Genomic DNA, 144,179 nt, shown 5'->3' on the forward strand with positions numbered 1-144,179 from the left:
GAGAAAAAGAAAAATGATGCCTTCCCGCAGAAGGTAAATTATTGAAGAGGCCGCGTGCAGCCCTGACATCCGCCCAGCCCATAGATTAGGAGGGGCTGGTTGGAGCAGCGTGGGCATTACACTGCGTGACTGACAGGTGAAGGTGTGGGGTGCGCAGCCCTTCAGCTGCAGGGGGAAACGGGACTGCAGGGTATGTCGACGGGGGCATCTGACAGCATAAACAAACACTGGCCGATTCGCGTCATCAACCTGGTGCTGCTGACTTAAACAGCCGGGCACTGGCTAGTGGTTATGTATCTATTTTTTTTTTTTGCACATATTCAATTAAAAGTGTAATGCAGCACATATATCATTTAAAGATTACATACACTCTTATAAATAAGTTCACCCTGATGGCTCTTAGCTTTGCAGTGCATAGATATTCCCTTTATATATAACTATACATATACATAAATTACCTGATGCTTTCCCAAGCTGCCACATCTTGAGTTACCATTCGTACCTCTGAGGTATCAGGGCATTTATTTATCCATCCATCTTTCATAATCAGTACATAGTACAGGATCATGGGCCAGGAAGCACAGGGCACTTGGAGAGGGAAAAGCCTGAACAGGACACCAATACATCACAGGTCACATGGTTACAAACACAATGGCCAATTCTAAGATGCCAGATTGACTACGCGCATTTTTGGACTGCAGAGGAGATCAGAGTACCCAAACATGTATACTAACCATATCATCAGACACTCAATCCTGAAACATTCTTAAAATAGCAATAGTGGGAAGTTTCAGTCATTAGTGCATAGCTGCTTTACTGTTAAATTTACATTCCAAATTGCCTTATAGCTGAAACATTAAGTGAAGGTCATTATTATATTATTACTTTATTTGGATAATCAAGGCAGTATTCTCCAAATGTCCCATTTGCATTGTAAGTTAGCTGTATGGTATATAAAGAACAAGCTCCATTCTTTCATCTCTCTCACGCACACACATATGACAGGGCATCAACTTCAAAGTTAGTCTAAAATAAATAAATATAATAAAAAGAAATTATTTCAAGATTATTATTGAAGTGTACAGAGGAAGGCTAAAGGAAATTCACTTTCAATATTATTTGCAAAAAAAAATGTCCCAGTGGTAACTATTTACTGGAATTATAATGCAGAGAAAATACTCTGTAAATGTAGTAGCTGGTCCAACATAATCCCCATCAGTGCAAGTAATAATTTTACATTTGGTATTCATAAGCAAGGCAGTAATCTGCTCCCTCATGCTTTTACTTGGATGTAATTAGGTTAATTAATCTTGCCTTGGATCCAGAACTCAACACGATTAAACATTCATGTTGTCGGTTACAGGTCTTTCCAGCCCATCAGATTTGTGCAGGAGTCCCATGAGATCTGTTTATTTTTCAATTAAATCTCAGTCCTAAATCCTCTGCCAGGTTGGTGGAAATGGACACTTGACGCCAAGGGCACTCAGCAACCTGCTTGCCGTGCAGAGTTCCTATCCCTTGTTTAGCAATCTGTCCCTCATGCAACCTTAGTGCCGTTCAGCTCCCAGCACGTTGATACTGAGGTAATGCCCCTTAAAGAATCTTCCATTTGTTTATATCGTTCATTAAACACCTCTTGGCCACAAGGGGCACCCCACTGCATTATGACATATGTTTACACCCTTGCAAAAAAAATAATTGTGAGAGAAATTTAATAAGAAGGCACTTTGTGTGGTTCATCATGTTATATCCAATGCACAAACCAATTTTTACCTTGCATTTAGAAGTTTTTTTTTCAGTCATTGTAAACGATCTATGTTCTCTGTTAAAATAATTGCAAATTATAGGGAAAAAAATCTTGAAGGAAGAATAATTCTTTCTTTCAATTCAATTCAATTCAATATATTTTTATATAGCACCTTTCACAACAGAGTCGTCCCAAAGCGATTTACATAGATGTGTTGTGATAAATTAAACGCCATCAGAGAACGGGAAAAAGGAAGGAAAAAAATAAATAAAGAAAGCCAGATGAGAAGGACAGGAACCAAAAACTTCCAAGTAAGAAGGAAAAAAACCTCTGGGGGGTCCAAGGTCAACTGGCTGCCCCCCCCCCCCCCCCCCCCCGGGCACTAACATTTCTTTCAGCAGATTAACATTTTGGGAACAACGGTTGTATGTCAAAGTTAGATTCTTAGGGATTCTGACTGAACATCCGAGTGATACAGTCTTTTTTGGAAACTCATATGACTGCTGACATTTATTAAACATGCATTTTACTACAATGACAAACGTTCACCTCACAACAAAAAGTGTCATGGAAGACAGTGACTATAACAGGCAGTCTTTTGTTTCATGTCATGCAAGAAGACTAAAGCTAGACTCACATGTCTTCTTGACACAACGTCTGTTACATAGGCACTATGCACATGACTCCATGTAAGCAAAATACCATAGTGATTATGAGTGACCTTGAGAAGAGAAGGGGAAAAAAAGATAAACACACTCACACAGGTTTGTAATTATATCTTTGTGGGGACTCGCCATTCATTTCTATGGGGAAAACACAACATGATGACCTTAACCTCTACAGAACCCTAACCTTAACCATACAAACAAAATACGAGACTTTTTTGATTGCAGTTACAGATCTTTGTGGGGACGTGAAAAACATTTACTGGTCCCCACAAAGTAATATAAACCTAATCCACACACACATATATATAAGAAAGAAAGAAAGAATATGTACATAAACACACATACATAAGAAAGAAAGATACAGTAATTTCAATACATCTGTTTGGCTGCTACAGGAAAATGTAATAGTAGGTGACAGAACATGCTAGAAAAGATAGATTGGATGCACTGCTTTAGAGCAATGCTGTTTGCTTATATACAGTTTATTTATAGCTGTATATGCAGCATATGCCTCGGTCTGGGATGCATGGTTGTTACATAGGGACTCTTAGAAAATAATAAAACAGGTTCTGCTTTTATATCTCCATCTGTAAATGTATTTATTTATTACTCCCCCCCCCCCCTTCACAGTTTATTTTCTGCACCAGGTAAGCAATCATTCCAAGCTAAATTTGTAGCCAGATTTATGGCCAAACTGACGTGCACACTGGGATCCAGAAATCTCAAGATGCTCAAGGTCAGCTTTAAATAACAGGTAAATTTTTATTTTGGCTGGAGAAACTCAGCCCATTGCTGTCGTTAGGGAAAAAATTCCACCGTGTTGATCAGCAATTTATCGACAGCCAAGGCACTTTTTGTAATCAGAGCATCAATAAAGGAACATCGTACCAGTGGAGCGAGACCCGCCCTCTGCACTACATCTCTGACTTCAAGGGTATGAGGAATATTAATAACGGGAGTGTGGACTAGCTGGTGATTGTGGAGGATGTTCAATGTCAAGTGCAGAGTGTGGCATGGGCACTTAAACTGAAACATGATCATGAGCGATAAGGAGAGGGGAGGGGGGTGGTCATCAACAGAGAATTATTATGGAAAAACCTTTATGCATACATTAGAAGAAGATTGAATTACCCCATCTTCACGCAAAGATGGATTTACATATGATTAGTACGTTTTGAAATAATCCGCAGTATATATGCTCAGAGCACAGTGTAAACGAGCTACCTCTTACTGGAGTGTTTGTCCTGAGATAAACATTATCCCTTTTACATCGCACTCTGATAGCATTTTTGTTCGAGTATATCAAGACCTAAGAGTTACACAGAATGGAGGATTTCATAAGAAATGTCAGCTACTGACTTTGTACATTTCACTTAACTTTGGCTAATTCATTCAAGATGGCTTGGTGTAGGGAATTGTGGACTGCGCATTTCTAGGTATTATAATTTAGATTTCTTTCTTTCTTTCTTTTTCTGACAGGTGCTGATTGGCAATCAGGGCAGGGAACCCACATCAATGCCCCTACGATTTCATGTGACCAGTCAGGATCTTGATTTAGCGTATAACGAAAGGGCGGCACCCTCCGCACTGCAATGCCCCCTTAGCTCCAGGGTACTGATGTTTTATTTAACTTGGTTGCTTTTCCTCTCAGTTGAGACTTTAATTAATCACTTAACCAATTAACTTTTTTGCACTCTATTGAAAATCCACTTTTGACAAATGATCAGCTAAAATAAAATAACATTTTCCAGTTCGCTATCAGAATAAAGATTATTCATCATTAATGAGGAAAACAAAAGAGAAAAAAAACAAGGGGAAAAAAGTCTCATTTTTTGAGAGACATCACTAATAAGTAAACATAACAAGTGTGCAGCTTGCATGTTCTAACTGATTTGCATGAGTTTCCGCCCAAGGCCCAGAAATGTGTTCTTTAGATTTTACGTGTATCCCAGCCTCATGCCTTGTGCTGCACGCAATTAGCTCCAGCCCCTTGCCACCCTGACCAGGATAACCTTGGGAGGATGGATGGGTGGATGGATGTTTTATATGCTATTGTATGATGCCTCATTTAAACTTGACAGTATTTTGAGGTCCTGAACATGGTGTGACTTGTACTGTACAACAAACAGTAAATATTTTTTGTAACACATACATTAAATTTAATATAAATAAGCGGTATACATTTGAATTTACTATACTTTTGTAATAAGATTATGACTCAGCTGATGACTAACTCTTTCTTGCTACAGCTCCTTATCCTTTAATTGAAATGGGCTTCATTTCAGGTCAGGAATGAAAAACAAGTTCTACAGAGTAAAGATTTATTACTTTACTCCCTTATGACCATGACATCTGAAATGAGCTGTCCTCTCCTGTCACTTGGGCGTCCTTGTAAATTGTTGTGTTTCGTCTTTCAATTAAAAACATCAAGCTGTATTCATTTCATGACATATGAGTATTATGAAATTAAGTTTGACATATCATATCCCAGTACACAGGACTGTGCAGTGAGCTACTACAAACTATAATCATAATGCATTGTATGCCAGCAAAAATAAAGAATAATAATAATAAAATTAAGACTTTAAACTGGGTTGGGGCAGATGAAACTCAAGTTGGTATATTTTGGACTTTTACTGAACAAATTAATTTCTAAATGTACTTTTGACGTCACCCTTACAAAAATGAATAGAATAGTGATTTTATGTAAAGAGTAACTAATGTCAGTGGAAATCCATTTTACTAATAAAGTCCTCATCAACATAAATTTCATATAAATGCCTGCAACAGATGCAATCATTACAAGCTGCCCACAGTCATCTTGTCTTTTTATATGGATTTAATGGTCATTCAGAATACATAACATAATGTCTTTCCATCTCTTTTTTCAATAATTTTGTAACACAATGGATCCATCTTTGATTTTAACAGACATATCTTAATAGCGCATGAACAGAGATGAGTCATGTCCAATTTCATCGCTCTCCTGTAGACTCCTCCCACTGGACCCCTAGTATTTCTTACTTAGCCAGATAACTTGCTGGATTTAAGGTAGTCTGGGCTAAACTGACTTTATCTTCATTTACTTACAGTTAGCCCAGACTACCTTAAATCCCACAAGTTATACTGCTAAGCAAGAAATCCTGCTTCCTGAAACAAGCCCCTGATGTCATCTTATAAGTAGGTAAATATTAACAACCCCACCCCTTAGTTGTTTTTGTAAACACTGGATGAGCTTTGAACAAAATGGTGGGACTGTCATTTCATCTGACCCTGAAGGTCAAACACAACGACATTTCAGAAAACACAACAACATTTCAAAAAACACAACGACATTTAAAAAAAACACAATGACATTTCAAAAATCACAACGACATTACAGAAAACACAACGACATTTCAAAAACACAACGACATTTCAAAAAACACATTTCAAAAATCACAACATTACAGAAAACACAACATTTCAAAAAACACATTACAGAAAACACATTTCAAAAACACAACTACATTTCAAAAAACACGACATTTCAAAAATCACAACGACACTACAGAAAACACAACAACATTTCAGAAAACGGAAAGGGTAGGACACACACTGTGACTGTACTCAGATATTTGTTTTTTTAAAGGTAATGTTTTAAGCTAACTTTCAAATTGAATTAAAGTGTTTTGGGAGCATGTATATAGGGTTTAAACTATAGAAATAAGCATACATTACAATTTTTAGTGACTACTAAACATCCTCATTCGCGAAGGGTTCTTGAACGTAACCTCGCAAATGTCCCAGGTCTGACTGTATTTTGATCGAGCGGTAGTGGTGTGCGATACTACAAGATTTGGTATCGATGCGATTCCAAGTAAATACAGGGAAAGTATCACCGATACGATACCGATATTGATACTTCTTAATAATTAAGGTGGATGCATCATCAAATTGCTAAAGTTGAATTAATTTTCATTACCTTTAAGTTTTTTTGTGATTTTTTTAAATTAATTAGTTAAAACCCAGGACAGAATTTGGGCAAAGTGTATAAGTAAATAAATACTGTAGTGCGGAGGTACCGGCGGGCAGCGCGGCATGTTGGACTGCTGCCAGCTTGTAAATAGTTCTCAGTAATCGCTTGTGTGATTATAAATGTGCTGTGTGTTATGTCATGTATAGTGGTTAATGTTTATTGTTGTATGTAGTGTGTGTGTATGTGTGCGTGCGCCCACCGTGTGTATGAGGAGTAAACGGGGCGACGTGCACGGTGAGCAGTGCCGGTGTGTGAGTTGTAGTAGTGCGGGTGTAATAGACAGCCGCAGTGCATTCGGGAGAGAGATTGAAACTGAAGTATCTATCTCATTGAACTGGTATTGATCAATATCAATTATCGATACTTGGATCGATCCGCCCACCACTATCGAGCGGCTACTCCTCAGAAACTGACATCAGAAGGGCTATCTTATCTGTGCTGTGTGGATCCTGGTCGACCTGGGCAGATGTTTGGACACAAAATTATGTGGCTTACCTTTCAGCTACAGTATTACAGTTTTTTTCGATTGCTTAGGCACAATTTTGAAAACTGGGCCCCTTTTTTCAAAACACTTTACACAGTTAACCCAACCACACACTAATTATACACTAATTTATAAAAAGGATATTTTGTCCCCATAACAAAAAACACATTGCTCGTATAATCCAACTCTTTTTTTTAACCCGTTACACACTGACGTGCTAAATTTAAAACACTTTTAATCCTTTTACTTTCCTCATGATTACTGTGAGGAATACAGAGAAAGTGCAAAATAAATTCACCATGTTGTTGTGACCGTAAAGTAACACACAGATTACATACTATTAAGAGAACAAGATATACGGAGACCAAGTTGTGCTGTTAGAACCGAACTTTTTTAATCATACAACAATCGCACACTTCCCAGAGACTTCACCTGTAGGGAGGGCCCTCATGATGCTTTGAATCCTGGGAGTTGTAGTGAGCATACACAACACATGTCACTCCACTTCTTGTTTCTGATTGGACAGTAGCCATGTCACTCCAAGGGTACCGTCCAATCACGAACAAGAAGTGAGGTCATACCCTTTCCGTTTTCTGAAATGTCGTTGTGTTTTCTGTAATGTTGTTGTATTTTTTGAAATGTCGTTGTGTTTTTTGAAATGTGTTTTTTTAAAGGTGTTTTCTGTAATGTCGTGCTTTTTAAAAATGTTTTTTTTTAAATGTGTTTTCTGTAATGTGATTTTTCAAATGTCATTGTGTCCGTTTTCTGAAATGTCGTTGTGTTTTCTGTAATGTCGTTGTGTTTTTTGAAATGTCGTTGTGTTTTCTGTAATGTCGTTGTGATTTTTGAAATGTCGGGGTGTTTTCTGAAATGTCGTTGTGTTTTGACCTTCAGGGCCACCGTAGTATCCTCATTGATCATACAAGTTAAGAATAGCAATTAGGCATAATAATATTATGGATGCTATAGTGGTTTTTCATCTAAAATGGCCTATGAATAGGGGACTGATAGGAAACTAGTTTATTGATGGGTGAATGAATTGCAATGTTGTGTATATTCATAATGAAAACAATAGAGAAAAAGTGGCTTGAAGACATAAATGGTTTTACAACAACAACAAATTTATTTTTGTATAGCGCATTATCACAACATTACATCGTCTCAAAGCGCTTTACAGCCTGCCGTAGCTCTTTCTACCCTAGGTACTAACAGATATCCCGCACCTTGAGAACGAAGCAAGCAGGGGGTTGTATGAGGTCAGCAGATCACTAAGGTATTCTGGTGCAAGGCCATTCAGTGCTTTATAGGTTAATAGCAGTATTTTATAGTGAATCCAAGACTTAACCGGTAACCAATGAAAGGAGGATAAGATTGGTGTAATGTGATCAAATTTTTTAGTGTTTGTGAGAACTCTGGCTGCTGCATTCTGTACCAGCTGAAGTTTATGTAAGGATCCAGACGGGCAACCAGAAAGGAGGGCATTCCAGTCCAGTCTGGAAGTGAGAGCATATTACGAAGCTTGGCTATGTTCCATAGATGGTAAAACACAGTTCTAGTAATACTTCTTATGTGAGCATCAAAACATAGATCTGAATCAACTAGAAGACCAAGATTTCTAACCACCGTGTTAGGTTGTGTAGGAAAGCCACTAATGCTGAGGTGGTGAAACTTATTTCTTGCAGCCTTGGGACCAATTACCAGTACTTCTGTTTTTTCTGTGTTTAACATTAGGAACTTTTTTGCCATCCAGCACCGGATATCTAACAGACAGTCAGGAGTGATGTATCATCAGGGTTAACAGATATATGTAACTGTGTATCATCTGCATCACAATGAAACCCAATGTCACGCCCACAGGGGCGGGACGCGACGGGTGCAGCTCATCGTGTGCCAGTCAGCGCCCTTCATAAACTGAGCGATCTCAGACGGTCGTTGCGAAGTATTGAGCCTATGTCTCGAAGCCGTACTGAGCGTTTTTCTCGTCTCCTGTCAGCCCCTTTATACCTACTTGGCTTGTCTTCCCTTCGTTCAGTCCTTACCTCCTTATCTTCCCTCCTTAGACCCGATCCCGTCCTTGACCTACCCATCCTGTTGAGCCCGGCGTCTCCTGTCTTCCCTTCCTCGTGTCCCCCAGTCTCGTGCCCTCATCGTCGGACGGATACTACGGAAAAGACCCCTGGACCTGAACCCGGACTACGACTACTGCGCGCCCCCCTGGTACCACGCCCTCAGCGGATATCCTTCGGGATCCCCGCTGCCTCACCGGCGCTTGCCGTCAGAGTCCCGGCTGGGAAGACACTGCTTCTGGCGAGCCACGACCCACGACATACCTTTGTCGGCTTGTCTCTGTCCTTAATAAAGGCTTTCGTTGCCTGCATTCCTGGATCTCCTTTCCCGTTCTTACCTTCGAGTGACAGAATACTTCGCCTGATGATGGATCCAGCAGGGACCCTGGAGAACCGTCTTACCGCTCTGGAGCAACTGGTCGCTGCGCAAGCCGCCCAGGTACCCCTTCCGGATTCTCCTCCACGTACCGCGGGGTCCGTGCCCATCGCTATGCCCGAACGCTACGATGGTAACCCCGATCAATGCCGAGGCTTCCTTATGCAATGCGGCATCTATGTGGAGGAGCACCCGGAGATGTTTCGTACTCTTGGAGCGGAAGTCCGGTTCACGATCTCCTTGTTGACGGGTCGTGCACGGGAATGGGCTACGGCTTTGTGGGCAGATGACAGCCCGCTCCTGACTTCAGGCAGAGAGTTCCATCGGGCTTTGATGGAGGTCTTCGACTATCCGGCGGTGGGAAGAAGACCGGGATTCCGTCTCTTGGAGTGTCGCCAAGGCAACCGTCCCGCTTCTGAGTTCTCCCTAGAGTTCCGGACGATCGCCGCCAATCTTCGATGGCCAGACGACTGTTTGCAGACCATCTTCTTAAAGGCGTTAAACCCAGATTTACAGGACGAGCTGTCTCATAAGGGAGAGGCGCCCTCCTTTGACGATCTAGTGCGCCAGGCTGTTCAGCTCGACAACTCTGTGAGGGACAGACGTCGCCGACGAACCCCCACTGAGCCTCCCCCACGGACACCCCGTCTGGCGATTGAGGCGCCAGAACCCATGCAGGTCGGACGATCTCCACTTACCTCGGAGGAACGAAGGAGACGCATCCAAGCGGGTCTCTGTTTGTACTGCGGAGGAACCGGCCATACCATCTCGTCCTGTCCTCATCGGCCCGATCGCGATGACACCCCTTGTCCGGTAGGTGTGTCCTCCGTAAGCCCCAATTCTGTCTCCCAACTCACGTTACCTGTGTTGATGACATGGGAAGGTAAACAACAGAGAGTCAAAGCACTAATTGATAGTGGGGCTGCTGGTAATTTCATTGACGCGGACCTGGCTAACCAGATGGGTCTACCCCTGCGAAAGCTCTCTCACCCTGTTTCTTTACAAGGGGTTACAGGTGAGCGGATGGTGGAGGGGACCATCCACCATCGTGCAGGACCATTTCGGATGCAGGTAGGGGTCCTGCATCAGGAAGATATCGAGGTGTTTGTTCTCCCTCAGGCGAAAGACCGATTGATACTCGGACTGCCCTGGTTGAGAAAGCACAATCCTCACCTCGATTGGAGAACGGGGGAGATCGAGGCTTGGTCTGAACAGTGCCAACACGGATGCTTATATCTCCCCTGCAAAGGAACGGGAATAGAGAGCCCGGAACCGGAAAACACAGAGGTGATTCCCGAGGAGTACAGGGAGTATACCGACGTGTTCAGTAAAGAGAAGGCTTTTGGTCTACCCCCTCACCGGGATTGTGATTGTGCAATCGAACTCCTAGACGGCGCCACCTTACCTCGCGGTAGGTTGTACCCGGTTTCCTTACAGGAGGAGGAGTCTCTGGAGACCTACATCCGTGAGGGGCTAGTCCAAGGTATACTACGACCATCCACTTCCCCGGTGACGGCCGGCTTTTTCTTCATCAAGAAGAAGGACGGTGGGTTGCGCCCGGTGGTGGACTACCGAGCACTGAACGCGATCACAGTTAAAAGACGAGAACCGCTCCCGCTAATCCCGTCCGCCTCAGAACACCTCCGAGAGGCGGTGTTTTTCACCAAGCTTGACCTTCGCAGCGCCTACAACCTGGTGAGAATCCGAGCGGGGGATGAATGGAAGACGTCTTTTATCACCAGTAGGGGGCAGTACGAATATCTCGTTATGCCCTATGGGTTGGCTAACAGCCCCTCCATTTTTCAATCGTTTATGAATCGAGTGTTTCATGACATGTTGTACAAGTTCGTGGTGGTCTACATTGACGATATCCTCATATACTCGCCTTCTAAGCAAGAACACGTACAGCACGTACGCCAGGTGTTGCAACGGCTCAGAGAACATCGTCTCTACGTTAAAGGGGAGAAGTGTGAGTTCCACCGCGATTCGGTAAATTTTCTGGGATACGTCATTCGGCCCGGAGCCGTAGCAATGGACGACCATAAGATCTGCGCTATACAAGACTGGCCGCGTCCGAAAACCCTCAAAGAACTGCAGCGCTTTCTTGGGTTCGCTAATTTTTATAGAAGATTCATCCGAAATTACAGCAGGATCGCTGCCCCTCTCACCTCGCTTACTCGGGGGAGACCGTCTCGGCTTAGTTGGACCCCGGAGGCTGAGCACGCCTTTTCCCACCTGAAGCAGGTCTTCTGCACAGCCCCGGTGCTGAGGCAACCCCGACCCGAGCTCCCGTTTGAAGTAGAGGTGGATGCTTCAGAGGCTGGAGTGGGGGCTGTCCTGATACAGCGCGATCCTGCGACTGGAAGACGTCACCCTTGTGCTTACTTTTCCAAGAAGCTGACTTCGGCTGAACGAAATTATGAGGTAGGAGACCGTGAACTACTCGCCATGAAACTAGCATTAGAGGAGTGGCGTCATTGGCTGGAGGGAGCACGGCACCCCTTCCTAGTACTGACGGACCACCGTAATTTAGAATATATTCAATCAGCGAAGCGGCTCACCTCTCGTCAGGCTCGCTGGGCGCAATGGTTCGCCCGTTTCTCATTCCGTGTTAGTTACCTGCCCGGAAGTAAGAACGTGAAGGCTGATGCCCTGTCCCGACAGTTCGATCCCCCAGCCAGTGTAGACTGTACTTACCCCGTTCTACCTCCTTCTTGTTTCATCTCGTCTATCACCTGGGGATTGGAAGACGGCATCAGATTGGAAAACGAGAACCGAGCTCCCCCTGCGGGCTGCCCTCCTGGTCTACTGTATGTGTCGTCTTCTCATCGTCAGGGGCTGCTCCGTTGGGTTCATGCACAACCCGGGACAGGGCACCCGGGGGTGCCCACTACCCAACTTTTGGTTGCCCGCCGATACTGGTGGCCGGGTTGGAGACAACAAGTCCGGGAATTCGTAGAAAGCTGTTCTGAATGCGCGAGATGTAAATCTAGTACTTCAAGCCCCGCTGGTCTCCTGCAACCTCTACCCGTTCCCTCCAGACCTTGGTCGCATGTAGCGATGGATTTCATCACGGATCTGCCCCGGTCCTTGAGCAAGACCACTATACTCACTATAGTCGACCGCTTCTCGAAAATGTGTCGCCTGGTGGCTCTCCCAAAGTTACCGTCTGCTGCGGAGCTCGCTGATATTCTAGTTAACGAATTGTTTCGTGTTACAGGCATCCCTGAGGATCTCGTTTCCGATCGAGGACCGCAGTTCACCTCTCGGGTGTTCCGAGAGTTTTGTTCCAAACTGCGGGTGTCCCTCAGTCTAACCTCGGCTTACCACCCCCAGGCTAACGGCTTAGCCGAACGGACTAACCAGGAAGTGTCCAAAGCTCTCCGTCTGCTATGCAGGACCGATCCGTCCAGCTGGGCGTCTCACCTGGTGTGGGTGGAGTACTCCCTGAATTCCCGGGTGAATCCCGTCACTAAGGTAACCCCCTTCCAGTGTGTGCTAGGGTTTCAGCCACCGCTTTTCCCCTGGGATTCGTCACCCGGAGCGGTACCTCGCGTTGAGGACTGGTACCAGAACAGTCGGCGGGCCTGGCGTAGGATCCAGACCGCTCTCCGCAACCAGGCTGGCCGGCATAAAGCCCAAGCTGACCGTCACCGCCGGTCTGGATTCCCCTACAGGGCGGGTCAACAGGTGTGGTTATCCACGAAAAATCTTCGGATTCCCGGGTGTAGGAAGCTTACGGCTCGGTTCATTGGACCGTTCCGGATCGTGAAAAGAGTAGGGCCTGTGACAGTGAGATTACAGCTACCGCGGCTTTACCGCATCTGTCCCACGTTTCACGTCTCGCTCCTTAAACCTGTCAAGCACAGCCCTCTGCAGCCGGAGTCCAGCGGCCCCGAGGACTGTCTTCCTCCCTTGGATGAAGAGGAGCCCCCTTCCCAGATGCGTGCCATCCTGGATTCGCGGCGACGGCGGGGACAGCTGCAATACCTTGTAGACTGGGAGGGTGCTAGCCCGGAAGAGCGGAGTTGGGTGCTTGCCTCCGCTGTCGCCGACCCGGCTCTATCGGCGGCTTTCCACTTGTCTCATCCGCGCAAGCCGGCCCCCCGTCCCAGGGGGCGGCCCCGCAAGCGTCGTCGGCCTCCCGGAGGCGGCCGTCAGGGGGGGGGTACTGTCACGCCCACAGGGGCGGGACGCGACGGGTGCAGCTCATCGTCTGCCAGTCAGCGCCCTTCATAAACTGAGCGATCTCAGACGGTCGTTGCGAAGTATTGAGCCTATGTCTCGAAGCCGTACTGAGCGTTTTTCTCGTCTCCTGTCAGCCCCTTTATACCTACTTGGATTGTCTTCCCTTCGTTCAGTCCTTACCTCCTTATCTTCCCTCCTTAGACCCGATCCCGTCCTTGACCTACCCGTCCTGTTGAGCCCGGCGTCTCCTGTCTTCCCTTCCTCGTGTCCCCCAGTCTCGTGCCCTCATCGTCGGACGGATACTACGGAAAAGACCCCTGGACCTGAACCCGGACTACGACTACTGCGCGCCCCCCTGGTACCATGCCCTCAGTGGATATCCTTCGGGATCCCCGCTGCCTCACCGGCGCTTGCCGTCAGAGTCCCGGCTGGGAAGACACTGCTTCTGGCGAGCCACGACCCACGACATACCTTTGTCGGCTTGTCTCTGTCCTTAATAAAGGCTTTCGTTCCCTGCATTCCTGGATCTCCTTTCCCGTTCTTACCTTCGAGTGACACCCAACACCATGATTTCTAATAATGTTACCAAGAAGTAGCATGTATAGGGTAAACAGTAGTGGGCCCAGTACTGATCCCTGTGGTACACCATATGTGACTTTGGTGGCCTTGGATGATTCATTGTTCACATGGGCATACTGATAGCAATCAGTTAAAAATGAGCAGAACCAAGAGAGTGCTGTCCCCGTAATGCCAACTACACCTTCTAACTGGTCCAAGAGGATATTATGGTCCACAGTGTCGAATGCTGCAGTTAAATCTAGTAATACCAACAGCGATATACAGCCACGGTCAGAAGCCATAAGTAAATCATTCATTACTTTGACTAGAGCAGTTTCTGTGCTATGGTTTGGTCTAAAGCCAAACTGATATAATTCATTAATACAGTGGTACCTCGGTTCTCGAACTCACTAGAACTAGAATTTCTCGAAAGTCGAACAAACCAGTTTGACCTAGAATTAGATCTGAATATCAGAAGACCAACCGTGAATGCTGACCTAATATAAATTGTACGCACCAGGAAATGAGTCATACTACAATGCAATTCTTACTTGAATGCCTTCTTCACAGACTGGACGATTAACCAAATAAAGCAGCGCAACATTACAGTAACTAACAATAAATAAACCACTAACTTACGTGTACTATTAGAGCATTTATGTCATTTATTTTAACTTTATATTACCAGGTAAATTAACTGAAAACCAGTTCTCACTGCTTTACGTGATATTCGGGAGAAATAGCAGATTAGGCATTGGAATTGCCTGGGATACAAACATCATGCGTGTTTGAGCCGGGTGAGAGGTCGCAATGCATCTAACCGTAATGCATTGCGTCAGGATCAGAATGTGTTGCTTTAAGCCAGCGCTGTAAGCAAGTCGAACGCACCCAATGACCAGACTGGGGAAACAAACTGAAACATGGACTTAATACAGAGGACTAATGACAACAACCAGAAACAGCTGATCACATGGGGATCCCACACGAGGTTAATGAAGGGGCGTGGCACATGGAAGGAGCGGACAATCGGGGCAGGACAGGGGTAATGTTGGGATAAGATCATTATTGTTTTGGAAGCCATTAAGAAAAAAAATGCTCTTCTTGTTTTATCCTGTTCATTTTGTGTTTAAATGCTAAAAAAAAGAAAAGAAAATATTTAGGTGTAATTTTTGGGGGGCTGGGAACCAATTAATTGGTTTTCCATTATTTCTTATGGGAAAAATTAGATCAGAACTCGAACTTTTTAGGATTTGATTCGGAGTCTGCAATGGATTAAGTTCGAGAACCGAGGTACCACTATATTATTTTTTTGTAGGAAAGAAGACAACTGACGAACTACAACCTTTTCCATGATCTTTGAAATGAAAGGAAGATTTGAGATAGGTCTATAGTTACCTAAAACACTAGGTTCAAGATTTGGTTTCTTTAGGATGGGTCTAATAACAGCCATTTTAAAAGGTTTTGGAACATATCCAAGCTTAAGAGATGAGTTTAACACATTTAACAGGGTATTGCTAATCTGCAGTGCAATTTCCTTGAAGAATTTTGCAGGAATTGGGTCTATGAGGCTTGTAGAGGATTTACAGGAGGAAATTAAGCTCAAGAGTTCTGAGTGTTTTATACTGTAGGAATGAAAGATTCAAAGGTCTCATTATTGATAGGCATAAGACTACAAGGAGGCTGGCAGCCGTAGGTAGCTAAGGACGTGCACTGGATGGTCTGTCTAATCTTAGTTATTTTACCATTAAAAAATGTAATAAAGTCATCACTCTTAAGAGCTTGCGGGACTTGCAAGTTTAATGGAGAATTCTGTGTTAACCTAGCCACGGATTCAGATAGGAATTTTGGATTGGTTTTGTTCCCGTCTATTAATCTGGAGAGATACACAGACCTAGCAGTCACTACTGCTTGTCTGTATTTAGACAGGCTCTTTTTCCATGCAGATTTGAAAACTTCTAGTTTAGTTGAGCGCCATTTGCGCTCTAGCTTGCATGATGCCTGTTTGAGTTCACGTGTATGATCAGAGTACCAGGGGGCAGGTTTCTTATCTCTATGCTTTATCTTCGTAAGTAGAGCTACAAGATCTAGTGTGCTACGAAGGGATTTTTCCATGTTTGCAGTTGCCTGTTCAAGTTCATTTACACACGATGCTTCATATGTAAGGCTGAAGGACTGTGGAAGTTCTTTCATAAATGTTGTTGTAGTTAGTGAGGCAATGGAACGTCTGATTCTGTACTGGAGCTGTGGTCAACGGGAGGCTATATTGGATTTCAAACGTTAACAAGTAATGATCTGAGAGCAGAGGACTCTGAGGCATAATAGGGTGTTTTTCCACCACACCAGGTACCGTACTTTCGGTACTTTCATAAACTGCCGAAAGTTTGGTACTTCTTTCATGTCGGTTTTCCACTGGCGTAAAAAATGGTACCGGCGCCAAATGACATCATCAGTGACCGCCCCTGACTGACAGGCCAAAATTAAAAATAACAGTTGAGGCTGGAAAATGCGGTTTATTGTTATGTCAGCTTCTATCACAGTATAAGATTCAGTAAAATCCAAATCATTCTGCCATCAATTACGTTTACATAGGTACACTTACTTTGGCTGAGCCGATCAAAGCAGTAAGAATTAGCTTATTGCTAATTCAGTCTTTTGAAAGCAAACAAATTATTTAATTATGTTTTTTGATTTTCAAGCAGCATTGTTCGGTGTTTCGCGTGTGCCCCATTTCTTCCAAGCGGCTTGGTATTACGGTGTTCTGGGCAATTCAGTTTCCCTATGTTTCTCCTGTCTATCAGGAAATAATGTTTCCCCTAATATTAAAGCAAAGAGGTATGTGAAATGTCTGAAAATCACTCAGGTACATTATTACATGTGAATACAGTAGATCGTCACACATAATATAGTCTTATAAAGAACACTATACTGTTTTCGTCAAGAATTAAGTAATTTCATTTATTATCTGCAAAAACAAAAAACATACAAAAGGCATGTGATGTTTTAAAATTAATATATGGCTTGTTTACCTCGTAAAAAGACATGAAAACAACAGTGAAACCGTGTACAAATCAGCGCGCGACAGGGGAAACAGGGAAACTGAACTGCTCGAAACGGCAAAAACTTTTTTATTTCGAGTTGTGCCATCCAAATCCCACTGGATCTGTTCATCCGAGCTTATGGCGATTAAAGCCTGTGTTTCCTCGTTTGTCCATCCTTCCATTTTACTTTTTTATATTTTTGTTTCTACTGCTTTTTATTTTGTTTCTCGCTGTGTATTTCAAAAGATGGCGGTTGTATTTTGTGTTTCAGCGGCAGGCTATTTGCATAACCAATCGACAGCAAATACGTTTGCAAGTTCCACCCCAAAGTACCGAAGTACCAAAGAAGTACCCCAACTGGTTTGGCACTTTCGGTACTCGAGATTTCGTTACTGGTACTCGACCGGAAGTCAATGGAAAAACGAAAGTACCGTACCGAAAATACCGTACTTTGTGCGGTGGAAAAGCACCCATAGATACATGTTCCACCAGGATGCCATGACTAATAGTCAAATCAAGGGTATGGTTACAGGCATGAGTAGACCCGACTACATTCTGACATACACCTAGAGAGCCAAGAATAGCTGCAAACGCTATTTTCAAAGGATCACTATCTTTCTCCATATGAATGTTAAAATCACCCACAATAACAGCTTTGTCAGTACTGACCACCAGCAAACTCCTTAAGAAAATTACTGTATGGCCCAGGTGGTCTATACACAATAACAATGGTGATTTGGTGTGAAGAGCTAGAAAGAGATGAGCCAGCAAGACTAAGAACAAGAGATTCAAATGTGCTGAAACTCAAACCACGTTTCTCAGACACTCCTAGGCTGGACTGAAAAATTGCAGCAACACCACCACCTTTGCGATTTGGTTGAGGGTTATGCTTATAACTGTACTCAGCTGGAGTAGATTCATTTAGTGCCATGAATTCATTCGGTTTAAGCCAGGTCTCTGTGAGGCATAGGGCACCAAGACTAAAATCAGTAATTATTTCATTTATTAATAGTGCCTTAGTGATCTACATTCAGAAGTCCAAGTTTAAGTTTAAGCCTTGCATCACAGCTGTTTTCTAGTAACTGATTCATTGTACCTCTCCTGGAGCCGACACCTTATTGTGGTAGAGAGGTTTGCGTGTTCCAATGATCCCAGGAGCTAAATTGCCCGAGGCTTTAAGCCCCTGGTAGGGTCACCCAAGGCAAACAGGTCTTGGGTGAGGAACCAGACGAAGTGCGGCTCACAAGACCCCTTATGATGAATACAAACATAGATTCACGTTTTCCCTTGCCCGGACGCGGGTCACCGGGGCCCCCTCCTGGAGCCAGGCCTGAGGGTGGGGCTCGATGGCGAGCGCCTGGTGGCCAGGCCTACACCCATGGGGCCTGGTCGAGTACAGCCCGAACAAGGCACATGGGTCCCCCCTCCAATGGGCTCATCACCTGTAGGAGAGGCCATAGGGGTCGGGTGCAGTGTGAGTTGGGCAGTGGCCGAAGGCGGGGACCTTGGCGGTCCGATCCTTGGCTGCAAAAGCTAGCTCTAGGGACATGGAATGTCACCTCTCTGGTGGGGAAGGAGCCTGAGCTGGTGCGCGAGGCTGTGAGGTTCCGACTAGATGTAGTCGGGCTCACCTCGACGCACGGCTTGGGCTCTGGAACCAGTCTCCTCGAAGGAGGTTGAACCCTCTTCCACTCTGGAGTTGCTCACGGGGAGAGGCGCCGAGCTGGGGTGGGCATACTTATCGCCCCCTGGCTGGGTGCCTGTACATTGGGGTTTAGCGCAGTGGATGAGAGGGTAGCCGCCCTTCACCTTCGAGTGGGGTGACGGGTCCTGACTGTTGTTTGCGCTTATGCGGGGTGTTGGAGAGCGCTCCTCCCAGGGACTCTCTTGTTCTGCTGGGTGACTTCAATGCTCACGTGGGCAATGACAGTGAAACCTGGAGGGGCGTAATTGGGAGGAACGCCCCCCCCGATCTGAACCCAAGTGGTGTTTTGTTGTTGGATTTCTGTGCTCGTCACGGTTGTCCATAATGAACACCTTGTTCAAGCATAAGGGTGTCCATATGTGCACTTAGCACCAGGACACCCTAGGCCGCAGTTCGATGATCGACTTTTTGGTCATGTCGTCGGACTTGCGGCTGCACGTATTGGACACTCGGGTGAGGAGAGGGGTGGAGCTGTCAACCGATCACCACCTGGTGGTGGGTTGGCTCTGCCGGTGGGGGAGGAAGCCGGTCAGACCTGGCAGACCCAAGCGTATAGTGCGGGTCAGCTGAGAACGTCTGGCGGAATCCCCTGTCAGAGGGAGTTTCAACTACCTCCGGCAGAACTTCACCCATGTCCCGGGGGAGGCGGGGGACATCGAGTCCGAATGAGCCATGTTCCGCGCTTCCATTGTGGAGGTGGCTGACCGGAGCTGTGGCCGTAAGGTGGTCGGTGCTTGTCGCGGCGGTAATCCCCAAACCCGCTGGTGGATGCCGTCAAGCTGAAGAAGGAGTACTATCGGGCCTTTTTAGCCTGTGGGACTCCGGAAGCAGCTGATGAGTACTGGCGAGCCAAGTGGAACGCGGCTTCGGCGGTCGCTGAGGCAAAAACTCGGGTATGGGAGGAGTTTGGCAAGGCCATGGAGAATGACTTCCGGACGGCTTCGAGGAGATTCTGGTCCACCATCCGGCGTCTCAGGGCGGGAAAGCAGTGCAGCATCAACACTGTTTATGGTGGGGATGGTGCGTTGCTGACCTCAGCTCGGGACATTGTGGGTCGGTGGAAGGAATACTTCGAAGACCTCCTCAATCCCACCGACACACCTTCCAATGAGGAAGCAGAGTCTGGGGACTTGAGGGTGGACTCGCCTATCTCTAGGGCAGAGGTTGCTGAGGTGGTTAAAAAGCTCCTTGGTGGCCGGGCCCCGGGGGTGGATGAGATCCGCCCGGAGTTCCTCAAGGCTCTGGATGTTGCAGGGCTGTCTTGGTTGACATGCATCTGCGGCATCACGTGGACATTGGGGGCGGTGCCTCTGGATTGGCAGACCGTGGTGGTGGTCCCCATCTTCAAGAAGGGGGACCGGAGGGTGTGTTCCAACTATAGGGGAATCACACTCCTCAGCCTCCCTGGTAAGGTCTATTCGGGGGTGCTGGAGAGGAGGGTCCGTCGGATAGTCGAACCTTGGATTCAGGAGGAGCAGTGTGGTTTTCGCTCTGGTCGTGGAACAGTGGACCAGCTCTATACTCTCGGAGGGTGCGTGGGAGTTTGCCCAACCGGTCCACATGTGCTTTGTGGACTTGGAGAAGGCATTTGACCGCGTCCCTCGGGGAGTCCTGTGGGGAGTGCTCCAGGAGTATGGGGTGCCGGACTGCCTTATAAGGGCTGTTCGGTCCCTGTACAACTGTGTCAGAGCTTGGCCCACATTGCGGGCAGTAAGTCGGACTCGTTCCCGGTGAGGGTTGGACTCCACCAGGGCTGCCCTTTATCACCGATTCTGTTCATAACCTTTATGGACAGAATTTCTAGGCGCAGCCAGGGCGTTGAGGGTGTCCGGTTTGGTGACCTCAGAATTAGGTCTCTGCTTTTTGCAGATGATGTGGAGGAGTTTAAGTATCTCGGGGTCTTGTTCACGAGTGAGGGAAGGATGAAGCGGGAGATCGACAGGCGGATCGGTGCGGCGTCAGCAGTGATGCGGGCGCTGCATCGGTCTGTCATGGTGAAGAAAGAGCTGAGCCAAAAGGCAAAGCTCTCGATTTGCCAGTCGATCTATCCCAAAAAGGTTTCTGACGTACCCTTCCAAGTCAAGCTGTATCTTCTTACAACTGAAAACGTTCCAGCACCTTTTCATTGCGCCCCGCGTACTGCGTGTAGTGTTATATCTTAAATTATTCAGATTTCCATCGCACATTCAATTTTAACCAATTTTAATAAATTAAAAACATAATAATTTGATTTATTTTTAAATTATTTTAACGTGTAGTTCGTGGTGTTACTTGCATAATATTATTTTTACTTGCCCACACATGAGCTAAGAGACAAATCAATTTTATCCTTTAATTGGAGTTTTTGCTTTAGAACGATGTGTAAAAATGAGACCCGCAATTTACTTTTACATGCATTTACTTCAGCAGCACAACAAAAGGGACTTTCAATAGCTAACTTTAACGTGGTTGATGACAGAGCCCAGCATGGTATGGTCCTCATACAAAGTATACATTACATTGTGGGGACCAATTATATAAAAATCTGTGACTGCAATCACAAACTAAAAATGCCAGAAGAGTTGTATTTTTTTTGGTTGCTTGTGGTTAAGGTTACGGCTAGGTAGGGGTTAAGGTTGTCATTGCTGGCATTGGGGATTTGCCCATAAGAATGAATGGATAGTCCCCACAAAGATATGAGTACAGGTCTCTCTCTTTCTCTATCTCTATTTCTCTCTCTCTCTCTGTGTATGCATAGTTGATTGTTGTTGCCAAGTTTGGATCCCCAATGTCTGTAGCTGTTCACACCAATTAATGTTTACCTGTTTTGCTCAAATCTTCATCATAATGCTATTTTTGAGAAAAGTACTTAGCTTCTTACAAAGATGTTATTGCTTCAAAGCCATTTGAAATAGTGATTACTTTCAAGATGTATATAAGCCTGAGGAACTATAAGACTCTAATTTTGTGACTTGTAAACATCTCTGGGAATCAAATCAACAACTATGCAGGTCTGAGGCTACAGTACATTCCACTTCATTGACAGCTAGTATTTTGATTTCGCAGTCAAATTTCTCATGGTCTTTTTGAATCTTTTAATGTGATGTACGGTATAAAATAATGCTTTGTATGATTATACTATAGGCTTTGTAGTAGTGGCGCCTATTTGAAATATGACGAGGTTAAGGGCTTTTCAAAGGTCTCAGGAATAGGTGTTTCATGTATTTAGATGAAGACCACTTGTAGCGACTGGTATTCCTTAAAGTAAGTTTTTAGAGCGGTGCTTTTGAAGTAATGGAGATATGAATCTAGACACATTACTGGCGCTGAAAAATAGCAACGGGAAAGAAGGATGCACAGAATTTGGCAGGAAAAGCTGCGTCCTTTCTTCATGCTTTCATTTGTTTCGAAGCAGCAAACTTCATCTGGCTCATTTTCCAGCATCCTTAAAGCACTTGGCTAGGCTGGGGTCATTAATAACAATGCTCTTAAGTGGCGTTTAACCTTATCTCTGCGTGGTTTATGTATGCCGTGTGAAGAATGGCCCACATGTTGGAGCGCTCCCTCAGGTGTCGCGATGGGCTAACAAATATCCCTGCAGCTCCTGCATTGCAAAAAATGGAAGAAAGAAAAAGTCATGCATCACCAGGAAGGCAGAGACAGTCAGAGATACTGATGAACGCAGTTAAGCTTGGGCGATCATCTGCGGCTGTTAAGGACACTAATGTCACAGTCTACCAGATGGATATCAACATTCCCTTATTTTCTGTTTAGCTGATTTAATTTTTTTTCATTCTGAAAATCCTTGAATGTCCCTGAGCCACCTTAGTTTGGATAAAAAAAATGTGCTTTTTTCATACTTGTTTCATACTTGTGCCGTGTCCCTCTAAAGACCATTAGAGACCAGCATGCAGTTTTTTATATTTATTTTAACTCATGTCTTTATGTGTATATACTATATGTATATATTCCGAGTAACAGAAGATTATATAAAAGTAAGAAAAAAAAACAGTACAGTGGTACCTCAGTTCTTGGACTCATTAGAACTCAAATTTCTTAAAAGTCGAACCAATCAGTTTGAAAAAAATGACCTAGAACTCGATCTGAATCTCAGAAGTCGAACCGTGAACGCCGACCTAAGATGACTGCAGGGAAATGAGTCACGCGGCACGTCTCAGCGGAAACAAAGGGTAACGCTTCAGTCTCAGCCTCGCATTCGCTGTGATAGCATTGTTTGTTGGTGAGAGCGCTTTTTTTTATTGAAAATATCAGGTAATACACTGTACTTTATATCATTTTGGTAGCCATTGCACATTGTTTGGATACATTTATTTTCTTACTTTATATATTTGTCACGCCCGGCTCGTACGATCCTCCTTTGTGCCACACCCCCCTCGTTAATCTCGCGTGATATCCCGATGTCATCTGCTGTTTCTCATTATTTCCAATTAGTTATGTGTACTTAAGTCCGCGTTCATGTATGTTTCCCCAGTCCTGTCACTGAAGTCTACTCAGTGTTGTGCCTTGTTTGCCAGCAATAAACCCTGTGTTCTTGGATTTCTGTCTGCCTGACCCTGATTCCACGCTCCCTGCTTGCTTGTCCTGTGCATGGTGTGACAAAAGTACTGTTTTGATAAAGGTGCTTAGATGTGTTTAGTATATGCTCTTCTTGTTTTATCCTGTTCATTTTGTGTGTAAATGCTAAAAAAAAAAACATATTTAGGTGTAATTTTTTGGGGCTGGGAACCAATTAATTGGTTTTCCATTATTTCTGAATCAGAACTTGAACTTTTTAAGATTCGAACCCGAGTTCTGAATGATTAAGTTCGAGTTCTGAGGTACCACTGTATAATTGCACTTTATCATCGGAGGCACGCTTCTAACAAACTGTGGCCAGATACCCTGGAGCAGGTGTGAAGAAGAAAACTGCATGAGAGATGGCTGTCACTGTCGATTAGATCACCTGTAAATGACAGCAATGCCTGCCTGCTGCTTCGACTTGACTCTTTCCACTGCACCATATCATGCTTTGTCACCAGAGATCATGTTTCACGTATAAATGTGGGTGAGCAGGAAGTGATGTAACTGACTAAGTGGGCCACTACGAGAGAACATATTGCCTGCTGTTCAAGTCAACACTTCTCAGATGGAGTCTGCAGTCGCATATGCGATTAAATGTCTCCTTTGGCTTTTGGGTGATACGGTGCACTGGCTGAATCTCCAGAATAAAATTGCCCACCCTGCAGGACATCTACATCCAGCAATTTTTGGTCCAGGGCATTAAGTAATTTTAGAGATGCTCACCACCCATGCTATAAACTTGTCCAGTGGTGGTACTTAGGTAGGTGCCTCCAGAAGCTTAAGGCCAGGACTGATTGACTTAGGAGAATCATTAAGATCATTAACTCTCCCAATCAAACATAAGGTATAGCTGCTATCTGCATTGTAAATATGTAGCGATGGGGTTCTTTGATGCCTATGTAAATATTTCTTTATAACTTTTTTTTTTTTTACTTTTAATTTCACTGCTGGTATATAGTACATACATGCATGTGACAAATAAAATATCTTGAATCTGTATATTGAATCAAACCCTTAATCCAATGTAACAGTATGCATCAAATCAGTCATATATTATTTCAATTGAATTTTCTTTTAAAGTTTGAAGCACAGATAATGTAGTAAAGTGTTAGTTACATACTGATCCCATGTTCATCATTAATCAGTCATAATGGTTCATGGATTTCATGCAGTTACTATATTTGTTCATGAATTGTGCTTCAGTAGTAACTGAGTTACTAAGTTACTTGTGTCTCCTCAAGTAAAGTGTTACTGATTTTTTAAGCAAAATAGCAAATAACACAGGTCTGCAAAAAAAAAAATTAGCCGCATGGGATATTTTTGGCAAGTTTTGTGTTTTTTTGGGTGCTGAATCCAAAAATTACCTCCATTTCCCTCCATCACGTACAGTTTTTTTGCAAAACATGAGGAGTTTACATTAAAAAAGCACAACAGCGATGAAACAAATCAATATTTTATTACAATTAACTGCATCATTTTTCTTATAAATGAAAAAAAGAATCAAAAAACTGTTCCTTCATGACATATTTAACACTACGTTTACTCTTTTTGTCTGTGAAACCTTTTCTTCTTCTCTTTGATGCTCCTCCGAACACGCTTTTGCTTTCCATCTTCTGTTTCCCGCCTGAGCATCCAACAGTAGTCAGCTAGCATGTTGACGTCCCATCTTCCTTGGTATCGTCTCTCTATTTCACGAACATCCAGGTGAAATCTTTCACCCTGCTCTTCACTATAGGCTCCTAAGTTTTCGGGAAAACAGTCAATATGGGAGTGTAGGAAATTAACTTTTAAGCTCATCTTGCATCCTTGAGCTTCATACGCGGCCAACATGAGTTGTACAATGGTTTTGTAGAGAGGGTCTTTTGTATTCCCCAAAAACCTGTGCACTACATGCTTAAAGGAGTTTCACCGTACCCCCCCCCCCTACTGACCCCCCTCAATTACTTGCATTTTCTATTTCTCTTGAGTCCTGCTCTTAGAAATATAAAACTAATGTAAGAAATAATTATTGGATATGGCTCTTTGACTCAAGAATAGGATACCAGATTTCAGTTCAAAAAGGGAAATTTTACACTTAATTAAACTAAAAGCATGAGTTTTGCAAGAAAACCTGACGAGATGGAATTTTTAAAATATTTTTCCCGGTTTCAGTCAGTAAAAATCTATAAGAAACTGTGAAAAAATACTATGCAGTTTTTTGGTTGCAGACCTGTGTAATAAATAAATGAGATTCTCATTTTGAAATTATAGGAAGAGATGGACAGCTGCTCTCAGTGATACTTAACAGACAGCAAGGGCGTCATAGTAAAAATGGCCTCATATGTAATCAGTGTCCCATTAATGTGGCCATTTTCTGGTTTGATCATGTAATCGTACTTCATCTGATTCTCCACTGATGCAGCACCTCACGATATCTGAGAAACATAACCAGATCTGAAAAGCATTCACATTTTATGTGGGCTAGTAACAGCAAATACTTCCTAAAGGATTTAAACGTCAAAATGATATATAATTTGTCTCATGTTTCAGGGCATGGAATTTAGTTTTTGAATTACATTCTTGTTAGTGATTATTTTAAAAGATTTTTGTGAAGAGATTCACTCATTGGAAAGTTGAGAGTTTATTATTTTGGAAAATGGCAATTTTATGCGATGTACTTGTGGATGGGATAATGTGACATTCATATTAATGCCAGAAATTGGAAAGAATCCTCCACATTTTAACGCATCAATGACTATAGCTTATTCACTGGATCTGATTATTTGCCTTGTGTTCCTATGTTCAAAAAGATGATATTTAGTCTTACAGGCACAAAACATCTGTGGCAGCAAAAAAGAAAGAGGTCTGGCACTTGGAGTGTCAACCAAAAAAGTTGATGGTGTGATTGGCTCGCACTTGTGGTTCTTTGATGACTAACCGTACGTGATTGGCTGATTTCCACTGATGGGTCTTTCATTATTAGGTCTGAAATGGCTTTGGAAACCAGGGCGAAACAGACTGCCCCCCATCCCCACCCCCAACCCGTGGATGGAACGGGCCTCTTAAATGGAATCATTAACAGGCTACCATGCTATTTTTCTCCAGCACAAAATATTGAGTTGTGCCCATGTTTCCATACTGACAGCCTAGTGAGAGTTATGGTCAGGGGAAGAGTGGTGGAGTGTGAAAGTCTCCTTTGTTTTAATTTTGCCCAGTCTAATCCCGTACCTCATTACAACACAAATAGTTTTTACTCCCAAAGTACATGATTAGCTGCCAATTTAAAGCTATTATAGGAAGCATTATTCTGTGTGCACTGAATTGTAAATAAAGCAGACATGTTTAGTGAATAGAGCCATGAAAAAATACTGAGAGATACAATTGTACAGTATGGTGAATCAATTAATATGCATGTCATCATATTTATTATATTCAGTTTTGCATATAAACTAAATCATGCATATGACCCAAATTGAACAGATTTAATAATATAAAGAAGAAGAAGAGAAAAAGAGGAAGCATTTATATACTGCTTTTTGAAATCACTCTATGGTATAATGAGGAAGAAACTGGATTCAGATGTACAAATATTATACTCCAGAGTTAATTTCATTAATTGATTATTGTGTCCACAGAACTGATGGAAGAGTCCTTGAAAAGTGAGTCTATAAAAAAATTACATCGCATCCCCATGAAAATATACAAAGTGCAGAATGAGTGACCTCAGAAGCTCTCATAAAGTAAAAATAAAAAAGCCATTCTTTGGCATTCTTTGATTCTTTGAATTTCACAGTTAAAAAGAAGTTTTTTGTATGTTTATGCTCTCTACTTGCTTTGTAACAAAAGAAACAAATTCATGCCAGTGACTATGATTCTAAACGACTAAAATTGTATAAAGAAATCCTGGACTTGATCTGTACTCCTATAGTAGCTATCAAACTGAGGCCAGTGCAGTATTGATGAAAGGCCTGTTTCCGTGGTTACCACTATATCTGCAGACTGAATGGCTCGGCACGGTAATGTGTCATAGTGAAAGTACCCCAGATATGTTACAGATTATTCTTTTTGTATGACTTGAAATAATACCTCAGTGAAATTTTGGTGGGGTGCTAAGGCAAAGCCATGTTTTATTTAATAATCACCAAGGGCCCGGAATAATTTAAGAGCTCATAGTTCAGTATAAATTTAGGTTGCTGTTAATGTACCTTGGAAACTGTGAATGCGTCATGTATCGTAAGTCATTTGTCTCCCAAGTGTCCCGGGAGACCTTGGCGGAACATGCAGGGGCTGTAATGAAAAAATGAAAATGAAGGAAAGGACATATACATGATGAACTATACGATGGAGCTGCAGACGTAAACATTGACAGCCCACTAAGCAGAGTAGCTAAACAGATCTGGCCTGGTTTCAGAGCATGCAAATTGTCCAGTCAAATCACAGCAATCCCTAGCTGCAGAAGCCAGCTTTCAAATGACAAATCATACCTCATTTTGTTTGCCCCATAAACTGTAGCTGTGAATGTTTTTGCACCTGATGGTATTCTGGGCCAACAAAAAAATGTATATTTCACAAATATCAATTGTATGCCCATGTGGAGCTTTCCAAAGAGTAAGCTTGAACAGCTTTTACTGAATCGTCTACATGGGGATGTGAGTGCTCATGCTTGTGGGGTAGCTTACTTATGCATATGTATTTAAGGATCCTTTATTCGGTTTTGTCTGGTAAAACAATGAAAGACAAATCAGGTGACTTCTGCATGCAACCAAAACTGTAACAATGCTGATCCTAAGAAGCACATTCCTCGACGAGCGCATTTGCTTGTGTGTAAAGCTGGAAGTGATCACACGAAGCCTGATGAATTCATGATTGCACACTGACACTGGGGAGAAGGAGCATTTGCATTCTGGAACTGATCTAACGTGCCTCTAGCCTGCAGTGGAGGTAAACAAGTAGCCTGGGTTCAGACAGGAGCTGAAAACCACTTCCACTATGGAGGCAACAGGAAAAGTTATGCAACCCATGGGGGCAGAAAAACCCTGAAGCGCTCAGAGGATACAAAGCAGGGCTGTCTGGCTGCTGTGCGGCAGCCGGTGGTGACCTTTAAGGTACTGTGATACTGTGCCATTAGTTATTTGGTAAGAAAAAGTTACAATTTCAGACATGATGTAACTGACAACTTTTGGGAAGAGATGATGAGTAAGGGGGAAACCAAACCTCCAAATTCTGGATGAGATCCACAAATGGAAAGGCTGGACAAGAAGGAGGTCATTGTGTCCTAAGGAATATAGTCAGTGAACTACCCTGTCAGACCAGATGTTGAAAACTTCAAACTGAGGAAAATATATACAGGCTTGATATGGAATGCAAAAAGTGTCTCAAGGCATTTGATGGTGATGTTCTAGCAAAGCTTGACACAAGTTCATTGGCTAAGGTGTAGCGGTGAGTGGACAGGTAGACCAGTGTTTTGAGAAGCAAAGCTAAAAAGGAGCAGACTGAGAGCAATGACATGCAGTGGCTGAAGGGACTGGCTGCATGTCAAGCCTTAGGAGCAGCTGTGGAGAGTCATGTAGAGCTGCGGAAAACAGAGCAATAATACCTTTTGTCTGAATATGAAGAACAAGCATTAACAACAGCAATTCTTAGATTTGTAGTTCTACATAAAACAAAGATTTTTTGTTTTTTACACAAAACACCCACATTCATATGTTTGTAAAATTTAAAATGCACTTTGCCTGTACATTCATTTTGGTCCCTGTACTGCTCAATAAACTGCAACCATACACAGATATTTATATTGTCAAGAGATATGCAGTTATTGATGTTATGTGCATCTATTTTTCTAGAATTTTATCAGATTGCTAAAGATATACCGTGGTTGAATTTTTTTTTAGTTCTCAATCTTGCGTGTCCTGAAAATGACAATTGAAGTCAACCGCTATTTATCTGTCCACTTGGTGGTGCAAAAGAACCAAATCACTCACCCACTCAGACAACACTTGTTTTCATTCAAACACCATTTTTCACTACTCTTCTGAATCATTAGTATCTACTCAAAATAGAAGTCATGGTAATACAGCACATAGCTATAACTTATATGTTTTTAAATTACATTTAAATTTAATTAAATTAAATAAGTTGTGTACATAGAGGATCCTCGCTGACTAAGTTGCTGACTAAAAATCATATATTATAACATGTGACGGACCATACATATGATTGTGACACCCTGCATATATCTAGCTAAGCAGTGATTTTTTTGTTTGGTGCTAAGCCTCTTTTCAATTTAATTTCAATTTAAAAAAATCCATCTTAAAAGCAATGCTCATTTGTAATTCATAATATAGTTAATTAAAATTATTTATTTTACATGTTACTATTTTTGTGCCTTTTTATATTGTTTTTTAAGAGCTTGGTCTCTTTAACGTCATGTTATTATCCTGATCCAAAAAGCTGACCCAAATTAATTGTATTACCCTAAACTACTGCACATCTTCAAATGACTACATTCAATCATTTTAAATTGTTTATATTTAAAATTTCAATTTTACCTAATATGTTTCAATAAGCAAACATAATTACAAATAAAACTGGTTTCATTGCTCAATGTAAAAAGTCTGGCCAGTGATTCTCAATCAAATTCAAACTTATGGTATTTAGGCCATTTAGGACATTAATTCCCCTGTTTTAGAGCTACTCAAGTGTGTCTTTGGCTTTGAGTCAGTGACCCGCTGAAGGCTAAATCTCTCTACCACTCTTAAATATCTTTCAGAATGAGACAGTTAACCTGAAGGTTCACCTGCATTTAGATCCATCCAAACTGCCCTTTGATAAGCTCCCTGTTCCAGTTGATGAAAACCATCCAAATTACACAATACTGTCACCACCATCCTTCAAAGTCATTCTGTGCCAGAAATAGCCAACAAGTTCACTTTGCTTGAATAGTTCAAGCATTGTTTCAGTAGCCCACCACATCCTTTTCAAAGTCTCCTTTGGGGCTTTTCCTTTAATTCCAAACTGGATTTTTCACAGCATTTTTCAGAAGACTTCTGTGTTTCCCATCTTCTGCACATGCCTAAAAAGAAGCTGGGTTATTGTTGACACATGGATGGTTTCTCCCTTGCAAGCCATGGTGCTCACTGGGTCCAATTTTCCTTTCTTATTTATCAAGCTACTAACTTTAGGAGGATGGCCTAGTCTAAGCAGATTCTGAATGGCACCATATATTTTCCACTTCTTAATGTTTGACTTGATTGGGCCCCAATGTATATCTAAAGCCTGTGAAATCTTTTTATGCGCCTTCCCTGCTTTATGTCTTTCCACAACTTTTTCCCAGAGCTGTTCTGAAAGCCCCGCTGCTTTCTTGGAAGGTTTTTTTTTCCTTCCTGAGATCTCGGCCCTAACTATGATGAAGCCTTACAGAGACAGGTGCACAAGTACGCAGTATTTAATCTGAAATCATGCGAGGGGCTGCTGCAGCACACAGATGGACTCCAAGTCATCTGGAGATTTCTAGTGGTAACTGACTGCTGTGCGTCTTTTTTAAGGAAAGTTTGAGAAAATGGTGAACACCTACCTAATGGGGATTTTCTTTTTAATTTTTTTTCTACCCCAACCCACCCCCTACATGCAGTGCAGATTACATTGTGTATATCAGAAGGAAAATAATTGATTTAAATTCATAACGGCTCAAGAGGGGGTGCCTCACACCTCCGTGGTTGTGGGCTAAAATTCAGCCCCCCAGCTGTCTGTGAGCAGAGTTTGCATATTTAATCAATTCGCCTCATGAGTTAACCTAGAACATATAAAGTTCTATTTCAGAAGGACAAAAAATGCATGTCCTTTTTTCACCATTTATGATCAGTTCTTGGAAAGGTGTTTAATACAACAATGCTACATTCAGAAAAAAAGAAACAAATCCGAGGATCCACTTCTCCAATTGGATTTTAATTTAACTGTATCCTACACCTTAAATAATTATGCAGTTTTTGTGACCGTTGCACCTGTAAATCAGGCGCCAACTATTTGGCACTCTGTTAGTTGCCTCATTTTGCTTTGAAAACTCACATACTGTATCAAAGGGCTGATTGTCAGATCTCCTTTATAACTGACACATACTACTAATTGGCATTCAATCTAATAAGAATCACCATTATAGGCGCAATCGTTATTGTGATGAGACTACTTCAAAGGTAAATTCCTATTTCAGTTTCTGTTATTTTGTCCATTTGTTGAAGTTCAAATTGCTGTGTTTATTCAAGTTTATTTTCCTTCAGTGGTGTATCATTGATTAGTTAAGACAGAAAATTCTGTTTCTGGAGGCCATTTCTGGGGCACAAGGACTGCTGACAACAACCAGCGGGCATTGAAAATGGAGGCCTTTTTTAAGGGGTAATTACTCTCAGACAGCCTTCAAAGAACAAGAGGTGAACCAAAATTTTAACAGATGGGAGTATGATAGAAGCTACGTGCACAGCCAAAGCATTTGTTCATATAAGCCTTGTGCTAAGCATATCACGGAGTTAGGGACACCCTGGAGACTTTTCACTGAAACACACTTGTGGGGAGATGCTGACACACCTGTTTGTCTAATCAAGGTGACAGGGAACTAGGATGTTTTTTAGCTATAGCTGCATAAATAACATAATATTGGCGATGCAGTGAAGGAACCATGTCTGGAAATTAAAGAGCCTGATATCTATAGCTATTTTAAAGCAGTTACACAAGAGAAGAAATTGAAAGTTTCATTGGCTATCCTGATTAGGGTAGGGCGTGAACTGTTCACGCTATCCAAAATCAGGCATATAGAGTTCATGCATGCTATTTTCCAGTAATTTAGCATTAAGTCAATTTGATATTGTAGTACAGAAACAGCCATAATATATGTCACATGCATGCAGATTGAAACAAACAATCACTCTGATCCAGCCTCAGACTGAGAAGCTTGGTATATTTCCTTGAGAAAATAAATAAGCAAACAAATGTACAGACACATAATGGCATATTTCATCATATTTGTTATTGTTAGCATCATTCTATGAAATACACATATTCTGCCCCAGCCATTTCACAGCGTATTCTGAAGGTTAGGAAAACAACAATGCAATACCGCATGTATATTGTAAGACCATACAGGCTTGTATAGGTTGGGAATGATAACATGTCAGTTTGATAACTTATCTGTGAAGAGAGTGGCGTTATTTTGGCCAGTGAGTACAATTTGTGCTCAACAGGCATTCCAGAACTTGACATAAACAACACTAACCCGTTACACGATGGCTCAGTGGAAAACACGTTGGCCTTACACCTCTATGACTGTGTGCTTGATTCCTGCCCCTGGCTCTGTGTATGGAGTTTGCATATTCCCATGCTGTTTAAACAGGTCTCCTCCTGCAGTCCGAAACCATGTGGTTAGTTCAGGGGTGAGCAATCTTATCCACAAAGGGCCAGTGTGTATGTGGGTTTTCACTGCAACTCCCTAATTAGATTACTGATTGGCTGAAGAGTCCTCACACTGGTGTTTGAACAGCTGACCTAAAAGTTACCCCAAAAACCTGCATACACACTGGCCCTTTGCGGATAAGATTGCCCACCCCTGGGTTAGGTGAACTGGCATCTCTAAATGCCAAGAGTGTGTGGCCTACAATGAACTGCCATCTTGTCCAGGGTGTTCCCCTGCCTTGTGCCCTACCCATGCTGCCTGGGATAAGTTCCAGGACCACAGCAATATTTAACTTGGATGGAGGGGTGTTTCAGAATGTGATTTGACTTATCTATAATTTTAGTTCAGGTTGATATAAGTTAAAAATCAGTACAATATACGCAGATATGCATCTCATATATATCTCATATAAGTCTGTATTCCCATCACCGACAGAAATTCGCAGCACAAGGCCTCACATAAAATTGTTTTTCATGAATCCTTCTTGGCACCTTCAACAAGAGAGGTGGGAGGGTACCACTGTACATGGGTGGGGGTGTTTTGTTTTTTCCAAATCATTCTTTTAGCATCAGTTAAAGACAGAAATATAACATTAAAAAAGTAAGAATTTGTCTCAATTCAAATTGCTGTCAGAGGCTGATCTTTTATTTCCCTGGGTTTTAACTGACAGAACAATAATTACAGTTTCTATTTTGTGTGCTTATCTTGTACCTGCAGGAATGTCTGAGGTATGAAAGTCGCCGCTGGGGCATATAAAGACGACTTTCAACAAATACCCTCACGACAGATTTGAGGGAGAACATCTTTCAGACAACTTAAAAGCAACTTGTTATTATAACTGAATGGCTAAACCTTGACAAAAATGGTACAGAGCTGATGCGACCTTGCACCAGTAGGGGTGTGTTTCAGTCAAACTACAGTACGAATGAAGTGCTTTTATGAATATTTTTACTCTATTTGCTTGCTTAGCTGATTTGTTTATTTTGAATACAGAATAAAGCAAACACTGTGATGAATCCATCGACTGTCCAAATATGCTAACTCAGCAGAGGGTCTTGGTGAGCCAGGAAGCAGGGGAACGTCCTGGATGGGATGCCAGTCCATCGCAGAGCAGATAAACGCAAACCATGTACAATTTGCACCAAATCACCTAATCATGTTTTCAGACTGTGGGAGGAGACATGTGAAAACACACAATGAGTAGAGTGGGGCCGATAAGCTAAACCCTGCAGATATACTGCAACAGTGCTATCATCTGAGCTACTGTGCCATCTAGCTTTAGTCATACTGTCGAGTATTAGATAGACTGAAACCAGCTCCATCGAGGTTTTTTTTTAACTTCCTGCCAGACGAAATTATATCTCAGGGGTTACACTGGTGTTCTAATGAGGTACAAGGGCAACAAGTTGTGGAACCTTACATGACAAACCATGCACCAGCATGCTTCCTATGCTTTTCTGTATCACACTGTCACTCTAATGATGAAAAATCATTATGCGATAAGTTTACACAGCATGGTCATGGTACTGCTTAATGGATTATTTACTATATGCACACTGTCATTATTTCACTGTGAAGGAAGACATTTCTACTTTTTTTGTGGGGCATAATATTAATTAAACACACACCCCCCCACACACACACCCAATCAAAAAAGTGATATTCTAGTAGTGTTTTTCATTTCACTCTAAGCTGAATTGATTTAAAGTGTTTCCAGCAAAAATACCTTTATTATTTCAATCAATATGTTTTACAATGTGCATGGTGTAATAAGAGTTTGCTTCATGGCAGTAGAAAGTCCTGGCTGATAGAATTCAATTCATTTTGATTGATGTCTTTAATATGCCTAGCTTTAGCAATAATACAACCAATTCTTTTGTCTTACTAATGCTTGACATTAATAACGCTGATTGAAATATTACATAGATTTGATAACATCTCTGCTTCCATTTACTTAAATGACTTATTTTGAGTACTGTCCTTTTGCTTAACGTGTCAACATTAGTTTTATTTCATCACACGATCAAAGCAACAGGTACTCTGATGGTTAAGGATGCAGTCATGTGACCAATAGTTTGTCAGTTTTAATTTTGATAACGGAGTGTAATTTTGGACCGTTCAGTAAGCTACTTTTGCAAAATCTTATGAAAGTCTCTTTTGTTTTGCAAAGACCTGTTATTCAGATTAGGCGTAAAAGTCTACAATTGACATAAAAACATAACAAGCCTGGGTGGAATGAAAGCCTTGAATGAAAATGTATGTATGTTACAGGGTAACTTAATACTTAAAAACACCATGAATAAACTAATTAATACAAAGAACTCTCCAAGTACTAATAAACAGTAATTTGAAGCGTAATTAGCAAATTACATGCAATTATAATCCTTATTGATTTTCAAATTAAATTTCCTAACATTCCATACTTTACTGTCAATGTGCACATCTTGATTCAGTAACTTGTGTCACCACTTATAACAGCAATAATCTGAACAAAACCCTTCTGTAGGATCCAATCAGCCACTTTTTTAAAATTCCAGGATTCAAGTAAACTGTAGCTCAGTTCAGCTTTTCAACCATCCATGTTTTTACCAGTTTGTCTTATGCAGGGTCATCGATGTCCAACCCATCACAGGGCTCATGCACATCATGTTTTGGGACTGTGGGGATAGACCCCACAGCGACATGGGGAGAACATTCACACACGTTCAGCCAGGGTGGAGACTTGAACCCAGGTCTACAGGGAGAACTTGCAAACTTCACACATATAGAACCAAGGGGAGACTCAAACCCACGTTTCCACAGATGTGTAGTGACCACGATAGCTACACTGCCACTGTGCGGGTGTTTGTATTAGGTCTATTATGGATAAAATGTTTTAAAGATTGTCTGCCCAGAAAACATTGTTCGACATGTTTTATTTCACTTCCAGTTTTCAAACATTTGGCCATATTTTTCAAGAGCAAGTATTTCTTCCTGTCTACCCATCCATGAAAACCTTCCTATTCATGAGGAATAGATATTGATGTAACCAGTGTTTGGTAAGTTACTTTAAAAATGTAATATAAGAAATGTAACTAATCACCTTTAGCTACTTTTGGATTACACTGATGCTAACTAAAGACAAGGGTAAAGAAATGTCAAAAAGATCACTTTTAATAAGGCAACAAAACATGTGTTGTTAAAACATAGATACATACACATACACACACACACACACATTACGGAATGCCGTCAGGCCATGAGACAAAACACGTTTTTTCCCTTGGCATTTTTTCCCCTCTAGACACGGAAAAGAAAAAGTAATACTACTCATACAACGGAATACAGTGCGGCCTAATAATAATAATAATAGCAATGAGCAAATGATCCTATCCTATATGAGGGTTTAAGAACAGACGGTATCATATTTTTTTGTCAATGTCATTTGGGGCTCTACAAATAAAACTGAATTTGTGTGATTTGGGATATACAAACAAAACTGAACTAGTACAATATTGTGTTAATTTGTAGAATTATTATTCATATAGCCTATGAACCTGTCTAGCTCTGTGTAAAGTGCATAATACTTTTGCTAACTAACTGTGGATATCAATACCTGAATCTCTGTAGCTAATGTCAGTGGTTGGTCTTATAGTCCATCCATCCATTTTCTGAAGCTGCTACAGGGATTGGTTTTGCTCCATTCAGGGTCACAGGGGTCTGCAGTCGATCCCGGACGATATGGGCACAAGGGGGGGAACAACCCTGGACAGAATGCTGCCAGAGACTTGAACCCAGGACCCAGAGGTGTGAGGCAACAATTTTAACCACTGTAGGTCTGATAGTCTTACTTATAAATGTTTCCTTAAATTTGATGTCAAACACTTTGATGTTGCTGGTATTTTCACAGCTCCTCCTTAAAAACGAAAAAAATCGCAAAATTTCCATGAACTAAACAGATTTTTTTGATGGGCATCCATTTGGTACAGCAGCGTTGCTCTTGTCAAATGCAGTATGGTAATAATAATAATAATAATAATAATAATAGGAAGAAGAAGAAAGATCAGAGTGATCGAGAAGGGTACATCTGCATCCTGGAGCCAGCTGCAAGTAGGAGGGATTGATTACAAGAGGTACGTCAACACATCTCATTAGAGGTGTTGTTTACTTAAATGGTGTGACGTCAGCTTCACAGTCTTTATAAACATATCAGAAAACCATCCTTAAACTAAATGTAATGTGATTATGTTTCTTTTTCCCAGTAACTGTAACAGAATAGTTACTTATTTTTTGTATCCAGAGTCCGTAAAGCAGTTACTTGAAGTCTGACCCTCTATGTGAAGTACTATTTCACTGGTATTTCTAAGTAGGATAATGACACACTCTGCATATCATATTTGTGGCAGATATCAACCACAGTCCAGACTGAACTCAGATTTTCCAGCACTGGATAGTGATTTTTGCACATTTAGTTTCACAGTGGAAACCCTGACAACAAATCTGAGCAATAGAATGCATAGTTGCCCGCTTGTATGTACATCTCATAGCTGTGACTGGTATGTTATTTGCCCCCAGCTGTAAATCTTATTAACAGCCACAAGAGGGCAATAGATCCAGGACCAGGGTGCAAACTTTCATCAGAATGGCCTCACTCTTAACAGGCAGGATATCTTAATGTAATCTTGATGATGTTGTTTCAAATTTCAGTGGGATATAAGTTAGAGCAATCCTTATTTACCAATACATTCATTGCATATGGAGTTAATTTGCCAATGTAAATAAGTCTGTACACTAAACTCATAAATTCAGCTTGCATGAGATTACTAGAATACTACATATGGTTGTGGTGGTAGATTGAATAGTGGTCAAGGAAGCGCAGTCAAGGTTACGGTTAGGGTTGATTCCATTGCATAAACGATATTTGAGATATTTCAGTTGTACTCAACAAAAGCATCATAGCATTTTAATAAGAAATACAGTTGTTTGAATTTGCAAAAAATTGTATGCAAGTACCTTAAAACGTCACTGACAAAAAGCACTGAACTGATAAATATGACTTTACTTCTCCTTCCCTAGTATCTGATAGGTGGTGCTGCTGTTCAGGTGGCACAGAGATGCTGAGGGCTCTGAAAGAATTTAAATTCAAGGAAGAGCAGTTTATTGTCAGGGAAACTGCAAAGATAAATGAATCCAGTAATATTTCATGCAATCTTTTTATCTATTTAGTGTTATGTTAGGCCATTTATAGTTTATGAACACATTCTGACAGTGGAAAACATGTGTTGACATTAATTTAAAATAGACCAATACATTATTGTGTAGTATTATCAACAGTATACTTTTCATCTCATGAAGGTCCTGAATCATTGTAAGAATTCCAACGCTGTTTGGGCGGTTTCATGTGAGACTATACAACAATGTTGATTTGAACCACCCCCAATATGGAGATCATGCTACGTGCCCAGCATCTGGACCTATAGAAAGTCATTCAGTGTTACAGAATGGTTAACGTCTGTCGATGGAGGGCAAGTCACAAGGAGCAACTAAACAACTGTTTGGAAGACAATGAATGGATCAAAAGCTTTCCATAAACCAGTAATTACCGGAACTAAGTATACTGATGATCCATAAAGACGTTTTCCAGTGAAACACTAGACTTGGGTCGAAATAGAGAGAGAGAGAAAGAGAGAGAAAGAGAGAGAGAGAGAGAGAACGTGACTAAAATAATTACATGGTTATACATGTCATTGTATTACGCGAAAGTCATTACATAAAACGTTTGGTGCCGAGGACGAAGCGTCTTTGTACTTATGACCAGATTAACTGATGCATTCATATAGCCACTGGTCACTACATAAACAACAAATAAATATTAAATATACGACATATAACCAAGATATGCTAATTCTACACAGGTGTCCTTGTAAAATGCATCTTGTATGTTTTATAAAACCGGAGTAGTCGAGCAGTACATGAAATAAGGCAACACTAATGACAATGTAGAACCATAAATGTCTCAACGGAGTCTTCGCTCGCAAGGGTTCACCTCACATTGAAGTGCAGTGGCAGATAACCTTGCGTGTTCCTCATACTGTATCACAAAAATTAAATAAGTTTAAATGTCCTTTACTGAATAATATTATTTTTTTAAATATGCATTCAAAATTAGAAAAATAAAAAATTCTAAGTCTGAATAATATTAATTTAATTGCCTCCTGTAAGTCTGTGTTACAACCGTACATAAGAGATTAAAACATTATTATAAATATATATGTTCATGTATAGATGTTTTAACACTTTTTAAAGTAACGTCCTTCGTAAAATCGCTCATCTGAAGTAACTGTTCAACTCTCACGTATTCCCAGAACTGTGCCGTAGGTCCCGCCTATGATGCGCAACATTCAAATTCTATTGGTCAAATGGCCGAGTCGGGCTGCATCCCCATTTTCTTCATTGGCTGGCAAGAGATCAGTAACGATCTTTAAGGCACCATGAGGTAAACTGAGTTAGTCAGTGAGCGGCGTTGATAGGGTGCTGGAAGGAGGGTTACCGTGTGTTAAATTATAATCTTGGTGCTTTCAACAGTTCTTGTGACAAGAAAAACCTGCTTGCCGCTTAAATATCTGCGGAGAGGATCTGAGCATATTTCTTTTCACCGTTTTCACTGGACTTGTTAAGAGCAATGTCACTGCTGTCACAGAGGTGTCCTACCCCGCATCAATGCAGCGTGCGAGACGGCTGATCAGATGCTTTCTACCCTTTCAGGACCTATATTTTATATCTTAACAATTCTTTGCAAAAACAATGTATATATTTATTCAGAAGCATCTGAAGAGTGATTGAAGACTCAGCGAGCGGAGGCAAGCCACTGCATTTTAATCAGAAGGAGATACAGAGAAGCTGCTCATTGATATTTCACAGGCATACTTTCTGAACCAGTTTACTTGTACAGTGACAAGCGTTTCAGGTCGTGGGATTTTAATCCCGAAGAAACTGGAGGTAGACACATTGCAGTTTCAATTTTGGAATTTCTGCTGAAATTTGATACCGGGTGTTGGAAGGTAAGTTTATATTCTATATTTAATTTGTAATGCCATTCCTTTAACTGTGTAAGTACATTTGCGCTCCAATAGACCCAACAGACACAGTCTCATAATATACACACACACATATATATATGTGTGTGTGTGTATATATATATATATATATATATATATATATATATATATATATATATATATATAAAAGCAACAGCTTATAACAAGCCCCAGGTCGGAAATCATAGCAGAAACTGCAGTCCTCTGAATTTTTGTTTTGTATTTCATAGTGCTGGTGTCCTTAAGTAGTCTGATTGTGTCGATTTGGCAATGCGTAAATTAACCAGACCTGAACGCATTTTTGTGAATTGGACCACTTTCAGACAGGTATGGTCACAGCCAATCAATATATGTCTTAATGTGAGACTTATTTTACATTGTTCATTTACAATACTGACCTGTATGATTTAGATGGGTCACACATTTACACTACACACATCCACACATATATATGCACCCTCACACACACACACACACATATATATGTATATACTGTATATATATATATATATATATATATATATATATATATATATATATATATATATATATATTACGCACAGGCATTTTTTGATCCTTTACTCAAATGGTAATAGGAACCAGCAGGTGACAAACTGCTCGTGCGTAACTGTATTTTCTGTACTGATTGCGGAACATTTGATTTCCTTTGTATTTCAGACCAGCGCACGCTTTGCTGCCGTTTCATTCCGAGGACAAGGATTGTGATTATGGCACCACGGAGTCTGGGTGTTCAGATGAATTTAAATTAGGTGTACGGCATCGCCGTTTGAAATAAAGACGAAGCCGAAAGATAAGAAGAGATCGAGGAAAGGAGAAAAAACAATAACAAAAATCTACGAGGAAATGAGTTTGTCCTGTTTTTTCTTGTAATGTTGCATCGATCTGATGACTCTATAAGGTAGGGATTTTCAGTTCACTTCGCAAATCAACAGGTCTGAAGCGTGAGACGCACTGAAAAAATAAAAGCGCTTATGCTGCAAAGGATGTATCTTTCTATTTTTTACTTCTTAATGCTGTGGGCTCAAGCCCTGTCTTTGAAAAATTTAAATTATTCTGTTCCGGAGGAGCAGGGACCAGGGACCGTGATTGGGAACATTGCCAAAGATGCCAGACTTGGACCGGGAGAGAGGGGTAAGAAATCAAACTTCAGGGTGTTGGAAAACTCCGCCCCGCACCTCATAGACGTGGATCCAGAAAGCGGACTGCTTTATACTAAGCAGCGGATCGACAGAGAAACACTGTGTCGACGAATCCCCAAGTGCCAACTCTCTATGGAAGTGTTTGCCAACGATAAAGAGATATGCATGATTAAGGTGGACATACAAGACATAAACGATAATTCGCCCACCTTTCCTTCGGATCAGATAGATATTGACATTTCCGAGAATGCTGCGCCCGGTACCCGCTTTCCACTAACAAGCGCGCACGACCCAGACTCAGGGGAAAACGGACTGAAAACCTACCAGCTTACGCGTGACGATTATAATATATTTTCTCTGGATGTGAAATCTAGAGGAGACGGGACTAAATTCCCAGAGTTAGTTATTCAGAGACCTTTAGACAGGGAGGAGCGGAGCCATCACACTCTAATATTAACAGCAACTGATGGAGGGGAATATCCAAGATCAGGGACAATGCAAATTAATGTTAAAGTCATGGATTCGAATGACAATAGTCCAGTGTTTGAACAGCCTTCATATGTAATCGAGATACCTGAAAATGCACCTATGGGAAAAGTTTTGATAGATTTAAACGCCACAGATCCAGATGAAGGAAGCAATGGACAGGTGGTTTATTCATTTAGTGGATACACTCCTGACAGGATCCGGGAGTTGTTTGCCATTGACCCCAGAACAGGTGTTATCAAGATTCAGGGGGAAATTGACTATGAAGAAAGCCCAATTATAGAGATTGATGTTCAGGCAAAGGACCTAGGACCAAACCCAATCCCTGGACACTGTAAAATCACGGTTAAAGTGATAGATAGGAATGATAATTGGCCATCAATAGGTTTTGTTTCTGTTCGACAGGGGGCCGTCAGTGAAGCTGCCCCCCCAGGAACTGTCATAGCATTGGTGAGGGTCACTGACAGGGATTCGGGGAGAAATGGCCAGCCTCAGTGCAGGGTATTGGGTAATGTGCCTTTCAAACTGGAGGAAAACTATGACAATTTTTACACAGTAGTTACAGATAGGCCATTAGACAGAGAGGTACAAGATGAGTACAACATAACGATAGTAGCCAAAGACAATGGGATTCCTCCTTTGAATTCTTCTAAATCATTTACTGTAAAGATCTTGGATGAAAATGATAATGCCCCTCGCTTCACAAAAGCAGTGTACCTCCTACAGGTTCCAGAGAATAACATTCCTGGGGAGTATTTAGGCTCAGTTCTGGCTCATGATCCAGACCTAGGTCAAAATGGAACTGTGTCTTATTCTATTTTACCATCCAATGTTGGAGATGTGTCTATTTACACCTATGTGTCTGTCAATCCCACAAATGGTGCAATATATGCTTTAAGGTCATTCAATTATGAGCAGACAAAATATTTTGAATTTAAAGTTTTGGCAAAGGATTCAGGGTCCCCTCATCTAGAGAGTAATGCCACTGTCAGGGTTAGTGTATTAGATGTCAATGACAATGCTCCGGTCATAGTGTTACCTCTCCTGCAAAATGACACTGCTGAGATTCACGTTCCTAGAAACGTGGGTGTTGGGCACATAGTGACCACAGTGAGAGCCGTGGACAATGACTACGGAGAAAGCGGTCGCCTGTCCTATGAGATTTCTGATGGGAATGAAGAGCATTTGTTTGAGATGGATGCTGTCACTGGGGAGATCAGAACCGTGCATCCTTTCTGGGAAGAAGTGGCCCCAGTTGTAGAGCTTATTGTTAAGGTCATCGACCATGGGAAGCCCACACTCTCTGCTGTAGCTAAAATCATCATTAAGGCTTACACAGGACCCCTTCCAGAAGGCGAACCCAGGATCAACGAAGAGCAACACAGCTGGGACATGTCCTTGCCCCTAATAGTCACCCTCAGCATAATTTCCATCATGCTTCTGGCAGCCATGATCACCATTGCTGTCAAGTGCAAGCAAGAGAACAAGGAGATCAGGACTTACAACTGCCGGATTGCCGAGTACTCTCACCCCCAGCTGGGCAAGAGCAAGAAGAAGAAGATCAACAAGAATGACATCATGCTGGTGCAGAGCGAGGTGGAGGAGAGGGATGCCATGAACGTCATGAACGTGGTGAGCAGCCCCTCCCTCGCCACGTCCCCTATGTATTTCAATTATCAGACACGCCTGCCCCTCAGCTCCCCCAGGTCTGAGGTCATGTACCTCAAACCCACCTCCAACAACCTGACTGTTCCTCAAGGACATGTTGGCTGTCACACAAGCTTCACGGGGACAGTGACTAATACCACAGAGACTCCGGTTAATAGGATGTCAATAATTCAGGTAGGAAATGCAATTTATATATGCATCTTAACTGCTCCTCTTTCTGCACTTATCTGTTTAGCTTAATATCTGCATCCAACATAGTAATGATGGAAATAGCTCTGGCAGGCAGAGTTTATGATAGTTTGGAAAAATAAAGGTTCCTTTACGTTGAGAAGAGGCTCAGTGTTTTCTAGGCTCTACACCTTTTGTACTGAGTCAGTCATATAAATCAGTGCTTTGTGACTTTTAGAAAACAATGTGTATCTCATCTATATATATATATATATATATATATATATATGTGTATCTGCATAAATGGGCATGGTATGCTCTGTAAATGTTGTAGGGATGTTCTGTTCTTAATTCAGTGTCTTTGTAGGTGTGATATTACTTGTTAAAAAAGTTATTACTGCTGTTACAAGAGGAACTGAGGAGCTGTTTGGATTAATTTTTTTCTTACGTCTTCTACAGTGTTTTAAGGAGTGCTTTGTTTAAGGTGTACTTGATTATTGAACTATCCACACTTCAGTATTTCATGTGGCTGTTGGGAACCTTTTGCACACGTGTAATGCTTCAGAGAGTTGGTCTACAGATGTGTTCATGCTGTGCTTCTTTCTCACAAGGAAAACAAGCAAGTTCAAAATATTTGTTCTTTGAAATTTATTTACATTAATAAAAAGGTTCATGATTCATAATGAAGATGACCTCGAAACTGGGAAAACCTCATATTCTTTCAAATCAGCTGCCAAAAAAATACAAAATTCAGTTTTGCAAACAAAATATAACAGATCTGACAGCAAAATGGTCTGTTTGTTTTTCTGTATTCTTTACTAAATACGTCTTTCAGTGAAAACTTCTTTCGGTCATAAAAATTGTTGGTCTAAACTGCTTTTAAAGGGATAGAATATGGGTTTTCAACATTTCCTAATCTAGGGAAAATAGATGATAATACCAATATTTCATCAGTACATTTTTGTGGACCTTGTGCAACTACTCTGTGGACTCCCAGTGGGTTGTGGATCCCTGCTTGAAAACGTGGACTAGACTAATCATGTCAGAATAGGCTATATTCCTACTTAAAACAGTCTAGTCCTTTTTATGGAATGGGTAGATTACTAGGGAATTGCCAGGGTAAATCACTGACACGTTCTCCACATCGTAGAAGGCTGTCTCTGTACTTTAACCACTTGTGTCCATTTATTGACAAGCAGTAATGTAGGAAAATAACAATGGATCATACTGTATATATAGAAAGTTGCTACTTTTCTCAAAATCCATTGAATGCATTCTAAATATGGGCTGAAATTCTAGGGAAATATACCATGAAACAATACAGAAATGCCCCTAATTGATCTGCAGCTACACTTACTGTATTGGTGGCCTTTACTTTTTGGTTCAACAAGGAGCCTATGTTGTAAGTCATTGCATTTCAAATAATCAAACAGATTGGCTCAAACAGAACCTGTGACTGAGTCTGACCGCGCTACAAGAGGCATAATTCGATTAATACAGCATTATTTTGTAAGGGGATGGATGACACATAAAGATGCTTAATTCAGCTTAAGGCAGTAAAGCATATTACTCAGTGGTGAATGAAGGATAAAGTGAATCCAGTTCTGCAGACTTCACAGCTGTTGAAACCTTTTGAAAGCATGTATACTTCTTTGAGGTGATTCTGTCCCAAATGCTATTGGCATGAAATTATTCAGTGACTATTACAGTGCTTTTTTAGTGAAAACAAAAGGGCCTCAGCCCAAATAAAAGTTTAAAAATGCATGGGATTCAGCATAATAGGCATTTCTCTCATGCGTGCCTTTATAGATGAGTGGTTGCATATTGTGTCTATGAATATTTATTGTAAAAATAGCCATTTTATGGAGCCAGGAAAAACAATGAGAAAAAAAAGAAAAACAAAAACATTTTAAACTCTCCTCTAGGTGGAGTCAGTCTCCCTCAGGGCTTGTATGCAGTGTGTGAAACACTGACAGAGGAGCACTGATTTAATGTGCTGCAAGCCTGCTGCTCTTTCACGGACATGCTTTTGCTATGAATGCTACTATGGAAATTATTTGAACAATCCCAGTGATTGTCACCGATCCTAAGCCTCTACTCTTGATGCACAACAAGGTGAGAAGATGATCACATCATGCTGATTTTGTTAAAGCTGCATCAACGGTTTGACATTGAGGGTTCACTAGTGGACTCAGAAAAGCTTTGAGTTTGTTGTGGTCACAAGTCCAGCCATTTCCCAGCCCTCAACAAAATCTAACTGCACTCCACCCCACCCCATTTCCACCCCTCATCTATCAGTCTTGCCTGGCAAGGAGGTCAGTTGCCTCGCACAAGGTCAAACAAGCTGACGTGTCGATAATTCACTGAAGAGTACTGCTGCACACCATTTACAAGGGTTAGCTGGGAACAAATGTGAGAGCTAGCAGTTCATTTCCTCAGATCCATTATGATAGCCAACTTTCATAAAACAAGCCTATCTCTCTGAAACAGAAAGCATCCATTTGGAAGAATGTCAACTGTTTAGTGTTTTTATTCCTCTGTTTAGTACATTTAGACATTACTCAGCGGTAAAATAATCTTTTCCTTCACATTTGAATGTATCTAGACAACGGGATTTTCTATATTGTGCAGTTTAATGTACTGGGCGAGGATATTTTTACACTGCAGAATGAAATTTCAGAATGGCTGTTTGCTCGTTCTTCTGTGAGTAGTAACATAGGGGCAATTGTATAGGAAAATTTTCCTTATTTTTTGTATTTTCCCAGCTCTTCTCGGTTGTCATAATGTTGGCAAATGGTGAAGAATCATCTTTTCTGAGAACACTGTACTTATAGATGGATAAATAAACTGGTAAACAAACAAAAAACGAATAGTGCTTCGTTGTATGTGGTCTAGGAGCAAAGGCTTGACATTTCTGTCTTTTCCTCCAACAAAGGCACCAAACATTTGCAAAGGGGGTGCTGACCGCTCTTCTATGCTGATTTTACAGGGAACGTGGGATTCTATGTCTTATGCTATTTGCACTTTCTGGTGTCATGCATATTAATTATTACCTTCCTGTGAGAAAGTTGCATGCCATTCTTAATGCTGGTTTTATCTATAAGTTATGGTATTGGGGGATATGCATGCTTTCTTTAACAAACTTGCATCTCTGGTCTTTGTTTTGGTGTAGCCTCTTGCTTTTATTCTGATTTCATTTCAGTTAGTATAAAGATTTTTTTTACAGACCTGTTCAAAACCGGATATAACATATGAGAACTGCAAAATATCAACACTCGTTCTTTTCTTAAGTCTTTTTCCTTCTTATGAAAGTGCATACTCCCCTTAAGGGGAAAATGATGTTTAGTATAATACATACATTTTTGGAATTAGATCAGTTAAAATGTATTTATTAGCTAGCTTTAAATAAGATACCAACTGGAAAGAGATTGCAAAATATTTAGCTGTGCAGATCCGCTTGGCATGGCATAGTTATTCCTGGAGTGGTAAATTATTATTTTGCTTGCTTTACGTTCCAATCCCTACAGTACATTATTGTTGCACATCAGTAATGTTAACTTCCCAGTTACTAAGGCACCATTCATGTGTTTTTATCCATCATTCATGTACTTTGATAAAGAAAAAAAAGGAGGCTCTCTGAAAGTATTTTTAATATACTACTTTCAGAGCATAATATGCTTTTTATGCCGTTAGAGACCTCACTGAACCCAGGGATTTCATGCTTGATGGAGTGTCTGAAATGTAAAACGGTAAGCTCCAAGTCACTCTGATGTTTGCTGAGCACATAAACCGTGTTCTAACCACATGGCTCAGTGGCGGACACTTGGAATGTCCTCCAGTACACAGGCAGAGTGGGAACTGACTGAAAATGGCACGGCTTTGTGGTTGGTATGTGTTAATGAAAAGGGGCTGTTACTGACATGGCTTTGCATTTACACAGATTTGCCACCACATTATCTGATTTGTACCCCTGAGACCAAATCGGTTTTGGTTCCTGCAATTACACAAAATCAACTATGGATCTACACACACACACACACACACATACTGTATACAGGTTTGTAATTATGTCTTTGTGGGGACTCTCCATTCATTTCTATGCGCAAAACCCTAATGCCAACAATGAAAACCTTAACCCCTATCCAGCCCTAACCCTAACTGTAATTAACCAAACAAAATATAAGACTTTTGGCATTTTCACTCTTTTTATTGCACTTACAGATTTCTATAAAATTGAGGTCACCCCAGTGGCGACCTGAAAATGTCACCAAAAGTAAGGAAGTTTCAGGTTTTACCACACTTTGGGGACATTTTGGTCCCGAAATGTGATAAATGCAATCCCCCCCCCCCGAGCTGTGTCATTCTCACTGTACATTTTACCCACACTATAATGTTATGCAGTGTTCTCTCAGTACTGTGGCAAATTATTGGAACCAAGTCTGAACTAAGACCTTCAGTTTACTTTTCGAACATATGCACTTCTTTTTTTTTTTTAACAAATTTTCATCTAGAGGTTTTATAAATATTCGCATGACATTTACAAGAATAAGGAAAATAAATGTTCATTTAAACTGAAATAAAGGAATACTTGGACTTTCGGTTATTATTTTGCCTAAGTAGAACCTTGTGTATTTCATTTGCATTAAACAGCTCTGGTAATAAAAGCATTTTTTTTTTTACTTACAGAGCGGAAATGTATACCCAAAGCTTTCTTATAATTTTAGGTTGCATTGCAGTCCACTTGAGACAGTTTTGATGAATTAGCATTAGATCTCCAGACTGTTAGGATTTGAACTCAATTTTAAGAGCCCTTCTCTGACAGCTGTAATACCATAGCAGTATCTGTGACAATACCATTCACGTAATGAAACAATGGTAGCACATTTCATATCATCCCTGGTAGTCCATGTCTCATGTCCTGAGGCACATTTGTGATGGTGAAATTATTCAGTCGCAGAGTACCAGCACTTGTCTTCCAAGTATCGATCCAGTCATAGCTAATAAATAAGACGGCATTGAGGGCTGCGCGGCACACTGAAGAGGTCGGACATTTCAGGAAGTACACTTTCTCTTTTCCACTCAGTGATGCAGTATTTTCCAAATAAGGGTATAGCACACCACAGTGTTTGTGGAATTTGCACTCTTGTCACGCTGAAATGTTGATGTTGCTCATTTTTAGCCTCTTAAATTTATTTATGCAAGAAAGCTACTGCCTCTAAACAGATATTCTATTCTGCATGAGTATTCTTATTTAAAGAGATATTGCAGTATGGGAGGTCAGCTTGGTTCTCAGCAGAAGATTCACCTGGTGATTGTTTCTTCTGGGCCTAGCTGATTACCTTGTTTGATGGTTCATAAGCACAGCACAGGCAAACCATATTCTACAATATGTCAGTACCCTATGATATAAATGCACCTTGCCAATGCTAACCTGGAAAAAATAAGAGTAAATTACCACCTTCAGTCCATCAGCAGTTTTGATTGGTGTGGACTATACCTAACTTTGGAAGACTATGAATGAGGCCACTACGGATTTGCTTGAAATGTAGCAAAATTATATCCTTTACTATTGTATTTGCATTTTATTTATCAACTCATATAGGACCATTTGGCTGAAATGTAATAATAATCTGACTTTAATGTTCTGTACAGTTGTTTAAATTAAATAGAGTATATTTACGACCATTTCACATTAAGCAACCTCGTAATATTTTAAGTGTAGTTGAATTCAGCTGATAAGGATTAATTAGTGAAAGCAGAGTGCACATTGTGAAGTGAGTTTCTGGCTAATGATTTCTTACCTAGTGGCATTAGACTGTAGGTAAATCTGTGCAAACCTGCTGCTCTCATTTCATCGTTATGGAAGCATTATGAATGAAACATCTTCGGCTTTTCGTTTACTGCCCCTTTCCCATTGTTTTCCACACACTTTCCTTATTGGGTTTGTTCTGAATCACAAGAATCTTCACGAGTCTGAGTAAAAAGCAATACAGAAACGGGGTACATTTGCACTCCATGGTTTTTACCATGTGAATGGTACATGAGGGTACAGGGAAACATGATCCCTTAATCTATTTTCACCTCCCTGTGTCAAAACCGCTTAGAAAATCCACCGTCTTGGATAACCATAAAAGCAGGAGGGGAAACCTTGGATAGGGAAAATGCCTTGTTTCTGAAAAGTCTTCTGAGAATGTATAATAGCTAAATTTTCTTGTTATATTGTTTCCTTTCTTAGCATAAAAGTCTCCAAAACCCTCCCATACAATAGGAATTACTAGAGATGATAATCTGTTCCCACAGTAAGTTCATTTGCAATTCTCCCTCTGCTCTGTGTAGATTTGTTCATTGGTGTGGCTAAGGATAAATTTGCTTCCGGGGGGAAGTTGGCAGGCAAAGAACTTGAAGCAGATTTGGAAAACTGCATAAAATGGTCGTGTCTTAACCTCAGCCAGCACAAAACATGTACCTTGAATCTTCTGCAATATATTGCTTGTCAGTACATTACAATTTTACACATGAGTTGACAGATTTTAATATGTACACAAACTAAGGTGTACTTGATTTGTGGCTGAGGGGGTTCCTTTTTCTACCCTCAGAAAAATGATCGAAAGAGAATCTCTGCAAAGAACTATCGGACATCTTCAGCTGAAGCAGAGTCGACCCTAACTTTTCAGGCCTTTCGGAAGGTTTTTGGTGCCATCCTTTCAATGGAATTTTAGGAACCAGTGCGTTATGGTATGTCAAGAGGCCCCTGTGGTCACTCACTGATGTCATGTATGTCAGGGGCCAGTCCTGTGGAATAAACCAACAATACGCATCTCGAGACTCCATCTGTTTCACGAACGTCAGTACAGTTTGACTCATTGAGCCTCCCAAATCACCAGATCAGTCTAGACTGGGGAGGTAATTGGTTTCAGGATGTGTGTGGTGATCCAGTAGTACGAGCATCAAAGTCCCCCATCCCCCACCCCACCCCACCCCACCTCACCAATTGCTTTTGTCACGCACTCTTTTCCTCTTCACTCTAAATCTCCACTCATCCAGGCCAGCAGTGAGAAACCAGTAGGACCCTAGTGGCTCAAAACAAGCTGTGCAGATCAGCGAAAATTTTGCAAAGGGAGAAGTGTCTGTAGCGCTGACTCTATCCATCAGAGAATACTCTGTCTGTCCTCTCAAATACCGCTCCTTTATACCGTCCTGCCATTGATGGATTGTTAACAGCTTTCTGTAGGTTAATGGAATGATATATTAGGCATCCATTAACTCTGCCTTTTGCTGCAGTGAAAAGGAATGGGTACTCCTTTCAGGGAGAGGTGATAATCAAGTCTTTTATAAGAGAATCATACAGTAAATAGTTTTCCACTAATAAGCTCTATTGAATTATTTCTAAAGAGATATTGAAAAGCTACATTTAAATAGTTTTTAGGAATAGAATATGCTTGATATTGTGCAACAATACTTTCATAGACTCCATTGGTCAGGTGTAGCTGTATTGTTTTGTAGTATTGTGCATCAATGTTATGTGTCATTCTTTACTTTTTGTCTCTCGTTGGCTGTCTCTCCAGTTGCTGCAGCGCTCATGTTATTTGCAGGTTTTGCCTCGCGAAATGCATTTCACATAAATAACGGTAACTGATTTTTTTTTTCCATTTTGATTAATAAGAAATGTATCAAGTTTTCTCAACAGTGTTATGTCCAAATTTTATTCATTATACATATGCAGGTATCAACATAGTTACCACGTAAAAGGCGTTTCCCCATTTAGAGGCACAGTACCTTCCAGGTTGCAGTTGTTCCCAAACTAACTTGTCAATTATTCCTTGACTCGCATGTTCGTTGCTTCTTGACTAACATGTAAGTCATACATCGGACCTCTCGTGACTCCTCACTTCACATGGGACCTGATGTGGACGTGGCTTGTGAGATCAGCACAGATCTGTTCTCATCCTGCTTCTAACATCATTACAGCGCTTTTTCCAGTGGCCTGCTGTGATGAGAATCCTGTGCCCCCCACCCAGAAGCCAGCGACCCTGCCTGCCCCCCCAGCAGACCATGCCCCCCTCAGCCCTGTTATATAAAGTGTGCACTTACTGAGACTGGTTTTAAAGCAAGATAGCCAGTGTTTGTGTATCCCAGGACCCCCCAGAGTTATTCTATTCCCATTTTTATGTCCCTTCTCTCCCCCAGGTATTCTCAAATGCAAGATGTTTAATTGGCTCATTTACTAACTGAAAACCGAGTAAAACAGAGTATGGATTTAAAAGCACAACATTTACGTAGGTATTTGTAAAGCTGGGCAACTGGCAAACTGCATTGATGGGTCTTTTCAGTAACAAGTGAAATAATCTGCTAAAAGATCAGTTGTATACCTTATATAAAATAAATTCTATGACATGCAAGTGAACCTAAAATATGCCTCCGTAAGGCAAGAAGTTGTCATCAGAGTTTGGTTATGTAGCATTTACATAATAGAGGCAATTCAGCATCTTGCAGTATGCTGGAGAGACTCAGAAATCAGTGGGATAGTGTATTTTCTCAGCAATGGTGACTCACATATAGATGTTTGAATGGAAGATTGGTATTTTCTTGTTTTTGCTTAACTATGGATGTCTGGGACGATTGACAGGCAGCGGTAACGAATTATGAAAAACCAGGATGCATTTTCCAGATCCAGCTTATAAATAAAGGAAATTAAACAGGATAGTCATCCTTCGGAACATGTAGGCTGATTTTAGTACTTTTTGGTATGTACTTTACATTGAAAGTTATTCAGTGTTTAAAGCTGGCTGATTCTTAATCTTTCAGTTGGTTTGTTTTACATTTTTGTCTGTGATTTTGCTCATTTAAATTGCAAATCCATTTATACATGCTCAAAATATTTTTAGAAGAGCCACTGACTTAAGCTAAAACTGAACTTATTATGTTGTCCTTTGAGGGTGCTTGCTACCATACGACACCCTACAACAGACATTCCTCTCATGTCGATCCATGGGAGTGTTCATTGAAAGGATATTAGCAGTATCAATCCCAAAAACACTTTAAAGCCATGTTTACTTTTGCTTTTCTCAGTTGTCAGGGGAGTTTCTCTTCTTCTTCTCTTCTCCCCCCCTCACTTGGCTCCTTCCTACTTTATTCCCCCTGCGTCTCAGCACTCTGCATAAAAGAGCCACGCACCTCATCAGTGGTGGGCATTTCAGAGACCTTGTCATTATTTTAATGTGCTCTGTTCTGATACCCTCTTTCAAGCCCATTTCACTTTCCTTTCATGTTTCTTTGCTTCCTCTGAAGTGATTCATGAAGTTTAGAGGACAAAAGTGCTTTAAGTTCAAGTAGAACTTCACTTTCTTTCATTTTAGCTGTGAACCTTTAGCTATTTTTCAGTAAGTGTAGAGCCAAAATTTGTTCCCTTTCTATACAAATTACGCTAGCATTTTTCTTCGTGTATGATTATCACATTTCAGCAACAGTTTATTCATAGATTGTTTAAAAGGATATTTTATGTAAGTCTAGAGTGCTGTCATACAGAAAGATTTATAGTCGTTACAAAATAAATGTCGATATTGAGAAATGACTGAAACTCACAAATATATCTACTGACAATATAAGACTCCAGAAGTCAAATGAGCACACATAGGACTAGAGACACGATGCTAAGAGATACCAGAGGAACAGAGATTGATAGTGACCGTGCAGTTTTAATTCTTGCTGGGAATTCCACCATAGAGGAGCCAGCACTTAAGGATAAAGCCAGAAAGGGTTGCTGTGTGGGGGAGGGGAGACCAGATGGCCAGAGATGGCCCAGCTGAGATTATGGTCATTTGTGATCAGAGTTTGTTAATGTAATGATAGAATTTTATTAATTTACCCAAACTTTTCATACGAATTGACTAAAATTAGCTCAACATTTTACTCCTAGCTTAACATTATATTCTACTGAATCATTCCCTATTTAAGAATGAGAGCTGGACTGCTTCATGATACTGTGGCTTATATGAAATAAGCAAATCAAGAAGTGTAATTGACCTATTAACGATTCTTTTACTTATTCTATTCATGCATCTTTAGTGATTTTGAAGTGATCATTTCTATTTCAAACTCTTATGATTGATTTTAAAAGTGTATCAATGATTGCTGTTATCCATGCGTCACTTACATGTCACGAGATGTCCCTGTAGTCACTACATAAATTTCAACCTGTTAACCATTATATGAGTACCTTTCTTTTAACTGTTTAACTCATAAACCTTTTCTTTTTTGGGGGTGAGTATTTGTGTGTGTGTGGGGTGTGGGGGGGTATTTTTGTTTTCATTTATCTTAAGGGTACAAAGTTGCTGACATAAAGCTAAAATAATAAAATAATAATAAAAAAGCAAAGGCAAGAATGATAATAAGTAAATATGAAAAAGCCCCATCTTATCATGTTCAGCTGTTAACGCTTCAGTGATTTGGCCAGAAACGAGCTCTGTGAAAGCGACTCATTAACCTAAATCTTAGCTGCCAAGCGTGAAGCAAACTTGCCAACTTGTGGAGTATAAATCCGGCGTGTTTACCGAGTCATCAGACACTAGCAGCACGAGATATTGTGATGCAAGCACTTACATCTCACTCACTCAATTACACAATCTTTCTTAACTTGCTGCAAATTGTTCTTTCGACATCGTCATCTATTAAACGCTCTATATGATTCTTCCCCACTGTTTTGCAAATGTACTCCATTAGAAAATTGTGTGACAATCTTTGTAAATAAAATATGTTTTAATGGTGTAAGGTGGGAGTACCTCGCTTTCTCATATTTACTTTCTATATCTCAGCATATCATTCACATCATTTATTTACTCAAATTACCTATAGTCAAAGCTGCATTTTTTTATTCACGCTTTAAACGACTGCAAAAATTTGTCTTGCTTTATAAATGTGTTAAACTGAGCATAATGTTTCACATCACAGAGAATTTCTTTGGACGACGTTCCATTTCTGAACTATACATAATGTCTAGATAAAGTTGGGGAGGGTGGGGGGGTTTAAAGGCTGACACACTTGAAACGGTGATCTCTAGGTGCCTGCAGTGGACAGTGATTTCAAAATGCAAATTTTAGGGAAGTTGGCAGTGCATGAAGACGAACAAGGCGGCCACAGATGGCGTCCCGCTCTCTGCACATGTGCGTAAAGGCGCATAAAAGCCCTTCCCACTGAGTTATGTGCTTACAGTCTAGGAGACAGCAAAGGACACATCTCACAGAGATTGAGCAGCGCCAATGCATGGAACGATTTAATAAACAGGAGGGCCTTGTGCTGGATGGTGTCGGTCACCGGTCACCAATAAACCGTAGATCTTCTGCCACTGAAGTGCTTGTCTTGAGTCATGTGACATCACAGTGAAGTCTGCACCTCAAACATACAGATGAAACAGCTGCAGTAACAGAAGCACATTTTTCCCCAATATATGTACAGCAGTGAGAGCTTGCCATCATGTACAGGTGCCCGCTGCTAACTGGAAACCCTCTTTGATAAACACTAATTCTGTGTGTGCTTTGGACCAGATTGTTGAGCCACTATCCAGAATCCCTGCAGTGGAACAAAACAAAACCCTACCCAAAATCAGTGATTAGACAGGTGTTCCTGCAGCTTGTGTGATCAAATTACAGAAATATTTATGCACCAGACAGCCAGATGTACACAGGGTAACCTTATAATCCCATTTCACAGCTCCTCAAAACAAGGCTGAGCTCAGTAAATACAAAGCCAGCTACACTGGCAGGATAACTCCATTAATTGTATTCAGGCCTGTGTTTTTTACTTGACTGGAGTTCAACACATATTGAACACATATATTAAATTGACAGGGGAATCTGAGGCCATAAGATACATCTGCAGTCTAATTTAGAGTGGGAAACCTTTTCAACAGCTCCTTAATGTGTTTTTTATTGGTGGTCAAGCCAATACTAAGTGCTGATCTTTAGTAAATAAGGAGAATATGTTTAATGCAGTTGGACAGCTATGATATGTGTCTGTATTTCTTTAAAGCCTTTTGTCTTGGACTGTGGGAGTAATTCTGAATCAGCTGATACTACCAGGATCCACTGGCTGAATCTTGGTGGAGGATTAAGCTGAATTAGTGGCTGATATGTTTGACATTCAGCCCAGATGATTAAAAAAAATATATTCCTCATTTAATGGTAAACTAAGCTCTGCATTGATGGTATACAATTCAGACTCCTATGAAAAACGTTGCGGTTTGCTTTAGTAGTTTTTGAATAAATTACATATGATTTAGCATCAAACAACATTTTGGCAGTTTTAGTCATGAAGTCTTGGCAGACTACCAGGGTTCAGCAATTTTTCGATAATCTGCATCTACCTGTTTATTCAGTCATATGGTATCTGTACAAAGCTAATCCTAACTGAAACCTTTAGCTGCAGTCTAGACATTTTTAAAAAGATGATATCAAAACAATACATTTTTGACTCAGTGTTTGTAGGAGGATTTAATTTATTTTACTCAGTACATTTTATTGCGCACGGTCAATGGGGTGATGGTCCAAAATATCAAGTAAAGTAAGTAAAGAGCATTGGGATGGTGCGATTTCTCTATTTATTTGTGACATTGATCTGTATTAAAGTTTATTTTGGAACGTGGGTCCCTCAACATTATGTGCTTTATTTCATCAAATGTAAGAAAAATCGAGGAGGATCTGATTCCAGTATCAAGTCAAATTTGCAAGAGGAAAAAAATGACAGATTTTCTCAGGATGTTTGCTGCCCTTAACCCCTTTGCTTGCTTAGTTAATTTAGCTGCTTTAGTTGTTTCCCCAGACACAAAGAGAATATGCAGTGAGTGTGTGTGTGTGTGTGTGTGTGTGTGTTTATATATATATATGTAGACAAATAAGATAGAATACACAGATACCTAGATGGACAGATGGAAAGATGTTTCACTATGCAGCATATTTTAGGGCACTCCTCCCGGTTTCAGTACAACTTTCAGCCACCAAACAACTATATGTCATTAGTCTGATAAACACAAGTCCAGACTATAACCAGACTAATTAAGCTGAAACATTAAATGCTTCAGGCTGGCTCTTTGCTCAGGGGTCCGTTGGCCAGGAGAAAATTGACACTAGATAAAATAAAAATAATAAGAATATGCCATTTTCCCCCAACTTGTTTGTTTACCCGGAAAATCAATTTTGGGTGAATTAACAACCTGTCTAGCAGTGACTATTTATTTGTGACAGTTACTTGTTGGAGAATTTTGATGATGTGGTCATATTAAGTCATGGGCAAAACAAGCTGCCTTAGAGTTACCTTGAGTGGATTCTTTCCAAATTCCAAACTTCCAAACTTTCAATATTAACATATAATATACATAGCATTAAAAAATGGATAATTAATTTTATGTCATCCTTATGTGCTATCATAAAGAGTAAGTTTTAAATTATTGTCACTACAATTATTATGCCTTTTTAAAAAACTGTTTTCCTCTCCCACTACCAACTTTTTGCATTTCTGTTTTTTTTTTTTTTTTTTTTTTTTTGGGGGGGGGGGGGGGGGGGGCTGTGTAATTCTGAGTATATGCAATTTTACTTCAAAATAAATATGTTTGTACTATGGGTTTCATGGTGAACTGTTGCTGACTTGCCTACAGCATGTTTTTTGGCATATAAAGCATAAGTCAAAGGAATTATTTGTGCTTCATACCGTAGCTTGGAGGTGTGCTTTCAACTCATGTGGATAATTGAATGCTTTGACCTGTATAATTTGTAAGATAAACTTATTCCAGTGTTTCTCAGTCATTCCAATGGCTAAACCCGGTCTTCGAGGATCCCCTGACAGCCCACCTGTTTTTGCTGAAGGGAGCTGGGAGGGAGCAAAAATGAGGACTGGCTATGCGTCCTTGAGGATCGGGTTCAGAATTTCCCAGTTAAACCATGTTATACATCCACAGCAAAACATACACTCACTGCTTAGAAATGTTTATTTCTTGTCACTGTGTAATATCACTGGGCCTTTTATAGATTTACTGAGAACGTTCAATATGAGCTTGCCTGGCAAAACTGGTAAAAATGCATTAATTTCCTGAAAAACAAACATCTGCTGTAAGCCCAGCCTTGTGCCCTTTGCTGCTGGGATAGGCTACAGATCCCCTACAGGCTTGACCAGGATAAGCAGTTAATAGATGGATGGATGGATGGATCATCAATGGCAGATAATGGCTGTCAGCACATGGGTGGTAATTTTTCTGCCATACTTGTATTACTCATTTAATTTTTTTCCTTCCTCAGTTCATTCTGAAGGTTAACAAATAGTTCGATGGATAGAAATTTTAGAACAATTAAATGAATATTTAAATAATGGGTTGCACTTCAATTGATCTTTGTTAAATCTACTTTCTACTGCATTTTCCAACACCATAATTACAGCATCACTGCCATTTTGTTTTATATTGTTAACTGGAACATTAAAATAGATCAAATGAATTTAGATTCAGGAAAGAAAAACATTCTTTTCTAACATTAAATAGTTAAATACAGTAGACTTGTAGTTCTGCACATTTATTGTCATACATTAGATTTTTTTTTAACAAAATAACTGGTGTTTTACGGGATAGTTGTAACAGCAGTTCCTGTCGACAGTGACCTTTCTGGTAGGTTGTGCTCCTTATGTGACCACAGCAACAGCATGAAGAAAAGGTTCTAACGGTGCGCCCCCGCATGGTCCCGTTACGCTGGGTTAGCGGTCATGCAGCTGACATTTCCAGAGGACCAGCACAGAGTGCCGTGACACGAGGCACAAAGCGAAGCTGAAACTCTGGCTAAATGCTGTTATACAAGGTTCTGGGTTAACATCACAGAATGTCCCTCACCCCTGTGTAGTGCATTCTTTATGACTTGTTTATTTGCATTTTGCTCATGTATACAGCTGGGTGTTTACTGAGACAAGGTTACGTCCTTATTCCTAGGCTAGAGAACAGTACATCAAAAACGGCAGTACATTAACCTTCCTGGATTTTAGCCTGCAACCTTCTGTTACAAGCCTTGTTTTTTAATTATGAATTCACACAGCAGCCTACATTTTAGGGAAAATTTTAAATGGGATTCCCTGTTTAGACTTTAAAGTTTAATAATAATGACCAGAGATGACATTATTCACTGATGTCGATAATGTTTTGAAGGCTATGTTTAAATACCATCCTGAGGCATTTAGAGTAACATTAATTGAAGCTGACAATAAAATATTTGGGATTCCATTCACTTTTAAGAAATGCTTGCAAGCTGGTTTTATACATAAGCATATAAAGGTGCACAGATTTCTATGGTCCCAACTTTCACATGTCTCCATCTTTATGTACTATTTATGATGTCCTGAAGTGTCTTTGAGGGCAGAGTATGATCCCTCAGCATTCTCCTAGCCAAAGACCAAATGGGCCCCACATTAACACTTACCGCCTACTCTGAACACTTTCAGTCCTTGGTGCGTATCCCTGTATATTTCTGAGTGCTTCTTATAGCATCTACTGATCCTTCTTCTAACAGCATATCTTTCTCAAGGTCACAGGGGGCCTGGAGTCTATTCCAGGCAGCACAGGACACGAACGTGGGGTACACCCCCAATGGGGTGCACGCACATACTATGGGAAATTTAGTGACAGCCGTTAGCATTACTGAATATTTTGGGATTGTGAGAGGAAATCAGAGTACCGGTAGGAAACCCACAGGACTCAGGGAGAACATAGAAAGTGGAGGCGAGATTCGAACTGCCAACCGAGGTGTGAGGCAATGACACTACTTCTCAACCTGGTGCTCAGGGACCCCCAGACAGTGCACAGTTTTGCTCCAGTAGGGAGATGGGAGGGAGCAAAACCATGGATCATTCTGGGATCCCCAAGCGGCTGGGTTGAGAAACACTGACCAAAAGGAACAATTAATTGCAACAATATTCAAAATAATATCTGTATGGGATATTTGGTTTAATTTTCTTCGTGAGGTCCAATAGTTAACATTGTTTCCGAAAATAAATGGTGATATTCCCAGAGTAGAGATGTACTGATGACTGATTCGGCAAGAATTCATTTGACATCAACTGTTAAATCACAAGAAGCAGCATGAAAGCTTTTCCTTATTATCAGTGCAAAAATGGTGAATGAAATCCATTTTTTTTTCTGCTAGGTGTCTTGCTGTGCTGATGTCTGATACGTTCACACCATTTCTGTTATGCTACAGTGTCTGAGAGCTTTCTTTACTTTCTTGGCGGCTACATTTCCAAGGAATGTCCAATAATTAAGGCACAGATGTATATGCAAGCCGTCTATTCCTTACACCTACTGAAACGTAATTACATCAGCTCATGCAAAGTATAAACCAAACTAAGACCACAGGCTTTTGAATCCACAATTTCCATCTTAAAACATTTGATATCTCCTGTGTTTCTTCGTGCAACACAATCAGGAATGTTAATGGGGGCTATCAGACAATTAACCATTTCTCCGTTAGGAAATCTTGCCACACGGCAGGAGATCCTTCTGAGACATGCGATACGTAAATTTTCTCCTTTCTCCTTCACAGACAGATAATTTTCCACCAGAGCCCAATTACATGGGCAGCAGGCAGCAGTTTGTTCAAAGGTAAGGGCCATTAAATAACTTGCTCAAGCATTGTATTTGCTACTCAAGTTAGTGTTTTCCTCCGCAGACGATGCTGTTCAGAATTGGGCCCAGAGGTGCAGATTCCCTGGTTCCATACTTTTATTTTTTATATTTTAGCAGCTCTACCTTCAAGGACCCAGAGCGGGCAAGCCTGAGGGACAGCGGGCATGGTGACAGCGACCAGGCCGATAGTGACCAAGACACAAACAAAGGTTCCTGTTGTGACATGTCCAACAAGGAGGCCCTCAAGATGAAGGCAACCTTAGCTAAACCTCAAACCCTTGAGCAGGGTAAGTGGTCATTCCCATTCCGGCCCACAAGTTCCTTTGGAAAGTCATCGTATTTTTTTTCCAGTTTCCTGCAATTCTCATCCCTCCCCCCACTCATTGTTTCTGCCCATGTTTTCTTTCCCATTTTTGTTTTCCCTTCTCTTTTCCTGACCATTCACCTCATACCTTCTTGTCCCCCGCGCTTTTGTCTTTGTGCACCGAAGTCGCCACCAAAATAAACAGTTATGATTTCATTTTTAGCGATTCCATTTAGTCTAGCCAAGCAAACCTTTTGTAAATGAACACGGAAAATTACTTACTGCACTATCTAGGTAGCATGTAAAAATAACAGTTGTCTGATATAATAATAATTATTGTTACCTATATTGCCAAGTGCAGACACATTAACCATGCCTGAGATAATATTTAACATACATCAGCTGCAAAGATAATAAGATAAAGTAAGAAATACTCTACAACAAATTTTGTAAACTTATATTATGTATCAAAGGTGTCAGAAATTATCCACAGTGTACCAAAAAAAAAAAAAGTTAAAAAGGTTATAGACTGATGGCACCGTTAAATGGTGCAATATAACTGTTGATTTTTGTAAAAGGAAATTTTATGGTTAACATTCATTGCTGTGGCAGATTTTCATTGGGTATTAGGTAAGACAAATGTACTGGCAAGAGAAATTGGCTAATTAGAGGAACCCATATGTTCCATATTTTCAAAGTGTACCCATTTAATTGTCCATGTGAAGTAGGACAAAATGGCTTGGAGTAGGCTGCGTGATATTTAGGGGTAAAACCTTGATAAGGGAAATGCTATATGCATGCAAAACACCGAACGTAGGGCAGCCAGCTAGCCGAAACATAGCCTCTCCACAGGCAAGACAGGAATCCCCTTGGTCATGTCTGTTCCATTGCAGTGGGAACTTAATGAGGAAGTTTTTAGCTTTCCCTCTATCTGGCAAAGCACTTTTCACTGGCTTTGGTTGGTATTTGGCTTCTAAGAAATATACTGATTCTGGATTTTGTGGCCTTGGCAAGCAGAGAAGCAGGACACATTCTGGTCTCTGTATGGCATATGCAAAACTGATTATTTATTAATTTATTTTTGCATATGTTCCCTTTGGAGAAAAGACAGTGGTTGCATTCAGTGAGAGCTTCTGGAGAAGGAAGCCTAATCCTACAGTCTTACCCTTAAAGCCATACCCTTGGCCTGCCAGAGCCAATAACTGCACGTTTGTTTGTTTGTTTACAAGCAATTTGTTTAATAGAAAGAATAATTAACCACTTACCTCAATCCTAGGTCCACAGTCTGCTAATATGCATTGTAGTGTGGGGTCAGGTGAATTTGCATTCTTTTTTGGCAGTATTTCCAAGGTTCATGTTTATTTGACTACATCTAATGTTAATATTACCTTCAGACTGAATTGTTCATAAACCTATGTGCAGTGTTCCTGTAAAATAACAGTGTATACAAATAAGTATAAGCAATCTATTGGCACTGTACTACTGGTGAGTTACACAACAATTATGCAAGCAAAATTGCTTGCATAATTTGAAATAGATCATCTGAACATACAGGTTAGCACTCAGTCCAGGAAAAAGAAAAGAACTGTGGTGGGAATCTGGAGCAAGAAGCCTGCCTCAATTCAGCTGCCTCAATTCAGCTGCCTCAATTCAGCTGCCTCAAAACAGTCAGCTGTATACATGAGCAAACTAAGGTCTCAGTCGATCTTCAGTTGAGAGCTTCCTAAGATAACAAACTTCTGTAACTAGAACTGGGATGCCACTATGCATTATTTCTTTGGAGGAAAGGCAACCCGTGGTTTAATTCTTTCAGATTATTATTCTTGTGTCTTTGAGCATGACCAGCTTGATGGAACACTGATCAAAGTACTACAGTCACAGTGAATTGTGTAGCTAAGACTCCCAGCTCTCGTTATCTTATCTTTTAAATTCTGTATTTGAAAGACGATATTTTCACCTTTTATTGTAATGATTATAATAAATTCACCATTCTGAAAGGACATGCACTCCCTTGCTTTCCATACTGATTTGCATGTAACAACCCCCCCCCCCCCCCCCGCCACACACACACACACACACACCGTCAGACACACACATACTTTGTAATGTTGCAGCTTTGCCACATGGGGAGCTATTTTAGAATTGATTAATTAAACTTCCCAAATTAGGAGCTGTGTATTAATTAAGCAGAACTAAATTAGAGGCTTTTATATTAATTGATGATTAATTGATGCAAGGATTTGCCTGCAGCACAAACCTAATCCTGGAATGCATTCATTAGAGGCTGCACGCATGAGATGATTTTCTCCTGTCATACAATACCTTTGAGAATGAAAGACGGCGTTGCTTTGTCGAGGTCGAAAGCATGAAGGGAATGCCATTTGATACTACAGAAACCGCCTCTGCTTGACTTCCATTTCTAGTACTCTTTTAAACTACTGATCAGAGATTTTTTTCTATTATTTACAGCTTTTTACAGTATATGCAGTACAATTAAGCAGTATGGTATAAACTGTTTCATTTCAGAACTGTCTTAGAATATATGTTCATATTATAATGCATTATTTTAGCATTTTGGGTGTTTTATTATTATTGTTGTTGTTGTTGTTATTGTTTTGTTGTTAATTGCAGAATTATAGATTCAGGCGGTATATCCCAAAACTATGGAAACAATTTGCAGGGATTGAAAGGCAGTTACGGTACTAAGAAACCGATGAATCAAGAATCAGTGAATCTTTTGAAACTGGCAAGCATATAAATGTGCAAAAATGTAAATGAAATTGTATAAATTAGTCAGGTTTACCTTCATTAGGTACCTCAGGCGAATCAATGTCATACACCATCAATATTGTTGATGTAAACAGCAATCAGTGTACAGTAGCTAATGACATGTGGGTAGATTGAAAAAGCGAGAGACTGGCAAAAAATTATTAATGACATTCCAAACAAATTATTAAAGAAACAAATTATAAAATGGGCAATTAACTTTACAGTGCACGGCAATGCAAATAAAGTCCAAACTCCAAAAAAAAGTTTCCTTTTATTGAAAAAGTTTTTCTGTTACATATAAAACATATTTAGTGTTTTCCATTATACTTATGTTCATGGATGAAGACCTGTGTGAAAGTTTACAGACTACTTTGACTACACAACACCACCCAGTAACCTTATATAATATTTATGTTTCATGGATTACAATAAATCATATGATTTAACCAGTTAGCATCCATCAAAATTCTTCCACCCAGAACGTCTAAAAAGAGTGTGAATGAAGTTTGAAAATGATCAAAAGACCCATTTGTTGTCTAAATTTCAGGTTTACATAGTGTTACATTAAAAAAATAAACAATAAAATAAAAAGAATGAACACCTGAACTGCAGCCTAATATAATGGTTAACACTGCAATTTCAACAATTGTGAGTTGATAGGAAAAAAAGAAAGAAAAATGTGTCCCCACAATAACTGATTTGGAATAAAATACGACTCCTTATTGTTTCAGGAGGAAAAAATAATAATTACAAAAAAACAAACAAACAAAGAAACAGGGGTTTGAATAATCTTCTTTAATACATTTGTCATTCAAGTTCACATCTGGTCTGGTTTGATACCTTGCTTTTAAAAGGTATGGTGCAACAGAGTGGCAATTCTATTACCTTAAGGTTAACACTCAATGAAAAGCACTAAATGCTTTAGGGTGTAATTTCTATTTTACTGTTCGTCTCTATTCTAAAAAAAGAGCACATGAGAATGGGCATTTTACTTAATTAAATTTTACAATTAAATTGATTTCAAGGGAAGTAGTTTGTTTCCTTAACAAATAAAAAGCTGCTCTATGAAGCTCTAACTTTGCTTCTTTCCAGCCTCTAACACTGATATAGTATATGCTTGCAAGCATGGGACCTGTTTTCACTAATAATGACAAGACTGTTCTAGATGCACGGGGCTAAAAATTATAAACAATAGTTCAGCACTTTTTTAGCTGCATCAACTAATTAAGTGTTGTGAATAAAAATAAATTATTTTGTCCCAAAAGAACGGTAATGAGACCCATTCCATTCTGAGTAGGCTAACAGATTCCCATCCCATTTAAGGGCCTTGATGTATTGCTATTATTCCTTTCCTTCCTGTGATACTCAGGGTGTCTGTGTGTGCTATATTTTTTTGTATGATAACACAAAACTGAAAATTATATAAAAATTATATTTCCTCACCTATGACACAATTCAATGCCAAATGCTCAATAGTCCCTATTGTTATTACACCCCCCCCCCCCCCAAAAAAAAACCCAACTTTTTTATTATTATTTTTTTTAATTTGTTTGCTTCTTATAAATAACTACAGGACCACAGGACTTAGAGTTATGTGGGCATAGTCTTATCTCGTTGTTTGAGTTTTGAGTTAAAATATGTCAGGGTGTAGTAAAAGACCATAAATGGAAATGAGATGGTAATTATTTTTATTTGGCAACCTATTATAAAACGCTTTTGCTTGTGTGTGTCTGCTTCAAATTGATTTATACCTTTAAAGCAATGCAAAGTGTACTTATGCAGTTATTTAATGTGCGCCTCTTTTTCAGTCAATACTTGTTGAACACTTTACTTTAAGGGACTGCCGAAGTGTAATTATGTGGTTTCTAATTGCTAAGCTATTATGAATACTGATTAGATAACATAACCCATATATTCTTGTCTTTGCAGGGAAGGGGGAAATAAGAAACATGGGAGGAAGAATTTTAACGGTGTATAATGAATGTTGCATAAACAGATTAGTCTTGCAAAAAGCAGTATTTAATTAATTTTTGGACACCTGAAATCTCATTAGGGCAGAGTGTCTTGTTCTTTTTTTATTTGTGTCTTGCAATGAGTTTTCCTATTTAATTGCCTTCTTAGGTTTAAAATGTGATTCATGTCGCTTCACAGTCTGAGCTCCTTTGCGTTGGGAAACACTGTGCTGATCCGCCTGCGATTGCCTGAGCTCCCTCCTGAGACCCGAACATGTTGAGCTGCAGTCACTGCGATGCTAAGGGAGAGATTATCATGATACCTTGTCAATTTTGGCAGAATGCCTTGTCACCCATCTGTCATCTGTGTTATTACAGGAAACATTCTGAGGGGAGTGGGACAAAAAAGGAAGGCTTTATTATGAGTCAACTCTTACTCCATACTGTGTAATATTTGTTTTTTTATATAGAAACATATACCATCATGGAGTTTGCGAGGGCATCAACCAGTCAGGGCTGTAAGCACTGATTCTTTATGAGTGACCTCTGCCACTCCCCTCAAAATCCAATAAGGTGGAGAAAAAGAATTTCATAAGCTCATATACTTGAAATGTATTAACTTTAACCTTTAACAGCTAAAAGGTGGTGTCTCCCTGAAACGTAATTTGTCGAAATAAATATACTAGTAACAAAACATTACTGGTCAGCAATATGAGTGATGAGGCACTTGAAGGATGAATCTGAGGAACGTCCTGTGAGCAAGGGTGTGTGTGTGCGTGTGTGTGTTTGTGGATTATGTTTATATTACATTATGGGGACCAAATGTCCCCCATAATGTAATAAAAACCTGTTATTTTGACGTTGTGGGGACCATTTTCCAGGTCCCCACAAAGATCTGCATTCAATCAAGGAACTAAAAATGCCAAAAGTCTTGCATTTTGTTTGATAACTTATGGTTAAGGTTAGGGCTGTGTAGGGGTTAAGGTCGTCTTGTTGTACTCCTTGTTGGTATGTTCCCCATAGAAATGAATGGAGAGTCCCCACAAAGATATAATTGCGTGCCTGTATGCGTGTGTATGTGTATGTGCGTGTGTCTTTGTGTGACTATGTTTTGGATTTGAAGTTGCTGTGGCCTGCATGCTGATGCCTTCAGCGGAAAAGCTAATGGGCTCCCGGACTCGGAAGGGCCTGTCTATGTGGTGTTTTCCTCATTAAGAGACAGGCTCTGTCCCTTTTGCTGGGGTAATGTCTCCCGTTGATGCCAGCCCTCGGGGCCCTTATTACTTTATGCCCCATTTGCATTGAAATGACTTGTGCACTGAGGTGGTGGCGACTCACGGAGAACACAAGAAAGGGAGCCCCAGAGCCAGCATTTCAGGAAGGGTGGCACTGACATGCTAACAGGGCCTTCTCAGTGGGGAGGCGCATGCACTCTCATGCAGGCCCACTCGTGCTTGGTATGGGGTCACCGAGTCCCTCTCCACTCAGACTGAACCCTCACGACAGGGGAGTCACATGGAGGTAAAAGTGTAAAGACAGCCGGCTCGTATGGCTAAGCAGCTTTCACATGTGCTGACAGCTGTTACTTTATGGAAATGATATATGTTGGAATAATAAAATGTGTGTGTGTGTATATGGGTCACATTACTATTTATAACTCTATATAGGCGCTATACAACACACATGTATGCATATACTACTCCTTTTGCTCCTAAATTGTAATAAATTTGGTTCTTTTTTAACCATTGTAAATGAAGACATGGTTTATGACAGTGAGTCAGGAATTATTGGTTTAACTGGATGCAAGTTGATCCCCTGGAGTCTGAACATTTTTGGACCACTGTAATAGATTCAAAGTAATTGAAGCCTAGAAGCAAAATGAAGAACAATTTCTTAAATGTCTTCAGAAGTGTTTCTTGTTGACCCCTTTCATGGGTATTTCAAACATTTTGTTTTCTATACCCTGCTGCAAATATAATAACCAGTACTACTCCTATTACTACTGCTACATTGCTGCTACTACTACTGATACCATCCATCCTTCAGTCTTCAAACCACTTAAGAACATAAGAACATAAGAAATTTACAAACGAGAGGAGGCCATTCGGCCCATCAAGCTCGTTTGGGGAGAACTTAGCTAATAGCTCAGAGTTGTTAAAATCTTATCTAGCTCTGATTTAAAGGAACCCATGGTTTTAGCTTCCACTACAATAGCAGGAAGACTATTCCATACTCTGACTACACGCTGTGTAAAGAAGTGCTTCCTCAAATTTGTTTTAAAATGTTCTCCCGCTAATTTCCACTTATGGCCACAAGTTCTAGTATTTAGACTAATATTGAAATAGTCATTTGGCTGAACGGCATCCAGACCCGTTAGAATCTTATAGACCTGAATCATATCCCCCCTTAGTCTCCTTTGCTCAAGGCTGAACAGATTCAGTTCCGATAACCTCTCCTCGTAAGACATTCCTCTAAGACCAGGAATCATTCTCGTAGCTCTTCGTTGCACCTTTTCTAAGGCAGCAATGTCCTTCTTGAGGTATGGTGACCAAACCTGCACACAGTATTCTAGGTGGGGTCTTACCAAGGAATTATATAAGTGTAACATCACCTCCCTTGACTTAAACTCCACACATCTAGAGATATAACCCAACATTCTGTTCGCCTTTTTTATTGCTTCCCCACATTGGCGAGAGTGGGACATGGAAGCATCAACATACATACCGAGATCTTTCTCGTAATCAGCTACCTTTATTTCAGTGGAACCCATAAAATATCTGTACTGTATATTTCTGCTCCCTGCATGGATTACCTTACATTTATCTGTGTTAAATTTCATCTGCCAAGTATCAGCCCATTCGCTAATTAAATCCAGATCCCGTTGGAGCCTCTCTGCTGCTAGATTAGTATCTGCTACCCCGCCCACCTTGGTGTCGTCTGCAAATTTAACCAGTTTACTGTATGTATTCGTGTCAATATCATTAATGTAAATTAGGAACAATAGTGGTCCTAAAATTGAACCCTGCGGTACCCCACTATAAACGGAGGCCCACTGTGACATAGTGCCTCTAATAACTACTCGCTGCTTCCTATCAGTTAGCCAGTTTTTGATCCAAGCTGCCACAGTTCCTAAAATTCCTGCAGCTTCAAGCTTTAACAAGAGCCGTTTGTGGGGGACAACATCAAAGGCTTTCTGGAAATCTAAGTAAATCACATCATAGGCCTTTTTGTGATCAATTTCACTTGTAGCTTCCTCAAAGAACTCAAGCAGATTCGTTAAGCAGGATCTACCTCTCTTATCCATTATGAGGTCCCCATGACCCTACAGCAGAGGGTTCAAGGCATGGGACATTAGGGTCACATAGACAATCACAGATTCTGACTTTGCACTGTGGGTAGAAGCCAAAATATCCAGACCAAATGTGTGTGAAAACAATACTACTCTCTGAGTGACTGCAATATACTATTACTACTAATAATAATAATAATAATAAGAAGAAGAAAATAGTAATAGTTGTAGTAATAACAACCCCTATATGTAAGTTTGAATTAACTGATCTTGCATTCTCAGTAAAGATCTTAGAGCTGGGATCTCCTACACAAGGCCTTAAATGATTCCAGACCATCTGCCTTGAAGGTGGTCCGTCTTGATTAAAAAGTACAAATCGGCATGATCTGTAAAGCCTCTTGCCCTTCTGTATTTCCTTGACAAGAGAGGATGGGTCCTACAAAGAAGACTCAGAGGATAATCTAGTCGAGAGATGATATGATAGAGCCTCTCAAGAGAAGGACAGGGTCAGAGAGGAGGGGAAATAAAGCACATAATTGTAACTAGGCAACAATAAATCAGAAAAGCGGGTACCATCTTCTTGGGAAGCAATAGGGGTGCTTATACTGATTGCTGTGGTAATAAATTCGTCATTTTCATTTAGCGGAGATGCATTTGGCTCAATTATCCTTTTTGCTGTGATACTTTGCTTACATGAGTTTAGTGAGGTCATTCCAAATTTCCCTTTTAGAAATGGAGCAACATTTTGTAGTTTTATTAATGAAATCATGGGTGTTTAGAATGTTAAAGAGTTTACCAGTGACCAACCTTAAGATCCAGTTTGCATAAGCCCTATTAAAATTAGTCATAATTACCCAGACAACATAGCTGGGACTATGAAAGCTGTATTTGAGGTCACTAATGTAAACACTGAAGTTCTAATTCTAGGTTCTCTGGGTAAATTGGTGTGATGCATCATAATTCATGTGTGGTAAGGCTGTTTACCTCAGAGTGTTTGGTTGCTTTCCGAATCTGTAATTTAAGTTTGAAGGGCCTGTATATAATCTCAAGCATGTCTTTGGGAATTTTACTAATCTCTGGCCCTAATGCTAATGCTTTGCAATGAATTCAATTATATATATTTCAGAATGCAATAATGATCCGAAGATATTTTTCTTTTACTGCAATGCCTCTATGCCTTGGTCAGTCAGACTAAACCTTGTAGCCTGCAGCAGGCTGACATGGGTGAACTGACACATTTATTATGCAGAAATATGATACAAAAGTATAATGATTATTCCAGGCACTTGATCATCTTATATTATCATCCAGTCAAAAGTTTTTTTTTCCATTCCATTATTTTTATTAAACAATAAACAGCACAGATTCAGACGGTAAACAATAATATGCTTTGAGCTGGCTAAAATATCAATGCTAAATGAATATACAGAAACACAAGCTTTTTTGTTCACTGAGCCATGCAGACGATCCAAGGAAGAGGAGATGTAGTTTCTGTCACTCAAAAAGCTTCAGATCTCAATAGTGCCATTGTGTGCTCTATATTTGACAAGACAGGAATTTTGGCACATAGAGACATCTACAAATATTCTTCCACTTTAACCCTGTTTGCTTAAGTATTTTTATATCTGTTTAAAAAAGACAACATGCACAGATGTAGTACCACAGCATGTTTATCACCGTAGGCTGAATGAGATTTTTCAGAACATCCCCTGATAGGTGTTCAGTAAGTAATATGTTCGCAGAATGATGTAGCTAACATGTCTTTGCTTGATGTGCCTCATATTTTGCTCTTGTAATTTTTACCCAGTTATTAAAAAGGTCCTTTACTTTGTTATTGACGCACTTAGATATTGGGTTTTAACTCTGTTCCAGTGGTTATGGTGCCTCTTGTTTCCTTTAAGTGTGATTGAAAAGAACGGCTGGATCTAATTGGGCTTTTGTTAATGACTGGGTCCCTCTATATTGTACTGCCCTGTAAGGATGGCTCAAAACACAGATCAAATCTTTAATACCTGTTGCATATTTCTTCTCATCACCAGAAGAGAGCTCTAATCATCCTTCCCCTCACTGCTAACGGCAGTCTGTTTGTGGATAAATAACAGCAGGATCTGCTCAGTCTGCCTGGCATCTTAATTAAAAGGTTACACCCTCTCTGGAACCTGACGTTTCATTGTCATAACTCAGTTTCAAAGGACAGCAGAGGTGTTCATTATCCCTATAGTGAAAATGGAGTTAATTCACACTGCCAGGAATCATGTTGCCAAACTTTGGATCATTAAACCAACTGAGTGATGATCAGAACAAACCTGGGTTTCACATACTCCTGTCCTAACAAGGATTGTGGAAAAAATGTGTAATCTTAATTTTTACATATATATATATATATATATATATATAAAGATATTGTGATTGGGGTCTTTTTACAGCAATAATATAATATCAACAATACTATAATTAATTTACCAATATGTACAATGTAATATCTCTTCATCTGTATTAATTTCTCCACTGATAAAAATTAAAAAAACAATTATTGATAAAAATTTTGTGACGTACTCCTGGGGCACGGAGCGCAGACAGAGAGCTGGAGGGACCCCCGGCATCTGTGATGCAGAAGCTGCAGGGGCAGCAGGTGACTGCGAGGCCGGAGCAGGAACTGAAGGGGACGTTGTAGGTGGCGAGGAGGAAAGTGAAGGGGCTGGAAGAGAAGGCAAGGAGAAAGGTGAAGGGGACAGTGGCGGAGCGGAGGAAGGAACCGTAGCTGCGGCAAGCAGAGGTGCAGCCACAGTTGATTCAGGTGCAGGCGACCGATGAATCACAGGCGGGGGACCTGCAGGTGATCGTGATGTGCCGGAGGCTGGGCCTCCGCCGGCCAACGAGGTGCCACAGGTGAAGCCGAGGGCGACCGCCGAGCCGAAGCCTGGGGAATCGCAGGCCATCGCCGATCAGGAACTGGAGGACCCGCAGGCAACCGTAGAGCTGAAGCCTGAGGGAACAAAGGCGAGCCTGACGTCTGTGTCTTCTCCCTCTCCTGGAGACCGAGAGACAGGAGCCCAGCCAAGATCCGCCACGATGAGGCGACGACTGGGGTGCTCCACCGGAGGGGTGTACCGGGACAGTCAGGGTTATCCCCGAGGGGTCCCATTCGAGCTCCTCCAGCTCCACTAAGGAAGTAGGAGCGGTGGTCAGGCCATCCGGGACCTCCTCAGGGACAGGGACTGGGGCCAACGGAAGCCAGGGACACGTGAGCAAGGTCAGGAACAAGGGTGACTGGAACCCGGGGGACTGGAACCTGAGGATCGGGAACCAGGGGGGCAGGACCTTGGGGGATTGCCGCCGGGGGGTCTGGATCCAGGGGGGCTGCGTCAGGAGCCAGGGGAGCTGCTGCCAGAGGGTCAGGAGCCAGGGGGAGCTGCAGCTGGAGGTTCAGGAACCGGGGGGGCTGCAGCTGGAGGTTTAGGAACCAGGGCACCGGAGCAGGAACCTCAGGCACCAGAGCAGGAACCACGGGTGCGGGAACCTTGGGCACTGGAGCAGGAACCTCAGGGGCTAGAGCAGGAACCAGCGGCACAGGAACCTCTGGGGGTGGCGCATCAGCCGGCAGCGTGGGAACCTTGGGGGGTGGTGCGTCAGCCGCCAGCGTGGGAACCGCTGGGGGTGGAGTGTCATCTGCCAAGACTGGAACCTTGCAGGGTGGAGCATCGGCCGTCGGGACTGGAGCATCGGAGGGAAGCGCATCGGCCGCCGGGATGGAAATCTCGCAGGGCGGAGTGTGCGCCGCCAGGACAGGAACCTCACAGGGCGGCACATCGGCACCACGGGGACTGGAACCTCAGAAGCGGGCACCACGGGGACTGGAACCTCAGGAGCAGGCACCACGGGGACTGAAACCTCAGGAGCGGGCATCACGGGGACTGCAACCTCAGGAGCCGGCAGCGCATCAGCTGCCAGGACCGGAACCGCAGAGGGAGGTGCAGGAGCCGCCCGGGACCAGAACCTCAGAGGGCAGTGCAGGAGCCGCCGGGACCGGAACCTTGAAGGGCGGTGCAGGAGCCGTCGCGACAGGAACCACGGAGGGTGGTGCAGGAGCTTCGGGGGAAGTGACTGCAGCCAGGGATTGTGCCTCAGGTCCGGGCGTAACCAATAAAAACCCTGGAGTGTAAAGAACCGTCTGGCCAGGGTCTCAGGCACAGACGATGGCGAAGCTGTGGGCAGACGAGCCTCGGATGTGGGAACCATGGGGAGTGGAGCTGACGCCCCTTTCTTGGGAAACTTGGGGATCCGGGGAATCGCGTCTTCCTTAGCCCTGACACCTTTACGGGCCAAGCTTTTGCCCATAAAAGCACGGGCTACGGGGACTGGGGCAAGGGAATGCGAGGCTACCGGGAGGTTCACCTCTGGGACAGGCAGGAGGAGGAGGGACGTCTCAGGAGCCTGCGCAGTGAGAATAGGCGTGATGAATACCGCATGGTCAAGCACCATGGGGTAAGCCCCTTTAAGGACCACGGGGAAGCAAGCAGGACCTGCATCAGGCTGAGGGGAATTCCCAGAGGGATCCGCCCCTCCGTGAGTCTTCCACTTCTTCCTTCAGCGAGCCGGCGTAGTGGGGCCGACAGGGAGTTCAGGCTGCCTGGACAGAGGGAGATGCACACCGCTGTACAGGTATACTCTCCTGATCATCGTCGCAGCCGCTCCTGCCCTCATCTGCCGCACGTTGGCTCGCACCTCCGCTTCATTCTGTCACGTACTGCTGGGGCACGGAGCGCAGAAAGAGGAGCAGGACGCCAGGAATTCGGGAAAATATGGGGTTTAATTGAAGGGAAGGCAAGCAAACAGGCAGCAAATGCAGATTGACAATACAATGACCGGACTGGGGAAACAAACTTAAACGTGAACTTAAATACATTGAACTAATGACAGCAACAGGAAACAGCTGGTAAACACAGGGACTCCACACGAGGTAGATGAGGGGGTGTGGCACACGGGAGGATCGGACGAGTGGGGAATGACAATTTCCAGTATAAGCACAACATAATTAAGACATAATACCTAAACGGCACACCCAAAATTGGTTTTGTGTACATAGAAAATGGTTGGAAGCAATTAGCAGCACACTAAATATCCATGAAAGTATTCTCCAGTTACAGAAGGGAGGCTGGTATGAACATGCTTTTCACTCAACTCAGGGGTCTTTTTCTTTGCCTGTATTACTCACCAAGAAGGGTTGTCGGAGGGACATGGATACTCAGCAGATTCAGGGGGCCCAGCATTGACAGGGCCTCTTGAATATGTAAAACTTAAATTGGGTGGGAAAGGGTGGTGTGGGGATGGGCAAAGTGACCTTTTGTTACTAGATACGAATTTTGAATTTCTAGATACGACCCTGTCACCAACAGTTAATTAATGCTAGAGTGAGAATCACCTTGAAGTTCTGAAAACTGGTCTTTAAAATGTACTTTAACCTTTTGTCTTCCAAATGGCTTTGGCCTCAACATTGTCAATTCTTTTTGGTTCTGTGGGAAGCAGGCTCAACACCATTGTAGTAACTTCCATCCATCCCTCCATCCATTCATATTTTAGCCACTTATTCTGGTCATGGCCTGGAGTCTATCTCAGGCAGAACTAGGCAGAAAGCTGGCATACAGCCTGGATGGGATCATTTTATTGTTATGTATTATGTTAATATTTTAGTAGATACGTGATCCAAAAAAATACACACACACACACATATATATAAATTTCAAGAGTTCTGACACCACTTCATACATCCCTCCAAACGTGGACTTCTATTCAGCACTAAATTCTGTAAATTCAGTTTTGTCAACACATTGAAAATTATGATTTAATAACAATGTGTATTTTGGTAATCCAGATCTGTAAATTACTGGCCTAATAGTGACAGACAATTTTCTTGTTTTTGGGACAATGACTAAAAATTCAGAAAACTCAGAGTCTGTATCAGTCATTACATTTTCAAAAAAAATAACTATTAACTATAGTTACTATTTCAAAGATCTTGTCAACATTTTTTGTTAAGCAATGTAAAACAAAGTTGCCAGCTGTCTGGACCTATTTTCTGCTCTGGCTTTTCATACTTAATTTAGAGGGCATTGCGGCTCCTTACCCTTTGGGGATAATTTTAACATTGGCAGTTCCAGTATGGTACTGCTCAACCAGTATGGAAAATAATAATAATAGTAATAATAAGTAGGCACAGAAATGCAGTCACCACTGGAGACTGTGATCCCTGATGTCCCAATTACAAAGGCTTAAACTGCAGATTAAAATGAGCCTCTCGCTGTTTTCGCCTGTTTTAATAAGACTGCTCTGTGCCGAGCATCTCTCCAGGTGAAATATGCACCTGCCCAGCTGCCTTCGTCGTCGAATATTTATTGTGGAGATGAAAGATAAGGTACACACTGGGCCATTTGTGTTGCAGGTTGTTGTTTTTTTTTCATATCATCTCAGGCAGGTGCATTTCTTTAAAAGCACATTTTACTTTAAATTATACGGCATATCCAAGCCTAGTGACTCTCGCTTAAATGACCCCATTGTCCCTTTTGCTTTTAAAAGCAAGCCTCAGGGCATTCCTTAGAAATTGCCATGCCATTAAAGCTTATTAGTCTTAGAGGTATGTGTTGCTGAAAAATGTAAATTATACATTTTCTTCAAACAAAGGTACTGAATAAGGCCTTTTGTTTCTCCCTATTTGTTTTAAGATGGCTGCCCCGAAAGATAAATTGGACATGCTTTTTACACATAAAATGAAAGACTGCAGCATAACTTAGGGAGCCGAAGCATGTCGCCTTTTCAGAGTCATCCAGAGACATAGAATTGTAGCGAACAGAAATTGCATTTTCCCATCTGCAGTTTGAAAGAGGTATTATTAAGATATTAGGATGTAGTGACAGCAGTTTTACATAACATTCCATTTTGCAGGCTTACTGGAACCTTATAAGATTTCCTTAGCTAATATCTCGTCTTTGGTCTGTGTTTCCCCTGTTACATACAAAATTTATCCGGCACATGAAAGCACCATTAATACCCGTCTGGAATTGTAATGGCTAATTTTTATTGTGAAAACCTGGCCCTTTAGAATTGACAGTCCAGAGCTTGTCACACAGTATATAATCTGTGTTTCTCCTTGTACTATCCACAGTAATTTAATTATCTTGGCTATTCATTTCTTGGGCAATTGCACACCAGGTTTTTCACTCTGTGCCATTTAGAAGGCTTTAATACATTTAGGAGGATGGTGTGAACTCAGTGCCACGTTGATTCGCATCGCATCGCATGGAGCAATCCATTTAATTATGAATTTTGAATATAACTTTATTTTTTATTTTTTTGACTGTGACTTGTGTGGCCATGCCTTTGCAGCTGGGTGCTTGCAAAGGGAGTGCATGTTACATCTACAACAATCAGCAAATGTTATTCCCAGTGACTCACAGGTAACAATTCCTGTGTAACTAACCATTAAACTACTGACTACCCTTATCACTGAGGTACGTAGGTCCTAATTTCAACCTTCGGGTAAAATCAGAAGTTGTTATTCTACATGAAAAGACTGAGCAAAATTTTATTATGGATGAGTATGGTTCCCATAGTCTTGGTGGTGTTCATATTAAAAAAATAAGTGCACCCTATGATCAAAGCAATAATCCAAAATGGCAAACTAAGTTATTATTTACGCTACCGGAAGAAATAATGCATGTTTAATCTCTCTGGTGTACTAGACCAAAGTGTGCCTGTGAAATCATGTCCAGAATACAGGACAAAGAAATGTTTTAGTTTTTGTCACTTTGTACCGTTGATTGGGCTGAAACTGGAGACAGATTGTGGAGCACTTAAGTTGATCAAGAAACTTGAGTGCATTCCACACGGACGGAAAAATTCCGGCGATCAATACATGCCCCCCTTTGTACTCTGAGGCATCCGTTTATTCTGGTAACCTGCCATTTAGTACAGAAGGCATCTCTAACCTCCAGTCTCCATCAATAACATTGTATGCTTCTTTGTGTTTTACAAATTGTGATTTCACTTGAATCAGGGAATATTCTGTCATATACAGTAAGTAAGCATTGGTTTTGTTATACTGTTTTCAACTTTAACAGGCATCCTTCAGAGCATTAACTTTTAACAACTCAGGTATTAACACATCAGTCTTAGAATGTAATAAAGAATGAAGGAAAGCTATTATTTGTTTGTTTGTTTCTTTGTTTGTTTCTTTGTTTGCTTATTGTTAGGGAGCAATCTTTGTCTTTCTGTTATGTTGGTCCTACTAGGCCTTCATCCTGTTGCTTTTTGCCAGCTGATGAATTTCTCAGTGATGTTGGGAATTTCCTCCTTCTTGTGGGGATGAAAGGCTCTTCCAAAGCCCCGCATTACAGTTGTTTTTCATGGGTAAAGCCATCCAGGAACTGGATATCCCCCTTAAGATTATAAGATATAGACATTGTAGAGACTCACTGAGAGGGTTATTATTGGGTTTGGTAACCAGTTGACAAGATTAGCTGTCAAAGCCAGAAGGTCTGTTGATATAAACAAAATAATGAATTGTTAGTTTATGCTTGGTTTAGATGGAACGGATACATTTCAGACCAGTAATCCATCCATCCATTCATTCATCCCTCTTTAAATACATTAATCTTGTCAGGGTCATGGTTAGGAGAGGGTACAAGGGACAGCAGTCAGATAAGCAATTTCAGTCAGAATCTGTAGACTTTTATTATCCCAAAGGAAATTGTTTGGCTATTTTGTTTCATAGTAATGTGACAGCAAGCAAAAACAGGGCCCTCCTTAACTGTTCTGTGTAAAGGATCTGGTTTCCTGGAGTACCAAGCTTGCCTGCTGCAGCCTGATGTTGGCTGAGTTTCTTCCTGCCCCAGGTGACCAGGTGCAGTGGCAGGCTGTCACAAACGCTTGGGGTCCCATCCAGCTGCCACCAAAATCTGCTCTGAGGGGATATACCGCCCCATCCCCTAATCAGCTGAGCCTAGCTACAAGGACACAGGTGCACAGTGCACTGTCAGCTACAGCTTTCTGCTCCCATTTTAATCACATTCATCCAGGGATATTAATCATAATGCAAAGTATTACAGTGCAGATGGACGTCCGTGCTGAGTGGGAGGAGCCAGCCTGTGGCGAGGGTGACATTTAGCAAAAATCAGTCTGCCCTTCATCCTGAGGTTTCCCTTTGAAATGAGAACAAACTCGCTAAACAAGCCCTTTTTGCTAGGATTTACTGTTAAGCAGTGTAGGTCAGCTTTCTTGAACAACGGCAAGCTATTTATGTTTTATTTTTATTTTTTTAGAAGGCTGCAATTTGTGCAAGCACTCCACCAACAGTCTCATTCTGGGATAGCAGTTCAGCCATTAATCAGGCTTTCGTTTGGACAAGAACTCTCACAGATGCATGGTGGGTGATGAGTGGTGTACCCCCTGGAGAAAAGTATTAGTAGTGCCCCGTGAATGAGATAATTGTACAGTATGTGACTGACTGTTCACTGCAGTGGGGGATGTCCGGACAATACTTCTGGCTCCTTAAATATAACCAAGGGATAATTCTTCATTTTTGGCAGACCATCAGACAACTCTGCGTCCCGCCTCTGGATTTTCTCATTGCACTTGATTCTTACAAATGTATGAATGTGTGCAACTCGTACCTCAGTGCACTGGGTAAAAGCACAATTAGTGATTCAGTCTGAAGTCGTGTTTCTTCCAGGACCACTTGCCCTAACAACTTTGCAATTCGCTATCGAGGCCCTCCTTTTTAATTTTTAGTATATTTTTGTTGCCAGAAAGAGTTATTCACTTGGATGGTTCACTTTGCACAAAGGACATGAGGAAAAATACAGTAGGTAGGGTATTCAATTAAAATAGAAACACAGTGTGAGAACGGGTGAGGGGTAGGGGGGCCGTCTTGGGAGGGAGATTTAGGTGACAAGGTTTGTTTGTGTTGATTCACTCCACCTGTCCCTTGTTCATGAATAGGAGTGTAAACTGATATGCTCTGTTCTTTTTTGGCCCCAGTAAACCCAGCCAGTCCCGGATGCCTGTCCTGACGGGAGTCTCAGTATATATCTTCCCCCAGTGCACAAGCCAAGTTAAATTTTTATGTCTCCTTTTCCCCCTGCTCCACTGTATTGTGTTGACCTTGTCCCTGCCTAGTCCCTGTAAACCTTTAAAGGAAACACCCCATTTCCTTATAAACCCATTCTTCCATGCACGTCCCAACCGATGCAATTCTCACTCATGACAATGCTGGATCCTAGCAGGGCTTCTCCTTATGCCCTGTGCATGCTGCTTGGCATCAAAGCACAACTTCTCATGACATGTCACAAATGGGCAGCTCAAATAGATATCACACTCGCTCTTCAGACGAGAGGAGAAATCCAATGTGTAGCAGTCTGCAGGCTAAACCACTCCGGAAATCAGAAATCTCCTGCTTCTCATAGATTTCATTGAAGAGACTAGTTCAAAAATTAGATGCTAATAAAAGATTTGGTGGTAGCCCTTAATGCACCTCTCTCTGCATTATGAGAACACAAGAGCTTTAAGAATGCTACATTATCTTTCTGATCGTTACAGAATTGAATAAACCAGCAATCAACCATGTGTTTCCTTGTTTTTTTTGCCAGCCTTAGGTACTTAGTTGGTTTCCTCAGTAAGGTGGACTTGTAATATCAAACAATGTAATACCAAACAATGTAATGGCTGGGATTTGGGGAATGCCTTTATGTTTACATTTTTTAAATACAGTACATTGTATGTCTTTAGGGAAACCCTAAGTTTATTGTAATCCCTCCAAAATATCAAGGAGAGTTTCATTTACCTTTGTAAGATGTTTTGTTATGCCAACATTTCATTTATTTTTTGTTATATTTCTTTATAGTCACTCCTGCTACAGTGTGTGATATCACACCACAAATCTGTCCTAACGTGATCGATATATTAGTATCAATACAAGTGTAATACAACAGGGAATCGCATTTGTACTTGCACGATATTCTGTCGGAGAGAAAATCACTATGCGAAATGCAAAGCGTGAAACACTACTTGCACACAAAAACAGCTAAGTGAACAATTCTGATGTCTGATTCAATGTCTAAAAATATTTGACAAATTATAATATAAAAACAGTGAAGGTTTTTTTTTTAAATTCTCTTACCTTTGCTTTTCATAGACTGCCTGTAGCCATATTTCCTTCTTTGCCCCTCCACATACCATAATCCATTGTGTTGGTCCTGTGCTCATGCCCAGTCGCATGGTGGCTCTGGGCCATCACTCCCCATAAATGCATGATGGCCAAAACGACACTTCATGAACCATTTGCTGTATTTTCTGACCCCACTACATGGTGCTCTCTGTTAAAAAAAAAGGGCTTAAACCACAGGTGTCAGACTCCAGTCCTGGAGGGCCGGAGCCCTGCACATTGTTGAGTTTCCCCTCGTTTAACACACCTGATTCAACTTCTTGTGCTAATTACCACATAGCTGTTGAGCTGAATCATTTGTGGTGGAACAGGGAAAGAACTAAGCTACACAGGGCTCCGGCCCCCCAGGACTGCAGTTTGACACCCCTGGCTTAAACCATGCCCCAAAGTAAACCAAGACCACCATCTAGTGGTGTCAGAAAATACAGCAAGTGGTTCATAATGTGTCATTTCGGTCATAAGTACTCCCAAATCTAATGAGTTCAGCACATTCTGTTGAGCGGTTATTAGGAAATTCTCGTGAGACTCACAAGACCTATAAGAGATGTTTATAATATAATTAGTAATGTCTCATTATTTCTTATTTGAAATACATTTCATTACATTATTGGCCACTGGTTTTATTATTTAATTCATTTCATTTGGTGTAAGTTACGTTTTTAGTTTTGGAGTCGTATTCCCCTAACCCTATTTTTTTCCATTGGATATGTGCATTTTAGTCAGTGATTTTAGTGAATGCAAGTTTTTTCAGGAATGCCTTAGTCACATTGTAGCTGGACTGACTGTATATATAAGCTTGAAACTAAGCATTAGGACATATTGCATTCATAATAGCCATTCAACTGGCAAAAGTAAGTTTCAAACACATATTCTGTATTTTGTTGGTGTCAGTCATGCTCAATCTGATAAATTAATTAAAATTGAGAGAAAGAATCCATTCAAAGTCTATCAGGGTCTGTCTGTTTATCTGATTTTAAGAAGTGTAAATGTTTTATAAGTTCCTGTGTTGCCTGTCCGTGTCAGAGATGGTGCAAGATTTGTGAATTTCAGTTCAATTTCACAACAACTAAGAATGTTTTTGGTGCTACTTTACAATATGGCTCCATTTTGCCACTTACAACTGGTAGTAACTGCTTAATGAAATAAAACTGTGTTAAAACTTGTTCATAAAAGTTTATTAATGATTTACAAATGTTTTACAGCCTAATTAATAACCTGATTATAAACTATTCATAGACTCTTTATAAAGGTTGTCTTATTATAAATTGACACCGTATTTGTTTCTGTGGATGCACCCCTCTACTACCAAAGGATGGGCTGCAACACTAGTAGTAAGCATATAATAAGGATAATTACCTGTGCTCATCTGTCTCAGAAAAATGGTCACCCAGCAGGACCATTAAAAACTAGTCTCCATCTCCGCTGGCAACAAAATCCACTATTTCACTCCTTTCAAGGGATTGACAAAGTTTTGACTTTGCTACTTTGCTAGCTACGTGGTTGCATAGGATCATCCTTCTATTTAAAGCAACACATTTCAGAATTTTAACCTGTATATAGCTGAATGTTTATAGTGTACCTATTCATCAACAGTATGACTGCATATAGCACTTGAACCAGCAGGAATCCTGTCAAGCTACTGGACTAAGGGCCTTAAATCCTTTACCACTAAGCGATCGGCTGTGCTTTTCTAAGCCTGTTTTATAATGTAATGCCAACAACGTCCACAAAACAGAAACAAGTGTAATTTTCTAAGCAGCCAAATAATGTGTTGTTAGAAAGGTGGCTCATAAAAATGTCGAGGAAGATTTAATCTTGATGTAAAACCTCCAAATAAGTGTGATGCATCTAATCTTATTTAGCAGTAAATAATATTCTGTTTAGGACAGCTTGGGGAATGCAGAGTGTTAATAAAAGCAAATTTCAAGAGGCTGCAATAAATATGTATCTTTTTTCATTGCCAACCAGAACAGCATGTTAGTGAAAGTTTTGCTAATGATCTGTTTTGTTACCATGAGTCGTGCAGTTGATTAAGTACAATCTGCCTGATAACAATTGCCACTGGTCTACTATTTCAGTTTTTCATATTTCCACACCTCTGTCAAAGTTGTGAATTGTGTAACAGTGTTATTACATAGGGAGATTACGATTTAAAGCACAGAAATGGCTTTTTCTCAATTTGCTACTGTAGTGACTATACTGATTGTACTTTTCATAGAAAAACAAATGGATTAATGAGACTTTGAGACCAAACTCTGAAAGTGCAAGACTTTGTCCTCATGTGTATTTCTTGTGTGAAAGGATTGATAGTAATCCTTTCCACTCCCCTTAAATGTTTCTTCACCTAATCACTTATACCTGTATATGCTGCATTTTGAATAAATAAGATGATTCTCTGCCGTAAAGAGGTTTATATACATATATTATTCTTGTCCTGGACCCATGTGACATGCCACCAAAATAAATAAATAAATATCCACATTGCATTTCTTCTGAATTGAAATTAAAGGGAGGCACACACTGAAATGCACAATGAACTTGGCTATAATACATGGATGGTCTGCTTTGGGAGAGCTTCAAAGCCCAGTGACATAAATTTGTGATAACAACAACACTTCCTTGCCAAATTGAACTGTTGTTGTTTTTCTCCTGTTTGGTTCAAAATGTATCTGGAACTCTCCGCGAACACTGCCATCCCCTTGATCATTGTCATGGAACCACACGGAGTCCGCCAACTGATATTCCATATTCCCTTGAAATCATTTTATATAATTATTCATTTTTCTTTTTGTTTCATTTGCCTCTTGTCACAAAAGTGAAACACCAGTATTATGTAAAACTAGATAATTTAGACTTGTTTCCCTGTGTCTGTGCCCATTCAACCTTTATTCAAAGGACTGACAATATATGTCTTTGTCTCCACAGAACAAGAAGAGTGCGTTAATTGCACAGATGAATGTAGAGTGCTAGGCCATTCTGACAGATGCTGGATGCCGAAGTTCCCCTCAGGAAATCAAGCAGAGGGCGCCGATTACCGCACCAACCTATTTGTACCAGCAGGAATGGAAACCATGATGGACACAGAGACTTATGAAACTGTCAACCCCAATGGGAAAAAGACATTCTGCACCTTTGGGAAGGAGAGACGGGAGCACACCATCTTAGTAGCTAATGTAAAACCTTATTTAAAAGCCAAGCGTGCCCTCAGCCCCTTGCTGCAGGAGGTCCCCTCTGCCTCTAACAGCCCCACCAAATTGTGCACGTCTCCATGTACATCCAGCACAGGGCTCTCAGAGTCCAATGAGGGCAAGCTGAGAAACAGCCAGTATGGACCTCCCGATGGCCAGTACTTGTCACCAAATAAACAGTTGAAAGACTCCCCATATCTGCCGTCTGAGCCCATGGCCAAGGCCCTGGCGGACGTCCACCCTCGTGTCGGCCAGGAATCTGGCGAGATGGACCACATGCTGGATCCACTGGACCACAACAACCCTGAGCTCCACCAGGAGGCCATGGATACAGACCAGGTGGTCCGGCACATCGACAAGCTTTTACAAGACTGTCGAGGGAATGAGGCCACATTGGTGAGGAAGTGAAACGAATGAACCCTCACAAGTACAAACGGTGAATAAAATTATTAATTAAAATTTTAAAAAAAAGGAAACAGGGAAAAAGGAAAACTAAAAGAAGAACTAAAGGGGACATTTTAAAGTGAACAAATTTGGGGCAAATGAATAAAATGATGGGACTTAAATTCTCTGGAACAGAGAGAAGAGGCCAGCTGCCTCTGGCTTCTATATTCCAAGTGCCCACCAGCTCATAAAGATTTCATGTCATTCTGTCCTCTGACAGGATCACCCCTTCACACACAGCAGAAGGCTATGGGACACCCGTGATGATGATGGAAAGAGCGCTAGTTTAATATGACAGCCAGTGCAAAGATGCGGGCATGGTGGACCAACACAATGTAACCAAACAGACAAGGACATGTGTGACTTGACTTTTCGGAGTTTGTATCAGTGTCGTTTGAAGTGCATAATGAGATCATAAATCTGTGAAGGGTTGAGGATTATATGAAAAAAATGTAACCATTTTTCACCTGCCATTAATAATCATGTGTAAACTGTATTTCTCTATATTTATCTGACATATAGAACATTCCAGATTAGTGAAGCAGTGAGAATACACCATAGTTGTTGTGTAAGTGTCCATCCTTCATCAGTTTCCAGTTTTTCATGTATTTGTAAGGTCTGTTGTCTAACCCAACTGTGTTGCAATCACAATCTTATATATTGGACATTTTTGCTCTACTGTGAAAACATATGTACATGCATACATACACATGCATACATATTTATATATGTATGTATATTCCGTATTAAAGTAATATTTAATATTTATACGTTTTTATATTAAAAAAACACCTGAAAATAATGTTAAAATCAGTAACTCTTCAGTTAATGGTAAACTATATAGGAGGTACTATTTATTGCAGGGGGGACCATCAGAAATTTTTAAAAAAGGAAAAGTCCCTTCATATTACTGCTATACGCAATATAATTTAACGTTACAATGTATCAGAATCAGTGTGTTTACATCAAATGACATATTTTTATTGATTTCCTGCAATTTGTGTGCATATAAGCCAAATTGTTATGTGTATAAGAGCTATATTGTGTATTTTATTAAATCGATATATGGTTGTATTGCAATATACATGGGCTTACACTGTATTTGGCAACTGTTTCCTTAGTAGTCATCGAACTCTATGAGTTTATTTGTACTATTTATTTGTTTTCTTCCTCATCTGCTCCTTATCCTACAGGATTGGGTAGCAGTGCTTTGGGCCAGTCTGGTCTAAGTGAACTCTTATTCACTGCTTGATGAGCCAACTGAGGGGGGGAAAAGCAACAATCCAATGAGTAATTATAGAAAGCTGACATCTTGTTAAAAAGGCAGCTATTTTTTTTCTAGAAGAAAACCCTGTGTTTGTATAGCTATTTGTTTTCCTTGCAAATAAGGCCACCATACTTTGTCTTAGGTAAACTTCTACTGTGACTGTAGTGAATTTGACCACCGTGAAGTGATACATTATTCGCAGAAAACCACCATTATGCTTTTGTAAATGAAACAAAAGTTCCCTCTGACCATTTTATGTATTTTCTCGGGACATTACGGATTTATGATAAATCGTATTCCCTCAATATTAGATTAAACTTGATCACTGAAACTCTATTTTCCATTCCTTTTACTGTATTTTATTTTCTAAATGAAGCATTTATGTAACAGGTAAACATCATTCATGGATCATGATGTGAAGAAAAATACAGTATGAGAGAAGTGATACTGAGGAATATTTTGCAGCTTTGTATAGGTTATGAAAAAGCTAGCTAAAATTTTCAGTGCACAATGGGACAGATGTTGAAAATAATTTTTTTCAAGAAAAAGTACAATATTGAATTAGATACACAATAGGGTTATTCTATATATTCTGACCACCGACTACTACTATTTCTTTTATTATTCAGCTTGAGCAGTAACTGAAACTGTGAGATGAATTAAAGGATCTGTTTTTATATTACAGTACATATATATGTAAATAGTCAATATCTGTTATTAACTGAAACATAAAAACATATCCTTTATATTCTTAATAATCACATTCTTAATAAAGAACAGAATTATTGGCTGAGTTCCTATCCCATGTTTAATTTTACCTCATTTTTAGTCTGCTTTCTGAAGATCGATTTGTTTGGTAGTGAATTGTGACTTTCAGCTATCAAAGTGTATTTGCTTGAAATACATTTGAACAAAACTTGCATATGATCCTGATATGAGTCTCGTAAAGCCTTTGGTTAGTCATGGAAGCTGCCCGAATCTTGTCACCTGGTTTCAAATCTTTCAAACCCCCCCGCCAAACACACAGTGAGAAACTGATCAGTAAAAACATAAATACTGTAAATTGTATTGTCATCTATGTTCATTGTGGTATGTCTGGAAAAATAAATTAATAGCACTGAACAAAATCTAATAGCGATCTCTCACTAGTAGATTTTTAGCAAAGTAAGTTTGGAAGGCAAACAAAGGGACCTAAAGTTTACTCCAAGTCTTGCATGTGTGATTGATGTACACAAGCATGGTGACCAATAATAATACTTTATTGACATGGACTAAAACATAGTGCACATGTTCATTTTAAGCAGGTCTTATACATTGTTCTTTGTTTGCTGGGCTCTTAGCGTGAATTGCAGCACTGAGCATATCATTTAAGTTTGGCTTTAGGCTTATAATTTTTTAGTTTATCTCATTAGTTGAGATTCCCAGCAAACAAAAGATTAAAGCATGTATTTGCTGATGGGTGAATATATTCAGTCGGTCCTGTCACACACAGTCGCAATGCAGTTAGGGAAACTATCCCTCATTTCCATCTAATGTCAGTGAAAATGTACTACCTCACACCTTGTCAGTGTTTATAAGAAATAACCTTGTTTATTTGAGACTTTTTTTTAATCCACCCATTTTTAGTAATTAGTAACTCTAATCCAGTTAGCATAGTGATGATTTAGGTTCCCACAGGAAACCCAAAGACAGGGACCACTAGTTTCAGGCCCACCATGCTGACCCCATGAAATGACAGTGCTATAAAATATATTCTAATATTAACCTTCTCTTTAGAAGACAATTTTCCATTTTCCAATCATATAGAACATGTCATTGTAATTTTACTGTCTGGGTTTACTTAATATTGACGGTAAGTAACCTAAATTGAGAACAGATAAAAAGCATAGAATGTGTGGTGGGTGCTTCTATAGTGAAAGCAACAAAAGGATAAAATTAAAACGTGCAAATCTACTACCTATTAATTGTCAGTGTCACAGTGGTGGTTTGTTATTTTTGGCCCGCCAAAATGAATCCTGCTATCAGTGAGCTGGACACAAAGCTGTCTCATTGTTCCGTCATGATTGTCGCTTCATCTCTTTAATGGTGAATAATGTTTAGCATAACTGCAAGCTGGAAGGGGAATGGGACTCCGTGCTGTGCGAGAGAGTAATGAGTCAGTTGTTTATAATTAGGAAGTGCTGGGATGACTCAGCAGTCATCAAACAGCAGGAAGGCATGCAGTTAAACAAGAAAGCCAACATGAAGGTCCGATTTTTAAAAAGTTACAGACTAAATCATATAAATTGCTGTTTCCTTCAATTTTTATTCCGTCCATAAGTTTCTTAATTATATTGATGAGATTCTGGGGCACCTGTCTTCAGAGCTTCATTAAACGTCTGAATTTTTTGCACATCTTTTTGCATGCAAGACAGAAACATTAATCATTTCTTTTTAGGCAAGATACGGCACATTACACAAAGCTGAAACATAAAGCTGAAATTATGAACAGCGAATTATATGATATACTTTACTGGATCAAATGCACCAGGCTGGTAATTATGCAAGAAGCAGTAACAGCTCAGTAGGGTGCACTGTATTTGCAACCCAAATCCTCATCTTTTCCACCCCCTCATTGCCTGGTCCTTAAAAGTAAGCTAACCAGTCTTTGTCAGGTATGCAAAATATGACAGTTAGATTCTTAGAACAAAAACTGATGGATTTAAAACGCCAGCTTCATTTGCTTAGCAAACCTTTTTGCATGATTCATGAACATCTAAATGAAGCCAGGAATGTACATACATTACAGGAAGAGGACACAGCAACACAACTAGGTTTTCTTACACAGTTTTGCCATTCACCATTTGGGTGGTATCTCCTTTGTAAGAGCAGCATATGCACTTAATCCAGAGTCACCTCCACAGTGTCCTATTTCCCTTCACAAAATGCATGATTGCCAATGTCTAATTGGCACCATTAATGTAATGGTGGAGACGTGAATCTATTAATAATTTTACATGACCACTGGAAAACCTGTTACAGTTTCAAAGGTTAATGACAGAAATAAGGATTTTAACTATTAAATTGGGAGCATGTGCCAGATCATAACATCAGTTCAACATATTTTCCATATTTCATATTGGCACCCTATCTTTACGGCCTTAGCTGTCGTTGTTTTTGCCCCAAGCGTTGTTTTGAGAGGCTCTGAATGTTGATCTGTTTTGGGATTTTAATACCCATCAGGGAAGCAGTAAGGACATGCTGTGAGCTCAAGCTGATACCTTTTACAAGAAGAGCTGCACAACCTGAAAGCAGAGAGTAGTCTGTTCGCTGCTACTTTTTACCTTTTCATACTTATTTTAGGTGGCCAATCAATCCTTTTTCCCAGCAATGTGAAATGTGTTAGGTCCGATAAGTGGCTGTGATAAGCAAATAATGAGCTGAGAGACACCATAGATGGGGTTACTCAGAGTAGAGAGAAAATGCTAAATCTAAAGGTCAATATGGACTGCAGACACTTATTATGAAGGAGAATATGAATTCCATCACATGGGTTATTTTATTTGTCAGTGTGCATTGCTGATTGGCACTGGCAGATCAGTTAATAAATATTTAATCGTTATCAGATATTAGAATAATAAGGCTTTTAAATGTCACAAATGCTACTCACCTCTTGGAAAAAAAAAAACTGAAAATGCAATCAACATGTTTTGTCTAAATTAAACATCAATCAGTTCTTAATTTCATATCACTTTGAAATTTAACCCCTTAAAACTGGGAATTTTATGTGAAGTTATTTTTGAATGTATAATGTGATATATAGTATATAGTATAATATTATTTAGATTCCATGACTTGGGTGAATGTCCTTTTCCCACCAATGAATCAATAAAATTTAGCTATATTAAGCATGAGAAAAGAACAAACAAAAACACAGAAACAAATAAATTGTACCTCCAGCCCCACTGAGGCAATCAAGAACTGTTATCTTCCTTGGAAATATGCATATAAATGTATAAATGGATAATTACATTCACAAATATGAGATAAGAGTCTGTAGAACATGTTTGACAATACCTGTGGTTAGCCAGCATTGCCAGGTGATCTGATTACCAGAGGCATGAGAGAGATTTGATGCACACTAGATCAGTACAATGGATCAAGCATCCGATCCTCTGTCAAGGTATTGGCTGGATGTCTGGTTACTCTTGATTGTCCATGATGTTGGGACCAGATAGCCTTACCTAGGCGACCAAAAAGTATTGCATTTTCTGTTTTTACCTAGTTTGCATGATATAAAAGTAAACATAACTAAGATACCTTGTGGGGGAAAAAACCATAAACTATGCCATGATAACCTAGCATAACGAAAAAATAACGACAGAAAATTCTTGTGACATCATAGCACCATAAACTGAAGAGAACCATATATATTCAGCATTGGATATACAAAAAAGTATCTTGATAGACTGACCTTGTAATACTGAATTTAATAAATTTTGATATTATAAAGGATGGATAGGTTAGAGACATGTGATTGTAATTGCAGTTGTAGTTATCATTATACTTGATATTACTATTTTCCCATGGGCACCACACCGAGGAAGATGAAAATGGGGCCCAGTATGGAGCCCTGTGGCACACTAGAACATTGACCCCCTATGTTAATTGATGATTTACTGTAGATACCACTACATTGGGAAAAGTGGGTATAGAATATTGATGGATGGATTGATACTAGGGATGCAAATTATCGAGTAATTCATTAATCAATAGTTGTTTCATCTTATCGATCGATGATCAATTAATTGCTAAGCGGCAATTTTTCTGAGAAGCTGAATTTCCCTCTGAATAGGTTCCTTCTACTGTATACGTAACATAGAATGCTATCTTCTATATGATATGAAGAAATGCAAATCATATTCCTTAATCAAAGGTTTATTCTGAGCTCACTTGAGGGCAGGGAATAACATTTGGTAGCATTTCAAACATATTTTGAATAGAAAATATCAAAATATAAGAAATACTACATAAAACGAAAACAAATTCTCGCTGCTCATCTGCGACATTGGAAACATAAATAGCAGCACCATAAAATATACATTCCTGAATAGAAAAAACTTCCACATATTGTGCATTTGGCGTCGTTGTCGTCATTGACCAACTTGAAGTGGCTCCATACTGCACTCCGTTTTGCCCTCTTCATCCTCTGTGTACCGTTTCTCTTTTATCTGTTGTTTTATCTGTTGTTTGCTTGTGTTCCCGCGTGTGCGTCAAGTACGTCTGGCGTCAAGTGCGCCCCACGAGGACTGGCAAGGAATTATGGGTTCAAAATACAATTAATTGCAATTAATTAATTTTAATCGAGTAATTTCTTATCGACAATTAATTGATAATCGATTAATTGCTTACATCCCTAATTGATACTATATTATATTTTTCCAAAAAGAGTAAGACCAATGTTAGTATACAATATCAACAGCTAAATTTCAGTCCCAAATAAAACACAGAACGTTTACCATAACCAGTGAAGAAACATTTTGCCATGTGTCATACGCGATATCTTATACCTCATGAGGTACTTTCAGGGAAAATAATTTTGAAAAATATGAAAAAACTTTTAATAAGAATAAAAGTTAAAAGATAGGCATGTAGCTACAGTAGATGGGTCATTAGGATCAAGACTAGGTTTCTTGGGCATAGGCATTATAACAGCTTAAGAGACCTGGGAATATATCTGGAAAACAGAGATTAATGTTTTGCATGGGCTTACCAATTACAGGCAAAGCTCCTTCGTTAGCTTTCTGGGTATAGGATCAAGGGAAAAAGAATGATTGTGAGCTTGTAACCAATGTAGTCATTTTGCTCTGTATGAGAAGAGCAAATGACATTTGTTGGACATGAAACAGTCCAGCATCAACTTAAACAGGACATTGGTCATGCAGTTGCAGAGTTTTGCTCATGAACCTGGTAGCATCCTGTATTTTTATCAAAAATGTACTACAATACAGTATTATACGTGAATGTGATAATGTTTCTATGTGATTCTGAATTCACCTTGAATTTTTTTGTTGATCTTATTCTTGAAACTTATGCTCAAAACACTGTTGACTAAGCTACAGTTAGGCTCTTCTCATATTTTTCCTGAATTATATTCCAAATGAAGTAAAATACCTTAAATTTGTTTGTGCTTTCATCTTGAATACAGCTACATTAAAACACAATGGTCACCATTTCATGAGGGAATATTTTTACATGTAACATTTATTCTTCTTTTGAGTACCACTAAATTTATTGTATTGCCATAGAGTGGCTGCAAATTCAATAGGTTTTTCATGAATTTTAGTTACAAAATGAGATAGGTTTATTATTTAAGGTTAAAGGCTTTATGGGATCACATCTATAAAGTTGGCAATGAGTGCTCCCAAAATAAAATTTATCTGAACTCACTTGAGATTCCAGTTGCAGCTGCAATGCAACTAGAATGTTATGACAAAAGGTACTTCAAGGACGATACAAACATGATCACTGCTGCAGGTTAACAAAAGGTCTCTGTGAGTTGTTATATAAAGAGTTTAGGATGGCATCAAAACCATGAACATTACTCATGAAAAGAAACCTGAAAGAATTATTATTCCATATAAATACAAAAACCAATGTTAAAACACGTTAGTTGTGATTACCAAGTTAGAAAATAAGTCAGTACATTCATGAATGAAATCCTCTATTCACAAGCCTTTGGCACTCAAATCTGTGAGGAGAAAATATAATAATAATAATAATAATAATAATAATAATAATAATAAACACATGCATATGTGAAAACAAATAAAAGTGAGATCACTGAAGAACTTGTACTGGAAAAGTAGTTGGAAAACATAAGTAAAGAAAACCTTACATTTCTTTCATAAACAATCTTCAAATTTAAACTGAACACTCAATGCTCTACCCTCACATTTATATCACATGGAATCCCCAGAGCCACCAGTTCCACAGTAGATCTGCTCCCGCATGGAGATATGGGGCATGTCCAGTGACCTGGGAAACTGCAAACAAGCCAAGACAAATTTGCTGTATTCTGAAGGCACTACGGGGGATAATTTTACAATAACCGGAAATGTGAATATTTAAAAGATACAGACTTTGAAATTCCATCTCTTTTCGAGAAGCTGGCACTAACAGCACACCTGCTTTCGTGATGTGTAGTAGAACAATATTCTTACTGACCCATTGTACAAATAAGTAAACGAACCAATGACAGTAACACTTTCTATGAATGCCATCCATAAGTATCTATGAACACCTTCATAACACATTATAATGCATTCATAAAGCATAAAGGCTGTAAATATTTTATAAACAGATAACACATTTATAGCCATGTTTATTATGCATAATTAATGCTTCATAATGCAGCATGAAGCATCTTTAATTATTATACTAGTCATTATAATGCATTATGAAGGTATCTAGAGTGCATTATAGATGACAGCTTCATTGGAGCATATGAAGTATTATAATCAACACTGTAGTGTCTTATGACTGTCAACAGATAATGATTTAATGTTTTATTAATTCTTATACTGACCATTATACTGCATTACTAAGGCATCTATAACGCATTATAGATGACAGCTTTAAGTATAGTGTTACCAGTTATTCCTCTAAGCTCAACAGAAAAATAGAAAGGGGAGCGATGAAATCAAAATAATACATTTTCCTCTTTTTCAATTCAAAGGGGGCTCTCATCAGTTCTTTATAATTAATTGACTCTGTTTAATGCATACATAACTAGTAACGTGTAATTGTGCTTTTTTACTTTTTTCCACTGAGTTAATTGTTCAACTCTTCTAATTTCCTGTCTTCAGTATGTTACATCCTAGCCGAATATTATGATGAAGTACCTGTCTTCAGTTAGTGACACTTTGCAAAAGAAGATGTAATGAAAAAATCATTATTAATTATACACAAGCAATGTCTATTTATCACAAGCCTCATTTTCTATGCATACAATGGTCTGCAAAATGCATGCATACTTTACTTATAAGTAGAGATTAAAATCAAAGAGCAATACAACCCTTTTCATTTTCTATAGTTACTGACTAAATTACATTTTTTTCCCAGGAATAGAAGCAATCCAACAAGCTTTATCTGAATTGGGGGTTATTACAATACAAAAACAGTTAATCACTCCAGTAACAATATTGATAAGTATTGTAGCTGCATTGCATTGTACACTCACTTTTGTTGACAGAATCGTAGTGAGGCTGAACTTTGCTCACACATTTTCTGAGTAGATGTGTTCATTCAGAAAGACTCAAAAGTAAATTATGACATTTTTATTCATTCAGAAACAATTAAATACAAGCAGGTTTTGTAGGCCAATCAGTTTCTGAAAAGAAACTTTAAGCCCATTTGAAAGCTTTTATTGATTATTTTTGTGTACACTTCAGGTACAACACAAACACAATCCAGCTTTCTTGTTCTTAAAAAGCCTTAAATTGGCCACAGAGGAGTGTGGCTGAACTAACAAACCGATGCTCAGGTATGGTTGCTAGGAGCCACTAACAGATGGGTGTGCCTCGCTGGCTGTTTGCCAGAACCTGGCTTAAGAAGTCAACCTCGTTCCATTTAATTGTACTCCTTTAGCTTGTAACTGCAATACAGCTACCAGTTTCTGTATTGTATCTATTCAGCTTCTGCCATAAACAACGATAAATATTCAAATACATATGGAGCTTCACCATGATGTTCCTGGGCTGAATGTGAACAATCATGGTGATATTTCCCACAATAACCATGTAAAGCAGCTAATATGAAAGACAGCTTTGAGCCATCGCAGACAATGATCAAGGGAGATAAACAGTGTAAGTGAGTGAGTGAGAAAGAGAAATTGAAAAAAAAAAAGAAAATAAAAATGCATCCACTCTAGGCTGGCTCTTTAAGGTTATTAAGTGTTGTATTTGTAGTGAGGATGTATTGTGCGAACTAACCCTGCAGGTAAATCTAGGATGTAACACAAGGTTGCTTTCAAGAGCTTGGTGGTTTTATGTAAATGTCAATGTCAATAGAGTTGATACTGGAAGGGAAAGTGATCTTTAGCAATAAATATTGTATGTAGCTAACTCATGTTCCTCTATTATCCTCCATGGCCCCCAAAACATTTTTTTCATAAAGTCAGAAATGCAATATTATATTTAACATGACAGTAATAAACAGACAACAATTATGTTAAGCTGTAAAATTCTCAGGAAAACTTAAAACGCGGAGTATTAATGAACCGCAAACTAAATCTTAGTTGCCTACTGATCTTATGTTCATTCATTATTTATCCTAAGCAGTTACGATAATTGTACAATATTTGTTCATTCTGTAAACCTTTGTGAACTACATTGAAGGAACTACTGAGGGAACAAGTAATGAATAACACAAGTAACATACTGATCTCATGTTTATCATTAATGAAATCACGATTCATCTTTTCTCTATGTTTATACATGATTTATTCATGGTTTGTACTTCAATAATAACTGAGTTACTACTAAGTTTTTGTGCCCCTTCAGTTAAAGTGTTACCTTTTAAATCAATTTAAATATTATTTGGTCCTAGCAGTAACATAACAAGGCAACTATAATTTAGTATACTAAATTTTGGTAGAAAATTATACAATAATAACTAGACATAAAACCAGAACATTAATACACCTGCTTTGTTGAGATTGAAACATTTCATTTATTATATTAGGCAGAATTGCATATGTTTATCTTGCCTGCAGTCACATAGAGAGTGAGCTATTTCCAGCTCAAGGGGAAAAAAAAATAATTTCCATCCGATCACAAACAGCCTGTCACTCTGTGGTCCATCAAGAGGACCTGCTGTCTTTCTCTACTTCTCCCAGGGATAGCCTCAATATCTCTAGCTCCAAGCGACTTCAGTTATAGAGCTTCATTTAACTAAAGACCCCCCTGTGTAGCCAGCATATTACTTTTAGATATCATAGCAATAACAATATGATGTACATCCCTGAGTCCCTACTGAGTGTAGGATCGCATATCCATGCCCATCAGATAGTTTTGTAACATGGAGGATTTTGGTATTCAGGCTGGAATTAATGTTTGTTTCCATCACTGTACCGCTAATAGGAGAGGCTGCTGTCACCATATGTCTCTCTGGCTGCCATGTGCTGTCGTGTTGCATCTGGTGAGCTTGGCTCTGCGAACAAACGCATGGAGGTCACTTTGCCGTTAATCCTCTTGGATAGTACAATGTGGAGGGGTGGGGGGAGATGTAGTTGTAACTGATAGTTAATGTCAGGAAATACATTTGCCTGCTGAGGGAATGCCAGTCAAACTGTGTTACAATAAATGTTGTCATTAGATGCGTTGCGATGTCACCACACTAGTTTGTATCAATGATCAGGTTGAATAAACTCGGAATGCTAGCTAATCTTGTTCTTGAGTGAGTTAGAACAAACCCAGCATTAAATCTCCCATTTTCATATGCACTTATGTAAAAGGGAAAGTAATGATAACGTTAAGAAATTCAGCATTTATAATCTCATTAATCAGAACAATATATTTTATAAGTGATTAAAACTGAAATAGTTCATTTTCTTTGGAAGCTCCCATTTTGATTAATTAAATTAAGCCTGCATTTAAATAATTTTAGAAAGAACATGTACATTAAAATGATAATTGATTCATTTATTGTATTTACAGAAATTAAAGTTTTATTGTGTATCAAATACTTCACACCCATTTTACTTCACTGGATTTTACCTCAAAAAAGTAATCTTCATCTTAAATAATTTATTGGAATTTTTTCCTTGCACACTGTCAATGTTCTAATGTGGATTTTTTTGTGAACATGTTTGCTTGGAATGGTCTGCTGAATGACCATGTTGTTCAGAGGTATTCTTGACACGTTAGACAGTGGTTGTCCATTGTTCACTGGACAAGAACAGACCTCTTGATATAGCAAAAATCTGAAATATGTAACTGTTTCGTAACAAAATCCACATTTCCTGTATATGGTCAGCCAACATAACAGAAAAAAACACTGAATCCAACAAGTGCAACAACCGACATATATATAAATTTAGCGAACTTTTAACTTCATTTCTTCCAATAGGCATGGGCAATTACTTTTGGGAAAACAGAGGTGCTTAGCTGATTGTTTTAAGACATATCTGTAGCATCAAGACCAAAGGCATTTCTAGTGGTAAAATATTTTAATAGCAACTTTTTTGCAAGCATTATGAGGTGTTGCTAAGCAATAAAAAAAAGCTATGGTGAAATAATAATAATAATAATAAAACAATTTTTTGTCTTCACTCCTTTTTGTTTCAAGAACTTATATAAATATATACAATTTTCATATATTTAAATTAGCATGTTGAGGGGAATATCCAGATATTGTATAAGACAGTTTAATGTTTTTTAAGGGTTTTGATCATTTTGTCAGAAAACAAACAAATAAACAAAAACTTATTTAAAGGGCCTGAAATTAGCTACTGATATCGGTACATCACTCTCCAATCATGTTGTGTGTCATCCTGACAAAGGTGATCTTTAAGTACATAAAATTAAACTAGTGGAGCCTTAAAGGCTACAAATTTCTCCTTGCATTGAATTTCAATGTGCTTCCACAGTCACATGTTATGATAATGGTCACACACTGAGACATTGTATTTTATTCAGGATTAGCAACTGTACAATGCTATTGTCGTGTCGGCGTGCGGGCGAGCGGGGAAGCAGGCGACTAAAAATCACACTTCATCAATGACAGATCTGGGGAATACTGACTCAGACGCGGACTAAATACAAAGGACAGGCTGAACATAACAGGCAACAGGTGATTACAATCAGGAATTAACACGAGGTAACGAGGGGGGCGTGGCACACAGGAGGATCGGACGAGCAGGTCATGACAGCTATCATGCTTAAAATGCATCAAGTCTGGGATAATCACTACTTTACACCCTGGGTGGAAAATATTAAAACATAAAATCATAAACATTTACTCCAAATTAATGTAGTATTAATGGAAAGCAGAATACATGGATAGTTGTTCCAAAATCATTACCGTAGCATATCTATTTTCTACATTTTTTTTTATTATTTTGATGACAGACTATACAAATTATACAATTTCATTGACTAAACTGTCAATTTTGCCTATAGGTTTGTTAATCAGTCATATTGCCATTTATTTTGATAATAAAAGTATTTCATCAAATCCAGGACAGGAGTTTGAGAAAAAATTACAAAAAATAACAAACAAGTTAAACATACATCCATCCATCCATCCATTTTCTGTACCTGCTTGTAATATTCAGGGTCATGGGGTTCTGGAGCTTATGCTGGGGGCTATCGGCACAAGGCAGGGAATAAGCCAGGACATGAAGCCAACCCATCACAGGGCACACACATCATTCACGCCTATAGATAATTTGGTAACTCCAATTCACCATCTCACCATTCACAATCAACATCTTTTTGGACTGTGGGAGGAAACCGCAGTAAAAACTGAGCAAATATACAACATACAATTTGAATGTTAATTGTGGGTCAAATGCAATAATATTGAAAGATTACTGTAAAAACATTTTATGTATTTTTGTATTGTTGATTTTTGGCTACCTATTTTGGGAAAATCATCAAATCAGAGCAACAAATGACTCACTAATAATTTTTATATACTTAAATATTTATGCTAATTGCTCTACAGATTTTTTTTAATTCTCAGGTTTGTGAGAAGGACCCATATTTGAATATTTTTCATATTTAATATTTAATATTTGGACATCCAGAGAAATGACTGGTAAGTCACCTACCAACTTACAGAGCCTCACTCCTCACCTGCTCAAAAAATGGTGTCCAGTTCTGGATGATCAGTAATGTGATCTGATCCACATGATGTTTTAAGGTTTTCCCATTACCATTAAGTACTACATACAAGGGACCTGTGCAGCTAGTTATCACCACAGCAATCCACCTAAGACCATAGCTGTAGTTCCAGACATAGACTTCATCACCAGGTGAGAAACTTCCCATTTTGGTGTTCTTGTCATGACCTGGTTTCTGCTGAAGCTGTTTCCACTGCATATTGGTCTTCATGTAAGGTTGAAGCAAATAAAATGTTGACCTTAACTGCCGAGCCATCATAATTTTGGCTGGAGACAATCCTGGGGTTGGCTGTGGTATGACTCTGTAGCTGAATAGGAACCGGGATAATCTGGTTTCCAGCATTTCACCCTTTATTTTCTTCATTACCACTTTAAAGGTCTGAATTGCACATTCAGCAAAGCCATTATTGGTCCATGCCTGGCCACCAGACATACAATTGGCTAAACCTTTCATCTTTGAGATACCTGTGGTGGTCTGCTGTAGTAGCTTTAGTAATGTCCTTGAGTAGGTATGACAACTCTAGCTCCCCCAAAGAACACACCCATGCCGTACACTCAGTTCCATTCTTCCCTGATAATATGCTCAAAATTGTCATTCCACCTCAACTGACCACCAATGTCATATCCTTGGCTGTCCAGCACCTGATCTTGTCAATGTACACAAGACACTCCTCCATGAGATCCATCAAGTTAAAACTTGATTAGCTTTTGTGGTCTCATGGACAACCACAGGGACGGGAAATCGGTTTAAGGCATCAGCGCTGGCATTGTTCTTACCTGTTTTGTAGATAGCGATCTACTCATAAGCACTCAATAACACTGCTCATCTCTGCACTCTAAGGGAACCCATTTGTGGATTTTTTTCTCATTGAAGAGAGACATTAAAGGCTAATGGCTAAAGGCTGTAAAAATTGTAAACTGTCGGGCATGCAGATACTTGTGAAATTTCTGTATGACAAATATCACAGCCAGACCCCCTTTATCTAAATGGAAAAAATGTTTCTTGGCAGGTGTGAAGGTTCACGATATGGACCTGATGAGCTTTTCACTGCCATCTTCCATGCAATGGGACAAAAATACACCCAGTACAGAGGGTGAGGCATCACATGAAAGCATGAGTTTTTTATCTGCCGAATAGTGCACCGATACCTTTGCTGATTGCATTAGTACCTTGGAGTTCTGGAATGTATCTTCTTGTTCCTTCTTCCACTCCCAGTGTCCATCCTTCCCTAAAAGCTAATGCAGTGGACCCAGCTGTGTAGATAGATTTGGTAAAAACTTCCCATAATAGTTCAATAAGCCTACATACTGTATGCTTTTTACTGTGAAACATTTGTGGGTGATGGAGCTTCTATGATGGCCTTCACCTGATTTTCCATAGGCTGAAGCCCATGTATATTCACTTTGTGCCCCAGGTAATTCACGTCATCTTGCAGGAAGAGACACTTGTTTCATTTCAACTGCAAACCTGCATCAGACAACCTCTTTAGTACTTCACCGAGGTTTCATAGATGTTCCTCCAGGTCCACCCCGGTGACAAGGACATCATGCAAGTACACTGCCACCCTTGGAATACCTTGCAACAAACCCTCCATGATTCTTTGAAAAATGGCCGGTGATGATGCTATCTCCAAAGGAAGCCTAGTATACGTGAACATTCACTATCAGGTTTTTCCTGGACCTTTCGTCCACCATCACTTGCTGGCATGGGCGACATTTGACTCTTGAGTCAGGGGGGGCAAGAAAAACATTTTAACGAGTAGGTATCAAAACAACATCCTACCTTAGTGAAGGGCTAAACGTCGTCCACCAGGCGCGGCATCAAAGCGATTAACGGTCTTATCCAAATCTACGTGAATGGTCCGTTCAATGTTAAGTACTGCAATGTCCGAGAGTCTTTCCTGGCACATTGTGTTTCTCATATAAGTTTTCAGTCGGCGCAAGCAAGAAAAATTTCTTTCGCGCGATGCGCTGTTCATCGACACAGTTAAGAAGAGCTTAAAGATTGACACTTAAGTGCTCATTCTGCTCAATTATTACACGGCTCTCTGGAATGCTTGATTCTGATTGGTCAGTTGAGACATTTGCAGGTTCGTTATTTTCAAATAATGACCGCTCCAAAGTAATAACGCATAGTCACGTGGTACTATATCGTTTCGCGGAAAGATAAAAATGTTATTTTAAAACAAATATGCCAATAAAATGTTTCAAATTCATATTCATGTCCATGTCATTTTCCTTATGTGGCAAGTAGCCGTGTAATAAGCGGGATAATGTACAGGCAGCCGGTAGTTATCGCGAAATAAGCCCCTTCAGTGTGATACAAGACCCTCCGCTTCGCGTCGGGTCCTGATCACACTGTCGGGGCTTATTTCTGCGATAACTACCGGCTGCCTGTACATTATCCCTTACTTAACGTTACCTGTCTGTCATCAGCATTATCTGTTTTTGTTTTTTTGGAAAAGTACTTATCCAGCGTATTGGGACGCTTAGCCATTTTGCCCGATTGATTGTCTAGTTTTCTCTAATTTTCATACCAACAACAAACTAACTTAAAAAATAAAGACGCAACCTATTGCTTAATTTGCTGTGTCGCCCCCTATCAACACGGAGACCTACAACACATAAAATACATATTCTGAAACAGTATTTTAACAGTGAATTCTAAAATTCCATGATCGGGATATAGGGGGGGCACATGCCCCCCCTTGCCCCCCCCTAATGTCGCCCATGCTTGCTGGTATGCATGGCTCATGTCTACTTTTGAAAACTGTATCCCTCCAGACAGTGTCATAAAAAGATCTTCCAGGGGTGGTATGGCGTACTGCTCCAAGGGTGCAGTTCTATTCACTGTCAGCTTTTAGTCTCTGCAGTTTTATGGACCTGTCCAGTTTCAAAATGGGTACCATTGGAGCTGCCCACTCAGAGTACTTCACTGGAACTGTAATGCCTTTCTTTTTTAATCTGTCTATTTCCTGGTCTATACATGAATACATTAATATACATGAATTTTAGCTTGGATCCCTCATAAAGTGCCCAACTCTTTTTTGAAAACCTCTTCATTGCTGCCAGAACTCGCTGTAGTGCCTCTTTATCCATTTTTACATGGTGCACATGCTTTGTCCATCTTATCTGACCCCATCTTAATTGGATTTCTTCTAACCAGCCTCTTCATAAGAGGTTAGGTCCACTGCCTATTTTGGGAAAATCATCAAGTTGCAATTTTTTTTTTTTGCCTCAGATAGTTAATATCAACATGAACAGTTCCTATTACTTTAATAGACTGACCAGTACATGTCTGAAGTTTAACACCAGTCATCTTCAGTGGTGAGCCTTTTGTTTCCCCCCATGTTTCCTGGAAATTTGCTTCATTCAAAACAGAAATCGAGTGTCATCTTCAAAACTGACTATTTAGTCTTTTACCTCCATGTCAACTGTATATGGATACTTTCCCATTTTTTTAGGCCCATGTGAATGTTTCATCTTGCCCATCACTTTCACCATGACTATCATCATCCTTCACTTTATAGAAATAATGCTTGTCTTTCCTCCCATTTCCAGCACTGCTTTTATTAACTTTCTTTTATCCACTTTTATTGTTTTATTCAACAGGCTCTTCTGACATGCCCAATCTTCCCACAAGTATGACATTTTTCCATTTTAAACCTACTGTCCACTGCTGCATGGTTCGCTCCTTTGCTTCTGTAGCATGTCCTAATTTCACCATGATCGGTCCTTCCTCTGTGACCACGGTCTCCACTCTCCGGCTTCTTGTCAGCTTGTGACACGGAAGAGCTGTACCTTTATTTTGTCTTGCTTGCTTTTACTGCCTGCCTCCACTGACAGCCACATTTTCAATGTAGGGTCAATTGTGAGATTTGTTTCTGATAATAAATGCATTTGGATTTGGTTGTCCCACAAACGACTCTCAACATTTCAGGGAAAGCATCGCTGTAATTACAGTGCTGTGCTATCTTGCGTAGCTCCGCTACATATTCGATAACAGTTTCACTGCCGGGAACATGAATGAAAGTTATAGTGTTGAACAATATCACTCAGCTTGGGGGCGAAAAGGTTCTTCAAGAGATTTAATACATCAAACTGTACGTCTGAATTGTCGATTCTATTCACTTCAAAAAACTGCTCCAAGATTTTGCAGTATTTCTTCCAAATGAACCAGCTTTGATTCATTTTTAATTTTCACAATGGGAGAACAAACTTTCTCTTTCCCTTTTTACATTTTCTACTGCACGTCTCGTCTCCCACATCATCCCGATCTACCAATGAATGTAGCCGTACATGCACCAATTACACATATCAATCACATTCTACATAATATGACAACACAAAATAATCAGTATAATAGGTACTGTTGTGCTTACAGGCAGGCTGATCAAATGCATGGACCCAAAATTAAAGTTTGTGGATGTAACTTGCATTGTGTGGACAAGCACAGTGCCATGCTGTATTAAACATTGCAACCTTGGGTGTGGGAGGCAGGTAAGGGTCCTAGAACACGAGTGCTAATGTCTGTCGCTAGCATGTCTGTTAAGGTGTCAGGAAATGAGGTTTACTCACTGCACACCACTGTACCTGCTGGCTACCATTACTTGGATTACTTAATTTGGTGGCATATCAATTAATGAATGAAGTAACTGTGAATTAACACTACTTAACTGATGATCTAGTAAGTGTGAAGTAATCACATAAAGTCATGGTGACTTCATGATTAGTTCATGGTGCATAACAGGAATTCATGATACATCGTATTAATTCCATTAAAACATCATGAGTCATGAATTAGTTAAGCATTACTTAAGTATATGATTTGTATACTAAAAGTGTTAGTATTTTTACAGGACTGATTCTGTCTCAAGCTTTTTGATCCATATAAGCAGTTGATCACTTTAACTCAAAGAAATAATAAGACTTTAACGCAGCTGGTTAATACAATAAATGTCCCAGCCCTATTAACAATATTGCATATCATTTTGAATGAATTGAGACAGGGGGATGGAGGGCACGTATACTCCCTAATATTTAATTAATTCTTTCATCCCCCCCCCCCCCCCATTAAATAAATAGACCTTTTGTATTAAATTTATTAAGTTGTTTCTCCCCCAAAATCAAACTCTATCCTATGCTGTTAGTTACAGTATTATGCACCCAAGTGTTAAATAAGGTTATGCTTTAAAATGTTGCAAGTCGCAGACAGAAAGTGTTTCAGTGTAAGCTAAATAGCATTTAGCTATAGCCCAAAGCTTTATTACAACCTCAGGCAAATAATAAATATAGAAAAAAACCTGACTTTTTCATGGTTTAAACCCCCACATTTATAATGCTGCATACAGTAACATAGTCTGGTACAGCATCATAAATGCAATCTCAAGTTCACTTTCATCTGCATGTCCCTTTTTTGTGAATTTTTCACGTTTTAATAATTTCCAGTGAATTTCATAATGGAGATTCATCAACAACAGTCAAGAAATAGAATAAATTTAGTCCACTTTGCAAATACAAATGTGATTAATAATTCTGCAGAAACAACAGTTTCAGCCTCTGTTTGTCCCACCTCCCCCCACCTTGCTATTTCAGTAAGTACTTGCATTACAATTCACTGTAATATGTGTTCAAAGTCACAGTGACAAGCTTTAAATATCAATCTTTCTTGGGTTGCTGTCATGGGTCACAAAACTGACCGATGGCCTCTGTATGTGAAATATATGATTAACTGCATATAGCAGATTTCTCATAACCTCAGTTGTGTAGATGCTTGTGTAAAGGGTTAAGGCTGATAATAGAAAAATAATTTCTTAAAATAGTAAAAATAAATAAATAAATAAATATAGAAGCCTGTAGAATTGGTAAAAGACTTAATTGTTCAAAAAGTTATTAAAATTAAAAGGAAGACCACGTTAATAAGTTTTCTTTTTAAAAAAAAAAAAGATAACTAAAAATGGGAACCCACAAGTTTCGTTTCAATACGTTTAATTAACCACTAATGATATTGGAGGCAGTTTGCTCCCTTCCATTAGGGGACGCCAGGCTATGGAGAAATGTACAGTATGTGCAGAGGCGGAAACCACAGAATAAAACTGTGGTCAACCTGAACGCAATAGCCACGTCTCTGTCTGCTCATTTTCTCCAAATAGGTTAGTAAATGGCTCTGTCCCTAAATAATTGTAATTAAGTGCACGGGTGATACGTTTCAATTGGTGAATTAATGTATGTGCTGTGATGTAAATGTAATGTTAGACTGTGTTTTGCTAACATGCGCGAATCTCTAAAATGGCGTGAGTCGCGCCTTCATGGTGAATGCTTACTCTACAGCCGCGCGCCTCGGAGAGTTATTAGCGTATGTGATGGCCGGTGTTCTGACAAAACGTCCTACTTTATCAAAACATCCTACCGTAGTGCTAATCGATAGCCCTAACCCTAACTCTTACCCTAACCCTAACCCCCCAAATCCCCCTAAAACGCTTACCTTAACCCTAACCCCTAAAACCTAACCCTAATCCCAAAACGGTGGAAGTGCACATGCGCAGAAAGGCTCGATAGCACGTCTCGATAGGTAGGATGTTTTGTCAGAACACCGGTACACGTTTATGACTGTTTCAAGTCTGGTTGTTTCTTTTATTGTAATGTATAAAATAGTACCTTGGCGCTATGACATGTTAAAACCTGACATTTAATAGATAAGTGTTAAGAGTGTGAAAAACTTAATGCTGCGGCTAATGCTCAAAACAATCAATTGTTAAAAAGTTAATCAAATATGCTTAGATGGACTTGACTTAAAATGTAAACGGCTAACTGTGGCTGTGTGGTGTTTTGAGAGTGAAACATGGACTTTGAGTATTCTTCATATTAATTTATCTGTTGAAATAGACAGAATAAAACTGTGGTCAACCTGAACGCAATAGCCACGTCTCTGTCTGCTCATTTTCTCCAAATAGAGGTGACATCAGCCGGGGAGGGGCTACACTTGCATGGTAAATTCCAGGGAATTTTGATTCCAACATGGTAAAAACTGACCAAAATTGTGTTTTTTAGCACTGATTTATCAATCGGCCCACAAGAGAGGGAAAGTTGAGCGCAAGGAAATTAGTGCATGGATGGAGGGTGCCATTTGCAAATTGAATGGTTGTTTCTATAGTACCAATTGGGATGTTTTTACAGATTCTTGTACTGACTTGGATTACAGATTAATTGACTTCAACTGTATCGAGCTATATTAGCTTTTGTGAATGAAAGACTATGCCTAGGAAGACAACTACATTGTATCCGAACAATAAACCCTGGGTTAGTACAGTATATCCCTCAAGAATATTCTCAATCACAAAAGGTTAGCTTTTCTCCAAGATGACATTTGCCAAGACAGAGATGCTCAAAAGTTAGTGAGAAGGGAAATAAAATTGGCCAAAATAAGGCTTAAAGACAAGGTTGAACATGAATTATGGAATGGCAATTCTTGCTGCGCCAGGAGGGGAATCAAAACAATGGTGGGAATTCAGGACAAAAAGGTGTTTAACCATGATAAGTCTGCCCTGACAGAAGAGTTGAACCAGTTATATTTTAGATTTGCATCCCATGATTTTAGTGATGAACTAGCTGAATTTAGAGTTGTTTCAGAGAGCAGTCAGATTCAGATTAATGTATTGGATGTCTGAAGGAAATTTCAATGGAAAAAAATGAGGAAGAGTCATGGTCCTGACTGCATCAGTGGTCGACTGCTTAAAAATTGTGCCTTGTTTTTGTGCAATATTTTCACATTCATTATCCAGCTTTCCAAGGTTATGGAAAGAATCTACAATTGTCTCTTTGGCAAAGGTTCCATCACCAAAGGTGTTGAATGACTACCTCATTAGTTGGGAATGGTTTTCATCTCATCATGAAGAGGAGTTTATTGGCCATGGTACAGAGCATAATTGGCCCACTCCAATTTGCATATCAAGCACGGAAAGGGGTAGGGGATGCTAAAGCTACATTGCTGGACTTGGTTGTTAGGCACCTGGAGGGCAAGAAGACACATGTTTGCTTATGCTTTGTTGATTTTTCATCAGCTTTTACTTGTATACAGCCCCATATTCTAGCTTGCAAGCTTTATGTTGGCTGGTCAACTTTTTGACAATGAAGTCACAAAGAACCCATCTTAATGACACTTTGTCTGAGGCCCTAATGTATTCTACAGGATCACCTCAGGGGTGCATTTTGTCACCTTTGTTATTTGTGCTCTACACCAATGACTGATACAGTATGTTTGAGTCAAGGCATATAATCAAGTTTGCTGATCATTTGGTGATAGTTAGTCTCATGCAGGATCAGGAGGTGGACCATGGTCCAGTCCTGGACAATTTTATCAGGTGGTGCGAAGATTCATATTTCCGACTCAATATCTCTAAGACAAAAGAGATGCTAATTGATTTTCATCAAAATCCTTCTGTAACAACACCAACATTTATCAATGGCATAGCTATAGAGACAATAAGCCAATATAAATACTTGGGTACCATCCTGGATGACAAACTGACCTTCAATGCCAAGACTCCATCTGCAAAAAGGCCAACCTGTCACACCCTGCTCCGTCCGCTCCTGATGTGTGCCACGCCCCCTCATTATCCACGTGTGCTTTCCCGATCGTGCCCAGCTGTTCCTTGTTAGTTTGGCTTGTCTGCTGTATTTAGTCCGCGTCTGAGTCTGTTACCCCAGATCCGTCATTGATGTTTGTTGGTGTCTCTACCCTGTTGTCCAGAATAAACCCCGTTTGCCAGCACTCTCGGCTTGCTTCGCCTGCTTCCCGGTTCGCTCGCTCACCTACCGCAACAGAATGACGGATCTCCCCAACGCACCTCTGCAGGTCGACGATCAACGCGTCGACCTGCTCCACGAGGTGCTCTACTGGCTCCACCAGCCGGAGGTCCGGGAGGACTCCGGACTGCTGGTGTTAGCCAGCACGAGCGGGACCCTCCTCCAGGAGGTCACGCCGCTCACCGCAGCGCCTGTCATGGCGGAGGTTCGAGAGAACCTCCGGCGGCTCGTCGAGGGGGTAACAGAGAAGCGGCTCCAGCCGCTCACGCCTCCTGTGGCAACCCCGCCTCCATCGTCATGCCCCAGCCGCAAGAAGAAAAAGAAGCGGAAGGGGAAAGGAGAAGCAGCCGCCCCGACGCTCTTCTTGGGGGCTTGCTCCTTACTCCCCGCCTGGGATGACACCGCCGCTGCACCGCCTGCAGCAACAGCGCCTGCTGATGCTGACGCCGCACTGCCCGCGGCTGCGCTGCCTGCTGCAGCTGCCGCCTCTCTGCCCGCGGCTGCGCTGCCTGCAGCTGCCGCCTCTCTGCCCGCGGCTGCGCTGCCTGCAGCTGCCGCCTCTCTGCCCGCGGCTGCGCTGCCAGCTGCCGCCCCCGATCCGCCCGCGGCTGCGCTGCCTGCTGCCGCCGCCGATCCGCCCGCGGCTGCGCTGCCTGCTGCCGCCGCCGATCCGCCCCCGGCTGCGCTGCCAGCAGCCGCCGCCGATCTGCCTGCAGCACCCCTTGACCCGCCTGTCCAGCCCGACCCGCCTGTCCTGCTTGACTCGCTTGTCCTGCTCGACCCACCTGACCCGCCTGTCCTGCCTGCTCTGCCTGCAGTCTCTGCAGCTGCCACCACTCTGGCTGCGGCACCCGCCGCGGTGCCCCCTGCTGGCCGCGTGCTGGCGGCGCCTGCTGCGGCGCCCCCTGCTGGCCAAATGACTGCAGCGCTTGACGAGGCGCCCCCTGCTGGCCGCACAGCCAAGGTGCCCCTTGCTGGCCACATGACGGCGGCACCCGTCCTGCCGGCACCTGAACTGCCTGACTTACCCGTCCTGCCCTGCTCGCCAGCGCCCCCTGCTGGCCACGTGATGGCGGCGCCCGCTGCGGCGCCCCCTGCTGGCCGCGTGACGGCGGCGCCCCCTGCAGCGCCCCCTGCTGGCCGCACACCCGAGGTGCCCGCAGAGGCGCCCCTTGCTGGCCGCACGCCCGAGGTGCCCGCAGAGGCGTCCCCTGCTGGCCGCATGCCCAAGCCCGTCTCGCCTGACCTGCCCGTCCAGTCCGGCCAGCCCTGCTCGCCGGTCCTGCCCGTCTCGCCTGTCCTGTTCCGGCCAGCCCTGCTCGCCGGTCCTGCCCGTCTCGCCTGTCCTGTCCGGCCAGCCCTGCTCGCCGGTCCTGCCTGTCTCGCCTGTCCTGTCCGGCCAGCCCTGCTCGCCGGTCCTGCCTGTCTTGCCTGTCCTGCCGGCTCTCGACCTGCCTGTCTCGCCTGTCCTGCCGGCACCTGAACTGCCTGTCTCGTCCGTCCTGCCGGCTCCTGAACTGCCTGTCCTGCCGGCTCTTGACCTGCCTGTCTCGCCCGTCTCGCCTGATCTGCCCGTCTCGCCTGTCCTGTCCGGCCAGCCCTGCTCGCCGGTCCTGCCCGTCTCGCCTGTCTTGTCCGGCCAGCCCTGCTCGCCGGTCCTGCCCGTCTCGCCTGTCCTGTCCGGCCAGCCCTGCTCGCAGGTCCTGCCCATCTCGCCTGTCCTGTCCGGCCAGCCCTGCTCGCAGGTCCTGCCCGTCTCCCCTGTCCTGTCCGGCCAGCCCTGCTCGCCGGAACTGCCCGGCTCGCCTGTCCGGTCGGCCCAGCCCTGCTCGCCTGTCCGGTCGGCCCAGCCCTGCTCGCCTGTCCGGTCGGCCCAGCCCTGCTCGCCTGTCCAGGCCGCCGCTCTGCCCGCGGCCCCGCCTGAGGCTAGCTCTCCAGTCCTGTCCGCGGCTCTGGCTGCCCCGCCTGCGGCCACGCCCGCGGCCACGCCCGCGGCGCCGACTGCCCCGCCTGTTGCCTCCTTAGAGGCCCTGACTCCCACGCCCTTGCCTCAGCGAGGCCGACACCCCCCAGGACCCCGCCTGTCCGTTTCCCGTGGGGGACGGGGACACAGGCGTCGGGCCCGGGTCCCGCCCGCCCTGCCCCCTGGCTCGCCCGTGCGCCCCCTGGCCGTGGCTCGGTGGCTGCCTGCGGGTCCTACGGCTCCGGCTCGGCTGTCGCCTCCGGGTCCCCCTCCGGTGCCTCGTCGCCCGCCTGCGGTCCCTCCGTCGGCGCCTCGTCGGCTGCCTCCGGGCCCCCCCGCTTCGGCTGGGCGTCGGACGGCGCCTTCCCTGGCTCCGGCTGCGCCTCCGCCTGCTGCGGCTTCCCCCTTCTGCCTGCCTGCGCCGGGGTTCCCTCCTGCTCCCTCCTCGTTTCCTTTGTCGGTCCCTCCGTCTGTCTCCTTGTCCCCTGTGTGGTCCCCTCCTGCTCCGGCCTCCCTTCCGCCTGCGGCCCCTGCGGCTGCCTTCCCTCGCCCGCCTGGGTTCCCTTGGGCTCCCCTGCTTCCTCCTCCCTTTCCCTCCGTCCCGCCTGTTTCTGCTCCTCGTCCCTCTGTGTCTCCTCCGTTCCCTTCTGGTCCCTTTGTCCCGCCTGTCTTTGCTCCTCGTCCCTCGGTGTCTCCTGTGTTCACTCCTCGCCCTGTTGTTCCTCCGTTTTCTGTCCCCTCTGTGTCTCCTTTCTCTGTCTGCCTGTCCGCGTTTCCTGTTCTTTGTCGGGTCCTGTCTTTCGTTTCATCCTTGTTCTTGTTCTGTGTTTCGGTCTTGTTCCCTGTTCTTCGTTGATGGTTTTTGGTTTTGTCTTTCAGGTCCTGTTCCCCGGTCTCGTCTCGTCCGTCGCCTCCTCTCTGGCGCGCCCGGAGTGCGCGCCTTTGGGGGGGGGTTCTGTCACACCCTGCTCCGTCCGCTCCTGATGTGTGCCACGCCCCCTCATTATCCACGTGTGCTTTCCCGATCGTGCCCAGCTGTTCCTTGTTAGTTTGGCTTGTCTGCTGTATTTAGTCCGCGTCTGAGTCTGTTACCCCAGATCCGTCATTGATGTTTGTTGGTGTCTCTACCCTGTTGTCCGGAATAAACCCCGTTTGCCAGCACTCTCGGCTTGCTTCGCCTGCTTCCCGGTTCGCTCGCTCACCTACCGCAACACAACCAGACATTGTTTTTTACTGAGAAAGGGGTTTTAATGTTGAGAGGTTGCTTTTGAAAATATTTAGTCCTCTTTCACTGAGTCATTTTTAACCTTTGCAATGATTTCTTGGTTTGGGAACCTCAGCATGGCTAACAAAAATAGGTTAGGGAAGATTGTCAAATTTTGCCAGAAGACTATCTATACTACTTTAAATACTCTTGATTACATCTATCAAGTTAGAGCCATTTGGAGGGGTAAAGTCATTCTGGCAAATACCTCTTCATACAGAGTTTTGCCTCCTGCCATCAGAGCGGAGGTATACTTTTTCTGGGAGGGCTAAATCAAACAGATACCTGAGAACATTTGTTCCATCAGCTGTTGGGTTTTTAAAGCTGTAGGTTTTTTGGCAGGGTCTATATACACTTTGGTAGGAGTAATTCATTTTAGTGCATCATATTTAATTGTAATTGTAATAAGATGTCATGTATTGTATTGCTTTTTTTCTCCCCCAAATAAGTTTTTATATATCTACAACATGTGTTGGTTGTCTTGACAGCTGCCTGCAAACCAAGTTGCCCCTTGGGGACAATAAAGCCTATCTAAGCTAATCTAATCTAATCTAAAACTGATGAAAGACATTTTAGTAGATGAATGTTAGGAATCCAGAATTCAGAATTAAGATCCTTACAAAACATAAAGCGATTGCCTTTTCACTGTGCTGAGGTATTGTTTGTATAATGATGCTGAGTAGTTGAGTAGTCACCACTCAGAGATGTTTGTTGCCAGGGAAACAAATGCTATATTCAAGGAAGCTCCACCTCTAATAGGTTAAGGAAAGCTGAGAACTGGGGTTGTGGAAAGAAGCAAATCTGTATCAAAATGGTTGAAGACAATGAAAGTTCAGACCATCTCAAGTTGCCGAACAAAGCCTAACACGATCACTAAAATGATCTAAATCTGCAAATGTAACCAAAACTAAGCAGTTTTACATAGTGGGGCAGGTCATTTTGCTGGGCTGTGAGATACTGATTTACAACTACAGAAAACATTTGCGTAGATCATTAGAGCTGATGCATACAGAAGAGGATTAGGGCCACCATGAAAATATTATTTGAATTCTGACTTTAATCTCAGAATTCTGAGTTTAGAAAAAAAGTCAGAATTCTGAGATTAAAGTCAGAATTCTGAGAAAAAAAGTCAGAATTCCAAGATTAATGTCAGAATTCTGACATTAAAGTCAGAATTCAAATAATATTTTCATGGTGGCCCTAATCCTCTTCCGTAGATGCAACCACTTTTTAAAGGGAGTGATTAATTTCATTGGGTATTATAGATTAGAGCTTCATAAAGCATTCGTAATGCATAATAACCTAACCTAAAGTATGGAAGCATTGTGCCTAAGGCAAGGTTTGGAACAGCAGTAATCTTGGATGGGATAGCAGTTACTTGCAGTGTCCTCATTAAAATTCTGTCAACAATGGCCCTGAACAGCACATCTCATAGGAGGAAACCCATGTGAACTTGAAGAAGACAAATACATAAAGAGTAGTGCCCATATTTGTTCCTATTACCCTGGAGATGCAAGGTGAAAACACTGCTTTCTGAGCTATAACGGCATGACTTACCAGCACCTGTGTGAGTTCTTGATCTTTTTATTTACCTTTGATATACCTGTGTAAAACCTTGTGTGAAGCTGAAGAAAAATTGGAATGTTTCCTGTATCAATTTATAACCAATGGCACAGATCTTGCAAGACACATTGAAACCGAAAAAAAAACCACCCACATTGAAGAATTTTTTTAAGTAATCCATGCTTTAATAAACTATGATGTGCTTTATGCAGGGAACTGGTCTGTATAGCAAGGACAAACGTGGAACCAACTGGAGTGAATATTATCTTCCTGACCAGTCACCCTTAAGGAAATTAGTCACAGTGGGTAAAGGCAAACTGCTCTGTTAAGCATAATCATTCATGAAACCATGAAGCGTGGGATAAAGTAGACGGAGCACTATGCAGAGATATATCAATTACTGTAGGTTTGTTGTATTGATATGACATTTTGAAAGAAATACGTGACCCTTAGATGACAGTTTTACTTTCAAATGAACTGTACCTTCACCCAACATAAAAATATGAGTCTTTACAAAAAAGGTTTAAAAAAAAAAGAAATATCTTGAAATCATTTTTGTTCCATATAAGTAATTTTATTTTTTAAATGGAGACTAAAGCAAGTTTTGGAAACATTGATACAGCGTCACAACATCACAACATACCCAAAGCAGCAACAAGGGAAGCTATACTGAGAAGGACTCAGTCCTACTGTCACTGGAATGCTGTCAAAAAGAGAATCAATATATGTTATATGATGTATCATGTAATTCAACTCAACATTCAGCACCCTGGCTGCTTCAAAATTGGGTGTTTTTTGTTGTTTCCTCCTTTGCTCAAGACTAGTGTGGTAAATTGTTTGCTGCAGGGGATCAGGCTATAGGTACACATGTGTGGCTCATACTGCAACCGTTTTTGATTGGTTGTTTTCTAATAGCATGTTTCAAATGCTTGAAAATTTCATGTGGCATATGTAAGTATTGATACATACACTCACGTGCATACACACCATAAGGTAAGGTAAGATAAGATGTAAGATAAAAGATGAGTCATTATTGTCACTGCATAGAGCGGCAAAATGTCATTTAGCAGTACTTCAGCAGAGCATACAGAATATGCTTAAACAAGGACAATAAAAACAGAAGCATATATATATATATATATATATATATATATATATATATATATATATATACACACAATATACAAAGAAGTATGAGGACGAAAATCTATGTTTTCTGAAATATATCTGTATGTTTATTTTACCATTTAACCATTAAGGAATATTCAAATTTGGTCACTGCAGACATCATCTTACAACTCACTGAAACATGAAGTTTTATGTTTTTACATTTGCAAGTATGTTACAAAAAATTTCAGCGTGTCCTTGTGGAAAAAAAGAAATTGCTCAAGCAGGAGGTATTGGGACATTGAATGCAGTCAGCTAAGAGCCGTACGTGTTTTAATCATTTTTGAAGAGTGAAGCCAGTCGAACTGTGAAGCAGAACAATACTTTGGGATTTGACTGATTCTGAGGGAATTTGGAGCAGACAAAAACTTATCAGTCTACATTAGTGTTCCACCATGCTTTTATGTTCTACATATGGTATTTTTTATTATCCCTAATCGGAAATCCCATAAGGCCATTTTTTCTGGTGACACAAGAGGGTACCAGGACAAAGATCAAAGACATGCACCTTTGCTCTTAGGACCATTCAGCCACTTATTTCTTTAATAGACTATTAACCACTACTGGTTAATAAAATAATATTTGGATTTTTAAAAGTCATATCTAAGCTGTTAATGAGTAGAGAGCAATTTGATAATGATTAATACCAGACCTGCAAAGGGAATAGCATTAATAGATTAAAGCAACTGTAATAAATGTTAATTAATATTAAAATACCAATTTATTTAAATGAGAAATGACGAAAAAAAGATATCTCATTATTATTGAACATTAATCTCATGTTTCTCATTGTGGCCCATTAAATATGTGTGAAACAGTAGGAAGTAACATATTCTTCCCTTGACCAGAGCAGCAGGTTGAAACAGACCAGTGGTCTGGGGTTCTAGTATTCTGCTGGAAAATGCTGAATTTAATTGTATGTAAAGTAGAATACAGACGCTCCCTGGGTTACGATGGTCCATATTATGATATTTCAACTTTATGATGGGTAAATGTTCTTAACTTTCAGTACATTATTCAATAATCTGCATGAGGCATTCAACATTTTATTATAAAATAGGCTTTGTGGTAATGATTTTGCCCAGCTCTAGGCCAATGTAAGTATTCTAAGTACAGTGGTACCTCGGTTATCGAACTTAATCCGTTCCGGACTCCGGATCAAATCCTAAAAAGTTCGAGTTCTGATCTAATTTTTCCTATAAGAAATAATGGAAAACTAATTAATTGGTTCCCGGCCCCCTAAAATTACACCTAAATATGTCTTTTTTTTTTTAGAATTTAAACACAAAATGAACAGGATAAAACAAGAAAAGCATTTTTTTCTTAATGGCTTCCAAAACGATAAAGATCTTATCCCAACATTACCCCTGTCCTGCCCTGATCGTCTGCTCCTTCCGTGTGCCACGCCCCCTCGTTAACCTCGTGTGGGATCCCCATGTGATCAGCTGTTTCTGGTTGTTGTCATTAGTCCTCTGTATTAAGTCCGCGTTTCAGTTTGTTTCCCCAGTCTGGTCATTGGGTGCGTTCGACTTGCTTACAGCGCTGGCTTAAAGCAACGCATTCTGATCCTGATGAAATGCATTACGGTTAGATGCATTGCGACCTCTCACCCGGCTGCACAAACTGGAATCGCTTCCGTGACGACACACCTCTGCCCTTATTGGCTGAAGAGTTTAGTTACACGCATGACGTTTGTATCCCAGGCAGTTCCGATGCGTAATCTGATATTTCTCCCGAATATCACGTAAAGCAGTGAGAACTGGTTTTCAGTTAATTTACCATGGTAAAATAAGTTTAAATAAATGACATAAATGCTGTAATAGTACATGTAAGTTAGTGGTTTATTTATTGTTAGTTACTGTAATGTTGCGCTGCTTATTTGGTTAATCGTCCAGTCTGTGAAGAAGGCATTCAAGTACGAATTGCATTGTAGTATGATTCATTTCCTGGCTCGTACAATTTATATTAGGTCAGCGTTCACGGTTCGACTTCTGATATTCAGATCGAGTTCTAGGTCAAACTGGTTTGTTCGACTTTCAAGAAATTCGAGTTCTAGTGAGTTCGAGAACCGAGGTACCACTATGTTTAAGGTAGGCTAGACTCGGCTACGATGTTTGTTAGCATGAGTCAGTGCCCAATTTAGAATGATGGAGAAAAGAACATTATTCTTCAGAATGAAGTGGTGATGTCCTTAATAAACTGCTGTAATAAATGTTATGAAGAAAAGTGGATTTACAATACGGATTGTGTAGGACCAAGAAAACAAATAAAACACATTTGTACTTCCTCTCGTGTCTGATTTCCTGCTAAAGGCATTCTCCTGTTGTATCTTTTCTTCTGGTAATATTTGTAACATTTGTATTGCATATTCTTTTTGTTTACACCATTACTATCTGCATTTTGAATTTTAGCCTTTGTGTGAGCAATATTTAGCTAAATTTGTTTTAAATGCATATCATACAAACAAACATATGTCACATGGTGCATCAGTCCCACTATATATTTCAGACTCTCGGATGGTGTAAGATGCAGAAATATAAATCTCTCTCACCAATAAAATACATTTACATTTGTTAAGAGAGGTGGTTTTCTTTTCTTGGAAAAACCTCCTTCTGAAGTTTCATGAAGTTCAATGTATACTATTTTAGTGTGTTCACAACTGGCTAGACAATGCTTAAAAGCATATTGTCAAATAGTGTGTCTAGCTAAAAAGAGAATTTGGTAACACTTTAAGGCCATGTTATTACTAATTTATAAACACATTCATAATGCATTATAATGCATTCATAAATCATTATAAAAAAGACTATATTTATTAAAAAAATAAATAACATATTATAGCCATATTTATTATGTATTATGACTGCCTTATAAAGCTCTCATCTATACTGCACTATAGTGTTTCATTTCTGCAAATAGGAAATGAGATCTTAGATGCCAGCAACAATAAAGCCTAACAGTAATCATAATGGATTTGGTGGCGTGGTCAAATGTAATGAACATTACAATGAACATTAACAAAATTTGACCATCTGGCCCAAATGATGCGGATGATTACCCAAAGTGCACGATATTTTTAAACAAACAAACAAACAAATAAATAAATATCATCAGACTAACATTGAAGGTCAGTGACAGACTTCCAGGAATTTAATGATTTATTCTTAGTTTTACCTATATATTATTATTATTATTATTATTATTATTATTATCCTTCTGTTAGAAAATGGATCATACATCTAGTGAATGGACCTTTTCCCACACAATACGGAAACCCCTCATCTCCATTATTGGCAATGTTCCTGGGTGTAGGTGATCACCTTCTGTGGCCTGCATCTTTCAAGCACCAGATGTGTTATCCTATAACAAGGCCAAGAGGATTGTGTTGGCAAGATGGGGCACAAGCCATGTAGCCCTCCTTTCTTCCCTGCTGGTTCAGTGAGCAGATCCTAAGCACCAGAGCTTAGGCCCCCTCTGCAGGGGTGCAGATAAACAGGGAGCCACCACTTAGCTCCATTGTGTTCTTTGTCTCTACATGGTCACTTGTGAACTTGTATATGCATGAATACAATTGATAATTTAGAAATGTCAATACAACTTTATTTGTTGCTATAGAAGACGCTTCTATTACATATTACTTAGTTAAGAAGTTCAAATACAATGTAAACGTCTACCAGCAGAATTCAGTTTTGCAACTCTTTAGCCACTAATCTATATGTTGGAACATTGTGGTCTATTTGAGTTACAATGTATGAAGGCAGTGATTTTTCCATTTCAGATATGGCTATGAATCACATTTCATTAATTTTAACTAGTGTTTGTATCCAAGGTGAGTAAAAGAATACTTTAATATAATAATTTATATAGACGCTCCTCTACTTACGAACGAGTTAAGTTCCAAACGGCCGTTCGCAACTTCAAATGTTCGTAAGTCGTTATTCAATATCATTTTAAGGGTATACGCAAGTACAAAGAACTAGGATGCTGGGAGTACGCACGCTACGCTGGAGTAGCGGACAGAAGTCGTACTAGGCGGAACAGGCATGCAGAAAAAAAAAATGATGTTGCAGACAGGAAACAGGAGCTCAACAAACACAATTTAGACTTACAGTCCTCTTCATTTGTATATCTGAAAGTTTGTAAGTTGAAAGTTCGTAAGTAGAGGAGTTTAACTTACAGTTATTAAAGGTAGATATTTTGTGGGCCAACAGAAGAAAGGCATTAGGAATGAGAGTACAATAGGCTCATTCTTGAAACTTTGTGTGATTACAAATCTTTTCAGTATGAAAAGTAAAAAAAAGTTGGTAACACTTTACTTAAGTCCATGTTTTTCGTAATTTACAAGCACATTCATAATGGATAATAATGCACTCATATAGCATTATAAACATGGCTGTAAATATTTATCAAACAACATAATACTGTACGTTATGTCCATGTTTATTATGCATTATGACTGCCTTATGAAACTCATCTATAATGCACTATAGATACCTTTATAATGCAGTACAAAGTATCCTTAGTGCTTATACCTACCATTAAAATGCATTATGAAGGTATCTATGTGCATTATAGATGAGACAATAGCATGAATGCATTATTATTTGTTGTGCATGTTTATGAATGAACTAAAAACATGGCCTTAAGTGAAGTGTTACCGAAAAGTTCTTTAATATGCCATCTCGATAATAATGGTATTATAATGTCTAATAACATTTCCCAGGTCTGTCATTGACGTTGTTTGCTGTGAGCTCCACTGTCTGCCTTATTTCCCTGAATAAATCCCGTTTAACTGTATTAATGGCTCTATTGCCTGCTTGCTGGATCGCCTGGACTCGCGTTACAACACTTCTACTACTTGTTTAGTCACCAATATATTTTTAATGGAAGTATATTAGAGTTATGCCTAATATTTAATTTGTTATGGCTACATATTCAAATTAACAGCAACAATTAAGATGATTAAATGATATTGGCATTCACTTTTATTAAGTTAACCTTATAGTTAAATGCTATTCTTATAAATATCACTTTACTGTCTGATAACACAGAAATAACACAGAAAATGTATATGATCATTCAAGATATTCAGGTTTTTTTTTTTTGAACTACAGTAATGAGCTATGATGAACTAGGTACTACAGCTCATCAACTATATGCTAATTTGGTATGACCTAGGGCTTGAGGTTGACATGAAGGATTTCCACATCAAGACAGCGTCTGGAAGCAATGGGAAAAGACAATGGGCCTTTCGTTTTTCATTCGTTTCATCAAGAAATGGGATTCTAGTCATAAACACCAATGACACTTTGGCCAAGGAGGATATTGAAGGATGAAGGAAGTGGACAAGATCATGTGAGAATATGGATGTTGAACTGTAACTTCAGTCAGAAAGGGAAATTATTCATGAAACACTAAATCTATTACTTAAAGTGAAAATTAGTTTTTTAACCTTATAATTAAAGGACCTGGACTTGATTCCCAATAGGTTATTTTTGTGTTTGCATTACTAATATATTGTAGTGTCTGGCTGACTGAAGCATTGCAGCAGCAGCAAAAGGTGAAGAGGCTTTTATGCAGGGGAAAAAAGCACCGTTTAAAAGGACTTACATAGGTGGTCTGATGCTGGACTGTAAGGTACACACACCAGCGGTAATTTATACGATGTCTGAAGACACACAAGGATCTGACAGGCTTCACAGATAACACAAGCAAAGACATAAAAATAAGAAATATAAACACAAGTATTTCCCCACAAACTCCAGTGCTACACTGCACCCCTCCCAGAGGTCAATCATCCCAGCAACTTCCACAGCCAGTCCTCTGCCACATCCTCCAACAAATTGGCAAGGACTACCAGTGCTCTCTCTGGGCACGTGCGGAGCAACTGGGAAACGTTGGCAGAGCCAACTAGTGGGTACTGGGCGACCAGGAGCCTCTGGTGGTATGCGTGCCCCCTGGGCCCCATCCCTTTTTCCAGGGCTTGGTGGGGACCTGTAGCTGACTGCCAGTCTGTTGTCTCTGCTGGCCATCAGGGTCCATGCTTTGTGTGACCTCGCCCGGCCATTCCCACTCTGCCAGCCACTCCTGAACTTCTCCAAGCTGTGCCACCCCTGCTCCAGGGACTCATGCAGCTGCTGGTGTTCCCGCTCACCCTATTCCCATTGCTCCGCCAGCTCCCAATGCTTCTGAGCCAGCTAGGCCACCAAAGTGCGACATTCCTGCTCATAGCTGAGTAGTGCTGCCTCCAGTAATGGCTGGTAGGGGTGGCTTCAAGGTACACTGACCAGGTGAGGAGTTTCTCAGAACGACGGGGCAACACATCCCTCACTGTGTTGTCCCCTGCTCATCTCCTGGCAGGGCAAAACCATGTCTGATGCCCCCTCTCCTCAAGACACCAGCAGACAAGCCTCCCATCTTACCAACCACAGGTCCAAGCAATTCTCGCCAGAGAATCGCCATTACTTCTCCCATACCGCTGCTTCACCACTTCCTACAGGTCCAGTGGGCTGGCAGAATGAAATTGAGGGGGCTGCTTCAGATATCCAACTTCTGACACCAGTATAGCATCTGGCAGACCAAGGGATCACAGTGGCGGCAAAAGAAAAGGAAGCTTGCTTATGGGATGAATGATGCGAGAGAAGCAGTTGGCAAACAAATGGGACTTTATTTAAACAAAAGGATCACAGGGGATCAAAAGAAGGAGCACAACCACTTGGGAGAAAACAGGCAGGGCTGACACTACAACACTAATGACAGGACTGGGGAGCTCAAAACTGGAAGGCACTTTTTAAAACCACTGATGAGGGAGCAGATGAGAGGCAGCTGGAATGAGTCACACCAGGGCTGAAACAAAACAAGACAAATAGCACTCCACAGTAATTTTTTTTGAAAAGTTTTTGCAGATTGCGACTGGTACCTGGTGGGTAAGCACGAATATAGTTTTGCTTTTGCTGCATCACATAGAAACTCTAAGAAATAGACAGTTAACTGTTTACCAGCAATAACGTATTTAATCACGTTTATATTTCTCATACGCTATTAAGTTCAAAATAAGTGTTTTATTCTTGATTTTCATTTGTATTCAATGTCTGGTGCATCATGTTGCAGTGTCCAACAGTGCTCAGCAGAAACTTTCATACCTGGTGACAATAAACACCATTCCTGCAGTCTCAAACCCAGCAATTCAGCTTTTGTTCTTGACAGACCCAAATCTCCGACCAGATCATTTAATTCTGACTGTGTTATGAGATGTGGATCACCTGATGAGGAGGTAAGGAGTAGAGTTTAGATTCTCTGCCCAAGGCCGAGCCCAGACTTGACCCGACCCGACCCGTGGGCCGGGTCGGGCCGATATTTCCTGCCACTATCTTCGGGCCGGGCCGGGCCGGGCTGGGCGGGGCCATGATCAAGCATTTGTGTGTGTGTTTTTTTTTTTTAAATCATTACTTAATTAGCCTAATTGGGTGGAGAGCTATGCCATAATTATAAATGTAGCTCCCTCCCGTAAGACACGAGCACAAGAGTCCTTTGCATTTAACTGAGCCGACGGTTTATTCGAAAGACAGTGGCTTCGTTATTATCACCATCATGGCAGACGTGAGAACTAAATACAGATACGGAAACACAAAATCAAGCACATTTACTTACAATATTAGCTAACAAACATTGAAATTCAAATGAAATATAAACATAAATAACAATAAAGACAGCTTAGAGAATTCATATACAGTTAACACGAACCTCAGTTAGCATTTACATTGCTAAATACAACAAACTTAACTAAAACTTAATTAACACATACCTCGTTGGCTGCTTACGGAAGGATTTAACCTTTTTCTTAACCCTTTACTTAAAGTTATCATATTTATTAAATATGCCATCCAAAGTTAATTACTTGTTCATTTTCTGTGTTTATCATTGTTCACGTTTTTTTTTTCATTCGGATCTATTTGCGATCCATTCTGAATAAACAAACAATGCAGTTTACATGCTTCGTCCTTGTTGCATTTTTCATTAAGATAAATCTAAACTAATTTCTGTAGTTCAAACAACTTAGAATTGTAGTTGAGAACGTCTGTTACAACGGCTCAAGTATTAAAAAATAGTCGGGTTTAAATCGGGCTCGGGCTCATAATTACAGTTAATGTGTCGGACCGGGTCGGGCTCGGACACAAGGTGCACGGGCTCGGGTAGGATCGGGTTTAATTTTTTGGGCCCGATCTAAGCTCTAGTAAGGAGCATGCACTGATTATAGTGTGTTGCTATACCCACCACACAACAAACCACCTCAGGGATGAGAACCTGAGTGCAGCCATGTGGCGAGTGATACCTCATCACCACACTAGTCCAAATGGACCAGTATGAGATTTTTTCCAGTGGCTGGAGTACCAATCCTGCCACCAACCCCCAAGTTATTCCCTGTAAGTTGGAGGACCTCCTTGCAGGGCCTCGTAGATTAACATCATACCCAGGGTGAAACAATTGCAGGTTAAGGGCCTTGCTCATGGGCCCAACAGAGTAGAATCACTTTGGGAATTCACCGGATTTGAACCAGCAACCTTCCAATTACTGGCATAGATCCCTAGCCTAAGAGCCAGCACTACATCACCACTCTGATGGGCATGGTTCAAAATCCGGATCATTGTCACTGCCAGTTCCCTGCATTACAGTTTCTTCATCTGGTTCGTCTAAGGTCCATTCCTCTGGTGGTTTCGGAATTGGAAGACTGTCATCATGTGGTACGGGTCTCATTGGTGAAGGCAGATTAGGGTATTTAATTGACTTCTTTTTTTGGCAGAGAAACCAGACGCATTAGTCAAATAGAAGTAACAGTCCATCACATGGTCTTTCTGTTCTTGCCATATCTTTGGGACAACAAACGGCATTGTCTTTCGAGTGCCTTTGAGGCAGGGTCTCAGACAGACAGCACATGTCGCACAACAAATGTGAGGTGCCCATTCCCTGTCTTGATCACCGATTTTACTGCAGAAGTATAGATGATCTGCTTTCTTCACAAGAGCAGTCATTGAGCATCTCTCGGGCGCAAGCTTATATTCGGCACAAACATAGCAGAATGTATTGCGGCTGTTACAACATTGACGCGACATATCGAGCGACACCAATCACCCTGGAAATGTTTATAGCAGGGGTGGCCAATCTTATCCGCAAAGGGCCGGTGTGTATGCGGGTTTTCGCTGCAACTCCCTGATTAGATTACTAATTAGGGGACTGATTGGCTGAAGAGTCCTCACACCTGGGTTTGAACAGCTGACATACAGGTTATCCCAAAAACCTGCATACACACCGGCCCTTTGCGAATAAGATTGGGTACCCCTGGTCTATAGTATCTAGCTTACTTGTTACATTGCTACTGAGGCAATGCTACATTCTGAAACAATATATACACGTTATCAGGTCTATATTAACCCAATGAGCAGCATCTGTGTATGTAAGCCACCTTTATAGCCTGCTGAAGCTGTGTCAAGCTGGCTCTGGCCTGCCCAGGCATGCCTGGGCTGCAAACTTCCACAGAACAGTTTCCAACCGGACCTGATTCCATGCCTGGACATTCCCAGACTACAAACCATTGTTGATAGGTCTCTTTTTGAACACAAATAAAAGAAAAAAAAAACATGACAAAACTGAATATTTCGATGTACGTGATGGGCAAATTTGGATGTGATTTTCATGATCAGCAGTCAAAAATCTAAAGGGAACACCCAACATTGTTTAAGAAGCAAAAACTTTGTTGTGCAGTGTAAGTAACAGGTGTGGCTCATTAAAGAGAGAACAGAAGGGATGGAAGCAGGAAGTGAAATAGGAGAAAACAATGCCCTTTCCTTAAGCCCTTGAAAGAACTTACACAGGCATTAAACAATCACCTAAATACAAGGAGGTCTGACACCAGACTGTAAGGTACACAGACAGTGGGTCATTTTTACATTGGCTAAAGAAGCATGAAGATCGGACAGGGTTCACAGATAACACAGGAAAAGACACATGCGACAATAGGAAATTTGTGATTTTAGAAACATAGTTACGAGCCAGAAACTAGCAATTAGCCTTACAGCAAAGGAAATGTATACAAATAGGTTATGCTATTTTACCGTTACCTTTTAAAATTCCTTCCTTGTCATATTTCAAAGAGAGGTTTATTTTCCAAAAACAACATAGATCATAGATATACATCGCAGTTCCAGAATATTTGAATAGGTCCTGGGGGTCTTTACAGCTGCGTGAATTTCAGTCATGCCAGCAGGGGTGTAGTTGGAGAGTGTTGTAAAGGGCATGGGCTCGTAACCCGAGCATTTCTGGTTTGAGTCCCCAAAGAGGTTATGTAGATATACCCTTGACTAAAATACTTAACCTAATTTGCAGAAATAGCCATTGGTGTAAATGAGGGGGAAATATCCGAGCTGTTTTGGTTAAAAGCAGCAGCTAAATATAAGCATTGCAGAGATTTCTTGTGATAATGCTTAAAATAGTAAAAATTACAACTTGGGGCTGATTTGTTTATTTTCATAAAAACTGTGCTGTAAATATTTAGAAATATGATAAGAACTGCATGTCCATCTTTGCAAATTTTTTTGTAACTTTTTGTGCAAAACTGAGGCTACCATGAACTACAGAAAAAAAAAATCTGGATATTATGTAACACTGTAGCTAATAATGCAAGCATAACATAAGAGAACAAGGTTGTCTTCCTATTTCAATTCCTCAAAAGCTCCTGCAATAGTACATGAGTTGCAAACAGTGCAGCAGCTCTGGCTGCCATTTATATTCCAGCATATGTAGATACCTTTCATACCCTGCCACTATGGTAAATGGTACAGAGTGTCTGTTGCAGCATCCTTTTGCAGAAAGCACCTTTATTTATTTATTTATTTACTTACTTACTTACTTATTTTTTACCACAGTCAGTCAGTCAGTCGCAGCTCCCTTCCTGTACATTTTTTTTTTTTGAGGGGAGGGGGAACTCACTTTAAATTATATTACATAGCAAATACTTAGATCCAGTACATCTGAATTTTTTAAAAATCTTTCTGTCATGTGTAGGAACTGCTTTTTCAGTTCACTTCCCAATGTACAATGCAATACCCTCTGCCCTACTTTTGATCAGAGGTCCAATTTGGACCACCCCTCTGGCAATCTTGGGCTACCCTACAATACTGCCCTTAACACAGTCGAGTGGGAATAAGGACAGGGAGGAAAATCTATTTTGGTTTGCTGTTCAACTAGATCTGTGCAATTAAAATAATATAAAGGTGTATTGATGGTTTCCTATTTCATTTCTCATTGTATTGAGAATATTCAGTTATGCAATAATTTAAGCTATTATTTAATTACAATCTGTAATATCCATTTTTCGCATAAAAACTACATTACTACTATTTATACCAAAGCACATTGTTTCTTTTTTTCTCATGCCACTAATAAACGGATAACCACTGTATTTGTAACACCAATTTCGATCTTTTGTGCTTTCCACACCCAACCCAAATCCTTCATTTAATTTGAAAAATGACTTGCTGAGCCCACCCCAGAGACCAAGGAAAATATCTGCCCAGCTTTACAAGTATTTTTTAAATATCTTCTTTCCTGCATCATCACATCCCTTCCTGTTTGCTGTTCCTTTCCGCATATGTCCACGGGCATTTCTGGACCTCTACAGTGAATATTACACCAAAGTTGTTTTTGTGCTCTGCTTACAATAAGAGCACTCAGGCTAGTCAGGATGGATGTGCTGTCAGCTCTCCAAGTGATGAAAGCCCTAATGCAGCGGTAGAGAAGCTGCAACTTGGAGTGGGCGCTTGGAGAACACCATACAATGAGGAGGAGGAAGTTGATGTGTGAGCACAAAGCAGAGCCCTTGCTAAAATGCCATAGCCCTATGTGTGCCCTGATTGTGATTCACATTATGAACCTCATACTGTCTGCCTTGTACAGTGACTGCAAAGCCTACACATCCAGACAAGCCCAAAACAAGGCTTGCTGGCCTGCTTTCTACCACTTCCTCAATGGACAAACACACTGATCATGAGGACGACACATCTACTCTTGTGACAGTTGGCTTCATGTAATGCAGGGAAAAGGTTACTAAGGTTCCTACATAACTGAACCTTAAGGAAACACCACTGTAGGGTTACCTGGTGACAATTTGGCTAATGACTACACTAGCGCCTTGGATTCTCAGAACAAAGGAAGTCAGAGAAAAAAAATGGGAAATGAGTCATGTGTTCAGACCTTGCTACAATAAAGTTAATTTAACTGACATAACTTAAATATAGCTGATCATAGCCTTGAATATTTATGTTGTCGCACAGTAAATCTGGCAATGTTAATTTAAAACTTGGGGTGGTAAATACTTAGATTAGTGCTGCTGATTTTTTATGCATTCATTTATCACTTATCATATTTATTGCTTAGCAGTTGACTTTATCCAAATTTACTTACATAGTGCTGTTTTACTATTTAAACCCTTGGAACATGTTTAAATCATTCAAAAGTTTAACAACCAGAACATCTCCTAGATTTATGTAAACTTCCAGTTCCAGTTTCTTCAGCGTTGCCTTGCTATCCAAAACAACACATGTACACCTACTGTACAAGTGAACAGAATATAATGAAAAAATATGAAAATTGCTATTTGTACCACAAGTTCAAAATATCAGAACACACATCATTGAATGAACTGTGATAGAGCAGAGGTATCTGAAGAGTTAGGACATAATTTTTCAGGGGTCACATTACCAAGACACACAGTATGTAACAGTAAATAGTTCAAAACATAGAGTAATTGCTTAGAAAGACCCAGTGAATCATGTAGTATAAACCGATGCTCATTTAATGGGTCTGATGAGATGACAGCGAGAGACTGCATAAATTAAACTTAATAAATTACTTCATTCACGTCGGAAGCACAGATAAGCAGACTAAGTCAACAGGCTGAACTTGTACAAAAGAGATCCAATTTAAGAAAGGAATGCAAGTGCAGTCAGGTTAAGAGGGCTTTGAAGGAACGCACAATACGACAAACGTACAACTTCTGGAGCATGGCTGGCCAGCTGCTGCAGCTTAACAATAGCAGAGAGTGGTGCAGCATTGGAGGGAGTGAGAGCAGGAACATGTCAGTAGGAAATTCATCACAAGTCACTGGAACAGAGAGTCCCTGTGGTGCTCTGATGGAATTTTATCTCTGTGCTCAAGGCAGGTAATAGGAAGCTGAATGATAAAAATGGGGATGGCCACTAGAGGAGAGTCCTCTACTCTTGGCTGTATTCAGAACTGGAGTCTGGACTTGGGTTTCAATTAGAGGAAACATCGTGCCAGGAGTGGCACAGCCCATCTGAGACCGGGATCTACCAGCTGTGACAGATTATGAATAGAGAGAAAGTCAATGGAACAAATGACAACAAGGGCAATGAATTTTCTATTACATACATATACTCAAACCTCATATGATCATGAAGCCTATCTGTATTATTTAAATCAATTGTCTAGAAGTAATTCAAATCTCTTCATTACATATTAGCAGGTGTCTCTGTGTTGCTCTTTTTAAATGATATACTTGTTTATTTGGTTCAGTTGCAATCCACTCTCATCCATTTCCAACCTTTACTGAGGCCTAAAACAAGTCTTTAAATATTTAAAAAGTAGGAAGACAAGCAACAGCAGAACAACATGGTTTAACCTAGCCAGATTTCTGTTGTAATGAAAATGTCCCTATTGTTCAGAAACATATAGTAAAAGCCCCCAAGGTGAGCCCATTGGGTAACTGGAGATCTCCTTGTCAATTACAGCACACAAGTGGGATTAGGGGGCTTTTCAAAGCATGGAATCACCTGGGAATTACCAAAGGAAATGAGTTGAGTGCATGGATATAAACTGAAATGCCTGAGTTAATCGGCTCTGTAATCAAGCCATGCACTTTCAGTTTATCGGAACAACAGAATAATAAAAGAAGAATGGAATACAGTGTGTTCCTGTGAGTTCCTGTCTCTCTTTTTGTCTTTATAAAAGCACCTTTATCATTAACTAATGAATATGGAAAAGATAAGAAAGGTACTGAGTAAGGAGTAGGTATTGAAGCAGAGGGACTTGGTATTTGTCCTGGCAAAAGAATATATTTTTTTGGTTTTTTTCAGTAAGGCAATTTGCCATTACAAGATAACTTAAAAAAAAATACAAAGAATAAACCACCAAATGATTCAGGTGTGTGTGTGTGTGCGTGTGCGCGTGTGTGTGTATATATTTTGTAGTTATTAAATGTTTCTGGAAAGGTATTGTACGGAAGCCCTGAAGGGCAAAATACACTAAACAAATACGAGATCACACCAGCAAATATAAAAACACAACACAAATACAAAAATACAACATGCAAATAAGAAAAAATGCCAGCAAATACAAAAACACAACAGCAAATACAAGAACATACCAGCAAATACAAAAACAAAAAAGCAAAAATCACAAAACAAAAAATATCTCTGGAAAACAAAAATTGTAATTAAACATGGGAACAGCGTTTGTCTAGAGTAAGAGGGAAGCAGATTTCCATTAAAATGTGCTACACACAAGGGGGAATTCTCCCTTGTTGTGAGATATGATTTCAACATTAACTTTTAAAAAGTGACAGCGGCAGTAAAACTTATTTTATCCTACCATGGTTAAACGTTTTAGTTAAATCCGTGGTTCACGACATCCGTGCCGAACCGAGGGGGATACGTTCTCATCATGGATTGGTCTGCTTACATCACTAGTATGTTTATCAAAATTGTAGTTGTAGAGTTAGACATTTATTGTAGGTGCTTGACAGTTGTTCTGCTACATGAGATGGTTGAGGAATTCAATCAAGCTTCACTCGGACCTAAATGTATTTTTATAGCTTACCAGCTAACATTAGCTGACTAGAGTAAGGTTGAAGCCAGTGACCTTGTTTTAATCTTAAATCAGTGGTAAAGGTTAACAAGTTATTAAAATTATCACTGATAACATTTTAACATTGCATGTTTTCACATGTGTGTAATTTTCATCACATTCGTTTGTACTTTTTTTTGTTATGATGGACCTTACAGCTAATAATAAGTAGGTGTAAAATTTACATTGAAACTATCTGTGTGGTGCAACCGATTATTGTTTAGCAGTTCGTAAACTCAAACGTAGGGCCAGTTTACTTCCACTGTAGGCTACGATCGAACTTACACTTAGCTGGGGAGACCCATTGCAGAAAACTTGTAAATCTCCATATCCATGCAGAAAGAGTGATCTGTTGTGTCAAGAGGAAATACTCCTTTTTTTCATGGTACTTTACTTTTTTAAACTTTAAATATAAAACAGGGAGAAAAAGGGGCTCAAGTAAACAAAATAACGAGAATATGCCGTGCTTTAAATGTCAGTCTGTTGTTCCATTTGAGGGAGCAATTTCTGGAACTTGAAAAATAAAGAAGCAAGTACTGACAAACCAAATAACGACCGCTTCATTCGTGGTGCTAGTTGAAGGTTTGTTCCGTATTCTGCTTTTAAATATGGGTCAATGAGAAATCTCTTAAATCATGATCACTTTATTTACAAATATACAAACAGTACACCCAAATGTGTGAAACAGGTTCTCCCAGGAGTAATGGACGTGGGAGTGGTTGACCTAGTGAGTAATTATAAGAACACAACAGCAAATTAATGGACGTTGAAACAAATAAATTGATATGCAATTTACCTGTAAAACACATTCATTTATGTGAGATCAAACCAGATTTGTTGTAACAACAATGAAAACAGGCATAACACTGTAACGATAGCATTACATCCCAGAACAAAGTAATGGCCTAACGTTGCCATTACATGACGAAATGAAGATAATGATAGTGTAGAATAAGAAATACTGAGTAAGCAAGTGATTAATACTTGTACTTATCTGTGAATACACCAAAATATTTAGTCTGCTTCAGAGTCACTCCCAGCATTTGAAAAACCATATAATTCACGATATCCTCAAAACTTACATCCATCAGTCTTTCCATTTCAGTGTGTATACTGTAGTCACATTTAATGACATTAGTTTTCTCATTCTATCTTTTGCTTGCACCTACTACCTAAACATGTAACTTTGGATAAACTATAGTTTATTTAGTTAATTTCATGCTTTGCGTTTATGTATAGTTTCTTTGAATATTTGTGTTTTTTTTTTTTATATTTGTGTCTCCATGCATGTGGCCTGTACCTTGGGCCCTGTGTTACCTAGGCTTTAAGCTTTTAGGCTTAAGCATACAGTATACTGGCAAATTGGCCATAAGGAAATGAACAGATGGATGATTCACTTCCAATGTGGAAGGTCTTCATCAGATTTTGGACTTCCATCAAGAATTTCATTTAAATTGATGCAGTGAAAATATAAATGTATATTTCTTTAAAACATACATTTTATTTCAGTCAAATCCAATAACCCTGACAACAGGTAATAAACTAAATGAAATCTAGGACAAATACTGCACATTCAGCGGATGTACCAGAATGTTTTTCTTTTTTTTTTGGCAGATCCACTGGGAGCATTAATTGTGTATGTGACTCTGATCTTACCCGACTCATTCAAATGTGGGTAAAGATTAAAAAGCTAAGTGCTTTGTCTTATGGAAATTAGAGTTGTGGGTGCTTTTTTTATTTATTTGACTTTTTCATAAGTTGATGGCGAGTATTCATGGCCAATCATTCTCATAAATGTCCAGAAGTACTATCTGTGCTTGCAAACAGAGGTCACAAAAGGTTAACCTGAAATGAAATTGCTGCTCACTTTTAATTTTTGCATTAACTATTACTGGAGAAAGAAGAAGGAAAAGAAAAAAGAGTGTTAGGCTACCAGGCTGATGGGGAAATTATTATTCAGTAGTTTTTAAGATACAACAGTTTCACATCATTCAAATTTTTCACTCTAGCTATAAGCATTTTCGTTAAATGTATAATAGTCCATTTAGAGGCAAACCAGTGCAGTACAGGTAATGTTTTTGTATCATTACATAGTTATATGGTAGACGTGAACATATAAACACACACACACCAAAACTTACTAGAGAAAGTTGTGTATTGAATGTTGTGTAGTGTTAAATTACCATATCAATCTATCCATCTCTCTATCAATCAATCATGAGTTATTTATTTATATAGCAATGTTTTAAGCACAGGGTTTACAAAGTGCTTTACATCGAAAATTAATTAGCACAGAAAAATATATATAATCATTAATAATAATAAAAATAATAAACCATCAAAAACCTATGTTCCTGGTAGGGGACTTTAATCCATACCGCACAGGGGACTCTAGCCCTGAAAACTGAACTCTTGCCCAAACCACATCAGAGTCATCATAAAGGCCAAAAAAAACTGCAAATCTTTCCTAGTTTTGATTTACATCAAACTGACACAACAATACTATTTAAGATTATTTGCACAAATCTTATGCTATGGGACAATTCAGTATGTTTAACATAGTCACAATTGCACTTTTGAATGGAAATTTTAAATAATAGTGCCTATAATATGCATATTACTCTATACTCATGTTGCAAGTGTTCATTTTTGTAGACAACTGATTTTGATTATGTATTTTTACATTTTCAAAGCATTTTCTGAAGCACATTCTTCAGAAGTATGCATTGCCATATGGAACATTTTTAAGCTGTGATTTCATTTTATTTATTTATATATTTTTTGTTAACCAGGAGAAACAGCACTATATTTAGATGCCAGGTTTTAAAAAATGTATTATTCCTTCTTGCCGTGAATCTGTCACATTACTTTGTGCTCTTCAGATACGGTGGATTTTACCTCTTGTTTTCACAGTTGTGTTCTCTGGTCCCAGTGGGAATGTGCAATAGGGACAAGCACTTCACTTTGTCTACAATCTGCAGTTATATGCTTTTATCTGTTTTATCCTGCTTTGTGTTTCATATTATATTTTTTACAGTGTGCCATACACCGTATTTTAAAGCTCCATTGCAGATTCTGTTCTAGCAGGATGGTCTGAGCGAAAATGAAATGTATCCTAGCTCTCAAGTGTCCTTCCTGAAGCTCAGACTCACGCTCCCACATACCATCATCTTTCACCTTGCATTCCCTTGAGAAACCTCACTTTAAAACCAATCTGCGTGGGCAAGACACCACACAATGACATCTGAAGGTCTTTTGTTTTACCTGCAGGCTTCTCCAGTCTGAGTGAGTGATGTATGCTTTAGCCGCCTTGGTGGCTGTTATGGAGATTAGGAAGGGATGAAGCAAGTGAAGAATAAAAAATGGTGGGGGGCTTCAAACGCTGCCCGAATTTGTAAAAAATTAGAAGCAAAGTCTGCAGGAAGCTCTCCGCTACAGCACCTTTCTGATGGAAGGAGTGTTGCAATGATCACTTCTGCTGTATGTTATAGTCAGTCTGTGTCTGCAGGTTGAGCACTTGTCAATTTCACTCATTTTTTCAACTTGTTCTCTATATAATAGGGTTATAGGGTAATGAGTCATATGAAATAATAGCAGTATAACAAAACTGTAGCGACAGTCATGCAGTAAAACTGATTTTCTTTTTATGGGAATCCTCATGTATATACATACACTCACACACACAAGTACAGAAAAAAATATTAAATCCAAATTTGTGTGTGTGTGCATCAACCTAAGATTTTGATACTTGAAAAAAAAACATCAGTTGTTAATGACTGCAAATGAATGTACTGTAATACAAGTTAAATAATTGAAGAAAAAGACTTGAGTAGAAACTTTCTACATTTTGAGTTACATGCTTCAGACCTGGAGTTTCCTTGGAAAGCTGCCATTGTCATCAGACTGCCTATGCTGCAGGAGGCTTAAAGAAGGTATGAGGAGCATCTTGTGCACCTCTGGGATGGCAAAGCACAACCAGTCAACTAACTAACTGACTGAATAAAGGAAAACAAACAAGCAAACCACCAAATTAGTGAGTGAGTGTGTGTGTGTGGGGAGGGGGGTGGAAATCTAGGGGGCAGTTGTCAGGTAACAAAGGTTTGATTCATTCTGCATATCTCTTATTCTTTAAAAGAATTTTTTTTCTGTAACCTGAAAGAAGAAAGAGAAGATAATCTGCTCAACTCAGCGTGTGCTGAAAGCACGAACTTTTCTGTCACTCAGTTTCCTTTTTAGACCCATCAGGCAGCAGTTTTTTTTCACGTTTGCATGTTGATGATCCCATTGCTACCCGACCCTTTATCCGTGAAAAGTACACTATCTCCCCAAATTAAGACCCTGATCCCTGTCTATCTCCTTTGATACTGTTTGCTTTCCTAATTCTGCAGTCATCAAACTTGTGAGAGATAATATGAACGAACAAACAAGAGAACTGGAAGAAGCAGTAAATCAACAAGTCAACCAATAAGTCAACCATTAAATCAAGAATCCACTGAACTAACAAACCGATTAATGAATGTATCTGCACACATAATGTGAGGAAGACAAAAACTGCAAATACATGCATGTGTTTTGGTGACTCATTTTTTAGTTTTATTAATGTTTATTTAAGTAAATTTATGTTTGTTACTGAACACATAGTTGAAGCACAAATATCTTTAAAGATTTTGCTTTGAATATGAAAAATAATGATTTATGCATCTAGATCTTGTCTCACAGAAAGGCTATAAGCTCTGCAAAGCTGTGCACTGAACCGGCATTGTGTGCTTCACTACAGGAAAATCACTGCGCCTGTAATTATATGGCACTGGATTAACACCAGGGCAACGGTCAGAGACCAGTGGGCAGCCAGATGAAACAAGGCTTTTTTTTCCCCATCTTCGACAGCACTGCTATGCACAGATGGCTACAGATGGCTACATGTTGACAGTATCTCATTGACTCAGCAGCAATGGGAGTCAGTAATTTCCCCTTAGTTTGAATGGTGCCTGTCTTCTCTGAAAATAAATGTCAGGATGAATATATTCGTCAATGCTCATCTTTCTTGTAACCTTATTCTGTTTTCTTGTTCTTATTTTCTCTTCGCCATGAGCGTTATTGACGTCACTGTACATAAGAATGTGAGATTAAGGAACAAAATGTAAATGTAATGTTTTTTGCCAAGCCCCAGGCTAGAGTTCACATTAAAAAGGTACCGAATCATGAAATCGATTCTCTTCCATTGTTTTGTTGTACATTCCGTGTAAGTCTGGATAAGACAGTTTATATATAACTTTTATATGACAAAAACTGATACTGTAGCTCATATCATTGTTATTCATGATAAAGGTATGATCTTGGAATCACAGACTAATACGTTTTTAGCTTGGTAGAATATATTTATTAGCGCAACCAATGTGTGGACTTAATGGTTTTTTGTATTGTTTTATCATTTTCTGGAAGACTGTAGAGGGAAATGTTTAGTTTTCTAACTGCTTTACCTTAACTGAAGCATGCAAAAAGATGACACTGAACCTTAATGAGTACCTTCTGGAACTCCATATTACTTTTGTAGTCGCTATAGACATGGCACATTGAACTTGATGGGCAAGTAAAATAAATGATATTTTTCAGTGTTAATTAATACATTTAGGGTCAGATGGTGAGTATTTTAACCACAGTCATTAATATAAGAACCATGATCAAATCTATGAGAAACAAAGACAGAGACTATTTTCCCACAAATGATCGTGTAAAAGGGCAGTAAATCAACCACCAAACCATCTGCTTCTCTAGTTTGTCGAGGCAAAATATATTACAAGAACCTAGGAAAAGTGTAGTTTAGATTTGCACAGAAAATTTAAGAAAAACAAACGCTCACCCTTTGCTATTTAATTCAATTAATTTCTTTAAGAAAATTGCTCCAAAGATGCCATGCTGAGACTCAATTCATTTTTTACCTGAATTCTTTAATATACCCAGGTAAATACTTGGCTGAAAATGAAGCATAATAGTAATGCAAGAATTTGGAAAGGTTCCAAACGAATTGAATCACACATAGTGGGTGTAATGGTAGGACTTACATGCTGCCACCATGCCACTCTCTACAGCAAGGATTTCATCATTCAATGAACTGTAGTCCTGCTTCTTTGCTCTTCATTTTTCTTGAAGCAGTATTTTAAAATCATATTTCTTTTTTTTTAAAAAGTAGATCAAAAATAGTCCATATTGTTGAACCTGGTTGTCCAAAAAAAATTCCTCATAACTGTGAATGGCATGTTCTCAGTCAAAAAAAAGAAAAGATTTCCTTAAACATTTATCCTCTCAATGGCTGGTTTGTTGACAATTAAGAAGTAATGACTGTTTATAACTATTTTTACTGGAGTGGATAATGATCTTCCATCCTCTATGAGGCTACTCCCACCACAAAATATCTATCTCAGTTAAAGATGATAATGGTCACTACGCTAGGAAAAAGGGAATGTATAATGCTGAAATCTGAGAAATGGGAACAGATTCCTTATGTGGGTTCCATGGATAGTTCAGATAAGTAAATCTGAGTTCTGAGCAATGTGATGGTGAGCGAACAATATGTGTCACTTTTGCTGTTTTACAACAAACAGAGATTCCCTGACTCACATTTTTTGGCACCCAGAAATAGCACTTTCAGATAAGAATCATGAAACAGAAACAGTGACAAATAAATACATACACACATACTGTACATAAGACTTTTTGAATGGGGTCTTAGAAACAGACTTTTCTCCTTGCTCCTTTGTGTATCTATGTACCCAATGGGTCCATGGAACTTATTTCTTCTTTTGACAATTCATCAATACTCTGTGATTTGGGCATCTCAAAGCGGAACCGCTGGTCGTGGTTCAATTCCTTGTGGCTGCTCTGCTCTACGACACCCAGCCTTTCCATCTCATTACCTCTGAAGCTCAAGCCACTGTTCCCTTGTGCTTTCCATGTCAGATGCACTGTATTGCATGGATACACTCCTGAAGCCATGTTAGATAACATTATTAAACTCTACCTGAACAAGGAACATGATTTTTATAAAGCAAAACATAATAAGATGGGTGCTTTGGGAAAAGCAACATTCTAGGGGTGAATGATGGGGTTTCAGTTGAAGGAACCTTTCTTTGCAATAGTTCAATATAGAAGAGCCTTACATTTGCTCCACTGTCTCACTGTGAAAGAGGATCTACCATTTTCCCTTGTTATCTTCTCTTTCAACCAAATTCTTTTTCTCTGCAGAAACCACTATTACAGACATCCTCCCTGTTGACTCTTGGCCATCTTTGACTGGTGTTCAAGTCTAGTTATAATCATGCATTTTTCCCTTGCCTTTCCCTGATAGAACAAATAAGGAGAATGATAGTCAACAATAAAACCCCAAATCTGGACTCAATCCACAAATCCCTGCCCAAAGCCAGTATAGATTTATTTGTGAAGCGAAATTGGGACATTTTCAAATTTGCATTTAATACCAACCAGACACTCAGTAGTATTACAAAGAAATTTATCTTATCAAATTTCTGCTAGTTGTGCATTACAAAGAATGCATACAGTCACACAATTTGTTTCTACAATGTCTTCAAGCCAATCCATTTTTATAAAGATTTGACTGAGCAAACATAATGGAAGTGTTTATTATGTTGTACACCATTGACTGTCTTTCATGTTTCATTCAGAATTCTCCCCTTAAGCTGAAGAAATCATTGCTGTAACACATATTGAGAAATTAGCATCCTATCTGCAGTAATGCCGAAACTATAATTATAAGGGTGCTCAAACTATTGATACAATGCAATATAAAAATAATTCAGTCCTAAAAAAGAATGAGCAATTTATTTAAGATCTGAGATAAAATGTAACTTCAACAAAAGCTTTTTACCTTCAGATTGTGACATCAAAGAATATAATACAAATATCATTTTAATTGCTACTTTTATCTCAAAATATGAATATGCTAACACAATATACTAACTTTTTTTAGTTGTCTGGCAACACAAAAAGGTAAATGAACACTTACACATCCACACAACTCATTAGATGGTAACCAGTTGTGCTGTAAGCACATAATGATATTACACTTATTAACACTTTATGACCTACAATATTATATAGCATAATTTTCTACCACATTAAACAACAAAGTCTCAGTCACAAGATATTACAGATGTAGGTTTATTTGAATAAATTTGTCAAATATAAAACAAGTATAATATATATGAATGTATGAATGATACAGTGAACTTAAGCATTATATATGTATAGTAAAATTACTCCCACATGAGATGACTGGCAATGAAGACCGTTGCAGAGATTGCATATGGATTCTTTTGAATAAAAACACTGGTTGCACAATGGGTTGCCCTAACCCATCGTTTGATTATGTAAATACTAGCTTCTTGTTTATCATAGTGGCATCTGCACACACTCGCTGCCCTGGTGGGCCTCTCCTCCCGGGATAATGAATTTTAACGGCTGGAGTCTGGCAGTTGGGGCTGCCCAGGAGGCTGCGCCCCGCTGCGGAGTCCTCCTCCAGGTCCAAGTCCCTGGCTGGCTCTGCACGCGTGCAGATGGACAACAATTGCTGGGGGGCCCATGGGCCCGCCCCCTCCTTCCCATTTGTAAAGAGACAGATTTCCCTAATCAGCTTCCTCGTTATCAAACCGTTTGTCCCCCCTGACTCTGCTGTCAGTCTTGTAGAGGAGAGCATTTTAAAGGAGAGTAATTAAACCTAGGGGGATGGAAGAGGTTATTATTATTATTTTTTTTTATAAATAGGCATTTGTCAGCAACCAATTGAATTTAAATGGGATGAGATCCAACTGCCATTGGCTCATTCGAATTTAAACACCCCCCCCCCCCTTTTTTTCTTATACTCTTAATGTACGATGTACAACATTCTTCTCATGTATAGGCCTACTGAATATTTTCATTAGAATTTCTTTGGAAAAGAATCAGAATTTCCATTAAAGCATATTTCTGAATATATATTTTTAAACTGCTAGAGAAATTTCACTACGTACAAACTGTATTCATGACTCAGCATCAGTCGTTTATTATCTGCGTGGATAAACAATTCAGGCTCCTAGTTATCAAAATCAAATCAAATCAAATAGGCTTTTATTGTCAATTCCCTATATGTTCTTAACATACAAGGGAATCGAAATGCTGTTCCTCTCTCATCTTTGTAATGCAGTATAAAAAAAAGGAAATCTTGATATGTGCATTCTTATATACATGAGCATGGTATGTCTATCCAATTATTTTTTCTACATCAGATTAAATATAATCACATAGATATAGTAACTAGAATATCAATTCTAACATTAAATTGGAGACCAGGTTGAAGTTTAGATACCCCATGCTATAAATTGTTTGTGTAAATTTTTTTTCTTTATGTGAATAAGCTAGGAATGTGATTGGTCATGAGACATTTCCACTGTTTTGGTTTAAATAAGACAGATGGCCAACACTGGATGCAAATCCTAACAACAGGGATTTCCTGAAAGTTGTGTCATCTGACATCTGACACCAGCTGGCATAATTTTACAAGAAAAGTTAAATATCCAATTGACAGGATATTTTGCTTTTCCGAATTCCCTTCTGAAGTGTGCCATGATTCTAACCAATAAGAGCCTAACCATGCTTCAATAATGATATTCTTCTTTCAGAATTCTGTTCATATATATATATATGTTCTCATTTGAAAAAAAAACATGTGGTGATACGTATAGACCTTTATGTTAGTGTTTGTAATACTAATCAATGAGAAATGCTTAACTACTGGAACATTCTTAAATATCATTTGTAGTAGATAACTTCAAGTCACCTCCCTCGACCCTGAATAGGACAAGCAGTTTGAGAAAATGGATTGATGGATGGATGGATGGATGGACTTCAAGTCACAGCATAAGGAAATAAAATTCACATTTTTAAAAAATAAAATTCATTAGATGTTTAAAATATATGCCATTAACACAAGTATTCAATTTTTTTTTTTTAAATCAATGTTCATGTGTATCCTACTGCAATTTGTATAACATTGTTTTATGTTTCACTAACCATTTTTTCCCTATAATTATCACCAAATTAATGTGATGAAGCTGAGTTTTTCTATTCCCTGTAAAATAAATTGTGACTCATCCTTGACACAGTCTGTTGACCATGTCTAATTTAATTCACTATAATTTCTTTCTCAGTAATGGTCTTAGAGAGCAATTAATTATAGGAACATTGGCAAGCTATGTGTACTATTAGCCTAAATAAATATTGAATGTCATTAAAAAAAGTCCAACCACTTACGTATTTTGGCTCAATATATATATGTCCCACAGAGCAAAGTTACTTCTAGAATAGGTGAGTTATATCTTTCTTCTGGTTGTGTATTAATTAAAATTCTTTGATTGAAGAAGAATAAGCATTGTCTCATCAAAGTACTGCTTAAAATGTAAACATGTATATGTGGTAGCTAAACCCTGAAAGGGATACGATTATTCTAACTAACCATAAACAAAATAAATGAATATGTATCTCAAAGTGAGATAGAAGGCATTTTATGAGTGTTATCTGAAAGCACCGGTGGCTTATAGATCAAGACCAGGTAGGCATCTGTTTATTAGACCATGCAAATATAAGATCCCCTGTGCCTGTTGACCAACTGCTGTAAACAGAAAGAGAATAATTTACAGATGAGTGTGATCAAAGGAAGGTTTCATCTGGTTCTTGGTCATAAGTCTATATCCATTCATGTGAAGAAAGAGCAACTTCTTTTTTTTTTCTTGAGGCAATGTGCAGTGGTTTGATGAAAGTCTTGCAAGTCATGCCTCTCTGTCACGATCATTGGAGATTTTACAGTCAATTATTTTGCTTCCCCTTTATTGGGTTTTCTAATGGCATGCAGCTTGTGTGCAATAAGCTCAATTAAATTATGCAGTGATGTGCACAAATAGCCACACAATGGCACTGCTGGAGGGCCAAATGAATGCTGATGGTAAGAGGGATTCAGAGAATCCTAGAATAGGAAGATGAAGGTAAACACTGCCAAGGGAGTGGGAAATATCATTTTCTACATTTTACCCTCAGTATTTGCTGTCACTTGTAATGACACTGGTCTGCTAATGTTTTTCAGAAAGAAAGTTATTTGAAAACGACACATGCATTGGATTGAAAAAGACGGGCACAGAATACTATAAGTTGCAGTATTTGAAGCATGAGTGATGGTTTGCCTTTATCAAGCTAATTACTGAAAAAAATTGTTTTACAGTGAGGCTGATTGATTTGGCAGCTGTATTTATACAGGAGAAAATGTGTCATGTGAATTTCAATATTCTTTTGTGATAGGAAGGGCCCCATCCATCCTGGGAGGGAGAGACAAATGGCAGTCACTATTTGTATTGATTCATTGCACCTGTTTCTTTTTGCAATGTCCATATATATTAGTGTCTTCCACACTTGTCTTGACGGCACCACACAGTTTTTTTTTATGCGATTTCACCAAGTGAGAGAAAGGATGGTTAAACTTCACAAAGTTGCCCCAGACATAACAGTATCACTTAATATAATGTGTTTAATTCACTGAATTAAATGTAGTACATTTTGCCCTATATGTGAATGTTTTTTCTTGTAGACTACCTTACTCAGCTCACAGCATTGGGAATCCCCCCAGGGGTCACTAGTGTTAATGACTCTGCCAGCTCACTAGATCAGCAAAACACTGTAATCGCACTTAATTGACATTCAGTACACAGAATGTGCAAATGAAGGTTAGATGTTGCCATGCAGAAGATGGGAATGGAATGTCATTTATGCACATCATGGTGAGACAATATTCTAAACTGATTAAAGAAATAACACTGATATTGCTACTACTACTACTACTACTACTACTACTACTAATAATAATAATAATAATTACAAGAACTTCATGTGTGTGGAGATTGCATGTTCTCCGCATGTCATCATAGAGTTTCCTCTAGGTACTCCAGCCCCCAACCCACAGTCCAAAATTTTGGAGTTAAAGTGGTACCTCAGTTCTCGAACTCATTAGAACTAAAATTTCTTAAAAGTCGAACCAACCAGTTCGAAAAAATTTTTCTTGCTCTATCTGAATCTCAGAAGTCAAACCATGATCGCCGACCTAAGATAACTTATACGCGCAGGGAAATTAGTCACGCAGCACGTCTCTCAGCGGAAACAAAGGGTAACGCTTCAGTCTCCGCCTCGCATTCCCTGTGATAGCATCGTGCATGTTTACACTAGTTGAATACATATATTTAGACAGTAAAAATACATTTAGACAATGATAGACAGTAACAGTAATTATTATTATATAATAAAATACATTTAAAAATAAAGATTTCTTATTAATTATTTTAATATTAATAATAAACCATTAATACATTTAATTACAATAATATTGTCGGGCCGAGCGGAGACAAAACGGAGACAAAGGCGCAGACGTCAGGGTATCGGGGAATACGGGGTTTAATTACAGGTAGGGCAGGCAAAACGCAGACGGACAATACAATGACCGGACTGGGGAAACAAACTGAAAGGCGGACTAAATACAGAGGACTAATGACAACAACCAGAAACACGGGGGTTCCACACGGGGTTAACGAGGGGGCGTGGCACACGGAAGGAGCGGACGATTGGGGCAGGACACATTGTTTGGATACATTTATTTTCTAACTTTTAAAATTACTGTTTTGATAAATGTGCTTAGATGTCTTTAGTACAGTATGTGCTTTTCTTGTTTTGTCCGGTTCATTTTGTGTTTAAATGTAAAGTTTAAACACAAGGTAAATTTAAAACATATTTCGGTGTAATTTTTTGGGGCCAGGAACCAATTAATTGGTTTTCCATTATTTCTTATGGGGAAAATTCGATCAGAACTCGAAATTTTTAGGATTCAGCCCGGAGTTCTCAACGGATTAATTTCGAGTTCTGAGGTACCAGAGCATGTAAACGGAGTGGAGCGGTGAGAATTTCCGCTCCTCGCTCAGAGGCTGTTGGCTCCACCCGCTCCTCCGCTCTAATTCGCACTAAGCCGCTCCGCTCAACACCGCTCCTCACTCCACTAAAATGTCCTCCCGCTCCAGTCAAATCGCTCCACGCTCGCTCCAATTTAAAAGAGGGACAAATAATCTGCATGCCTAACTAATGTCACCTTAAACCGAAGCCTTATATCATAAAGAAATATGAGCAACGGCAACATTGCCACTCAGAAAATATTTATTTTTAAACAACATATAGGCAACAACGGACAGGTTTGGCAATGGCATTCCACACAAAAATAGGCTTAAAAATAAAGGAATCAGTGGGCTTAATATACAGGCTAAGCATCCACGTTTTAAAAGCCCTCAATTTTTTTCTGTTGATGCTGCTGCTGCGCCTCTATAAAATAAAATTTCACTGACAGCGTTACGTTTGTTAAAAAAAAATTAAAAAACCCTATTAGACCTACTTTGAATGACAAAACTAATTTATTTCATTACCAATATTTACTTTATAGGCATTTATACTTTAATTTACTTTATAGACTTGATATGCTACAACCATATAAAACTTGCTCACATTTTGCTCTGGCTTCCGTCTGTTCGTGTAGCACACTCTCATGTTTCTGAGAAAAGTGATTCCAAAGTGAATCTTTAATCACTGAAACAGTTTAACCACATAGTTGTTCTTGCTGTACATTATTGTCATCTATACGTTTGATAAGAATAGTACACTTGTATGATTTATCAGTTTCCTTTGTGAAATACTTTGCGAATTCCATCTCGGCCAATTTGTGTAACAGTCTTGATAATTGTACAGATGAATTCTAGGTAGATTTGGGCACGCCTCAGAATCGTAGTGTGAGCAGTATCGGAGCGAAACTGGAGCGAGACAGAGCGACTGCTCCAGCCTTAATTAAAAAATCGCTCCGCGCTCTGACCAAATTCCGCCCGCGCCACTCCTCGCTCACGCTCTGCTCCACTCCGCTCACATGCTCTGTGAGGTACCACTGTACTTGTATTGCTCTGTATATTTAAGAACATAAGAACTACTGTATACAAACGAGAGGAGGCCATTCGGCCCATCGAGCTCGCTTGGGGAGAACTTAACTAATAGCTCAGAGTTGTTAAAATCTTATCTAGCTCTGATTTAAAGGAACCCAAGGATTCAGCTTGCACTACGTTATCAGGAAGACTATTCCATACTCTGACTACACGCTGTGTAAAGAAGTGCTTCCTTAAACCCAGTTTGAAATGTTCTCCCGCTAATTTCCACCTATGGCCACAAGTTCTTGTATTTGAACTAATGCTGAAGTAACTATTCGGTTGAACAGCATCCAAACCTGTTAGAATCTTATAGACCTGGATCATGTCCCCCCTCAGTCTCCTTTGCTTGAGGCTGAACAGATTTAGCTCAAATAACCTTTCCTCGTATGACATTCCTCTAAGACCAGGAATCATTCTTGTGGCCCTACGCTGCACCTTTTCTAAGGCCGCTATGTCCTTTTTAAGATATGGTGACCAAACCTGTACACAATATTCTAGGTGAGGTCTCACCAAGGAATTGTATAATCTTAGCATTACCTCCCTTGACTTAAACTCCACACACCTGGAGATATACCCCAACATCCTATTGGCCTTTTTTATTGCTTCCCCGCACTGGCGAGAATGAGACATGGAAGCATTAACATACACACCAAGGTATTTCTCATAATCAGCTACCTTTATTTCAGTAGGTTCCATTTCTCCATGTCTTAAATGTCAAATTTTTCCTAAATATTTATATTCTATGTTTCTCATTTGGAATGTGACCAACATCTTCCATGATAAAAGAATAGCAACTGTAACAGATAAACCAATGGTATAGTTTTTCCCCCGTGAGCAAAATATATTAAATCATGCTCACAACTTAGTTTAACATACCCACAAAATACTAAACTGAGCTGACATCATCCCTGAAATGTATATAAGATATTGTGGCAAAGTTCCGGAAGGAACTCCAAGGCAGGCAACTTTAGTCGACCAGCCTCTTTATTAATTAGCAAGTTAGCTTTGAACAAAGCTGTTGGGGTAGCCGGTGCGGTATGCATGCCTTATTTACATGAATTGGTAGGGGTGTTATGCGGCATACAACTCAGCAACGCCCCCTCCATTGCCCTTCATTCACATTGCCGGTCCACTCCCCACTACTGACAACCTTAATCCCGATCATGGGAGCATGCACATCGACCACACGAACTAATACCTAAGATAAGGACATAAACTAAATAAACACGAGGCAAACTTTAAACATCACAAAACACTGTAATAAAGACAAAACCAAGACATAATTAACAGTTGAACACCGGGGCATGCTGGGAAACTCCTGACGTCATGCACCGACCCCAGTCGGATCGCCACATTGCCCCCCCCCCCTTAAGGGGACAGCCGTCCCCGGCCGTCCCAACTACCCAGAACAAAGTTCCGCAGGCGATCTGGTCTCCGGAGTTGTCTCCGGAGGGAAAATGGCACAGCTCCTGTGGTGGGAATGGTGCCCTCGCTACTTGCTCTGCCAACAGGTCCTCTCAGGTCAGCAGCATCCAGCCTAGTGGCCGATGACGGTGTAACTCCAGCTACCGGGGAACACGGTATAGTTGAGTCGCTGCGCTGTGTGACCCCAGGGACCACAGCAGCAGGGTTTGGGCGGGCATGAGGCCGATACGGTGCCAGCCTATCCCGGTGAACCACCACAGTCTTCCGGTGGTCTAGCTGGCGCACCCGGTAAACGACTTCAGTCACCTTGTCAAGTACCTCACCCGGCCCCTTCCAATGACTGTCCAGTTTTGGATTCCGTCCCTTCTTCCGGGAGGGGAAGTAAACCCAAACCTGGTCCCCGGGGTCAAGGTCCCGTCCCCGGCTGCGCACGTCATATGCCCTCTTTTGTCGTAGGGTGGCAGCACCCTGCCGCCCCCTGGTCAGAGCATGGGTGGTCCGCAACCGCTCCTGCAGCTGTCGGAGGTACTCCGGTCCGGCCCCCCCTGGGATTTCTGCCTCCGGGGGGGCTCCAAAGGCCAAACTGGTGGGGGTACGGTGCTCCCTCCCAAACATCAGTGCAGCAGGAGTACAACTGGTGGTTTCCTGCACTGATGTCCGGTATGCCCACAGGATCTGGGGCAGGTGGCGGTCCCAGTCACGTTGATGGTAGTCCACGACAATGGGTAGGGTAGTTCAGCTGGGTAGCCAAGGTCTGGTTGAATCGCTCTGAGGATGAAGAGGAGTAGTGCGTGTCTTGTGTACACCAACCAGCTGGCACACCTTCCCAAACACTTCCGACTCGAAGTTCTGCCCTTGGTCGCTGTGGAGCTCCTCCGGCACGCCAAACCAGCTGAAGAGCTCCTCCACCAGTTTGGTTGCGGTGGTGAGCGCACTTCGGTTCAGAACCGTGTACGCCTCGGGCCACTTAGTGAAATAGTCCATGGCCACGAGCACGTACCGGTATCCCACCTCTGTTTGCAGAAATGGGCCAAGTATATCCACCCCGACCCTCTCCATGGGTGTTCCCACCACATAGGGTTGCATGGGAGCCCTTGACTGCTGACCCAGTCCTTTTTTTTTGCTGTACAGGTGTCACACAAATGGACGTACTGCTCCACGTCCTGCCTGCACCCCGGCCAGTAGATCTGGGCCCTCAACTTCCTCAGAGTTTTGGTAACCCCAAAGTGCCCAGCCCCCACAGCACCATGTACTGACCGTAGTACCTCCTGCTGGAGTGCTTGGGGCACCAGCAACTGCCATACGTCCCGGTGGCCTGTTGGGTGCTTCCACCTCCGGTATGCAAGCCCACATTTAAGCTCCAGTGACCACCAATGGGACCGGTAAATCTTGAGCTCTGGCCCTTCGGCGGCGACCTGGGCCCATTCTGAAAAGTGCCGTTGTTGTAGCCACAGCAAGATCTGTCCGAGAGTGGGATCAGCCGTCTGTGCCTGGGCCAACCGGTCTCTGCTGAACTCCTCCAGTGGGGGGGGCTCACGAACAAAGCTGTTGGGGTAGCCGTTGCAGTATCCATGCCTTATTTACATGAATTGGTAGGGGCATTAAGCGGCATACAACTCAGCAACGCCCCCTCCACTGCCCTTCATTCACATTGCCGGTCCACTCCCCACTACTGACAACCTTAATCCCGA

The 144,179-nt window shown here is 40.4% G+C and overlaps 1 protein-coding gene and 1 long non-coding RNA gene across 6 annotated transcripts; one reads left to right on the forward strand and one right to left on the reverse strand.

Moving 5' to 3' along the window:
* Positions 1 to 37,877: 37,877 nt before the first annotated feature.
* Positions 37,878 to 38,894, reverse strand: LOC111855595 (uncharacterized). The gene is made up of 3 exons (XR_002840930.1): positions 38,852 to 38,894; positions 38,409 to 38,461; positions 37,878 to 37,931 (listed from the first exon to the last, which is right to left on the reverse strand). It is a non-coding gene; the product is annotated as an uncharacterized lncRNA (long non-coding RNA).
* A 412-nt stretch (positions 38,895 to 39,306) lies between these two features.
* On the forward strand, positions 39,307 to 84,793 carry LOC111855590 (protocadherin-17-like). Of its 5 annotated transcripts, XM_072715918.1 has the most exons (7): positions 39,307 to 39,866; positions 40,581 to 40,821; positions 40,994 to 43,390; positions 59,947 to 60,005; positions 60,144 to 60,316; positions 82,484 to 83,142; positions 83,411 to 84,793. In XM_072715918.1, exons 3-7 carry the CDS (start codon positions 41,195 to 41,197, stop codon positions 83,483 to 83,485), a joined length of 3,162 nt encoding a protein of 1,053 aa, XP_072572019.1. In that variant the 5' UTR covers positions 39,307 to 39,866; positions 40,581 to 40,821; positions 40,994 to 41,194; the 3' UTR covers positions 83,486 to 84,793. The 5 variants fall into 5 exon arrangements, with proteins under 5 accessions (XP_072572019.1, XP_023690527.1, XP_023690524.1 ...); XM_023834759.1 differs by having other exon boundaries at positions 40,581 to 43,390; positions 82,484 to 83,182; XM_023834756.1 differs by having other exon boundaries at positions 40,581 to 43,390.
* Positions 84,794 to 144,179: the final 59,386 nt, after the last annotated feature.

The sequence above is a fragment of the Paramormyrops kingsleyae genome, chromosome 1 (assembly GCF_048594095.1).
Source record: "Paramormyrops kingsleyae isolate MSU_618 chromosome 1, PKINGS_0.4, whole genome shotgun sequence".
NCBI classification, from domain to species: domain Eukaryota; kingdom Metazoa; phylum Chordata; class Actinopteri; order Osteoglossiformes; family Mormyridae; genus Paramormyrops; species Paramormyrops kingsleyae.

Coding starts and splice junctions, on each gene's coding strand:
- LOC111855590 (XM_023834756.1), top strand. CDS start 40,895: ATGCTGCAAAGGATGTATCTTTCTATTTTTTACTTCTTAATGCTGTGG. Junction 43,391..59,946: donor ATAGGATGTCAATAATTCAG/GTAGGAAATGCA, acceptor TCTCCTTCACAG/ACAGATAATTTTCCACCAGA. Junction 83,143..83,410: donor GAGGGAATGAGGCCACATTG/GTGAGGAAGTGA, acceptor GTCCTCTGACAG/GATCACCCCTTCACACACAG.